General features: G+C 45.6%; 4 protein-coding genes across 4 annotated transcripts; 3 read left to right on the top strand and 1 right to left on the bottom strand.

Moving 5' to 3' along the window:
- Positions 1-60,824: 60,824 nt before the first annotated feature.
- On the top strand, positions 60,825-91,804 carry LOC115504536 (ectonucleotide pyrophosphatase/phosphodiesterase family member 7-like). Its single transcript, XM_030301548.1, has 5 exons — positions 60,825-61,074; positions 78,813-78,958; positions 85,879-86,505; positions 88,569-88,818; positions 91,776-91,804. Exons 1-5 carry the CDS (start codon positions 60,825-60,827, stop codon positions 91,802-91,804), a joined length of 1,302 nt encoding a protein of 433 aa, XP_030157408.1.
- A 1,942-nt stretch (positions 91,805-93,746) lies between these two features.
- EEF2KMT (eukaryotic elongation factor 2 lysine methyltransferase) lies at positions 93,747-108,052 on the top strand. The gene is made up of 8 exons (XM_030301292.1): positions 93,747-93,842; positions 96,093-96,155; positions 98,070-98,150; positions 99,293-99,394; positions 103,975-104,108; positions 104,195-104,490; positions 105,871-106,020; positions 107,758-108,052. Exons 1-8 carry the CDS (start codon positions 93,747-93,749, stop codon positions 107,856-107,858), a joined length of 1,023 nt encoding a protein of 340 aa, XP_030157152.1. The 3' UTR covers positions 107,859-108,052.
- Positions 108,053-108,130: 78 nt separating this feature from the next.
- On the bottom strand, positions 108,131-118,444 carry ALG1 (ALG1 chitobiosyldiphosphodolichol beta-mannosyltransferase). The gene is made up of 13 exons (XM_030301222.2): positions 118,220-118,444; positions 117,220-117,297; positions 116,999-117,102; positions 116,398-116,546; positions 114,834-114,923; positions 114,418-114,528; positions 113,866-113,987; positions 113,636-113,674; positions 113,264-113,323; positions 112,344-112,454; positions 111,030-111,144; positions 110,062-110,137; positions 108,131-108,982 (listed from the first exon to the last, which is right to left on the bottom strand). The coding sequence occupies exons 1-13, from the start codon at positions 118,425-118,427 to the stop codon at positions 108,851-108,853; spliced, it is 1,395 nt and encodes a 464-aa protein (XP_030157082.1). The 5' UTR covers positions 118,428-118,444; the 3' UTR covers positions 108,131-108,850.
- A 4,394-nt stretch (positions 118,445-122,838) lies between these two features.
- CE3H16orf89 (chromosome E3 C16orf89 homolog) lies at positions 122,839-137,624 on the top strand. The gene is made up of 8 exons (XM_030301464.1): positions 122,839-123,096; positions 127,485-127,634; positions 128,659-128,809; positions 129,882-129,999; positions 132,162-132,297; positions 132,955-133,059; positions 134,358-134,444; positions 137,276-137,624. Exons 1-8 carry the CDS (start codon positions 122,886-122,888, stop codon positions 137,437-137,439), a joined length of 1,122 nt encoding a protein of 373 aa, XP_030157324.1. The 5' UTR covers positions 122,839-122,885; the 3' UTR covers positions 137,440-137,624.
- Positions 137,625-143,867: the final 6,243 nt, after the last annotated feature.

Genomic DNA, 143,867 nt, shown 5'->3' with positions numbered 1-143,867 from the left:
AGGAAGGCTGAGTGAACGTCAGTCTCCTACGTTCCCTGAGCTTCCTCAACCAAGCACTGAGACCATGCTGCAATTGCTTGTTCAGTTTTCGCCCCACTAAGCTCCTTCAGGCATCACTTCCTCTGCCTTGTTCATGCTTTTATGCTGAAAAGCTGTCAAAGTGGGTGGCCCATAGTAGGTGCCCAAGAAGTATTTGTTGCATAAGTAGGGATCTTCTCCCACCCAGGGTTCTCTGCATTCTCCACCTTCCCCCTCTTGCTCTGGCCCTTTTGTCTCTCCTCCATCCCTTCTCTCCCCACTGGCACAAATAGTTCTAATAACCACAGGTGGGCTTTGAGACCCTCTTATTAATTCATCTTGTCACATATTAATTCATCTAAACCTCACAACAACCCTGTCATTATCCCCACTGTGCAGAGGTGGAGACCAAGGTATAAAGAGGGTGGGTAACATGCCCAAGGCACACGATAGTGAGAACTGTTCCCACTGACATGCATTGAGGTCACTGGATTCCAGACGGCAGAAGCCAAGTGGCAGCACTCAATGGCCAAAGGCAAAGTGGGCATGGTTACCATGGACAGTACAGTAAAGCAGAAATCAAGACAGTGTGACACGCAGAGAAGAATGGCATTGGGAAGTCAGGCATGGTATAGTGCTCCTAGAAGTGAACAGATGGGAAGCCTACTGAATTCTTACTGCTCTGAATGAGAAGAGTTCTATGTCAAGTGAACAAAAGTCTAACTTGAATTGTAAAAGCAGTCATTACCCCTCAGTCAGCTCCCAGACTTGAGCCAGCTTACAGACCCGGAGAGATTTGGTCCCCTTGAGGAAGGATCTTGGTACATTGCCAAAAATTGTATAATGTTCATCTTTTTCACAGCCTTCCCCAAAGGTACCTATGGCCCTTTCCCAGAGAGACTGCTTGAGGAAAAGGAAAAAATCAGACATTTCCAGGATCACTGGACACAGGCTCTAAACCAACACTAATTCTAGGAGATCCAAAACATCACTGGGATCCACAAGAGTAGGGCTTATGTAGGTCAGATGACCAATAGAGTTTTAGCTCTACTGTCTCACAGTGGACCTGGTGGGACCCCAAACCCATTGCGGTTATTATACAGTGACAGAGCTGGATTCAAACCTAGGTTGTCCAACTGAGAGACTGTGCTTTTAACCACAAAACAGTCTGACATTTCTAGGAGGAAAATATAATTCAGGACTCTGGTTTCCACACTTCCAGCTTGGCCCAGGGTCATAATGTCAATGCCATTTTCTGCAGCATTTGAAACTAGGCAGAAAAATTAGGGACAATCAAAAGGTCACAAGACCTGACATCAAAAGAAAGGCCATGAGTTTACCAAGCAGCTTCCCAGCAGCTTGACTAGATCTGATGGTCAAGGCGAGGGAAAGGCCAGAACAAAGGTAAGCCCGTTTACCCTCACCTGGGAAAGTGGCTGGCCTCAGGCAAAGGCAAGTCAGCATGTGCAGAAGTGAGGAGGGCAAGAGATGAGCAGAAGAGCACCCACGACACTGGTTATGAAACCTAGCCTAGCTGTGGTCAGCCAGCTTCAGCCAGACAAAGGTAAACAGGGTAGTGACGGGGAAGTTCCTTTGGTGGGTCTCAAAGACATCCAAATTCTCACCCTTCTACAGTGGGACTTAGAGGGCAGGTTAGCTCAGCTGGGGCTCTGGGGACAGAGTTCAATTGGGGCTCTGGCTGCACTCTTAACCGCATAACCTCATGCAGGGAGACTGACTTTCGGGAGCTTCAGTTTTCTCATCTGTAAAATGGGTATAACAGTACCTCATGAGGATTATTGTGAATTGAACAAAAGTATGCATATAAAGCTCTTAGCATGATGCATAATAAGGGCTTAAAAAGAAAGTGTATCACTTAAAACTAATGTAACATTGTGTATCAACTACACTCAAATTTTAAAAAAGTCTTAAAGAAAAGAAAAGAAAGTGTATCTACTTTTAACTATCATTAACTCATGTGCTTTTCTTAGAGGGAAGGCAAGTCTGGCCTTGAAGTTGGAGGGTCCTAAGACTTTAGATGGGATGGTTGAGAGGAGGGAGACTGAATAAGGATGAGACTAACAGCCAAAGTTAGGAAGTCAAAGACAAAGGGCAGGGGGTTGGACAGCCACCTCCTCTGCTTGAGCCAGGTCAGCCAAAGAAGCTGAGTCTGACATCTGAAGCTTGTCATGAATGAGGCCATGAGGAACGTAAACCCCATAGCTTCCCTGCCGAAATCCCTCTTGTAAACTTCTAACCATTTGGGAGGTGTAGGGAGGAATTCAGCAGTTAGGACCACCATCTTCCCACTAACGCCCATCTTGGGTTGTTAGCTGAGGGCCAGGACTCCATCAAGATGAGACAAGCATCTTGTTAGGCTATCCAGGCACTGACCCCCATAAGGACAGACCCCTGGTCCCAAGGCATTGCTGCCTTCTCTCCAATGAGAAACCCCAACAGAGGGTACCGACCCCTCCAGACCCATAACTTCTTCAAACAACTGTCCCACAAGACATGTAACTCTTTGTACCACCTACATACCACTTATAGCTATTGGTCAGGATCCTTCCTCAAGGGGACCAAATCTCTCTGGGTCTGTAAGCTGGCTCAAGTCTGGGAGCTGACTGAGGGGTAATGACTGCTTTTATAATTCAAGTTAGACTTTTGTTCACTTGACCTAGAACTCTTCTCATTCAGATCAGTAAGAATTCAGTAGGCTTCCCATCTATTCACTATTGGCTATAAGTCATGACCCCCAGTGTCAGCCATGACTCCCATTGTACTGAAGAGTCAGGATTTGTACAGCTCCACACCATTACTGAGAAGCCCATAAATGCTATCTTACTTCCATTGGTACTCACCTGGGACAGGGTAGCTTTCTCCTCCCAAACAGTACCCCCACGTGGCCATGTATCCTCGCTTATAGACTCTCAGCTTCTACTTCACTTGGAATGGGTATGTATCTGTACATGTTGCACCTGTAAGTTACGCAAGGACCTATATAGTTCCTACCAGGGCCATTAACAAGCTTTCCATCAGCCTCACCATGAGGGCATAATCCTGCTGGTGGTTTATTCTTACTTTTAAATTTTCTTTTTACATTATCAAGATGCAAATGATATCCCAACAAGTCACCAAATTCCAGGTTCAAAAATGTTACTTTTTGCCCATCTATCCTCTAATTCTGCGATGTGACTAGAATCTTGGGGCAGGGGGGCGGGGGCAGTTCTCCTTCTCCCAAGAATCACTGCAATACAGCTCTTCATCTACTTAATCCACACACAGCATTTCTGAGGGTGTCTGCCACACTCCCTAGCACCCAACTTTTCCCTCCTCAGTTCTGAACCAAATCAGTGAGCAGACATCTGCCAAGAGAGGAGCACAAACATCAGACATCAGTGTTTATCTAAACTATTCCTGCCAGCCCTTCCTAGAGGCATCTTAGGCATATGAATATTTGTCTGGATTATCCAAATCTTCCCTCCTCGTGTTCTTACTAAGTGAGTACGCACTATGTCCCGTTGTTTCTGCCATGAAGTGCCGATTGTTGCAAGAGCCTTTTAATATACACACAACACTTACAACAAAGACAAATCCCTGCCTTCTCCTTGGCACAACCACACCATAACTTGCAGAGTTTAGAGAAGACAGCATTAAAGGCAGCACCCACACAGCCTGTGTGCACAAGAGACAGCACTGGGAGGGGAGGATGGCAGTGCCCCCACTCCCGAACACCATCATCTTGAGCCAAGAGACTGCCCCAGAGAGGGCCACGGGACAGTGATGAGAGGGAGTACAATGAGTTCTGGGGTAGGCAGGGCTCTTGAGCTCAAAAGCTTCTGGACAGATCCCCAGCCAAGCCCTCTAGGGTCCTCAGACTCTCAACATCTCAGAATCACCAGAGCTTGATGCTTAAGGGCTCATTTTTGTGCAGCACATTTTTTTCCAGAAAACTCTATGCAATTCATTGTGTGAAGGGGAGATTAAAAGGAGGTTTTGTGGGCAATGGGATAAAAACCCATAATAGCTCATGAACTATTGAACCTGCTGAAATTACATGTACATTATTTCCATTTTTCTCAGAGGAAGATATAATTCTGCATTCAAATTTACAAAGGGTTCCATGATCCCCTAAAAAAAAGGCAAGAACCACCAAACTATGCATTTGCTCTAATATTTAATACAGTTTGATCTTAAATATGACCAAGAAAAAAAGGGGGGAGTTAAATGTCATTATTTGGATGTCTCTATCATGTGAGGCACTTTATATAAATTATCTCATTTCTTTCTCATACTAACTGTATGAAGTAATTATTAGCAGCAGCCCCATTTTTCAGATAAGGAGACTGAGGATAGAGAGTACAAGTTACTTCCACATGCCATCCAGTTGATAAAAGCCATAGTAATATTAGCAAAATAACAATAGCTGATGTTTTTGAGAGCTAACTGGGTGTCAGACACTGTTCTAAACACTTCAGGTATATTAGCTAATTAAATCTTCACAATAGCCCATTGAGGTGGATATTATCATCATTACCATTATTTTCCCCATTTGACAGATGAGGAAGTTGAAGCTCTGAGCGGTTAAACAACTGATCCAAGGTCACCCGACTAGTAAGAAATGGAGCTGGGACTTCCATTTCAATTGTCTGTCTTGAGCCCATGCTCTTAACCTCTCGGTGACATCACCTCCCAGAATTTTCTGGTGACCACTATAAGATTAGGCTGATTTGACTGTTTAGGACCAGCAAATATCACAAGGTATCCTGTAGTAGTAATTCCAGGGTTAACATTAGCAAGAGCCTCATCCTTAGTTTTCTCTTACATTCAAGTACCATGCACCACCCAGAAGCAGCCACACCCATTTTCCCAACAAAACAAAGGTGAAGAGAGTTCACCCAATCCCACAGTAATTGAGGGAAATAAGGTTTGAACCCAAGTACATCTGCCTTCTGACCCTGAACTCCAAGACACAATGCAGCCGCCTGTTCAGTATCTTATCTTCCTACATGGAAAGTCCTGAGGCTTGGTGGAGGGCTGCAAGGTCCCTGGAAAGTCCCTGTGAAGCACAGAGGGTAAACAGCAAGCCCCTTGCTACCTTGAGAAGATTAGAAAGAAAAAAACAAATAGTAACCACATGGGTTGGGAGATGCCCTTGATTATCCAAATAGAGTAGGAAATTCCCCCATCCCTTGGGCTGACCAAGGATCAAAGACTCCTAAGACAGAAGTGACTCTCATCTTTTCTTCCACAGAGCTGTCAACCCTCAGCAAAAGTCCCAGTGGGCAAGGCCACTTGTGTTTGTGCCCTGACTTTATTGCCATGCTATTCTATGGGCGTGAGTAAGATTATTCTCCAAGCAATGCCCCCAATGCTGAGTAGAATCCATCGGAAATAATAACCTCGGTTCTTACATACATGTACACCCCCACCCCCACCCCCACACACACAGACACACACACACATATAATTTAAGGATCCTGGGGAAGTGAGTGGAAATGCTTCTGAAAAAAGATATACATTGTCTCCCCATCACGGACCAACCATAGCCTTTGACCCTTCCTTCACCTAGGTCATTCCACTGCTATTGGTATGTAAACAACTTGTTCCTCTCCATATACTATTCTCTCCCTCTCTCCCTCTTGCACATGCGCACTACTATTTCCTTTCTTCCTGCTGGACTTCCTTCTATTCTTATCAATGCATAATCCCCAATGACCAGAGCCACATACCCCTTTCCTCACTGGCTGTGTCACTGATTTCCAATCCCCTGCAGCAGGACTTAAGTTTCAGCACCACGGCCAGAGCAAAACTCGCTTTTTCCTTCAGACCTGTGGATGACTGGGTTTCTGACTCACTGTCTCTCCCCGTTCATCCCTCTCATTCCCTCTTGCTCCTCTTTTCTCTGCTCCTCCTTCCCTCCATCTCTCACCCTCCCTCTTTCACTCTCCTTCTCTACCATTCTACCTAATGCTGTTTAAGCACCCCTGTAATAATGTCAAAGTTGTGCCCAAGGAAGTTTCTATGACAGATACAGGGACACAATCCAGCTGGCCAAGAAAACACAGTTTGTGTGGGTCCAAGGCACAAGCACCACCTAGAGATACCTTGTCTCAGCTCTGACATCTGACTGATTTGGGCACTGAGCCCTCTAGAAGGGACAAGGGATCAAAAGGGTTAATACTGAAGTCCACACTACACTTACCACTCCCAAGATGCACTAACTCCAAACACGACATTTTCCATCCTAGTTCAGAGCAGGGAAAATATTGGGGAATAAATGAGCTGAGAAGCAAGGACTCACATTCTTTCTCACCACCCACACTTACTATCGTCTATTACTTGTCACTAAGAAGGAAAGCCTGTGTTGTGTGTATCCAAGTGTGTGTGTAACAGGCTTTGTGTGTACATATATGGCGGGGGGGGGGTGGCAGAGCAGGGAGGGTTAGAAGAGCAAAGTGTCTGCGAACAATCCTAGCAATAGGATGGGATGCAGGCCAGATTAGTCTGAGAGAAAAAAAAAAAAAAAAACACCAACAGATGTTACCCACCTGGGAAGAGGTTCATTATTCTGTGCAAATAATTTTTAAAGAGCTAACACTTTTTAACAATTGATACAGCCAGGCACTGCTAATTGCTTTATATGTGTCATGCCATCTAGTCATGACAACTGTATGAGGTAGGCACCATTCTCATTATACATATGAAAACACTGAGCCTCAGAGACATTGGATAACTTCATCACAGTCACACAGCCAGTAAGTGACAGACACAAGCATGAGCATAAAAAAAAAAAGGAAAGAGCAATCAGGTTTAAAAAGCAGAAACTAGTCCTATGCAGAGAAGTTCAATGAATTAGGGTTTATTTAACAAGCTTGGAGATTTTTTTCCCCTATCTTCCAATCTCAACAAAAAATTTTCATAAGGACAATGCTGATGAGTTCTTCCTCATTTGTACAGAGTACCAAGAAAAAGGAAAGTGACTTAAAATCAAAGCATAAGTGTTTTTAGTTGGATAAATGATAGACCCTATCATCAGGGTGCATATTTTAAGCCAGGTCATTGATGCTGTGATGCAAACAGCCCTGGACAAGGGAGTTGGGAGATTTGGATTTGAACTCTTGATAACTTGCTTCAGTTCTCTGGGTCTTAGCCTCCCTCCACTCCACCCACCCCCCAGCTGCCAAAAAGGGCAGTCTCCGGCCAGGTTATCTGATGATTTGATGTTTCTTACAGCTATAGAAGTTTATGCTCCCAAAAGATGCTTCATGAAAACCCCCTCTTCCCTTCAAGATCCATAGATAGATAGATAGATAGATAGATAGATAGATAGATAGATAGATAAAAGCGTTGGACCCTCTTTCCCTACCCAGGAGCTTAAAGAGCAGAGCATCCCCAGCAACCAATGGGGGCCATGGAAAATGCCCAATGAGTCTGTCCAAAGTGTCAAATATCCCCCAGTCCCCTCTGAAGCCAGTCACACATCTGCCCCCTTTCAGGTGTTAATCCATCAGCTGGATTTCCTGGGGAAACAGAACTCATTCTTAAGCTCTCTTTTATGGCTTTTACCCAGAATTGATTTGAATAAATCAGTCTAATGCTCTCTCTACAATGGAACCAATTGTAAAAGAGCTTTATTTGCTCAGCTTTGAAAGCAGGTTGGAGCTGACTTTTTCCCATTCCAGGGCTGATGGAAAAAAAGAAAAAAGAAAAAAGAAGCATGCACAGTGAATTTGACAAAAGAGGATTCCTCGAAAGGTGGAAACCTGAAGCCCTCTCAGGATTCCCCAGCAAAGGGGTCCCCTGCAAGACCCACTCTCAGAGAAGGGAGCCAGAGGTGACTAAATGGGATTTATCTGCTCCTACCTTGAGATGGTACCTGCTGTGTTCACCCAGAGGCTTGAGGAAGCAAGTTTTTCCTGAAATGCTGTTTCCCTGGTTCTTCTGATTTCTCACCTCACAAAAAGGGCATAGCAAAAATTAACATCCATTGAGTTTTGCCAATGTGCAAGGTACTGTGCAGACTCTCAAAGGCATCTCCATTCAACAATCCCAGTGACCAGGCTTTCTTTCTATTCTGCAAACGCCCCCGCCCAAAGTATTGCCTACCTCAGGACGTTTGTATGTGCTATTCCCTCTGCCTCTTTCTAATTCCATGCCCACACTCAGCTCCGTAAGGATGGCTCCTTCTCTTCCTTCATATCTCTTTTCCAATGCCACTTCTTCCTAGGGGTCTTCCCCAAACACCCCAGTGTAAATTAGGTCTTCACTATTATTCTCTAATGGACCACCTTGTTCTTTTTTCTCCATATCACTTTAGAACATAGCAGTAAGACAGTGTCTTGCTTAAGGATGCAGGTTTGGGATCTGTGAATTAATCCTCACTTCTCCTCTCATAGATGTTGACTTTGGGCAAGTTACTTAATCACTCTGTGCCTCAGTTTCCTCACCTGAAATGTGAGGGTTATAAAAATGCCTACCTCTTAGAGCTGCTATAAAGATTAGCTGGGCTGAAATCTTTAAGGTGCTTTGAAATGTGCCTGGCATGTAGTAAGTACTCCATAAACATTTGCTACTACCTGCACTGTGACTGTTTGATTTGTGTCTGTCTCCCCCCACCACCGAACCTGTGAACTCCAAGAACATAGAGTGTGGTCATTCTGTTCATGATAGCTCAGGGTCAAGTTCAGAGCTTAGCATACTTGAGTACTAAAAAAAATTCTTTCTGAATGGGTGAAAGTTTTGTTTGTTATATTGCATTCCCTACACAGTTTTAAAAGATAAAGCAGAGGGGCACCTGGATGGCTCAGTCAGTTAAGTGTCCGACTTTGGCTCAGGTCATGATCTCACAGTTCATGAGTTCTAGCCTTACATCAGGCTCTCTGCTGTCAGCACAGAGCCTGCTTTGAATCCTGTCTCCTTTTCTCTCAGTTCCTCCCAACCTTCTCTCAAAAATAAAATAACATTTGGGGCGCCTGGGTGGCGCAGTCGGTTAAGCGTCCGACTTCAGCCAGGTCACGATCTCGCGGTCTGTGAGTTCGAGCCCCGCGTCGGGCTCTGGGCTGATGGCTCGGAGCCTGGAGCCTGTTTCCGATTCTGTGTCTCCCTCTCTCTCTGCCCTTCCCCCGTTCATGCTCTGTCTCTCTCTGTCCCAAAAATAAATAAACGTTGAAAAAAAATAAAATAAAATAAAATAAAATAACATTTAAAAAATAAATAAAAGACAAAACAGAAATGGCACTGGTTTTATGATTTCATAGATGGAAAAACTAAGGCTGGAAATCTTCATTTATCCAAACTAGCCAATCAGGTGTCCAAGCAAGTGAGAGCCCATGTGGCCAGCACTGTTTCCACTAGAAGACAGGACAGAGAAACTTGGGGCTGCCCCTTCTCCCTCTGGGACCTGAGGTCACCACACCTCAGAAATAATGATGTCAGAGCACAATTCAGGGCCCAGGGAATGAGGCTTACAGGGCTGCCTGCAAGCTTGCCCCACCAGTCCCTCCCACAGGATCCTGATGAGCTATAAAATCAGGCCAAGGGATCAAGCTGATGGTACAAGACAGGGACCAAGGAAGTAATACTGAGACTGAGGATGCAGGGATTGAGGGTCCTCACTCTCAAATGGGTACATTGATCAGAATGCCTCTCAAGAAGCGGTTTGTTCACTGTTCTCCCCAACGCTCTTGACAAAGTGCTGTCTTTGTTGAATGAGCGAATTACTACACTGATGGGTGGATGAATGAAATGCAGCAGCAGTGATAACTCTTATTTGTGCAGCTTTCTCCTTCCTTCCTTTCTCTAACTCCTAGTTCAAGGAAGTAGGGCAACATAAGGGCTAAGAGGGAAGACTCTGAAGACAGACTGCCCAAGTTCAAATCCCAGCTCCACCATTTACTGTGTGACAATGAACAAGCTATCTAGCCCCCTCTGTGCCTCCGTTTGCCCATCTGTAAAATGAGGGTGTTAATAATCCCTTCCTAATGAGACTATCAGGTTTAGATGAGTTCATACACATAAAGCACTTGGAACAGTGCCTGGTATGCAGCAAATGCTCAAAATAAGCCTTAGTTGTTATTGTTCCCATACTGGTTTTCTCGGCACATGTATTATTTCAGGCTTATTTGACTTGCCTCTTGCTATAAGCTTCCTTGAGCCCTTTTGGGGAAGAGGCAGAACACAAATCAATTTAATAAATGAACTACTCAAATATAACATTTACAGGGTGGACTTAATCTAACAGATTTTCCCCTAATAAGACACACTTGCAAATTAAACTGTCTAATTTAGTAATATCTTTCAAAATGTTAAAAGCTCATACCCTCTGCCCCAGAAATCTCACTTCTAGGGACTGATCCCAGAGATATTCTCACATGAGTGAGTCAAGATGGTGTACAAGGAAATTCATTGCAACATCGTTTGGAAAAGCAAACAACTGGAAACAACCTACATGTCCATGCATGGAAGATTGCCTAAATGAATTTATGGCATAGCCATAAAGCAGAATATATGCAGCTACTAAAAAATGGAGCAAAGTTTTGTGCATTGACATAGAAATATCTCCAAGACATACTGTTTATGAAAAAAAATGTTGCAGAGTATCATATAGAGCATGACTTCGTTTGTGCTTCTAAACACACGCACCTACACACACACACACACACACACACACACACACACACACACACCATAGTCATTATCCACATTTTATAGATTAAAACACTGAGACTGATAACCCAAAGGTCCCATGGCTAGGAAATGATTATGTCTACTCTTATCCACTCTGCCTTGTAACAGGGTCTCAGCACAGAGAGACACACAAAAGATCAGAGCACTTTCAAGGTGCAATTCTGGTAACAGATAAGGAAAAACTGAAACAGTTAAAGGTGCTGACATCAGACAGAGGCTGGGGGTATGTACTGGCTCTTTTTTCTAGGCTCGTTCTAATGTCTTGTGCCTCTCTCTTTCTGAAATCAGTATTTACATAACACTTTCTAAAAATGTGCCATTTTCCAAGAGATAAATAAAATAAAAAGATAAATAATGATGAAAATGGAGTATATGCATACAATGTTACATTTTTCTGTCTTAAAAAAGGAAGTTCTGATGCATGCTATAATGGGGATGAACCTTGGAGACATTATACTCAGTGAAATAAGCCAGATACAAGAAGACAAATATTGCATAAATCCATTTATGTGAGGTACCTACCATCATCAAATTCATAGAGACAGAAAGGAGTATGGTGGCTGGGACAGGGGAGAATGGGAGTTAGTGTTTAATGGGCAAGGAGTTTCAGTTTGAGAAGGTGAAAAAGTCCTGGAAACGAGTGGTGGTGATGTTTGCATAACAATGTGAATATATTTAAATACCACTGAATTGTACACTTAAAATGTTTAAAATGGTACATCTTATGTTATGTGTACTTTACCACAAAAAAAAATTTTTTATGCTCTAGTCTCCTAAACCCCATGGGAAATCCATGGAAATCCATGAGAAAAGAACCTGAGGGAGATGTGTGGGATCAGGGTTGGAGACAAAAAAGGCTGTTATGGGTACTACTTGCCCACCTTTCACCCTTCCCTGCCCCCTGCCTTCAACCTAAAGTGGTTGGTTGAAACTCTTCTGTTTTGATTTTCTTTGAGAAAACATTTCATCCTAAATCAATGTATCCATGACAATTATAAATTACTTTTAAATTTATGCAACAGACCAGACAGTGGCCTCATGACAACACTCATGAGTTCCAAATTCACACTCTCCTGCTCCAAGCACATTTCCACATAGTAAACATTTCCACTCTGGCATATGGTCCTGGTTTGGGGTGGTTTGAAGGATACATGGTTTCCCCTCACTATATCACCTTCAAAAGTTTAAGGCTGGGTCCCCCATACCACTTGGGTTGACTCAGTGACTGGTGATCCAAAGATTCATCCAAATCTGTTTGAACCTTGTATTGGTTTGGACACTCTTGGAGTCAAGTAACAAAATCTGGACTCAAGCTCACTCACCCAATAAGGAAATGTATTTCCTCACACAAGTACAGGTCAGAGGTAGGGCAGGGCCCAGGTGCCTTATGCATCTGGGTAATTCCATCAAGATCTGAGGCTCTTTCCATCTCTCTCCTCTACCAATCCCAATCTGCACTGCATGCCAAGACCACTTCCCCTGCTGATCACAGGATGGCTGTGACAGCATCTGAGGCTCCATGCTCCACTTTCAAGTCCAGGAAGGTTGAGGAAAACCCCTCTCTCCCATGCAAGAAATATAAATTCCCTTCAGCACAACCAGGTAAACTTTAGGACCCAGTGACCAGACAGATAATAGTCACCAGAGCAATGACATACACCAGTCAGCCTAACTCAAGAGCCACCAAACTGTATGCCACAGGTCAAATCTGGCCTACATCCGGTTTTGCAAATAAAGTTTTACTGGAACACAGATATGCCCAGTCATTCATATATTGCTCATGGCTACTCTCTCCCTACAATTGGACAGCTGAGTAGTTGCTAGAGAGACCAAATAACCTGCAAAGACTAAAATAGTTACTGTCTGGCCCTTCACAGAAAAAGTTTGCTGGTCCCTGGCTTAACTGGTCACATGGGGCATAAGGGATATTGGGCAGTCAAGCCCAATGACCACCACAGACTGTTTATTATTGTTAGCCAATATTACCTCTTAGACTAACAAAGTACTATTAATTTATCACCCACTGGGTAAAAAAAATCATTTCCTTTTGTTTGCTCTAGTGTCTCTCCTTTTAAACTTCAAGGAATATCATTTAGTTCTCCCCACCCCAGATTAGGTAAGTAAGTGTGTTTAAGCAGCCTGATGTAGCAGGATGCACACAGGCTATGGAATGAGTAGCCAAGCCAATAGCCAAGTGGCGACACTGTGGTGGATATCTCATTCTACTGTTCACCAAGTACCCGTTCCCCTTCTTCTTGGTATGGTCAGCCCACTTTTCCTTTAGGGCCTGTATCCATTGCCTATAATTACATATCAGACCTTCCCAAAACTTAGTGACTTAAAACAACAACAACAATTTATTTTGTTCATAAATCTGCAGTCTTGGCAAGGCTCAACAGGTCAACTAATCTCTGTTTCATAAACCTCAACCCGGTTAATGGAAAATTTACTTTCAAGATGGCTCATTCACATGGATGGTAAATCGGTGCTGTTGGCTGGAAGCTCAGCAAAGCTATGAACAATGGACTTCCTTTCCTTGTGGTCCTCTCCATGGGCTCCCTCGTGACATGGAGACTATGTTCCGTGATCAAGAGTTCCAAAAGCAAGGGGGCAGGAGAAAGCTGCCCTTTTTATGACCCAGACTCAGAAGACACAAAGTGCCCTTCCCAGCATAGTCATGTGCCCAGATTCACAGGAAGGAACATAGACCCCATGTCTCAGTGGGCAGGGGTTTGGTGAGAAACATCCTAAATGGAGCTATTGCATATTCTTGTTTCAATAAAAACAATTCAGCACTATGTTTTTGCCTTGCTTACTGAAACCACCCTCATTTTCTGGATGGAACAACCCATGTATAACTTTCCAGACTCAAAAAATACATTAAGATTCTCTGACTAGCAAATTACAGAAATACAACTCAAACTAGCTTATATTAAAATGCTATTGACTTATGTACCCAGTAAGTTTGAAGGATGGTCCTAGCTTCAGGCTCAGCTGAATCCAGGTTCAAATAATGTCATCAGGGCTCTGTGTATGACTCTATTTTTATCCCTCAGCTCACCTCCACTTTATTCTCCAACAAGCCGAGCCCAAGTGGACACAACATGGCAGTTCACAGCCCCAAGGCTACTTCCTACACACAACTCTCAGTACCAGCTTACAAAAAAGCATCTTTCCCAAAACCTCTAACCACATGGTGAGAGACGATTTGTAGAAAACCATGATTGGCCCCATTCTTACAATATGCCCATTATGAACAAATTAATACCCAGCAGGATCGAGCCCTCTGATTGAACAAGCTTGAGTCACATAAGTACCCTGAACTACGTGAACTAAACAAGATTGCTCTGAAAGTGGGAAGGAATAGTTTACCAAAGGAAAAGGTCCTTTGTACATACTGGTCAACAAGCACGTCTGAAAAATCCAGGAAATCACAAAGGGTTCTAAGAGGATGGCAAACACTGATGCTCTAGGATCCCAAAACTTCTAGGGAAATGGCAAAGAAAAGACTATTTGATGCCTTGAGTTTCCTCCCCCTTAGATTTTCTCTACCGAGGCTTAAAGAACTACAGCCCTTCCCAAGTTTCAAAAGGACAGCTAGGTGATCTGCTTGTTTGTTAGTTGGTTTTGATTTAATAAAGACAGATGTGAGCTCCAGATCTCTTGGGAGGCTGCCAGATAAAGAACCATGCAGTTAAGGGGCAGCTGGGTGGCTCAGTCAGTTGAGCATCCGACTTCAGCTCAGGTTATAATCTTGCAGTTCATGAGCCCCCTATCGAGCTCCATATCGGGCTCGCTGATGTCAGCCTGCCAGTGCAGAGCCTGCTTCAGATCCTCTGACCCCCCTCTCTCTGCCCCTCCCCTGCTTGCACTCTCCTCAAAATAAATAAATATTTTTTTAAAAGGACCATGTGGTTAAAATTCACCCTTGGATCCCATACTCACAACAATCGCAATCATGGCTTTCTACATCTGGCAACAAGAAACAGTAATCTTTCAGCAAGTTTGAAATTTTACTTGGTGTATTTATCTCAGCCTTGTCACTAGAACTTCAAAGTTAACCTAAAGATACTCCTGAGTTAGTAGGAAGCTCAACAATATTTTTTTCCTGACAAATCATTGTACTTCAGCTCCAGCTATCTCTAGGAATGCAATGGGACTCCTGGTCGGGAAAAAAACTGCATCTGACCCTTCCATAGTAAGGGCTGTTGCTCACCATATGTAGTGAGGTTTTTCCAAACCCAAGAGAGAGAAATATGTCCCCTTTGCTCCATAACGCAGAAGAAAATAAAATACAGATTCTCACAAATAGAAGAAGGTTGAATTGTGTTTGTTATTCTCAGCTTCGAGGCTGCATTGATTACTTTTAGACAAAAAAGAGTTCCATTTCTAATATACAGTCACCCCACATCAGATTTATATACTTGAGTTTAAAGGAAGCCAAGTAAAGTTATCTGTTCTTGTTGTACCTGATTAACCTCAATACACAAATCCTACAAATCAATAGTTAATTAAAAATGTGGCACTGCCTCCATAGTTACCTCATCCCTCTGCAAACACTGCCCACCCTGTATATTATTAAGCTAAAAACAAAGGAGGCCACCCTCTAGGGCAATGTAGAATTATATAGGCAAGGAAAAAACACAATTCCAAAATATTTGTACACAGGGACCTCAAATGTAACATTTTGGCTGTACTTGGGGCCTCCCATAGAAGCTGCCTCATTTGGTCTACAGAGTTTCCCGAGTCTTGGAATCATTTCCTCATGTGGCCATGCAGCCCATGTCTCTGAATATTCGTGGTTGCGAAGATACTCCCATGGTAATTTGAAGTACTGGGCTTCCATTTTCAAGCTCTCTCCAGGCTGAGAACCTACAAAATCACCCTCCCCCTGATCTCATATTCACTGACACCTTCAAAACTACAAATACTCAAGAACAATAAGGCTGAACTGATTTATTTGTTATTTCCTGGTTACTGGTAACTTTTTTGTGGATTTCTTTGCTTTAACTTCACATTCATTTCTGCCATAACAAAATCATATATTTTATTGATAAATGTATCAGTGCTCTGCTTTATTCCAAAGAGGAGTTGAAGTGGCTAAGAAAACAATGCATTGAAAATGGCTTTGTCAGGGGCGCCTGGGTGGCGCAGTCGGTTAAGCGTCCGACTTCAGCCAGGTCACGATCTCGCGGTCCGGGAGTTCGAGCCCCGCGTCAGGCTCTGGGCTGATGGCTCAGAGCCTGGAGCCTGCTTCCGATTCTGTGTCTCCCTCTCTCTCTGCCCCTTCCCCGTTCATGCTCTGTCTCTCTCTGTCCCAAAAATAAATAAACATTGAAAAAAAAAAAATTTTAAGAAAATGGCTTTGTCAGAGTCATTCACTGTGGTAGACCCAATCCACAGTGATTTCTCCTGGCAGCCTTCTCTGTGTCTCCCCACCTTTCTTCTGGTAACAGGTACACCTAGCCTTAACTCTGGACTCAAGTTGGGCCAATCATAGTATCTCAAACCCTTGCTCTACAGATTGGCAAGTGGCCAAGGAGGGTCCATTACAACCCTTTCCTGGGAGTTTACACCAATGTGCAGTCAGTTTTCTTCCTGGCAACAAAGGCATAGGGTGAATAGCCAAGACACTTCTGCCAACATCCCCATCATATACAAAAATTCCATTTACAGTAGGAGGAAAGAAACCAACATACAGAGATGAGAAAGGGAGAGAAAATGGGCAAGAGAGAGCTCCCCATGGTCTGGTTATGTCAACCAATACTTTCCCATTTCTGATTCAGTGAGTTAGATGCAGAACCCATGAAGTAATAAAGATAAATACTCATACCTCTGGTCTTTACTGAAGTCAATGTTTGCATATTTTATCTGACCCTTGACACCAAACTTAGTTGACAGAATCCAAAAGCCAAGAAATCTCACCAGCCAAAAGCAAAAGCTATTGGCTTCTGCCCCTCCATCCTCCTCATTTGCAAGCACAGCAGAAGAACTCCACTCCTCCTATCTGTAAAGCAACCCCTACCCAGGAAATCAGGCAATCGGAGACACCTGATCACTCCTCCTGGCCTGCCTGGGGTTAGGGATCTGGGAACATGGTGTTGGCACTTGGTGAGTACAATTAGCCAATTGGCTACCTAAAGAGAAGTAGCATCCTGAGAGGCAAGAAACCCATCTGAGTAGCCTAAGAGTCTAGGCAGAAGGAAAGGATTTGAGGATCCCAGGGGAAGGAGTTTCAAAGAACAGGTGGAGGTAGTCTGAGGGGACTGAGATGAAGTCATGGCTGCAGCCATCTAAGAGGATGCCCACAGCCTCAGGCGTAGGCTTTGAAGATGTCAATCCCACTTGGGTAAGCTCAGGTGCATCAGCTGTGGTTCCTAAAAGTCACCTATCTTGCTGCTGTAAAATGATCTGTGCGGTCCTGAGATGTGCCGGGCAGGGGGCAGGTGGTGGGGGGACCCACCTGCATGCCCAGCAAGCTACAGCCTCCCCAGTCTTTATTAACAAATAACTGATATGTTTTGAGCACCTTCTAAGTGCCAAGAACTATGACAAGAGCTTACCAGGCATTATATAAATTAATTCTTGCAATAACCCTATGAGGTATAATTCCATATTATAGGTGAGGAGACTATAAGATTCAGAGAAATTAAATCACTTTCACCAAGTCAGTGGCACAGCTAGTCCAAATGCATTCTTTCCAGCTCCAAAGCCACAATGCCAGAGTGCACCCCTGAACAGACTCTTACAAAAGACTGGACTCTATTGCCCACATCCACATCTTTAGAGAGCAGATAGCACTTGTTCCCAATTCTCAGACCACTAAAATTGGATCAAGGATCAGCACTGGCTCGAAACTGTGATCGCTGGCTTTACCCCCAGGGCTTGATATCCTTGGACAGTATCACCAGCCCAAACCTTCTCACATTCTCCATGCCTCTTTGTACACAGTAATTGAGAATTCTGGGGTTCACCATCCCCTCATTAAAGCCAACTTGGTTTTCCCAACCCCATTCTGTTCAATCTCCCTGCCCTTCCCCATCAGCCCACCCCAGGGAGGTCCAGAATACCTCATGGCCAAATCCACTCACATAATGACACAGGGTCACAATTTTCCATCTCAAGTTCAGAGTGAAAGTCTGTGCACTGGGCACAAAGGAGAGAATGCTTTGGCTTATTTCCAATAAAATGAAAGTACAGAGCAGAGGAGAAATAAGGAAGACCAGCCCTGAAGCTGCACCAAGTCTCATAAATGACAAATGCTATATACTCATGTCAGGAAACCAAGGCTATAAAAGCCACAAGTGAATTAGGAAGGAGTCCAAAGTGGTGATGTCATGTGAGAACATCTTTATGTAGTATCATTGCCTTGCAACGAGGCTGTCGCTCACCTCCTGGTGAGACAAAGTTCTCAGACCCTGATGGAGCCAACCATCAGGAGAAGAAGGTGGAGAAAAGGCAGAAATGAATTCTGGAGTCACTACTCTCAAGGAAGCCAAGGTGGTCAGGGAACACAGCCACCCTTTCACTGTCCATGAAAAGCATTCCAAGGAAAATGTGATAGTAGACATTTGTCAGTCTGTGGCTGACACCCCCATTAGCATCCTGAGCTGTCTTTAGGGAGAAGTCCTCATTATATACAGCTTCAGTAGGGGTTAAATCTCAAACCTATTTCCCACTGCCATTCCCCTTCCCAAATACCCATGATGTTTGCTACCAGGGTTTTGAATCTTAAGAAAGATTTGCAAAGACAGAGTTCAGTTCTATCCCAATAGATAGCTCCAGCTGGCTGGCTCCAACCATCATCACCCCCAAACAAACACACATTCCTGCCCATTCCCAGAGCCTGGTCCTGCAGCTGCCTGTGGATTCTTCAAGCCCCCAAGAACCTTGCAGTGAACTCCCTTTTTGCTTCATAAACACTTAGAGCCAAGGATTCTTGCAGCCAAGAGTCCTAACTGATATACACTTCATTGTGTTCATTGGGTTTGTTTTCAGAGCCAGCAGCCCTGAGGATATTTCAAACTGTGGGCATAGGTACAATTCTATAAAAAGGAGCCAGAAACTATTTAGATGCTTGCCAGGAAGAAGCACTTACAGATGTTTGGAGGAAAGGTATACAATATTGACATATTGAGTGAGGCCCAAATATGGGGTTCTCTCTTTCAATACCTCATGATCTTTGCACATGCTCTTCCCTGGGCTTTCCATCTGGCTAATGCTCACCCAAGTCTCACCCTGAATGTCACTTCCTCAAGAAAGCTATCATAACTGGTCATCATATGTTGACTTTATTTAACATCCATGTACCTCACTAGCTTGTGAGCTCCAGAAAGGAGGGACCAGGGCTATTTTTCATACCACTCTGTCTCAGTGCCTATCATATCCTGGCATCAAATAGGCATTTCAAAAATATTTGCGAAGGAATTCACATTCATGGGATAGAATCACCCATCCAAGCTGCTGTTGTTATTTAACCTTCTTGACAACCATGAGGTAGATGTTATCATCATCCCCAGTTTACAGATGAGAAATCTGAGAATAAGGAATTTGCTGTAAGTAACCAAGTGGTTACAGGATAAAGAGGGGATTTGAACCCAGGTATTCTGATTCCAGAGTTCTTTTAATTAACCAGAGCAGGGACTTTATGCAAAGTAGGTGTTCTAGTTATTTCTTGTTGCATAACAAACCACTCCAAAATTTAGTGTCTTAAAAAATACATCATTTGTTTTGCTAACAAATCGGTGATGTGGGCAGGACTCCACAGGAAAGGCTCATTTCTGCTCTTCATGCCTTCAGTTGGGGTTTCTTGAGTGGGGTTGGAGGGACCACTCTCAAGATGGCTCAGTCTGGGGCACCTGGGTGGCTCGGTCGGTTGGGCATCCGACTTCAGCTCAGGACATGATCTCAGTTTGTGAGTTCGAGCCCCATGTCAGGCTCTGTGCTGACAGCTCAGAGCCTGGGCCTGCTTCAGATTCTGTCTCCCTCTCTCTCTACTCCTCCCCTGCTTGCACTCTGTCTCTCTCTCTCTCCCTCAAAATAGATAAACATAAGAAAAAATTAAAAAAAAACAAAAAAGATGGCTCAGGCCATGGCTGGAGAGTTGATAACACTGTCTTCTGAGAGCTCAGTTGGGGTTCCTCCATGTGGGCCTTGCCATGGGCTCCTTGGGCTTCCTTGCAGCATGGTGGCTGGGTTCCAAGAGTAAGCATGTGAACAGAGCCAGGAGGAAGCTAGACAGCTTTTTTTAACTCAGCCTCCAAAGTCAGAGAGCCACTGCCACCGCAACCTATTTGTGGAAATGTTCAGATTCAAAAGGAGGGGAATTGTGCTCCCCTTTCTGTGGGGGGAAGACAAGTCTCTAGAAGAATCCATAAGATGGGAGAGATTATCATGGCCATCTTCGGAGAATACAATCTGCCACAGCAAACAGCATGTTGCATGACCAGGCTGTCCTAATTTACAAACATTAAAATAACCCCCTGCCCCCAACAACCCACCCCAGGGGACCCCAAATAAGAGTTCAGAAAATCACTGCACTCAGAAAAGAAGCTAGAAAAAGTAAAAGCCACTCGAGGGACAGGCATAGCAAAGGGAGTCTTCCCCCACAATATTTACATATTTTCACTTCATTTCCTTACAATGCCTAAAGCTCTACTAATTAGAAACTCATTTGAGATAACTAGTAACCAATTTAAAAATGCAAACACCTCAGGGGCTACCCAGAGTCCTCCAAACAGTCCTGTAAATTGGTTTCATCAAGGATTTCCTCCTACCCATTGTGAGAGGCCTGTTGCAAGGACAGACTGCAGGAGGGCAATGGGTAACTCTGTTGCTTAAAGCACTTCCGGATGGAGAGGTGGGATAAAGAGACAAATGGAGTTCACCAAGAGGAGGTAGAAAGGGAAGCTTATTTATGCATCTGAACAAACATCCTGGTTTGTGGCTCTGCAAATATAGCCCCGATCAGGCTACAAGATGTTGTGGCAGCAACATTTACACTCAGTCACTCCTCGTGGGCCCAGCCACTTTTCAAAACACCCTTGCACAGCCGTGCAGAGCGGCCGGCTCCACTGGCAACCGGCAGAGCCATAATTCACGCTGTCACCGCTCCCCTCAAACCTCTTCTGTAAGCACTTTTAATCAATGTAACAAGAATAAACATTTGCTGCAGAGTGGCAATATGCAGCGAGGAACATGGTTCCGCTCGACTCAGAAAGCAAAACCTTCCAGCTGTTTCCATCTATGAGAGCCCACAGGAAAAGCCCCTCCATCCCAGTGTCACTGCCTGGCTGGACACATTTTCCCCAACCAGGTAAGCTTCTCTTTCAGAGTTAATTTGTGCTCTCAGGTGCCATCTGTCAATGACATTGTTCTCCAGTTGACTTTTCAAAGCATCATTTATCTCTAAATGGTCACCAGCCCCGCCCCACAAGCCTCCAGGTGACGTTAGACTTCAGTGAGAAAACTGAGCATCCTCAAGTCTCTGCATGGGGATGAAGCCTTTTTTTCCCAAGCTGTGGTCTAAACCTTTGTTTGTAACTTGCTTTGGTTGCTGGAGACTTGGAAACTGACTTCCCATGTAATCAACAAGAGTAATGCCATCGACTTGGGTCTAGCAATGAAGTTTACGATTAACATTACCAAGGGGTGAAACCTGACCTGAGCATTAGCACATTTCATCCTCCTGAGAGCCCTGCAAGGTGGATACCCTTGCAATGCCCACATTACAGAAGCGGAAACCAATCCCAGAGAGGTTGAGCAACTAATACAAAGTCACAGAGCTAGTGAACCAGGATTCTAAATCATTCTTCTGAAGTCTGTGCTTGAAATCAATCTGCTCCTGGGATGCACAGAGAGGTCACCTTCTCCGTGTTCGGGGTAAGAGAAGAAATAGAAGTTGATGGCCTTAGAGGAGAAATAAAGCAGGTGAGAGCATAAAAACAGGGGAGGGAGTGGGGAGGAGTCACAGCCTGTCCTTGAGAAGTAGCATGCCTTTCTTCCAAAGACAAACCAGGTGTACAGAAACCCAAGAATCAAGAGTCAACTTGGGGGAGCCACAGTGTAAAAGCAGAAGGGAATCATGGTATGGCTAAGGTGGCAGTCTTGTTTCCAGGGCACCTATGGGGAGGTGGAGGGGGTGGGAGTAGCGAGGGGGCCATGAGGTGCTCAGACTATTTGCATCAGAATCTCTAGGAGGCAGGCTTCTTAAAAATGCAGGTTCCTATATATGGATGAACCCTGAAAACATTTTGCTAAGTGAAAGAAATCAAGCACAAAAGGCCACATATTGTGTGACTCCATGTCCAGAACAGGCAAATCTAGAGGGACAGACAGCTGATTAGTTGGTGCCAGGGTCTGGGGAAGGGGAGTGGAGAATGACAATGAATGAGTGTGGGGTTCCTTTTTGGGGCGATGGAAAAGCTCTGGAGCTAGATAGTGGTGATGGCTGAGCAACATTATGAATGTTATAAATACCACTAAATTGTACACATTCAAATGGTTAAAAAAGTAAATTTTATGTTATGTGCATTTTACCACAATTAAAAATGTAGCTTCCTGGGTTTCATTATTCATTTAACAAATACTAATGGTACCTCACTACATGCCAAGCACTGTTCTGAGTGCTGGAGATACAGCACTGAACAAAAAAAAGACAAAAACTCTGCTTCCGTAGTGTTGGCATTCTAGGGGGAGGAAAGGAAATTAAGTAAGATAAATGCTTTAAATGTTTATGTGTTAGAGATGAAAGTGAGAGGGGAAACAAAGTAGGGACGAGGATAGGGAGTGTTGAAGGAAGTGTGGGTATCATGATTTTAAAGATATTCCTTTAGTGTTTATTTTTGAGAGAGAGAGAGAGAGACAGAGTACAAGTGGGGGAGAGGCAGAGAGAGAGGGAGATGCAGAATCCAAAGCAGGCTCCAGACTCTGAGCGGTCAGCACAGAGCCCGACACAGGGCTTGAACTCACAAACTGTGAGATCATGACCTGAGCCAAAGTCGGACGCTCAACCAATTGAGCCACCCAGGCGCCATGGGTATCACAATTTTAGACAGGGAGACTAGGAAAGGCTCATTGAAAGGTGACAATTGAGCAGGGAGTTGGAGGGAGAGACGGAGTGAGCCATATGGATGTCTGGGGAACGGCATTCCCGGGAGAGCACAAGTGCAAAGGCTCTGAGGCAGGAGCAGGCCCAGCATAGTCATGGAACAGAGAAGAGGCCACTGTGGCTTGAGCAGGAGGAGTGATGGGGAGAGGGGTAGCAGATGAGAATGGGGAGGAGGCAATTAGGGGCCAGGTCTTAAAGAGCCTTGTAGGTTATAGTCAGGGTTTCAGCTTCAACTCTGAGTGTTGGGAGGCACCAGACAGTTCTAAACAGAGGACTAATACAACCTGACTTCTGTTTTAAAAGGAACATTCCAGATACTCTGTGTAGAACAGACTCTGGGCAGGCAAAGGCAGAAGCAGAAGACCACCAAGGAGAATGAGCAGTGATCCAGGCGGGAGTCAGTCATGGCTCAGTCCAGGCTGGCACTAAAGAGGGGGCTGGAATCTGGATATACTTTGAAGGTGGAGCAACTCATTGATTCTAAAAGTGGCCCCCCACGAGTCAGCATTTGTCACAACCTTCCTAGAGGATTCTAACTCAGCCTGAAGCTGAAGAACTTCAGGTTTAAGCTAATCTTCTGTTTCATATTTTGGGAAGATCCTGCGGGATTTTCTCCAACCCAACTCAGAATAGATTCTAGGGAGGACATTCCACAACATCTGACCTTGTGTGCACAGCTCTAGACAGACCTCATGGCTTCTGGCAAATAACACAAGCTTTGAAGAGAACGTCAGGTGATGGGAGCACAACAGTGAATGACCATGGGCCCTTTCCTCAATGAGCCTTGCCTTTGATGAGGGAAATAAATAGTAAAAAATCAAAAATCAAAAATCAGGGGAACCTGGGTGGCTCAATCAGTTAAGTGTCTGACTCTTGATTTCAGCTCAGGTCATAATCTCACAGTGCATGAGTTCAAGCCCCGAGTTGGGCTCTGTGCTGACAGTGTGGAACCTGCTTGGGATTCTCTCTCTCTCTCTCTCTCTCTCTCTCTCTCTCTCTCTCTATCTCTCTCTCTCCCTCTCTCTCTGCCCCTCCCCCAGCTCACTCTGTGTGTGTGTGTGTGTGTGTGTGTGTGTCTCCCTCAAAATAAATAAATAAACTTAAAAAAAAAAAAACCTCATTCACAACTCCAAGTGGAAAGTGCTATGACAAGAGTTCACATGGGGAAGTGGAAGCACATGGAAGAGAAAAAGAATCTAATATTAGGTGGTCGGAAATATATCTCCGATCAGATGACCCTAAGTTGAAGACTAGAAGGTAGTAAAGTTGTCCAGGTGAATAAGGAGGACCATGGAAGACTGCTCCAAGCACAGGGATGAGCACATGCAAAGACTGAAAGGCGAAAGGGTATGTGAGGAGCAGAAAGAAGTTCATATAATTTTAGGAGTAAGAGCTGAGGAATGTAGAAGTTGGAGCCAAATCATGGCTCTTGCCAACCACGTTTATTCTGTGGACAAAGGGAGCCAAGAGATATCTCCACGCAGAAGAAAAACAATCTTCTTTGTGCTATGAAAACAGAAATCTGGCTGAAGGATGGATGGGAGGAAAGGAGACCAGGTGACAGACTGCAAGAACCAAGTGAGACAAGGTGTTGGCTGAACCAAGCCTGTAGTGATGTAGTTGGAGAGGAGAGGATGGACTAACTTGACTGAAGAATGGGGAGAAATACAAGATGGCATCTAAATTTTTTTGGAAGCTTTATGGATGGTGGAGTGAGTTGGACCAGTTGAACCCAGGCAGAAGAGGAAATCAGGGGAGGAGAGATAACCTGAGGTCAGTATGAGAGGGACATCCAAGTGGAGAAGAATGCCCAGTGGACAGCTGGATATGCCAGAGCAGAGCCATGGACAGAGTTCTGGAATGTAAATAAAGATTGAAGGACCTTCAGAGTAGATGATCCCCCAGAGAAAGTGCAGAGGAATAAGCATAGAACCTAGGACACAGAGGAAGGGGAGAGATTCGTGATTAAAACCAACCAACCCGGGGAGCCTGGCTGGTTCAGTCGTTGGAGGATGTGACTCTTGATCTCAGGGTTGTGGGTTCAAACTCTATACTGGGTGTAGAAATTACTTAAAATTTTTTTTTAATTAAGAAAAAAACCCACAACCATCAGACATCTTCCCAGAAACACAAATTGGAGGTTTCCTCAGTATGCGTTATTCAGGACCATATTTAAGATCACATTCAAAATAACTATTGGGAAGTTCTCAAAACATGTAATGGTGCTTTTTAAAAAAATTTTTAATAAAAAAAAATAGGAGTTCAGCTATTGCACAGACCTTGAAGCAATTTTCTAGCAAGTGTCTATCAAACAAGAATCTGATCTGACTCAAGAGGGTGTCACATCAAGTGTAAGAATCCAATTCCATTGTCTGTACAAGCCTTTCTGCCAGGTTCAAGACTCTAATCCAGTTGAAGTGATTTTCTATTGATTAACAGGCTGGGAATACACAGGTTGTTGGTTTTTGAGATTCCCTTTCCTGGGTCTTGATGCCAGCTGTGAATAATTTTCACAGAGTCGAAAAGCTCCATGCCATCAAAATAAAAATGACACTCGGTCACGAAGGAGGCAGATTATAGGTCAATCACCTTGATTACTTTTTAACTGTGAAGCACCATTAATGTTACTGAATAAGCAAATCTGTTTGCATAACCAGATTTTTATAGGCTACTGGGAATAAAGGTTTTCCTAAGTGGATGATTTGTACAACGATAGCCTTTGGGTCTCTGATGGAACAGCTCTGATGAGGAAATGTTCCTTTAATTATGTGGAAGGCCAATTACCATGTTATAGCCACATTGTTTTGCAGATTGCATATAATTTCGCCATTTCCATAGCTTCAGCACTATAATTCTGGAGAAAACGCAGGCACCAAGAAGACACTTGAGGCACATTATGCTGGAGATGAAGATGTTTTAGCGAATTCAATTTAAGCTACAACATTAAAGTTATTTTGTTGAATAAAACATAACGCAATAATGAGCTTGTGTATGTCAACTCTATAGTGGAGGTAATAATAGCTAGAGAGAGAGCATCCCCTCTCCCCTTTCTCATGCTCATTAGAGTAATAGATAATGCTATGGAGAGAACCTTTCTCTAATATGTGCTTCATCTCAGGTTAAGTGTGTTTCCTGCAACTGTGCTTCATAGGGGAAAAAAAAAAAAAAGTAAAGGGACTAATTTGGGAGCCATTCACAGAAGTACTACTACTTGATGTTTTTTATCCACTGAGATTTCTTGTTCCCAATGCCAGCCAGGAAAGGACTTCCTTGAGAAGGGCAAATTAATCACTATCTTTATGAACTTAACAATGGGAGGTTCGTAGAGAGAAACTGAAGAAATCAGAGCAAAGGTAGAAGAAAAACAACATGATGGCAGAAAGGCAAAACTATTGCAGTGTTGGTCTCAATTCTGCCACTAATTAGTGATACCAATGACTTCCCTCTCTAGAACTCAGTTGTTCTTGTCTGCAAAATGGAGGAATAGGAGAGTCTTTAAAGCCCCCCAAAAGTACCACCATTCCATGACTCCAACTATCTGTAAAATACTTTTCATTCATACTAGTAGGGATCTTGACCACTTTGCCAAGAAGATACAATAATTATCAAGCTGAATACAGCAAACAACATAGCCTTGAACTATGTAAGCAAAAACTGTGTAAATTATTTGGGAAGACAGGCAAATCCCCAATAAGAATAAGGAATGTTTATGGGGGGCCTGGGTGGCGCAGCCGGTTAAGCATCCGACTTCAGCCAGGTCACGATCTCGCGGTCCCAGAGTTCGAGCCCCACGTCAGGCTCTGGGCTGATGGCTCAGAGCCTGGAGCCTGTTTCCGATTCTGTGTCTCCCTCTCTCTCTGCCCCTCCCCCGTTCATGCTCTGTCTCTCTCTGTCCCAAAAATAAAAATAAACGTTGAAAAAAAAATTTTTTTAAAAGAATAAGAAATGTTTGGCACACTCTCCGTGTGCCAGACACAAAACTGTGTCCACCACACTGTTCCTCTTCCTGGACATGTAGGACATTTCCCAGCCTCCCTTGTGATTAGGTCTGGAACCATGTGACTGCATTTCCACCAACAGGAATATAAGAAATCATATGTTGGGGCGCCTGGGTGGCGCAGTCGGTTAAGCGTCCGACTTCAGCCAGGTCACGATCTCGCGGTCTGTGAGTTCGAGCCCCGCGTCAGGCTCTGGGCTGATGGCTCAGAGCCTGGAGCCTGTTTCCGATTCTGTGTCTCCCTCTCTCTCTGCCCCTCCCCCGTTCATGCTCTGTCTCTCTCTGTCCCAAAAATAAATAAACGTTGAAAAAAAAAATTAAAAAAAAAAAAAAGAAATCGTATGTCACTTCTGGTCCAAGATAATTAAAGGCAAGTGTGGGTTCTCCATGCCTTCCTCTTTTTCCACATGGCTGTAAGTGGAAAAACTGTGAGATGGCAGAATTACAAAATGGAAACCTCCAAGATCTCTGAAACACTGACTTGCACTGGACTGTGATGTGGGTGATAAATGATTGTTGTGTGAAAACTCTGAGATTTCAGGGTTTATTTGTCATAGCAGCATTGTCAGAGTGTTACTCTGACTAACCTACAAGGTTCTGAGAGATCTAGCAGAGAAAGAAGTTAGACTTCAATTATACTGCTATCCTTGGCTATATATTTAAAAATTAAAACTCTCCTAAAAAGACAGATCATCCACATGCCTTTGAAGGACACATGACATGTTTGTGAAAAGTTGACCACAATGGAGGCCCTAAGAGAAATCACAACAAAATCCATGACATAACTGGCATTTTACAGGCCACATTTTCTGACCATAATGAAGCAAAATTAGAAATTAACAGCAAAAGATAACTAAACATAAGCATACATTTAGAAAATCCTTCTGAATAATCCATGAGTTAAAGGGAAAATCACAATAGAAACTACTAAATATGTATACTGAATGACACAACTACATATATATTTTTTTTCATGTGAATTCATTCAGCTACTTGACTTTTGCTTTCATCAAGTTATTCTAGGGGCAGTAGTTGCTCATTCCAACCTACTTTTATTGCAACCCGTAATTGATAAGAACACACCTCTTCCAGAGGGCTAAACACTGAGCTGAATTATGCTGCAGCACAACCATGGAAGGAACAACTATGCTACTGGGGAGCGGTGGGGTGAGCGTGCACACACTGGCAAACCTCTGCAATGACAGAGACAAACAATGGCTTGAGCAGGTCTTTTGTTATGCCAAGCATCCAGACAGAAGCTAAAAGTCAATCACTAAGCCATCTCAATACATTTTTTTTTAATTTACATCCAAGATACTTAGCATATAGTGCAACAATGATTTCAGGGGTAGATTCCTTAATGCTCCTTGCCCACTTAGCCCATCCCCCCTCCCACAACCCCTCCAGCAACCCTCTGTTTGTTCTCCATATTTAAGTCTCCTATGTTTTGTCCCCCTCCCTGTTTTTATATTATTTTTGCTTCCCTTCCCTTGTGTTCATCTCTTCTGTGTCTTAAAGTCCTCATGTGAGTGAAGTCATGTGATATTTGGCTTTCTCTGACTAATTTCCCTTAGCATGATACCTTCTAGTTCCATCCCCTAGTTGCAATTGGCTTAATACTTTGATTTCACTGTAACTTTTGGCAGCAGGTTGCAACTGAGAGGAAGAAAATAAAGTAACGAGAGTGTAAGGTAAAGTACACACACACACACACACACACACACACACACACGTATAAAAGAAGCTGGTGAGACCAGACTATGTATTTATCTCTCTGTAGCTCCTCAGGTCATCTGTCTTATAACATACCAAGGGGCAAAATACAAACTTGCTCCTGTGTCTACTTCCTGCTCTTTGCTCATGTGTCCCAGACGTATGAGGCCCTTTCTAGGAGCCAGTGTGCAGGTCAGTTCTATGTGACCAGCATGTGCTCAAGAAAGCACAGGCAGGAAAGAACTTTGGACAGTGGTTTCCTCTGAGAAGGGGGGAAATGAGATGGGGTGGGGATGTTCATCTGTATCTGTGATGTCGTTTCTTAAGAAACCACAAAAGATCTGAAGCACATATTGCAAAGTGATGTTAATAGGGGTCTTTTGTATATTTCCTTATCTTCTGTACATTTCTGTATGTTTGAAATATTACACAGTTTAAAAGAAATTTAATAAAATAAAAATGAATTTAGAGAAATACCTAACCCTCCTTTGGGGGCGGGGGGGGGGGGGACATCCAAACTGACTTTGAAGCAGACCCAGCTGGGAACATGACTGAGAATTCATCTGAGAACACCTTCAAGGAGGGGCTCCCGGGAAGACACCTTATGTGGCCCCACCTGTCCTGCTGCAGGCTCAGCCAGAGCCCAGAAGTCCTGCATGCAGTCAAGAGTTTAATTCTACAATGGAGTTTAATTCTAGAGTGTCTGGTTTGAAATGCTTTTGTGAACTCCGTGGCTGAACCACAGATGTAACAGTGGATGGGAGGGAAATAAAACATGGGGTTTGGGAAGGAGCAGGTCACCTACCCCGCTTTCCCCACTGAGGGATGCAAGGGCATACCTACGTGCCCTCAAATACCAGCACCCTGATGGAGGTCCCTTGCACCCCTCGACATACTACTGTTCCATTCTGACTTGGGGAGAGGGTGCCTATAGCCTCCAACTAAAATCAAATCCTTCAGGGCTCTGCGAACGAGCCTGGAACATTTTTTGATTCATCTTGGGCACCAGAAACACCCAGGTGTTAGAACACTGTCCCTTCCACATCTGAAACACCAAACTTCATCACAAATTTCAACCTAAATTGGAATGTTTCTATAAAGAACTCACCAAACTCCACACCCAAAAAACAAATAATCCAGTGAAGAAATGGGCAGAAGACATGAATAGACACTTCTCTAAAGAAGACATCCACATGCCCAACAGGCACATGAAAAGATGCCCAACGTCACTCCTCATCAGGGAAATACAAATCAAAACCACATTCAGATACCACCTCACGCCAGTCAGAGTGGCTAAAATGAACAAATCAGGAGACTATAGATGCTGGCAAGGATGTGGAGAAACGGGAACCCTCTTGCACTGTTGGTGGGAATGCAAACTGGTGCAGCTGCTCTGGAAAACAGTGTGGAGGTTCCTCAAAAAATTAAAAATAGATCAACCCTATGACCTAGTGATAGCACTGCTAGGAATTTACCCAAGGGATACAGGAGTGCTAATGCATAGGGGCACTTGTACCCCAATGTTTATAGCAGCACTTTCAACAATAGCCAAATTATGGAAAGAGCCTAAATGTCCATCAACTGATGAATGGATAAAGAAGTTGTGGTTTATGTATACAATGGAATACTACTTGGCAATGAGAAAGAATGAAATCTGGCCATTTGTAGCCACATGGATGGAAATGGAGAGTTATGCTGAGTGAAATATGTCAGGCAGAGAAAGACAGATACCATGTTTCACTCATATGTGGATCCTGAGAAACTTAACAGAAGACCATGGGGGAGGAGAAGGGGGGAAAAAAGTTACAGAGAGGGAAGGAGGCAAACCATTGGAGACTCTTAAATGCTGAGGACAAAAAGAAAGAGAAAGAAAGAAAAAAAGAAAGAAAGAAAGAGAGAGAGAGAGAGAGAAAGAAAGAGAAAGAAAGAAAGAAAGAAAGAAAGAAAGAAAGAAAGAAAGAAAGAAAGAGGACGGAAGAAAGAAAATGCTGAGAACAAACTGAGGGTTGATGGAGGGTGGAGGAGAGGGGAAGGTGGGTGATGGGCACTGAGGAGGGCACCTGTTGGGATGAGCACTGGGTGTTGTATGGAAACCAATTTTACAATAAATTATATACATATATATATATAATATAAATAAATAAATAAATAAACAAACAAACAAACAAACAAATAAGAGATGGATCTAGCTACGCAAACTCAAAAAAAAAAAAGGAATGTTTCTATACAGGTTTTATAATTCTAGCTTAAAACTGATCATTCACTCCCTCATACTTTTTTCTTTTTCTTTTTTTCTTTTCTTTTTTTTTTTTGGAACCAGTTGAATTTCTGATGGAGCTTCCTTACAGTCATGGTGCCTGGTTCAGGGCCAGGCAGGAGGTAGCAAACCCTCCCCAAGCTGCCTAAGGCTGAGGGGTTGGGAGTAAAAACAAAAGTTTAAAGCTATGTTTGACAGTTTGGGCACTGACAGTGCCCTGGATGCAACAACCAGGAAAATCATGTTAATCAAGGAAACAAAAATCCTTCTAAACTCTGTGATACTCTTTTTTAAAAGCAGCAAATGAACAAAAATAAGTTGCCTAAGCTACTGCTCTCAGGATAATGGTTGGCCCGTCCACTCCAATATGTGGCTGCTGTGTTCAGAGTTCCTTGATCCAGTTATTACTCAAAAAATGGTTATTGAGCACTGACTGTGTGCCAGGTACCACTTGAGGCACTGAGAACATAGCTGTGAGCAAGAGAGACAAAAACCATGGGTTTCATAGGGACTGCAGTCCCTAAGGAACACAGACAGTAAACAAATTAATATAGTCATGTGTTATTAACTTACCATCTGTGGAATGTATTGCTATACAGTTACAGCTAATTAATATATACTCAAGTAATAATAATATGTGCATATAACTGTATATTGACATCACATATATAGTATATACATGACATATAGTTAGTTAGTTCGTTAGTTGCAAGTGCTAAAGGGGAAAAAAGTGAAGCAAGAAAGGAATAAAAAGTGCCAGGGTTGGGTTGCAGCCTCAGCTGGTTGGCCAGGGAAAGCTTCCATTAAGTTAAAGATGACCCTGTAGACCAGAGTCAAGCCCATACCGCTCCTAGGGGAAGAGCATTCCAGGTGGTGGGAACAGCAAGATTGAGTGCCCTGAGATTGGGTTTGTTGCAGGAATCCCCAGAAGCAGGGAGGAGAGGGCAGAGCAGCAGGAGATAGAAGACTCTGCTCTGGCCCACTGAGATGGAGGGAGGCCTTGTGAACACAGGAGTGACACATTCTGGCTGCTGTACACGGGGGAGGACAGAAGCAGGAGGGCCAGGTCAGAAAGTGCTGTCATAACTTGGAGGAGGGATGAGGCAGACCTGGAGCAGGGTGGTAGCTGTGAAGGTAAAGGCAGGGAGAAGCCCTTGGGAATTGCTGGTCAAAATCACTACTAGGATGGGCAGAGCGATGTCAATCTAGGGAGTGACTTTTTTTCTATGTGCTTTCAGATTTCTGTGCCTTCTTTTCCTTGTCTTGAAATGGGCACAACATCACCTTGTCTGCTCCTTTGGAACGTTCCATTAGATTCAGTGATCTAAAAGGCTGTCAAGACTCAGAGGAGAAGTTGGCTCTGATGACACTGAAGGAAGGCTAACTCACTGTGCTGGTCACACTGTCATAAACGCCATGCCCTCAAATTTGCTAATAGAGAGTCTGTCCTCTGTCAAGATACCAGAGGTGGAGAAAAACAACTCTCCCCACAGAAAGCCAGTCTCCCCAAAAGCCTGTCCCCACTTGGATCCTTTTTTATTATTCTTGGGAAAGTGGTGTGAAAATTTGATAAGGCAAGACATCAAAGTCCTGGTATTGTTACAGAAAGGGCTCTCACTTGCTGATAATGTGCAGATACGGCAGGTCAAAAAGTACTTTTTTATTGCTTCAGGGCGCTCACTCAATATCGAAGTTCCAAAGCAGCTGGCTGAGTCAGCTCATTCTCAGCCACTCAACCTTCCAGAACATCATCTGCACAAATCTGCAGCACAATGCTGATTTCTGAGTTCATCTTCTGGGTGAAACCAAACCGACTCAGGGAGCAAGATGGGTCAGCCACTATCTCCACAACAATGGCAGTCATGATGGCAGATGGCAGACACCCAAGCTCTCTCAGGTGGAGGGTCACTCTCCTAGGAACACAGGTGTTCCAAATGTAACATCTGGGAAGGATTCTCCTCTTGGTTCAGTCCTGCCACAACAATCTCATTAACACATACTGCTGTGTTTAAAACTTCTAAATCTTTCCTTTGGAATATGTGATATCTGGATTTTACTTGTAAATAACCAAGGAGCTAGGGGGAGGAAGCATATGGGAGGTATAGATTAAACAAGACTGGCCATGAGGTGGTAATTTTTACTGCTGAAATGCATGATGGGTACACAGTATGCGTTAAACAATTCTCTCTACTTTTATATATTTGAAATTTTCTATAATAAATTTTTAACCACCCTTAAAGCAGTTTGGCAATATCTCATAAAATTAGAGAGGTTCATATCTTTTGACTCAGCAATTCCACTTCTTGAAATTCATCAGACATACTAGCAAAGGTGTTTTTCCTTGTAGCACTGGTTGGAATAGCAAGAGGCTAGAAACAAGCTAAGCGTTCATCAGGAGGGAATAGGTTAGGTAAATTGTGGTATATCCAAACAATGGAACATTGTCTATGAGGCTGATACAAGGGAAAGAACACTCTATGCCCTAACATGGAACAATCTCCAAGATTTATCGTGATGGGTACAATAATGGTCCCCAAAGAAGTCCACATTCTTATCCCTAGAACCTCAGAATATGTTACATGGCAAAAAGGACTTTGCAGATATGATTAAATTAAGAATTTTGAGATAGGGAGACTACTCTGGATTATTCAGTCGAGTCCAATGCAATCATAAGAATCCTTATAACAGGGAAGAATGAGGATCAGAGTCAGAGAGAGATTTGAAGATGTTATACTGCTGGCTTCAAAGATAGAAGGGTCCTTGGGGCACCTGGGTGGCTCAGTCGGTTAAGCATCCGACTTCAGCTCAGGTCATGATCTCACAGTTCGTGAGTTCGAGCCCCGCATCGGGCTCTGTGCTGAGAGCTTAGAGCCTGGAGCCTGCTTCAAATTCTATGTCTCCCTCTCGCTCTGCTTCTCCCCCACTCATGCTCTGTCTCTCTCTCCTTCAAAAATAAATAAAAACATTAAAAAAAAATAAAAAGATAGAGTGGTCCTTGAGCCAAGGAATGCAGGCAGCCTCTAGAAGGTAGAAAAGGCAAGGGAACAACTTGATTTTAGCCCATTGGGACCCATTTGGAATTTCTAAACTCCAAACAACACAAAAATAAATTTGTGTTGTTTTAAGCACTAAATTTGTGGTAACTTGTTATAGCAGCAATGGGAAACCAATGCATAATTTAAAGGAAAAAAGTTGCAAAATATTATTTATAGTAAGCTATCATTTATAGGAGATGAGTAGGTATAGGTATAGATATAGATGATATAGACATAGATATTCTTTGTGGAAGGAGACCAGAAACCAATAATACTTGTTACCTGTGAGGGGAGAACTGGTAGCAGGGGGAGAAGGATGGAAGGCTGACTTTGCAATGTGTACCCTGTCTATAACAAAATACCACTCAAGCTGCTATAACAAAATACCACAGATTGGGTAGCTTATAAACAACATAAATTTATTTCCTCACATTTCAGTCAACTGGGAAATCCAAGATCAAGGTGCCAGCAGATTTAGTGTCTCTTGGTTCATAAATGGCCATCTTCTCCCTGTGTCCCTGGTAGAAAGGGTGAGGGAGCTTTCTGAGGACTCTTTCATAAAAACACTAGTCCCATTCATGAGGCTCCACCCTCATAACTTAATCATCTTCCAAAGGCCCCACCTCCTAATACCATCACATTACAGGTTAGAATTTCAGCATGTGAATTGGGGGGAGGGGAGGACACAAATATTTAGTCTATAGCAACCCTTACGCACCTTTTGAATTTTGTACTATTTGAATTTATTGACTAGTGAAACAATAAAATTTCTTTTTTTTTTTTTTAATTTTTTTTTCAACGTTTTTTATTTATTTTTGGGACAGAGAGAGACAGAGCATGAATTGGGGAGGGGCAGAGAGAGAGGGAGACACAGAATCAGAAACAGGTTCCAGGCTCCGAGCCATCTGCCCAGAGCCTGACGCGGGGCTCGAACTCACAGACCGCGAGATCGTGACCTGGCTGAAGTCGGACGCTTAACCGACTGCGCCACCCAGGCGCCCCAATAAAATTTCAATATAAGTAAACCTCCCTCCATTACCATGACATACAGATTTTTGAAGATTCAGATTATTTAAAATGTACAAACTGAAGAAGTGTGGAAATAGAATGATCACTACCCAGTGGTTGGGGCTCCTGGGAGACCTGGAGTACCTGAGAAGTGGAGACAAAAATGGGAGGAAAATCTTAACCAGATTTCACCAGCTACATGGTATTCAACAACTCACAGGGCCAGTGGCCCATTTCAAGACTGACTTAAGGAAGAAATTTCTGGCAAATAATACATAAGCCCCTATTATAGACCTTTCTCCAGTCTTCTCTGGATCCTGCAACATGCCCCAAAATGGCAGTAAAAACAAGCTGTGATGCCACCTATCCTGGAGCCTGTTCCGTCCTTCGAGGTTCCAAGTAGGCCACAGCTAGACTCTGCAACATCCCTTGCTCTACCTAAAAAATCCTCAATCCTCTGATTTTATATGTCAGCTAGGGAAAAGACTGGAAGACTATAATAGCCCAAGGCAAAAATGCTTCCAGACCTAAAGTGATTAGCTTTATGGAAGCCATTATGCAAATTTATGGCTATTTCAAAGCTATTCAGCCTTGAGAAGACCTGGCAGAGAATGAGAAGTAGAACTCAAAAGTTTTTGATTATCCATGTTCACTCAAATTCTAATATGAATATTAAACTTGCTATGATTACTATATGGTCCCTGTATCATCAGATACTTTTAAGCTTTACTGATATCATGTTCAAAATCAGGGCTATAGAGAAGTGAAAACAGTAATGACTCAAAGAACAAAGGTTGGTCTAGTGTCATCAATTCCTGAGGGTTTTCTCTCCCATCACCTTTGTACCTGGACCAAGGCATCAGCCTGATCTTACCACTTAATTCTTGGACAAGCAAGATGAGGTAGCTGCAGACATACCCAAGCTCAAAGACTTTAAGCTAGAGTCCAGACTGAGGTCCCCAACAACTCAGAAAGAGACAGGAGAACATTTACTGAGCACTTGCTACCAGCAGGTCACACTTCACAATAGAGTACTTGTACGAATTCACGTACTCCTCCCAGCAGCCCCATGAGTTCCACACTGATACTACCAACCACATTTGACAAATAAGGAAGCTAAGTCACCATTGATTAGTGACAGCAGGGATTCCATCCAGCAATTCACACTGTCTCCTGGATCAACATATGCTTCCCCCTCTAAAGCATATAAAACTAGTAATTTGGGATTTCTTAGATATGACATGTATGTATCCTACTTGGATGGACAATGTTCTGGACAGGATGAGAACAGGCTTGGGCCCTGAAAGGAGACAACCTGTGTTCAACCTTGGCTGTGACAATGCTCCTTATGTCATCACAGATGAGAGTCTTGTTGTTCTTGTTGTTGTTGTTGTTGCTATTGAGATATGACTCACATATCTTAAAGTGCACAGTTCAGTAATGTTTAGTGTATTCACAAAGTTATGCAACCATCACCACTATCTAGTTCCAGAACAATTTTCTTCACCCCAAACAGTAATCCCGTACGTAACCGCAGTCACTCCCAATCCCTTTCCCTGCAATTCCAGGCAACTGCTAATCTACTTTCTATCTCTATGGATCTGTCTATTCTGGACATTTCATATAAATAAAATCAGACAACACGTGGCCTTTTGTTTCTGGCTTCTTTCACTTAATATCATGTTTTTGAGATTCATCCATATTGTAGCATGTGTCAGTACTTCATTCCTTTTTATAGCAGAATAATATTCCATTGTGTGAATGGACCACATTTTATTTATCCAATCATCAGTTGATGGACATTTTGGGGTGTTTCCACTTTTTGGCTATTATGAATACATTTTCTATGAATATTTGTGTACAAGTTTTTATGTGGACATATGTTTTCAGTTCCCTTGGGTATATACCTAGAAATGGAATGGCTGGGTCATATGGTAACTCTATGTTAACTCTGAGGAAATGCCAGACTATTTTCCACAGCAGCTGCACCATTTTACATTCCTGCCAACAATGCATGAGTGTTCCAATTTTTCCACCACCTCACCAAGCCCAGTTATTATGTCTTTTTTTATTATAGCTATCCTCATGGGTATGAAATGGTATCCCATTGTGGGTTTTTTATGTATTTATTTTGACAGAGAGAGAGAGAGAGAGCGCACATGGGAGAAGCAGCGAGAGAGAGAGAAAGAGAGAGAGAGAGAGAGAGAGAGAGAGGAGAGAATCTCAACCAGGCTCTGCAGTGTCAGCACAGAGTCCAATGCAGGGCTCAAACCCACAAACCATGAGGTCATGACCTGAGCCAAAATCAAGAGGTGGACACTTAACCGACTGAGCCACCCAGGAGCACCCCCACCATTGTCATTTTTTAAACTGAGATATAACTCACATATCATGAAATTCACCTTTTAATTTACAATTCAGCATTTTTTGGAATATTCATAAAGTTGTGCAACTATCACCATGATCTAATTCCAGAACATTTTCTTCATCCCCAAAAGAAACCCCATACCTATTACTGGTCACTCTCCATTTCCCTCTCCCTGTAGGCCCTGAAACCACTGGTCTACCTTCTAAGGGACAAGACTTTTATCCTCTCCATCTATACAGAAAGGCTGATAATAACCCCTGCCTCTTGAGCAGTGGTGAGGATAAGATGAGATCATGTGTAGAAACTTGTAGTGCAGAGACTGGCACATGTATGCTCAGATCTAAATCTAGGCACTGGGCTGATAGACTCCCCTCTGCTCTACTTGCCATCCTCAGGGCTGTGTCAAGAAAGACCCCCAGCTCCAAGGCATTACTCAGAAATTCAGAATATTGGCCAGCACTTTCTTTTCCTAAATGAATGATCCTCCTGAGAAAAATTCTGTGAATGAGTGCAAACCCTGCTTGGTATGTCCTGGACCCCACACCCAGCAAAGCACTTGAATGTGACAGTTTCAAACTGGCCTGATCACACCATTCCCTTTCTTAAGAACCTTCACTGTATCCCCACTGCCCAAAAATGAAAATACATGAGTGACTCTCCACAATCTAGCCTCAACCTATTTGCTCCAATGATTACTAATTGTTGAAGAGATTCCAGTTACTCTAGAGAAGCTCCTCCTTTGAACTCAGACAAAGGTTGTGACCTTGCTGGCTGTGGCCTTGAAAAATCACTTCAGCCCTCTGAGTCTAAGATCCTCATTGTTAAAGTAGAAGCAATAATGGCTCCCTTGCAGGGCTGCTGTAGTTATTAGATGGAAATGTAACTAAAAAGGGTCTGCCCCAGCTTCTGGCATACACAAGACCAGGTATCACCTATGTTTTTGTTTTGTTTAGTTTGGTTTGGTTTGGTAAATGGCCAGACAGTAAATCTTTAAGTTTTGTGGGCCATATGGCCTCCATCATAATTACTCAAAGCTGCAGTCATAGGGCCAAAGCAACCATACATCGTATGTGAAGGAATGGGAGTGGCTGTGTTCCAATTAAACTTTATTTACAAAAGCAGGTGGTGGGCAAGTTTTGGCCTAAGGGCTATGGTTGCCAATCCCTGCACTAGTCAATAAATTTCTCTCATTTGCCTACGATGTCTTACTCCTGAGCCACACCAGATTCCTCACAGTTTTCTGCACACGACCCTATACTCCACTCCATGTCTCCACTCAAACTTGTCTACTACCCCAAACTGTCCAGCATGAACCTTTGTCTCTTTTGTGGAGAATGTCCTGGATTCCCTCATGCCCTGCAGGCTGCCAAAGTCCATGCTCTTGTCAACACATGTCCACATCATCCCATGATGAGTGGCTTACAATTCTCTCTTCCAAATTGGACAGAGATCCCTACAGTCCTCATAATCTCAGGGCATAGCACAGCACACAACACATCACAGGTGATCAGTAAATATTTACAGAGGAAAAGCAGCAGTAATATTCACACAACACGATGAAGAAATCTCACAGACATGATGCTGAGTGAAAGAAGCTGGACACAAAAGAGTTCCTACTGCAAGATTTCAGTTACACAAAGTTCAAGAATAGGCAAAACACACCAATGATGACAGAAATCAAAACAGGTTAGCTCAGGTGAAGAAAGAGGTTATAAACTGGGAAGGGGCCCAAGGGAAATTTCTAGGTGCTAAATCTGCATCTCAGTGGTGGTCACATGGGTATATCAATTTGCTAGGTTTCTATAACAAAGCACCATAAAGTGGGTGGCTTAACACAACAGAAATTTGTCGTCTCAAGTTCTGGAGGCCAGAAGTCTGGGACAAGGATATGTCAGCACAGCCACATTCTCTCTCTGACAGCTCTAGGAGAGAAATCCTTCCATGCCTCTCCCAGCTTGTGGTGGCTGAAAGAAATCCTTGCCTTCCTTAGATCATAGAGGCATCCTTTCAATCTGCACCTTCGTCTTTACATGGTCTTCTCCCTGTGTGTGTGCCTGTAACCAAATTTCTCTCTTCTCATAAAGACGCCTGTCACATTGGAATAAGAGTCCACACCAACCCAGCACAATCTCATCTTAACTAATTTTATCTACAACAACCCTGTTTCCAAATCAGGTCACATTCTGAGGTCCTGGGGGTTAGAACTTTCCATATATCTTTTATGAGGGCACAATTCAAATCACAATGGGTGTATACATGTGTAAAAAATCATCAAATTGAAAATTTAAGATGATTACACCTTACTGTATAAACATCATGTCTCAACAAAACAAAATGAAAGAAAAACAATAAATAAGCATAACCAACAAGTCCCACCTCTCTGTCAGCATCTGAGAGAGCCGGTAATAATACACCTCACTTATGGAGAAGATATGTTTTATTTTTTCTTCTCACTTATGGCATCAGATATGCACTCCCTCCCCATAAAATCTGCTCAGGCCCCTGGGATCTGCCTCTTCCAGAGGTCAGGGAGAGACTGATTGTGAAACAGCCATCATTTTCAGCGTGAAGCCGTCTCAAAATTAGCAGGACCAGCCAGCTGCTCACTTTCCACCCTCACGTGCCACCCTTGGCAGACAAGAAGGAATTTTAAAAGACTGATTACACATTCTTTTTTATTGGTGCCATGTTTGTAGTATTTGCTGTCCCCAGCTGGTGCCACAGTAGGTGATATAAAAAGATATATGAATAATGTATACAACAGTTCCAGAGTCATCAGAGAACCTCACTGCCAAAACAGGCAAGGGACAGCAGGTCGAGATAATGGATTCGAAGGGGAAGCAAAAGAAATGCATATTCCTGCTCAGTTGTCCCTGAAAACTGTGGGCTACAGTCGGCTTGAAGATGAGCAAGTGAGACCCTCATCTAGCCCTAGAGGAAACTCTCACCAGGAATGTACAGGGTATTTGAACACAGCAATGCCACATCCCAAAATGTAACTTACCAAAATATGGTAGCGGATGTACAAATATTTATGGACAAGGATGTTCATTTCAGCACTGTCCTACTTGTGAGGAAAATAATTAAACCTACTGATTTAAGAGGGTTTTTCCAGAAAGTCCTCTTCATAGAGCATGAGCCCTACAAACAAAAGCTGCCTCATAATGAGACTGTCCCTGACATGAGTTGACATATATAGGTCTTAAGTGATCAACAAGATATGACTTGTTGCATTGGGAAGCGCATGGAAGAGCATAATGGATTAATTGGCGATTTACTTGGAAGAGTTGGAAGGTTGTCTATCCATGGGTAGAGACCCCTCCTCAGCTCTTTCTTTCTCTCTTGCCTCTGTCTACAGAGGCTGAACAAGAGATGTTTGCTTTCCCAGCCTCTCTTGCAGCTGGGGTGGCCAGGTGACCCAATCTTGACCAGTGAGATATATAGGAAGGTCTCCTGGGAAAGACATCTCCTCCTTCAAAAAAAAAAAAAAAAAACCTTCCTCCCACTCTCTCTCCCTCCCTCTCTCTCTCCCTCCCCCTCTGTCTCCCTCTCTCCCTCTCTCCCTCTCTCTCTCTCTCTCTCTCTCTCTCTATCCCACACACACACACACACACACACACACACACACCTGGCCATACCCAGCACCCTCTCACTCACTCACATTTCACACCTTTGGATGGAGCTGTGTGAACACTTCCTGCTTGATTCACAGCAGCCATCTTGCAACCAAGAGGGAAAAGCGAAAAGAAGCGCAGAATCCCCTGATATCGTGAAGCTTCTGAACCACCCCCAGAAACACTAACCTTCAGGCTTATTATGGATCTTCCCATTTACCTTCTGAGAATTGGGTTCTCAGTTGCTTGCAGGTGAACACTCCCTAACTGCCCTATGCCTAGCCTGTGACTCCCTGGCTGCCACAGTAACACCTGTTCAGCTCCAGAAAAGTCCCAGCCTTTTGCCTAGGACAACTGGAAGTATGCCAGAACTCTCCCTGAGATGAGTTAAATAGTATGACTCTCCCCACTCCCAAATATCTACCCCAAGCCTCAGAATATGACCTTATTGGGAAATAAGGTCTTTGCAGATGTAATTAAGGTAAGAATTAAGATGAAATCATTAGGGCAGGCCTTAAATCTAATGAGAGTATCCTTGTAAGAGAAAAGGACACACAGATATGCAGGAAAGAAGGCCATGTGAAGACAGAGGCAGAGCCTAGAGGGACATAGCCCCAAACCAAAGAACACCAGGAGTGACCAGAAGCTGGAAGAGGCAAAGAAGGATCCTCCCCTGGAGCCTTAGGAGGGAGTATGATGGCAACACCTTGATTTCAGACTTCTGGATTCCAGAACTGTGAGGATAAGTTTCTGTTGGTCTAAGCCACCAAGTTATTGGTGATTTGTTGTGGCAGCCCTAGCAAAGAACAGCATTCACTCGAGTCTGTTCTGTGTTCTGCTAGACTCACTGGTGAAACCACTGTGCCTCCTTGACCAGAAGGCCTGACTCACACTCTTCCTGAGGCCTATCAGGCTGTGGGGATGATGACCCGATCCCCACCCATGGCCAGAAAATTGCACTCCTTACTCCCTGGCTCAGAGACTCCTCCCTCCCACCCCACTAGGTGTGGAAGTGGCAGGAGACAGCCATGAAGTACACTCTTGTTTTACTTAAGTCTAGAGAATCTGTGTCTTCAGTATAAGGTCCCCTTCAGAAGAGGAAAAAAACCTTTCATTTAATTCCACATTTACAAGTAGAAAATGCATCCTTATCTGGCTAGTATCCAAAATATATAAAAAACTCACCAAACTCCACACCCGAAAAACACATAATCCCGTGAAGAAATGGGCAGAAGACATGAATAGACACTTCTCTAAAGAAGACATCCACATGCCCAACAGGCACATGAAAAGATGTCCAATGTCACTCCTCATCAGGGAAATACAAATCAAAACCACACTGAGATATCACCTCACACCAGTCAGAGTGGCTAAAATGAACAAATCAGGAGACTATAGATGCTGGAGAGGATGTGGAGAAACGGGAACGCTCTTGCACTGTTGGTGGGAATGCAAACTGGTGCGGCCACTCTGGAAAACAGTGTGGAGGTTCCTCAAAAAATTAAAAATAGATCAACCCTATGACCTAGTGATAGCACTGCTAGGAATTTACCCAAGGGATACAGGAGTGCTGATGCAGAGGGGCACTTGTACCCCAATGTTTATAGCAGCACTTTCAACAATAGCCAAATTATGGAAAGAGCCTAAATGTCCATCAACTGATGAATGGATAAAGAAGTTGTGGTTTATGTATACAATGGAATACTACTTGGCAATGAGAAAGAATGAAATATGGCCTTTTGTAGCAACGTCGATGGAAATGGAGAGTGTTACACTAGGTGCAGTAAGTCATACAGAGAAAGACAGATACCACATGTTTTCACTCTTATGTGGATCCTGAGAAACTTAACAGAAGACCATGGGGGAGGGGAAGGGAAGAAAAAAGTTACAGAGAGGGAAGGAGGCAAACCATAAGAGACTCTTAAAAACTGAGAATAAACTGAGGGTTGATGGGGGGTGGGAGGGAGGGGAAAGTGGGTAATGGGCATTGAGGAGGCCACCTGCTGGGATGAGCACTGGGTGTTGTATGGAAACCAATTTGACAATAAATTTCATATTTAAAAAGAAAGAAAGAAAGAAAATGTGTCCTTACCTAGACTAAACATAGCTGAAATTCCCATTAATAGGAGACAGGATAAATAATTTACAGAATATTTATCAGTGGGACATTACACAATAGTTAAAAAGCCTGGGGGTCTACTGAAAGTTATAAATGCAGTGATATGATATATGGGAATATGTGTGGGAAGGGGGGAATTGGATGGGGTAAGTGTCTAGATCAAATATGTTTGGCTAGGAGTTGATAAATGTTAAAGTTCAGTAAAGAGGATTCATTTTATTATTCTCACAACTTTTGTATATGTTTAAAAGTTTCTATCATAATTTTTTAAACGAACAGTCTTCAGCAATTCTAATCTAACACTGTATGTCATTATATTTCAATAATAATTTTTTTAATGAGGCAGTCCCTAAGTATACTCCAGGAAAGAGATCCATGATATATTCTAAAGTAAAATAAAACAGCTAGTTGGTGAATAAACCCACTTATATGTATAAGTGTGTGTGTATACATGTGCAAACTTTATGCAAATGTAAGTATGGAGAATAATCTGCAATTATTATTACAGAAAATAATTATAAGGTCTATAATGATTTAGTTATAAAATCTATAAATTCTATAATAATCAATTCAACAAACCCAACAATGGTTTTAAAATTTGGCCCGCTGTTATGCTCTCTCATATTACTATTTCTTTTCCATAATATGCCTTCTAGTGTTTGTGGTCACACACTTACAGCCTGTGCATATTAATCACTCCATGGATATTTCCTGGGTGGGTGTTTGACTTCACTTCCCCATACCTGTGCAGCTTGAGAAGTCACTGAATTCACCAAACGAACAAGTGAGATATTGGACCTAAGGAGGCTCCGGAAGTTATTACCATTCCAGAGCAGTTTATTATTTATTCTCTTAAAGACAGAAATTCTACTCTTGGCAGAATAGCCTGTGGGCTCAAGTGCAAAACTGTAACATGAAGGCAGACCTTAGGAACAACCCAGGCAGCCCCAAACAAGATCATAGGCTTGAAATCGATCAACACAAAAACCCTGGAAGGGCTTCCCACCAGGAAAAGTCCATTTTGAAAGAGCACTTCACTGGAACCCAGAGGTCAGCTCACAGTGGGAGGGTCTGCTTAGGCTGGGAGCAGTGAGGAGTGGGGGACACTCCATGAGAAAGGATCTGTCTTGACTGGAGTTCACTCTGCCAAGTTCAGCTCAAGTTGCTGTCAAAGGCTGGTACACAAGTAAAGCCAGGTCTGAGGTAGACACACTGACTCAACAGGGAGTATGGCAGCCAGGCCTGAGGTCAGGATCCTACCTTCTCGACCTGTACTATAAATTTATAGGGAGGCACCACGATGCCTCCCGCAGCTGGGAGCGGGAGGTATGGCAAGAACAGATTGGAAGCTGCCCAATCCAACACACGCCACACACTACCAGTTACCCAAAAACTCTACAGTGCAAAGTACAAACTTGGAACTGGACAGTGCTGCCAACAGTCCTGGGCTCCAGTCCTGGCTTGGCTCCTAAGCATGGCCAAGTGGCTTCCATTCTCCAAGCCTCATTTTCCTCACCTGTAAAATGGGACTGATGATCATGGCTCCTACTGGGCAAGGATAATGTGAAGATTAAATACGAGCATATGCTTAAGACAGTTTAAGCACATACTGTCCCAGAAGCAGACCTCTTGAGATTATGGTTTCGGTACAAGTAGTTGATTTGGGAGGTGATCCTAAGAAGCACTGATAGGGGAGTGGGGATGTGAGATGGTGACAGGAAGAAGCCAGTACTAGGGGTGTGATGAGCAAGCCCTGTTGTGGGCAACTGGGGCTCAATTGCACTGGGCAACTCAGGGGGACTACGTACAGCTTATCTCAGAACCTGTCTCCTAAAGGGAAAGGAAGCTGGGGTTTTAACAATGAACCCCTGCCTGTGGGTGGCTGAGGACTGCTCCTGGCATGGTAACTTCCTGGTGACTGGTAACTTCCCAGAAACCACTTGGTTACATCTGGTCTACCCTGTGCACTGGCTGAGCAAGCAGGTGGACATGGGTGCAGAAAGAAGCTCTGTATACAAAGGAGTGTGAGTGCTAAGCAATGAAGCAGGGCCCCAGCAGCGTCTGCTATAGCTACCTGCTACGGTGAATAAGAGAGCAGACTTTGAGGTCAGGCTGCCTGGGCTTGTATCCTGACTCCACCACCTAGCAGCTGTAAGACCTTAAGAGAGTAGAGGAGGCAAGAGTCCACAGATGATAAGCAGGGCTGTTGACAGAACATGAGGAAATGGGAGTGAGCAGCAAACAAAACTACACTGGGCGCAGTGATCATTTAAAAAGTCAGTCCAGTGATCCCTGAGAAACACAAGTACTTTGTAATATAAAATATATCACATAAGCAAGACAACCACTCAAAAATAAGTGGAATGACTCAGCTGACATGCAAAAAGAACCTTCTGAGCCTCATCTACGGCGGTGATTCTCCAGATTCTTCTGCATCAGGGTCACAGGGTGGGTTGATTCCTGGGCTCCAATGCGAGAGATTCTGATACACGGTTCCCTGGCAGGGCCCGGAAATCTGCATGTTAGCAAGCTCTCCAGGTGATTTGACGCAGATGGGCAAAGGACTACATTTTGAAAAACACAGTGCTCACAGAACCCAAGGCATTGGTTTTTCAGATCTCCTGGCAATATCAGATGAGTAAGAGACCCCCTCCAGGGAGAGGTCATTATTCAGCATTTAAAATGAGTGCACGCACATCAACACTCATATATGTGTGCGCACACATATGCACATATATGTGTGTGCACACATCAACAATACCAACAAACAAGGCTTGGAATACCAACTATGTTTACTCAACAAAATAAATGACTCTGCTCCCCAACATACTCCAGAAATTATCAAAGAATAATTCATAAGCTCTACGACCATCACCACCAACACCTCCCCCCAACCCAAAAAAAAACCTCTTGAGAATGAGCCAAGGTTAATGAGGCTGGTGGTTATCTGCTGAGTAAGTGCTGGCCATGCAAGTTAAACTGCCTGAAGGTGGATTCAATTTATGGGTGCAATTTTTCCAAGAGTGCAAAGAAAAATGTTTGCATGGGAAGAGAGGCCAGATGCCGCAGGCCTGAGTAAGAGACGGCAGGGTTCCACTAGGCCAAACTTGGAATTTGGTCTGGGGAGGCTCTCCAAATGCTTTGTTTCCTCACTTTCAGACTTGCTCTTTTCCCATTCCAACCACTGAGCCAAAGGCAGCAAAAGGAACCTCTCCCAAACCTTTCTGTCACCTTGAGCAATGCTCCCTACTTCCTGCTTCTAAAGGCAAAGGTACCTGCAGTTTCCAACTCCCCTGTTTAGCTCCCCATCCATCCACAGACAGTTGGCAACAGGCTACTTTCAGTGAGTGTTACAGCTGGGGAACTTCTCTTCTGATGTGCACAGTGGTAGCACAGATCCTTGAAAATTTTATTGCTCAAAGTGAGGTTCTCGAACCAGCCAGCATTGGCAATGGCACAAACTCAGTAGCTCATCAGAAATGCATAATCTCAGGCCCCAACCCAGACCTGCTGAATCAGAATCTGCATTTTATTAAGATCTCTGTGTGACTTGTATTAAAGCCTGAGGTCCCCAGTGTCCTCTGAATAGGACCTGAAGTCCTCTCTATTTGTACCTTAGAAAGTTTGGGGGTGGAACAATTACAGACCTTGGCTGTTTAGGACACTAAAGTTTACAGACAGTCATTTTAGGTCTCCATAGACAGCACTTGGAATTTTTCTTCAGTGTATTTTTTTCAATTAATGAGAAATTGGCCATTTTTATTTTGTCCCTAAACAAACATGATTGTGTTTGGCTACACAGATGATTTCACATACTTTTAAACTTCTCTCATGAGGTCTCAGGCCACAGTCCAAATCAGGGCTGCAGACCTGGTTGGATTTGCCTGCACAGTGTTTTTAAATTTTTGTTAATTAGTTGCCAATATTCAAAAATGAGGATTTTCTGCATTTTCTTAAAATCATATTTATAACTTCTCCTAAAAACTCAGAATATATGGCACAGTCAGCCAAGGCTTAGGGGTGGCTGTCCCTCTAGATAGGGACTGTTTGTTCTTGGCCCCATCCAGCCCCTTTGGGCAACTGATTCAGCCACCCCAGTGATCACCACAATTCTAGTGTTTATACACTTTCCTCCTGGGGAGCAAGGGGACTGAAGGAGCAGATTTGCACCTCCTGCATTTTCCACCCCTCTGTGTTAGCTTTCCCCATGGCTAATGTAACAAAGTACCGCAAACCAAGTGGCTTAAGACCACAGAAATTTATTCTCTCACAGTTCTGGAGACAGAAGTCCAAAATCAAGGTGTTGGTAGGGCACTGCTCCCTCTGAAGGTACTACAGAAGCCTCCTTCCTGCCTCTCCTAGCTTCTGGTGGCCCCCTGCAATGTCTGGCACTCCTGGGCTAATAGCTGCATCCCTCCAGCTACCCCCATCACACACAGCCTTCTCCCATGCCCCCTCCATGTCTCTGGGTCTGAATCTCCCTCTTTTTTTCTTGTGAAGACACCAGTCAGTGGATTCGCCCTCCCCTTCCCCAATCCAGTATGACCTCATCTTAACTTAATGTTATTAGCAGAGATCCCATTTCCAAATAAAGTCACATTCACAGCTACCAAGGGTTGGAGCTGGGGCATATCTTTTTAAGGGGACATTTTACTGCTAACTCCACTCACTTCTAGCTTCCTTTCTTATCTTCTTCCTGCCCATCCCAACTGCCCACACCCTAATCCTTGGAAATTCCACTCTGTCCCCCACGCTTTTGCCTTTGTGGGATGCTTTTTTAGCACTCTTCCTCCTGGCCCCTGCCCCATTCCTACTCCTCCTTCAACCTCAACCCAAGCCTTACCATAGACCGCTGACCACCCAATAAAGGCCCTTGTTTTTTTTTTCAAATTATATCCCATTCCTTGAAACTGCCTTTTAAAGCATCTCTCCTACCACTGTACATAAACTCCGAGGGAAACAACTGTGTCTATTTGCTCACCTTTGTAACTCTAGTACCTGGTGCTGTGTGGATATGTGGTAGACACTCAAATATTTGTTGAATTAATGAATGAGCAACAGTGAATGAAATGGAGAAAGTAGAGAAGAGGGGGAGGAGACAATAGCATATATCACACCCCAGATTTACAAGGATGTATGCTGTGGCAAGAGATACTTTAAACAAAATGCAGTCATTGCCTGAGATTGTCAAGAACCGCTCGGCACATTTTATTTCCTCTCTTAATCAATATTGCCCAATCTCAGTGCTTGCTCCTGTCTCATTAACATTTATCAACAACACTCGATGATATGTGGTCTTCTGCAATTGTTTTCCGACTCCGAATTTTAGTTCATCTTACAGGCAGCCCATTTAGCATCAGGCAAGGACAAAAGCTTCTTCTAATCTGTATCCCATTGAGCACCACCAGCTTTATCAATGTCATTCCAAACCCAGGCTGGCTGAGACTCTCCCTCCCCCTTTGGAATTATATCAATTCTAAGAATCCTTCATAATCCAAACTGACACTCCATCTTACTCTATCATGCCACCTTTTCTGTTGACAGAGGAGGGTCCTTCTCCATCTTGCCTGGCAGTGATGTACAAGCAAGCAATTTCCATCCATTCTGTAGGGCAGATGTTGACAAGAACTAAGAGCAATTTCAAAGTGCAGAACAGAGCTGGATTTGAAAAGGGAGTGAAGGGGGCCCTCAGGCCAGCTTAAGACCTCCCTGGATATTTATTTGCTCCACTGTGGTCCCATTAGGGGAGATGTGGGCACAGCTCTATGAAAGAGACCCTGTCACCGGCCCTATGAAAGAGGTCTCAGAGTGACCCTTTCCGCTCACTCCCCGGGAGTGATCCTGTCATGCTCAAGGCTTCACTGAGAGGAACTTAGAGACCTCAAGGTTAGTGGCTTTTTGTTTCTAGCTGACCTTGATTTGTATCTTGATTGTTATCAAGTGTGCCCCATGGCCCCGTGAGCAAGAAGAGACTCTTTTCCTGCACAGGTGGTTAGTAATTTGGTTCTCGGCACATCACACCAGCTCCTGCAGCCCTCCTTCTGCGGAACTGAGACAGCATTTGTTTTGTTTCAAAGAGCCTCTGACATCTGGCAGTTTCCGAAAAAACATCACCACTTAAAATTCATTTTCTCTCTGGGTTTTTGTTCACTTGAAGTTTGTCTTCTTTTGCCTGTGGTCTGCGAAGCCATTGGGAAAAAGTATCATGGGTATTTCTCTGTCCCTGTGATCCCACCTGTTGCTCACCTGCGTCTCTGATCATGGCACCTGGTGATCCTAACTCACAGCTGAAGGGTCTCAGGCTGGGATGGGGAGGGCTGGGAGACTACAGGCAGTGACTGGGGAGGAAAGAAGCAAAAGAATCCAAACAACCTGGTCTTAACATTGGCCTTGGCTTACGAAGGCACAGCCCCAACAGAAGCACAAACTGGACAAAGTTTTATACACTTACTTCCCAGCTTCCTCCATCTAAGCCCAACATCAGGCTCTCTCAACCTCTGGGCTATGCTCATCTGTGATAATCCCTCCCTTCAACATCTTTTCTTCTTAGAGTAAGGCAAAACTCTAAGATAGCCCCAAGATCCCCACTCTCTAGTGTCCATGTCCTCTATAATCCTCTGTCGCTGAGTGTGGGCAGAATCTGTGATTAAGTTACATGGAAAGGGGGAAGAAGTTTTCAAATGTGATTAAGGTCCCTAATCAGTTGACTTGGAGTTAATCAAAAGGGAGATCATCCTGGGTGGGCCTGACCTAATCAGGTGAGCCCTTTAAACAAGATGAAGTTTCAGAGATTCACTTCTTGGTCTTCAAGGAGAAGCAGACAATCATGCTATGATCAGTCTGTGGAGAGGGGCAGGCTCTAAGGAGCTGAGGTCCTCAGCCCAACACCCACAAGAAACTGAATTCAGTCCAACAAATTGGATAAGCTTGGATGAAGACCCCAAGCCTCAGATGAGACCCCAGCCCCAACTGACACCTTGATTGCAGCCTTGTGAGAACTAGTTAAGCCCTGGCCAGATTCATGACCCATGAAAAACATGGGATAATAAACCAGTGTTGTTTTAAGCCACTAATAATTTGTTATATAGCAAAAGAAAATTAATTATAGAAGCTACCATTTTTGATCACTGATAGAAGTTTCCATTCTCTCTTACATAATGATCTTTATCTCAGCCCTGAGACAAACTCCATTTCCTACAAATGAGGTTGAGACCCAGGGAAGTGATATAATTTAGCAAAGCCTTGGTATCTGGTGCACAAGCTAGAACTCATTCCCACATCCATACAAGTGAAGTCCACAATCTGTAAAACACCTACTAAATTCTGCCCCTCTCCCCCAGCCTTGCTCTTCAAAAACGTCTCCCTTCAATGATGGATCCCAGCCAAGAATTCAAAGTTATTGAACTCCTGATTTTGAGAAAATTTAGTAACTATCTACAAAAATTAATAATAATAAATACTATTTTTGAATCCATATGTTTCAAATACTGAGCTCTCCCCATTGGGATAGATGATATTATTATGATTATTACGTATATTTTTATTATCAATTATATTATATAATCATATTATCATTTTAATTATCTCCTCCATTTTATTTATGAGGAAACTGAAGCATGAAAAGGTAAATAAAGTTGCCAGAGATTACACAGTCAAGAAACAGTAGAAATAGCACCTGAACACAAGCAAACTAACATCAGAGCCCTGCATTTAACCATCACAACATAGTATCCTCTAACAAAGGTCTTAAGTCTGACATTCTGAAACCAAAGAGTACCCAATAAGAGCTTGGAACTGCACATAGCCTCTGAAGGCTAATGGATTTCAATTTGCTTCTGGAAAATCACAAATAAGTACATTTATATGAGGTCTTCTGTGTAACTGATGGGAGTAGTCAACGAGACTATTCACAATTATTTGGTTCACGTTCCAGGCACATGGAAGTTGGCATAACCATGTGATCTATTTTGTCCAGTGAAATATGAGCAGAAGTAACTTATGTCACTACCAGGTGGAAAAATTAAGACACTGTTATTTGCCACATTACTGTCCCCCTGCAATGGTGATCAAGCAGACAAATACAGATGGAGCTTTTATCAGCCTGGGTCCCTAAGTGACTAGAATGGACAGACCACCCCCACAGTACCCAGACACACATTGGACACGCAAGTGACTAAGAATAAACCTTGTTGCACTGCACAACTGAGATTTAGGAATTGTTGTTACAGCAGCATAACCCAAACCAAACTAATACATTGCCCTACCTAGGTCTTCTTACCAAAAGCAAAAGCATTTTTAAAGTTAATGACATTATAAATAAAAAAGCAAATATCAACATAATCTGCACTTTGTCAGGCTAATAGACCCCACAAAGCCAACAGCCATAAGTTAAGAGAAACAAATCATTAAGTTGAAAACATAACTGTCAAAAGAGGCACAACCGACTAATTTAGTGATTGGTGATGAACATCAGGCAAGACACAGATGTTGTCCCATCATCATTTATTGTATGCCTAATTGCACATAACGTCTGACTAAGAAAAACACAAAGTGTTCAAGTTCATTGTCTGTAGTTCAAAGAAGTCACTCTCCATTAATTTATCTGTAAAATATGGATTTATTGAGCAATTCTCATGTCTCAGTTACTATGCTGGGTGTTGGCAATTCAATGATGAGCAAGGTGTGGCCTTGCCCTTGAGGAACATGGGCTACTGAGGGACACAAAAATAAAAAGGTGATTTAAAAAAACATATAAAATGAAAAAAATAAGAAAGTCCATGAAGTGAGAAGCAAGAGGCTGAGGTGGAGAACAACAGGAAGTCCACTTCATAAAGGGGGTCAGGAAAGACTTCTCTGTGGAGACAGCATTTAAGCTAAGACATAAAGGATGACAGCCTAGTTTGGGGAAAAGCCAAGGAAAATCATTCCCAGAGATGAGCAGGTCCTAAGACAGGAAGAGGCTTGTTGGGTTCGAAAACCAAAAGGAAGCGAGGGTGACAGAAGCAGAGGAGACAAACAGGTGGGAGACAGGAAGGCAGTGGAAAAGTGGGAAGGAGGCTCAAGTTCTCAATTTTATGCTCCAAGCAATGGGAATCCAAAACAGGAATCCTAAGATCACTTTAGATGCTGCCAGGTGGGATATGGATTGCTGAGGGCTCTTGGCAGGAGCAGGAAGACCAGTTAGGAGGCTGCTGCCACAGCCCAGCTGAGATATGGTGGTGTCCTAGACTAAGAAAGGAACAATAAAGATGGAGACAATGGACAACTTGAGATAAAGTTTAGAATCACAGGACTTAATGATGGGGGGAAAGGGCAAAAGAAAACAATGCCTAGCTTACTGCTTTAAATATCTGGGTAGATGGTGATGTCATTTAAGGAATGGAAGAGGCTCAGATTGGGTGCAAGGAAGGAAAAGGATGAAAAGCAAGAGCGTGGTTTTGGTGACTTTGGATGTGTTAAATGTGAGATGTCAATTTTGTTGACAAGTGGGAAAAAAAAAAAAAAAAAAAAACAAGAAAAACACTGAATGTGTAAGTCTCGTGTTCAAAGGAGAAGTCTGAGCCAGAGATAGACATTTGGGAGTCAACAGCCCAAAAATGGCAGGTAAAGCTATGGGAATGGATGGGCTCCCCTAGTGAGAAAGTCTAAGGAGAGCAGAGAAGTATGTCAAGACTAGGCTGTGAGAACAGCCAACATTTAAATGGTGATATTGCTGGATGAACAAAGACCTAATTGAATGCCATCCCCTACCTCCCAATCCCTGCATTACACTAAGAGGGGGCTCAGCCTCTGTGTATTTCCAAGGAACCCCTAGGTGTCTCTCTCTTCTGAGACCTTTTCCAAAATCCTCCTTTCATGTTTAGTGAAAGGGGGTTCTCAAAATACTTGCTTTTTCTTCCCCCATCCAGCCTAAGCAAAAACTTTTAACTATGAGAGGAATAAAGAAGCTTTAGTATCTGTTCTGCACTGCTAATTCCATCAAAGATTTCTCATTATTCATGCCTGGCAGTCTAATTTTCTTCTTTTGCCTCTCCCAGCACAGTCAGAGCCTTAATTATTGACCTTTTCACTCTCCTACCACCACCTCTTCCCCTCATCTCAGTTCTCAGGGAGTTCTGCTCACAAGATTATCTGCTGGATCCTCATCTGGGGATAGAAGTTGTTTCCCGTGGATGAGTGTCCCCTTCAAATCTCTATCAGAAAAGTCAGAGATCTCTGTGCATCAAATATTAAACTCAAGCTGAACAGATCATGCTTCCGGTTTCTTTCCTTCCAGCCTGTGGATTAACAGGTTTACAACCTTTACTAAGAAGGTCACCAAATGTTCACAAGGTTGGAGTTCCCAAGGGTAATAGTACGCCAGCTCTCATTCTCCTGCTCAGAATGCAGCATGAAACAGTATTACATGGCCGCATTTGCAGAATGATCCATCTTGTTCTAGGGGCCACATTTTAAGAGAGATGGACAAACTAACAGGTACTCAGAAAATGGTTACTACAATGAGGAAGAAAATTGAAGCCACACCAAGTAAGCAGGGGTCAAAAGACTTAGAGATGTTCAGGCTGAAGAGAATATTCTGGTAAAGGGGCCAGGAAACTACGGTTTATAGGCCAAATCCAGACCGATGTGTGTTTTTGTAAATAACATGTTACTGGAACTCAGTTACATCCATTTATTTATGTATTGTCTGGCTGCTTTTCATGTTTTTCATGCTAGGGGCAGAATTAAGTAGTTGTGACAGAGACCATAAGACCTGCACAGTCTAAAATATTTACTATCTGGCTCATTACAGAAAAAGTGTCCCAACCCAGATCTGGAAAAGGAAGGGAATGGGCAGGGGGAGAGAAGCGCAAATATGGTTGCATTCAAACATCTGCTGTAAGTAAAAGGAATTCAATTTGCTCGGTGTGGTCCAAGGAGGTCAAATGAGGGGTGAGAGACTGAAGGTACAGACAAAGGATCAGCTGAGTATGAGGACAAACTCTCCAACAGGCATAGAATCCACCCCAGAATGCCTCCCTGGAGTAATGAAGATGATACTGGTAGAAGTCTGCATGTGGCAAGTGCACTGTGTCCCCTAGGAGCACACAGGTTTAGATGGAGATTTTGTTAAAGGAAGCATGCAAACTGAAGGGGTTTTGAAAGGCAGAGTGAGACTGGAGAAAAGGCTCCGGCCAGAGAGAGCAGAGAGGAGAAATTATAGGGAGGAAGGACAAAGTGATGTGGCCACATAGCAAGGAAATTCACAAAAGTTCTGTTCTTTGGTTTAATTTTTTCTTTCATTTTATTTATTTTAGAGACAGAGAGAGCATGAGTAGGGGAGGGACAAAGGGAGGAGAGATATTCCCAAGCAGGCTCCATGCGTAGCACAGAGCCTGATGTGGGGCTCGATCCCACAACCCTAGGATCATGACCTGAACTGAAATCAAGAGTGGGACACTCAACCGAGCCACCCAGGCATCCCCAGTTCTTCAGTTTAATTTTCAGTTAAAGCAGTATTTTGTCAATGTTTCTGAGGTTGCATTTGTGGAAATTTAGAGGAGAGTGGTGGCATTTGTCTTAAAGAAATAGTACATTAGCCCCCAGAGACCTAGGTCCACTCCAGAAGAACCAACCCTTCTGGGTATGTCACAGACACTGGGAGGTCATTCTGATCCTGATAACCCTGAAGCCGTGTGAGTCTGAAAACATGACCTAAGAATAACACCAGCACTTATTTCAACATGTGGCATGAATCTGGCTGAAGTGAAGCCACAAGAATACGTTTTTAAAATTTTTCTTTCATGTAAAATCCTTCCTCGGAATTTGTAAGGCTCAACCACATGGAGATATTTCCAGGAGGTAAAACAATTTTTGAGTTTTGAGATTTCCCTGAGATGGTCCAAACCTGTGAAAATTTCACAGAAGCTGCCCAAACCCACAGAATGTACAACACCAGGAATGAACTATAATATAAACTATGAACTTTGGGTGACTGTGATGTGTTCAAATGTAACAAATGTCTCACTCTCGTGGGGGATGTTGATAATAGGGGAGGCTGCGCATGTGTGGCGGCATGGGGTGTGTGGGAAATCTCTGTGTCTTCTCAATTTTGCTGCGAACCTGAAACTGCTCTAAAAATTTAAGTCTTTAAAAAATGTTCACAGAGGTTTCAAGCAAGAGGACATTGAGGAAATAAGTCAGTTCTGGGTTGAATCCTATGAACTCATGGGTCTTCAGCAGATGGGAAATGCAGATCCTACATGCTCATCCCCTCATGAGCTATTCCTACTGCACCGAAAACTAAGTAGCTTTAAGCCACATCAGCTCATTATTTCTCATGATTCTGTGAGCTGGCCAGTCTTTCCCTCTGCTTGTTTCACCTGGGCTCACTTGTGTGGCTGCATGCAGCTTGAGGCCCAGCTGGGCTGGAAGGTTGACAATGGCCTCACACAATGCCTGGCAGATGATGCTGGCTATTGGCCAGGGAACTTGGTTTTCCTCCACATGGCCACTTATCCTCTAGAGCCCCTCTCCACACGGCCCCTTGAGCAGGACAGGCAAGGCTTATTTAGTGCTGGCTTGCAGGAGAGCAAAAATAAGGGAAGCTACAGGGCTCGCAAGACCTAGAACCAGAAGTCAGAGACCATCATCTCAGCCACGATCTCTTGGTCAAAGCAAGTCATAGGCCAGTCTAAGTTCAAAAGAAAGGAAATGACTCCACTTTTTTTTTTCAAGCAGGCTCCATACTGGGTGTGGACTTGAGCTCATGACCCTGAGATCAGGACCTGAGCTGAGATTAAGAGTTGGATGCTTAACCAACTGAACCATCCAGGTGCCCTGTTGACTCCACTTACTAATGGAAAGGTTTGCAATCACATTGCAAAAGAGCATTTGTGGCATGTTGGACTCATGTTTGGAAATTACCTACCACACACATACACACACACACACACACACCTTTATATGCAACCCTCCCTTGAGGTGCATCCACTGCCAGCCAGAATCTAAACCTGACAGTACTCAATGGCAGAAAGAAATTAGAATGTCCTACATGCCAGTTCTCTTCTTGCTTAATTTTGGCCTCATCATAAGCAGTGCCTAACATGGTTTACATCTCTTGAGAAACACTTTAATTGATCTTTGGATCTATCAATAAGAACTTGAACCCATAGCAACAGCCTGTGCATAGGAAATGTTCAGCTCATATAGGTTTTTCCTTTCTAGGGAATCATCCTGAGAGGACCACAATGAAACTTGATATTCAAAAAGTTTAAGTCCCAATAATTACTAGGTTTAACAGGATGCATCTCCTAATCCTTTCCTTTCATCACAAACATGTAGCTTTTTCATCCTACCACTCCTCTCTTCTACTGAGACTTGTACCTCTTCCTACTTCAGTCATGTGGCTCTAGTGAAGGCTGCCATGAGCTTACATGGCCCTGCCCCCTGGTCACAGTTGATTGGTCCAGGGATGGGCATCTAACCCAAGTAGGCCGATCAGAGTTCTTCCCTTGGATTATTTTTCCTAACTGGAACTGGAAAATATAGTCATCTTCTGTGATGACAGGAATTCTGGAATGAGGAAATACAGGAGCTTTTGTGGTCATATTCCTCACCTTATGGAGAAAACCAGTCCTGAATGAAAGAAAATTAAGATGATACGCAAAGGCAGACATAGAGATAGAAAGAGAAATCTGGTGGTATGTGAGTACCTGCTTGTGAAACTCAGCTGAATCCCTGCCTTTCTGCAGGATGATTTCAGTGACATGGGAAATCATTCCCTAAAAAACCCATAGCAGAGGCCTTGCCCATAGCATATTCGTACTCATCATTCTAGCACTGCATGTACCCAAGACTGAAACACCCCATGTTGGCCCCCTTCCCTTCCTTGAATCACTTCCCCACACCCCTAGTGGTGCTTCCGGGGATTATCTCTCAAATAAACTCTTGTACCCCCATCCTTGTTTCAGGGTCTGCTCCAGGGTGAAACCAGACTCAAACATGGTCCCTCTTCTTACCTAGACTAATAATATATGGGTTTTTGCCACTTTCAACCAAGAGTTCTATATATTACCTCCTTCTGGGATAATTCCCAAAATGTGTTTGGAATTCCCCATCTCCACTCCATTAACTATGTCATAAATATACAGATTTCTTTAAAAAGTTTAATGATATTCTTATAACTTCACAAAGTTTAATGGTATCCTTAGGTTTGACACAACACCCTGAAATTTTATAAAAGTTTCCATAACTGATATATGACCCATTCAAAAGACAATAAGAGCCAGAGATGGCTCTACTGGACTTGCAAGGAAGTATGGCACAATCAAGAGGACATGGCTGGAAGATGCTTCTGGAACTGTGGGACCCTCAAGCCTGCACGCCTCAGAGCTGAATACTAGGAAGCTTGAAAACATACTGGCAAGAAGAGATTTACTCTCTCCTCCATATTTCATCCTCCACCCCATTCAAAGTGCTCAATAAATATTTGATAAACAAGTGATGGATTTATGCCTTTCAAACCAGAACTTATCAAAGAGAAAACAAGACACTGCTATAACCATAAGCATCATATTGACCATAATGAGAATTTTCTCTAGTCAACTACCTCCACCAAATTCTGCTGATTACCCAAATGTGGCACTTCAGGGATGTTTCAGTGGACATGGCAGACTGTTTGTTGCATTATTGAAAGCTATTTTTTCTGTGCTTCCAGAATACAGAGATGCATATAGATTGTCCCAAAAAGGGCCTAAGTGATTACAATTATACAATTGTATACGATTCTCAAAGGGCCAAACCACTTACTACAAGTATTCTAATTCCCTTGGAGAATCTACACACCAAGACTCAATATTCTCTCCTTGCACAGTCCCAATTCTGGGATCAACAGCAATTCTCCTCTGGGTCCGGCTTTCTCAGAGTAGCATACATTGTTCATTGCCACCAAGGGTATTCAGGGACACAAACTAAAGATAATAATGCTTTACTGTCCCTCAATCATCTGTCCCTGCCACATGTGGAAAGGAACGCCAAGTCCAGTTTGTCCAAGCACAAAACAGAATCATTGGCATCATCAGATCAGATAACAAAATTTTTAGTAGCAATTTATCATCATGCTACAAGTAACCAACATCTGTTGAGCACTTACATTGTTAGGGACCAACATAAGTACTTTACCTGCTGTATTAGCCATGATACACTGGTTATGCCACAGCAACAAATTAACCCCCAAAATCTCAATGGCCTGGCAACAAAGGTTGACTTCCCACACTCCATGTGCACCATAGGTTGGCTGGGGAATATGCTCCATAGGGTCACTCAGAGACCCAGAATTATGGGAAGCCTAACACCTCAACACAAGACTTCCAGTTAATGGGGTGGCAGGGGATAAGAGAATGGGATGGTCAGGCACCAGCTCTAGACACCTTCAGGCTGGAAGTCATGCATGTGGCTTCCGCTCATAGTACCTTGGTTATAATTCCAAGGGGGCTGGGAAATGAGGGGGAGAAGATGGATAGCCCATGAGCAGTAAGCATTCCTACCAATGTACAGTATCTCATCAAAGTCTCACAAACTTAGGAAATACATCATTATTCCTTTTTACAGAGAAGAAAACAGAAATAATAGGGAAGTTAAGGGACTTGTGCCAAGGTGTCACAGACAGTAAGTGGCAGAGTCAAGATATGAACCCAAACTTCAAAACACACTCAACCTGGAAAACTTCAAAACACACTCAACCATAATGCTGCACACTCATCACAAAATTCTATGGAAATCCTTCAAATAGCAAAACACCACGCTAATGAATAGGAGAAGCCAAGTTATGCAAATACACAATGGAGCTCCTCCAACACACCACCTCTTCACCCCAAAGATTCAACCTAAGCAAATACCTGGAACAGATTCCAGGCAATTTCAGCAAGGGGGAAATGAGTCATTGATGTGGGGTCTGATATCCAGCCTTCAGTCCCCCATGTCAAGATAAAAATCTTCCAAAAACTTCCCCTAAATACCTGAGCAGACCTTCAAGTCCTGTCACAGAAAAACCCATTGGTGACATCTTTACACAATGCAAAGATCTTTCTAAAAGAGCAAAGGTAAATATCATCCATATACCTACAGGAAGAGGTCAGAAGCAGATGCTGTCATATCCAGAGGGATGGCTGAGCGATGGTTCTTCCAACAGGTTAATTCCACCCAGCCTGCAAAACTCAAATCTAGCACCACCTCCTCCAAGGAACCCTCCCCTACCCAGCTTCTCCAGGTTGGGACCCTCTATCTCTGCTCCCACATCACTTCCCACGCACACCTCCAGCAGGGCCCTTCCATTGCATATAATACTTTACTTGTCTGCCTGTCCCCTGGACTCTGAGCCACCCACAGGCAACCTCTGCATCTATTTTTCTGTGTCTCTTACCCCTAGGATAGAATATGCGCTCAACAAATGTGGGGTGTGAGGCACCTGGGTGGCTCAGTCAGTTAAGTGGCTGACTTCAGCTCATGGTTCATGAGTTTGAGCCCCACATCAGGCTCTACGCTACAGCTCAGAACTTGGAGCCTGAAGCCTGCTTCTGATTTTGCCTCTTTCTTTGCCCCTCCCCACCCTTCAAAAATAAATAAAATAAACATGAAAAAATAGTATGCTTTAAAAAAAAGAATAGTATACAAAGCAATTTGTTCCCTTGGGAAATTTAATACACCCCTCCCATGCCCAGCAAACATGTAGCCAAGTATAAAAACTGAAGTTCCAGCCTCACATCTGCTGTAGTACCTTGAAGTGGTTCCATAGTCTCTCTGAACTATTTATGCAGCAGATAATAAGTAAAAACCACCTGATAGATATGTTGTAAAAATTTAGTGGAAAGCAGAGGGTATTCAAACAAATATTCATAGGAGCACTATTCACAATAGCCAAATGGTGGAAACAACCCAAATGTCAATCAGCTGGTGAGTAGATGTATAAAAAGTGGCATATCCATACAGTAGAACACTAATAAGCCATGAAAAGAATGAAATGTTGATGCATATAACAACATGGATGAACCTTGAAAACATCATGCTCAGTGAGAGAAGCCAAACACAAAAGGTCACATACTTTATGATTCCGTGTATGAAATGTCCAGGCGAGGCAAATTCAGACAAAGAGCAGATTAGTGGTTGCCAAAGACGGAGCAAGGGAAGAATGAGGAGTGACTGCTAATGGGTATAGGATTTCCTTTTGATGGGATGAAAAAGTTCTGTAATTAGATAGAGATAATAGCTTTACAACATTGTGAATGCACCAAATGTCACTGAATTTGTACACTTTCAAATGGTTAAAATGGTGTTATCCTATGTGTATTTAGCCACAGTATTCTTTTTTTATTTCTTATGGGGCATTTCCAACTAATAACCTACCTAGGATTTTTTTTAGTTAAATGGAATAGATAATGTATATACAGTTCCTAGTCCTCACAAGCCCTCAATCCATGGTGGCTGCGTTTGTAGTCATAATTCACAATAATTTGTTCTCCCTATAAAAACAGAATATACTGAGCAAAGGAAAGCACCAATCTAATTTGTTCCCCAAATCTTCACAATAGCGGAATTGATATAAAAGTCCAAAATATTTCACACGGTTTGACTTATTTTTATCATGGTAACATATGCATGACATAAAATTTACCATTTTTACCATTTTATAGTGTACAATTCAGTGGCATTGAATGCATTCACAAGGTTGTACCACCATCACCACCATCCATTTCCAGAACTTTCCATCACGTAAAACATGACATCTTGTTACATTCCAGGTGTTTTGATCCACAGCAGAGCTCAGGCAGAATTATCAATTTGGACTTTGTTCAATCACAGATAAAAAAGGGAGAAAATGGGAGCCGGCCCACAAACTCTGTGATGTTGGTGCTCGCAGCATGACAGGGTTTGGGGTCCTCACGCTGCTGCTGCCCATCCTGCTGGGCTGGGCCAGCTGCCACCCTGTCCCTGGAAGGAAGAACTTCAACAAGCTGCTGCTGATCTCCTTCGATGGCTTCCGCTGGAACTATGACCAGGATGTGGACACCCCCAACATGGACCGCCTGGCCCAGGAGGGCGTGAAGGCCAAGTACCTCACACCACCCTTCGTGACAATGACGTCCCCGTCTCACTTCACCACCATCTCAGGTAAGCTCCACTCTGCAGCCAATTTGCCAATGCTAGTGGAAGCCCCAGTGTCTGTCATTCCCTGAAATACAGCTCATTCTCAACCAGCTCTTGGGAGACGGAGGCAGTTCATGCAAATGGAAGAAGCATTAGCTAAGAATATTCAGGTTTCTAGAACCCCACTGCTACAGAGCCCCAGTCTGCAGACAGAATCAGGACCACACAGCTGCAACCTCCCTACCCCCTGCTCCCTGTTCCCCAGACCCACCCACCCTGCACCTTGCCTTACACACAGTGGCTGGTGATCTTTTCCAAAAGTAAATTATTAGGGGCGCCTGGGTGACTCAGTCATTCAAGCATCTGACTTCAGCTCAAGTCATGATCTCGCAGTTCATGAGTTCGAGCCCCACATGGGTCTCTGTGCTGATGGCTCAGAGCCTAGAGCCTGCTTCAGATTCCCTGTGTGTGTGTGTGTGTGTGTGTGTGCACGCGCGCGCGCCCCTCCCCCACTCATGCTCCGTCTCTCTCTCTCTCTCTCTCTCTCTCTCTCTCTCTCTCGATAAACATTTAAAAAAACAATGATTTAAAAAAACAAAAGTAAATTATTAAAAGAACTTTATAAAAATAGTAAAACATTAAAGTTTAAAGAGCTCAATTAGATTAGAGGATTCCCTGGCTTATTACTGAAGAGTTGGAGGGACACCAATACTCTTTGAAGAGAATTCAAATTTTGTCTCTCTGTGGCCCAGAAAGTCCCCATGACCTGGCCCCTGATCCACTCTCTCCTATCTTCTCTTATTTCTCTTTCCCTTACACGGTTCTTTCCAGATCACAAAGGTCACCTGCCTGTGCCTCCACCCAGTCCCCACCTGTCTTAGTACCTTTGCCCTTGCCAGTCTCCCCAGCTTACCTAGAACGTGTAGCTCAAGAGGAGGACACAACATTAGACAAGAAAAGATACTAACAGATCTCATTACAACTAGGAAAGTCACTGAGAAGGAAGAGAAGAGTTTCTCCAGAAGAGAGCAAGGGCAAATTGACTTGAAATTGGAAACAGGAAAAGGCTCTCTGAGATGGAGCAGTTGAACTGAGAATTGAAAGAGAGTACAGGAGACAAGAGGAAGGAAAAGCATTCAGGCATAGGGAAGAGCATGTTCCAGGTGTCTGTGATAGGAAGGAATGTGGTCATTCCATAATCCCAAATACCAAAATGCAAAGGATTCCATGATAGTAAGAATAACATCAGCTTCCTTTTCTCCAACATGGGCCTGAAGCCAGGCATGCGCTAGGTGCTTAGGCTTCAATGTCTCCAATACAACAATACTGCAAAGCAAGTGTTGTCCTCATTCCACAGATGAGAAAATGAAGGCTCAGAGAGGCCAAATAACTCATCAGTCACTTGGCCAAGAAATGGGCAAGGAAGAAGCCAGGCCTGGAACCAGGGTGTCCCTGGCCACGTGGAACTGGTTCTGCCCAGCTCTGAGCCTGGAATCCACAGACCCCTCTTGTGGGGTATGGAATGGTGCCTGGCAGTATGAGCCTCACCCCTATCCAGAAAACCACTCCCTTGGGGTCCAAGACAGCTCTGGGAGGCTCTGAAATGATACACAAACTGCTAGTACCTTTTTCGGGGAGAGGGTTTTATCGCTTCCATCAGACTCTCAAAGGGGCCCTTGAATCAGAAACTTAAAAAATAAAGCTGAACAACCACTCAGAGGGAGATTTTCCTACATGTAAACTCTTTGAGAGGCAAGTCATTTGGGAACTATTAGTGCCAGGAAGCAGGAACTAAATAGCCCTTTTCTGGAGAAAGAGAATGCTACTTCCCAGTGGCATTAACTTTGTAACACTTAAAAGACCTCCCATGGGCAGATTCTGGGTCCCTGAACACTGAGAATATGATGGGCACAAAATATTATAAGGCATGCCCACCTTTTATTTATTCCCAGAAGATTCTTGATGAGAAGATATAAACAATGAGAGCAAATTTTAAAAATTATAAAATTACTGCACCTCCTCGTCTACATTCATTGCCAGTGGGAAATGGAATTGGGTACAGCTTCAACGCAGGGTAATTTGGCAACACCCAATACAATCAGAATTGCACAAATTTTCTTATTTGGCAATTCCACTTGTAGGACTTTATCCAACAGATATATATCTGCTGGGTGGAAAATGATGCATGATGTACATGCAAAGTTATTCATTGCATTTGCATTTGTAACCACAAGAAAACAGAAACAACCTAACTATTCACCCAGAGGGGAATGGCTAAATAAAATACCAGACACCCATTGAATGGCATAGTCTGTTACCTTCAAAAGAAAAATGAGGAAGTTCTTTGTGTCCTGATAGGAAGTTATCTCCAAAATGGGTTCAGTGACAAAAGCAAGATGCAAAGAATGTGTGTAGCATGAATATATGTGTTCATATAATATGGATGTGTATATATATGGATACAATTACTTGTAGATGCATAGAGGAAATCTGGCTAAATACACAAGAAACTGGCGATATTGGTTCCTCCGAGGAGGGCACAGGGTAGGAGACTGGACTGTACCCCCTGTATAATTTTTAGATCTTGGACCATGTGAAATGTATTGCCTATAAATAACAAAGCATTGTATATAAAATAATCTTTTTAATTCACCCACTGTGGAAAAAACATGTTCCTTTGAACCCTCTTATTTATAACTAAACCTGCCATTTATTGAGCAAGAGAACATTCACTCTGCTTCAACTATGAAACAGGTTTTTCAACATCAGCTCTATTGACATTTGGGACTAGATCATTCTCTGTGCTGGGGTTGAAGGGGCGATATCCGGTGCACTGTGGAATGCTGAGCAGCATCCCTGGTCTGTACACCCACCTGATGTCAGGAGCACCCCTCCTCCCGATATGACAACCTAAAACATCTCCAGACATTGCCCAATGTCTGCTGTGGGAGCAAACTGGCCCCAGCTGAAAACCCCTGCCTTGAATGGTTGAACCTGCTTATGAATAGGCCAAGCAGGTACCATGATCATCAGATCTTTCAATAATTTTAACGGTGATATGAAGTCAGGACAGTTACCCTCTTTACAGGGCAGAGATATCTGAGGCTCAAACATGTACAAATCTTTTCTGGGGGCAGAGGCAGGATTCAAACTCAGTCCTGGATGGTTCAGACACTGGCTCCTCAATCCCTACCCTCCAGCATGACTACAGCCCGTCAGTGTCTTTGATTCTAAGTAATCTTTCCAAACCCCTCTGAATGTTGTCCATCCCCAGAGCTTCCAGGAAACGAGTATATATCCTGAATATGTTGTATTAATGAAACAGAGACCACCCCAGACCCAGCAAAACCCCCAGCATTTGTCTTCAGGAGCTGAGCTCAAGCCAACCTCTGTCTGACTCCAGTGTGCACAAGAATTATCCGTAATAGAAAAAATAACGGTTAAAATGTGTGCTGCCAGCACCTAAAGACCTCATCAGATTCTAGGGTACAGACCTGACACAAACTATGATAAAGGGGGCTCTCCTAGCTCAACGACTAATTAACTTGTGTTCTTACGAACACGTCTGGGCAATTTAACACAGAAGAGAGGTGATGAGGAAGAGCCTGTTGCACTGCTTCACATCCTAGCTCCAACACAGGCTCAGGTCCGAGAAGCCATGTGGCCATCTCTCTGAGCTTCCTAGACAGAGTTCAAGGAGCAGGGGCCAGGTGGTCCCAGGCCAGGAGAAGCCATGCCCCAAGCACAAGGACCCATGAGCAAGCTTCCCTAAGACAGCTGACTCAGCTGCCCAAGGTCAGAACCCTGGGCCCCCCAGAGAATCTGCTGCCCAGATATGGGCAGCAGGGCCTCCTCATACCTGGGGGCTGTCAGATGTGTGGGTATCTCAGCCCTCACCCCAGAACCAGAGTCACATGACCTTCATCAGTTTTCCCTGCTGCTGGTAAAGAAAGTCCTCCTGGAGAGTTTTTAAGGGGGCTTCCAACGTATTCATTCTTCCACTCAACAATTATTTTAGCATCTCTGTTGGGCCTGGCAGTGAGAACAATGGCCAACTATACACTTAAGTGACTCTAAGGTCTTGCCACTTCCTAGGACTTGTCCCAAGACACAGGCTCATGTCCCCTCTGTTTCCAGATCCCACAGATCTATTCAGGTGTTGTTTCCTTTTCTCTGCAGCTCTGCCAGGGAGAAAGATGAAGAGCCCCTTTCTTGTGGATCCTTCTGCCTCTGTGTTTCCTTTCACTGACAGCTCGGGGAATCAGACAGAGAGATGTGTTCTCACTTGGCTGTGTCCCCCCCATAAGCCTTTTTCCGCACCACAGCTCCTCTATGGCTACCATAAGGGGCAGAGCTTAAGAGGAATACCCACTTTCCATGCTTTCTCCAATAGCGTCCTCTCCTTGAAGCAGGAAGGGCAGAAGTCCTGAGCAAAAGACTCAAGGAAAGATTTCTTGAAAACTGGCTACTAATTCAAAATATCCTACTTCATCACCTCTACACTCAAAAAAATCTTTGCATCTTTACAAAGAATGCAAATTTTTCCTCCAAGTACAGGCTCCCCCAGCACCACCTACAAGACGGGGAAGTAGAGCCCCTGTCTAGGATTTAAGCTCCCAAGTGCAAAGCAAGCCTTGGCTCTGGAGGAAACATTCTCCCTCCAGCTCCCCAAAGACAGGCACTGGGTAGGCCTGCACATTAATCAAGCTCATCCCCTCCCCCAGTGAATGGGCCATTTCTTCCTCCAACATAGTTTCCTTCTTCCCACCTGGCTTCATAACCCCCACCCCCAAACTCCATGCCACAGACACACACACACACACACACACACACACACACACACACACAGGGGAACTTGGCCACAGGACCTGGAAGTTTCTTAAAATAGAATGATGTATTACTTTTCTGTGGCTGCAGAACAAATTACCACAAACTTAACAGTTTAGAACAACATCCATGTATTATCTCTCAGTATCCATGGGAAAGGAGTCAGCACCAGTGAGCTGGAGCCTCTGCTCAGTGTCTCACAAAGTCACAATCAAGGTGTCATCTAGGATGGGGTCCCAAGCTCTCATGGCTGTTAGAAGAATCCATTCCCCGGCAACTGTAGAATTCATGGCAACTTGCTCATTTGACGCCACAGGAGAGGGTCTCTCTGCTCTATATCCTATTTTAAGAACTCACCTAATAAAGTCAGACCCATGCTGGATAATCTTCCTTTTGATGAACTCAAAATGAACTGATGAGGATTCAAAGGATCTGCAAAATCTCAACTTTTCCAGGTTCTGTTGGTTAGAAGCAAGCCACAGGTCTCACCTATGTTCAAGGGAAAAGAATTATACCAGGCATATATATCAGGGGACAAGAACCTTGAGAACCATTTTGGAATTCTGCCTAGCACAAACAGGTCCCTGATGGGGCTTAGATAAACAGGAGGTGAGCATCAGTCTTTGCGTAAAGGCAAAAGTTAACAGGATCATACCCCAGAGTGAAGCTCCAGAAAGCCCGCAGAATTATGGCTAACCCCTGAACCCCAAGGGTTGATGTCACAGGGGCAATAAATGTCCATGGAGGCTGGGCTGTCCAATCATAGTGTGTCACCACATCAGTATTAGACTTTCTGTTGCTTAGGCAAAAATGAGGAGGAGGAGGACAAAGAGGAGGAGGAGAAGAAGTTGGGGGAGAATTATTAATTGAAAGTATTTATAGTCATTTCCTAGGGCTGCCATAACAAAGTACCACAGTTTACTTAACAGTACTGGGCAGTAGGGGCGCCTGGGTGGCGCAGTCGGTTAAGCGTCCGACTTCAGCCAGGTCACGATCTCGCGGTCCGTGAGTTCGAGCCCCGCGTCAGGCTCTGGGCTGATGGCTCGGAGCCTGGAGCCTGTTTCCGATTCTGTGTCTCCCTCTCTCTCTGCCCCTCCCCCGTTCATGCTCTGTCTCTCTCTGTCCCAAAAATAAATAAACGTTGGAAAAAAAAAAAATTTAAAAAAAAAAAAAAAAAAAAACAGTACTGGGCAGTTTAAAGCAACAGAAAATTATGAAGTGCCTGGTTGGCTCAGTTGGTAGAACATGTGACTCTCCATCTCAGAATTGTGAGTTCAAGCCCCATGTTGGGTGTAGAGATTGCCGAAAGATTTTTTTTAATCTTAGAAAAAAAAAAACAGAAATTTATTGTTTCACACTTGTGGAGTCCAGAAGTTGGAAATCAAGGTGTTCATGGAGCTGTAGGCCCTCTCAAATCCACAGGGAATCCTTCCTGTCTCTTCCTCACTTCTTGTAGTTTGTTGGCAATCTCTGGCATTCATTGGCTTGTAGATGCCACAGTCCCATCCTCCATCCAATCCACAGAATTTTCCCTGTGTCTCTGTTTTCACATAGTCATCTTCTTATAAGGGAACAAGTCATTTGGATTAGGGGCCTACCCCACTGCAGCATGACCTCATCTCTGTAGTGGACCTATTTCCAAATAAGGTCCCATTCTGAGCATCTAAGCTTAGGACTTCAACATCTTTTTTGAGAAACAGTTCAACCGATAACAGTACCGTAAGACATAATTAATTGATAACTACAGGCATTAGTAATCCAGATCCTCATATTATGTCATCACAATGATCTATCTCCCTCCTTTTCCCTCTCCCTCTCTTTCTCTCTGTCTCTCTCTAAGAGTGACCACAAAATTCCCAAGACTGGCTCTCATTGGACCAATTTACTTCTCAGAACCAATCGCTATGGCCCGGGGGAGAGTGGAACAACGCTGAACACACAAACTGAGACTACATGTCCACCCCCAGTTTGGGGTTAAGGGGGTGGCAAGCCTCACACAAACCAGGTGGACTGCAAGTCAGGGGCTGGTGGGTTCCCAGTGGAAAGTCAAGGACTGTTATCAGAGAAAAGACCAACAGAGGAAGAACTGGCAGGAAGTGCTGAGGTCTACCACGCCAGCCTGGGGCTGATGATGTAGGGATGGGGGTGTACAGTCCAGTGGCCCAGTACTCAGTCCCAAGAAATCACAGCCTCAGCTATGGGGCACCCCGTGGATACAGTACCCACACCTGCAAACAGCCACATCCCAGCATGGTCCCCCCAGTCTCCCTGAACTGTCCCAATTCCCCTCAGATCTCACTGAAATGAAAAGCCATTCTCTGAGGGTTAGAAGCTCATTCTGCTAGTTTAAATCACCCAATTCCTTCTCCCTCTCCAGAAGCCTGTACTTACTGCTCCATCACTGGTAATGACAGTGAACATTTCTGCAATCTCAGTTTTTATTGCAAAGTGATTGAAGACCAGTGAGAATAAGTTATGCTGCTGAAACTAAGGAAATCCCGCCAAGCAAGTTGTGGGTGGATAGGAAGTCTTATGGCAGCAGCATATATTTTCTCCCCCAAGGAACCTACTGAAAATAAGAAGCTATCACCACCATGCTTCAGACAAAGGCTATAGAAAATGTAAGCTGTGATATTATAATTTAACAATTTTAAATCTAGTCAAATAGATATGGATCAGAGGTGAAAGGGGGATGCTCGTAAGGAGATGATGGTGGAGGATAATAACAGTGAGGTCCTCTCTGCTCTTCATTTCCTCCTTTCTTGGAAGGACACTCGATGGTAGGCTCAAGGTCCCTACCATTCAGAAATTAAGCTTCTCCCAATTCCAGAACCCCACCAGAACAACTCCAAAATCAGAACCACCACTTGTAACCATGTAGACGGTGTACAGCACAATTCTGGGAAGAACTGTTTTCATGAATGCTATGTGGGTGGTGCCCCTGGAGGTGGGCAGGGCACAATTTGCACAAATGATCAGTTACTTACATTCTATCCCAAAATCAACCTATAAGAGGTAAAATGTCCTCATAGATGTCGTAACCAGTCATGAATCCACCTCTCCTTCTGCCTGAGACAAGAGCAAAAGAAGCATGGCCAAATGTATTTACATGATCTTTAAGACTAGAGCAGGGTTCTCAATGTCCCACCACTGACATTTTAGGCCAAATCGTTCTTTGTCTTTGGAGAGACTGTCTTGTGTGTTGTAGAATGCTTAGAAGCATCCCTGGCTTCTACTCACTAGATGCTAGCAACATCCCTCCCCTCTCCCAGTTGTGACAACCGAAAATGTCTCCAGACATTGCCAAATGTTCCTTGGGGGGCAAAATCACCCCCTACTTGAGAACCCTTGAACTAGAGGTATAATACACAAATCACATATAAATCAGAGGGCCAAAGGTCACCCATGTGACATTCTATCCAGTGAAAAAAAATAGAGTCTGAAAGAGGTAAGAGAGGTAGGGAAAGGAAAAGGAAATTAAATCCCTGCTGCTGGTTAACAGTACAAGCCCAGCAGATGTTGTTGGAAACCTAGTTAGAAGATGTAAATCTTTTAATCAGCTCCCATCCTTCTCCCCCAGAAACCACTCTCCACTGAAAAAGTCCTGGAAGTCAACAAAGCCCCAAACACAGATGAAACAAAGCAAAGAAAACCACAGATAGAGACAGAAAAAGACGTGTCTCCAACACTAATCATTTCCACAAGGAATGAAAAGTGGAGAAATAAGAAAATATTTCTTATTATTAAGAAAATAAATAAGAAAAGAAAATAATTGAAAATAAGGAAGGCTGGAAAACCAGGGTATTCCCTAACTTTTCAGTACACTAATTTCTAAAATTAGTGTAGAAAAAGCAGAGAAAATTGCACAAGGAACCCCCTATACCCATCACCGAACTGTAAGAATTTTTCCACATTTTGCCAATCTTGTTCCATTGTCTCCACTCAGTGGACTTTTCTTTCTTCTTTTCTGCCTGCCTGCCTTTCTTTCTGGAAACTTTTTTTTTTAATGTTTATTTTTTGAGAGAGAGAGAGAGAGAGAGAGAGAGAGAGAGCATGCTCAAGTGGGGGAGGGGCAAAGGGAGAGGAGGACAAAGGATCTGAAGCGGGCTCTGCACTGACAGCAGTGAGCCCCATGCGGGGCTCAAACTCATAAACCATGAGATCATGACCTGAGCTGAAGTTCGATGCTCAAGTGACTGAGCCACCCAGGCACATCATGGAATCTTTTTTTTTTTTTTTAAGTTTATTTATTTATTTTGAGATGGAGCATGAACGATGGAGGGGGGCAGAGAGGGAGGGAGAGAAGAGAATCCCAAGCAGTTTCGGCACTGTCAGCACAGAGCCCAATGCAGGTTATGTGAGATCATGACCCAAGCTGAAGTCAGACACCTAACCGACTGAGCCACCCAGGTGTCCCCTTTCTGGAACCTTGTAAAGCAAATTCCATACATTATGCCATGTCATCTATAACACATCAGTGTAAATTTCTAACCAAAGAATTTGATTTGGTTTTGTTTTTATATAACCTCCACACCATAATTAACATGAAGAAAGTAGGACTCTTCCAGGTGGAGAAAAGATCTAATTGCCACCTTAGAGATTCTCCTATTAGTGCTTCTCAAATTTGAATATGTATATGAATCACCTGGGGATCTGGTTAAAATGCAGATTCCAGTTCAAAGGATCTGAGGTGGGGCCATTCCAAGAAGTTCCCAAGTAATGCTGATGCTTCAGGTCTATGGATTACACATGAGAACGTGTCAGCCCAAAACACCACAGCAACTGAGAAAAAAAATCATGACTGCTCTGGATTCCAAGGTCTTGAGTGAGAAAATCTGGAACCACTTGAGAGTAACAGCACAGGTGTATTAGTTTCCTATGGCTGCTGTAACAAAGTACCATAAGCTGGGTGGCTTAAAGCAACTGAAAGTCCAGAGACCAGAAGCCCAAAATAAAGTATCAGTGGGCCATGCTCCCTCCAGAGGTTCAAGGGGAGAATCTTTCCTTCCCACTGTGTCTTCTAGTGGCTACCAGCATTCCTTGATTTGTAGCCACATCATTCTAATATCTGCCTCCATGATCATGTTGTCTCCTTTCTCCTTTTCCGTCTGCATCCTCTCCTCTTCTGCCTCTTGTAAGGATATTTGTCTTTGGATTTAAAGTCAACATGGATAATCCAGGATCGTCTCATGTCAAAATCCTTAATTACAACTATGAAGACCTAGTTTCCAAATAAGGCAACATTCACAGGTTCTGAGAATAAGAATATGGACATATAAATGGGGGGGGGCGGGGGGTGCCAGTGGGCACCATTCAGTCCACTATAGTGGTAAGAGGAGAAAATAAAGTGAGAAAAAAAAATACAGCGGAGAGATCCCATTTCCGTGACAGTGGCTAGTAAGGCAGGTCAAGGGTAGAACTGTGTGTTAATAGAGTTTCCAGATGGAACTCAAGAAGCCGTCTGCTTCCAGCTACTCAAAGAGAGAACGTTTCTGCTTTTGACAGCAGATTAAAGGAAGAGGTATAGAGTGTGAAAGACCATTCTCTGTTGGCCTAGTTCCTAAGGAATCGTGCCTCTGCCTTAGGGCCATTCTCAAGTCTTGTTCAAGGATAAAATGATTTATTGATGGCCATAATTAAAAAGCAATGTCAAAAAGAAGCAGCATCAGCATTTTTCATTCGCACTTACACATGAGCAAGAGTGGTTTAGTAAAATGGGCATGCTAGGGTTTTATATTCTCTGTCCAGACAAGGGCTGCCATCATGAGTGCTAGTGTTGGGGACAAGCCTCAGTTCTATAGCAGGAATTGATAAGGTTTTAAATTTTGATTGGTTCACCTGTTCTCATTTCAAGTACTTTAGTTATGGGTCCAGTGTATTATCAATGGGTGGTACCCTGGGTGTGTAAACTTGGGTGAGTGTGGTTTTCAGCATCAGTGGAGGCTGCTTTCCCATCAGTGTCTTGGCTGTGGTTCTGAATGAGCTTGTTAGCTTGAGAAAGGAATGTTGGGTGGATTTAAGGTGGTTAGTTGACCTGATTTGGCAACCATTCTTCCTGACTTCATACTAGCTGGTTAACAAGACATTTTCTTCTTTGGTTTTGGGAATGTGAACTTAATGAATCACAAATTGGGAGGAAAATGAAGATATGCTTATAGTTTATATGGTAGATTAGTTTAAAGGAATTAGTGAATAACACAAGCAGTTTCTCAGCATTAAAGTGTGTCTACACCCAGATGGACTATCTGTAAATATACACTGTTCCACCTGAAAATTAGTAGATAGGAACAGAGCAAATGTTTGGGGGGGGGGGGGAGAGGAATGCCCTTATTGAGTTATTAAGTTATGGCATGGTTTATTTTAATCCCACTAAAATATCTTTTTTCCCAAATTGACTTTGGATTAAATCAGGTTCTGCTTCCTACTTGTTCAGAGCATACCTGGCCATCTGCAAATGGGGCAGAAGTAAGAGGGAGTTTTTTCAATTAAACTCAACAAACATTTGAGGGTAAAGCCCTATGCTTTGTGCCAGGTTGATACCAAAATAAATGAGCACAGCCCTACTCTTAGGAAGCTTTTAAACTAATGGAGAAAACATATTTATAAATAATCACCTGAAATTCAAGAGGAAACGAGATGGATGCTGAATGCAAAGTATAAGCAGGATGGAATGGCATTAATGCCATGTGTGCCCAGTTCCAATGACACTCCCTGACAGCCAACGGCAATACTGCACAGATATCCATTTCTTGTATGATCTGAAGGCCCATGAAGGTTTGAGCCTTGGCAGATCTAATATAGGTCTAGAGTCTACGTCTGGTCTAGTCCTAACCTTAGGAGTGGTTTTCATCCATCACAAGCCAAGGAATAGCCTAAAACACTGGCAAAAACTGAAAAAATTGCAGGTTCTAGAGCAGGGCTTCTGCTCTAGAACAATAAGTCAGTCACAACAATTTTGTTGTTTGTTATTGTTCACAACAATAAGCCTGTCGTGAACCATCTCGACCATTTTGTCATCATAATCAAAAAAGGAAAGATTTTCATCAGTCTTACCGGGTAGACGCCTGACCCTATCTTAGTTCAAACTATGGAACTAAACTCTCAAGCCATCTAACAATGGCCAAAATAGTGATCTGTCCACAACAACAGAATAGAACAGTGCTCACTTCTTTCCCAAGGCATATCATGTAAGTTTAGGTCATTAACAAATAAGAACTAGGCAAACTTGAGCTACCTAATCCTTGAAGGGAGGTAACTGACAATGGTTACAACTCGAGCAGGGTATTATAAAACCACCACTATCTACTTCTGCCCAAGCAGTGAACTGCTTAGTTTTAATATTTAAAAATCATGGCAAATACAGCTGACACTTGAACAACATGGGGGTTAGTAGTGGTGAACTCACACACAGTCAAAAGCCCACATAGAACTTTTGAATCCCCAAAAACTTAAAAACTAATAACCTAATATTATTACCAGAAGCCTTACTGATAACTTAGTAAATTAACACATATTTTATATGTTATATGTATTATAATCTATATTCTCACAATAAAAGAAAATGTTGTTAAGAAGGTCATAAGGAGGGGCGCCTGGGTGGCTCAGTCGGTTAAGTGGCCGACTTCGGCTCAGGTCATGATCTCGCGGTCCGTGAGTTTGAGCCCCGTGTCGGGCTCTGTGCTGACAGCTCAGAGCCTGGAGCCTGTTTCAGATTCTGTGTCTCCCTCTCTCTGACCCTCCCCTGTTCATGCTCTGTCTCTCTCTGTCTCAAAAATAAATAAAACGTTAAAAAAAATTTTAAGAAGGTCATAAGGAAGAGAAAATACATGTATAGTACTGTACTGTATTTATCAAAAACAATCTGGCATGTAAATGGACCTGCACAATGCAAGCCCATGTTGCTCAAGGATGGACTGCATTTACTCTCACCTGCCACCAGGCTCCAGTGTCACCTCCTCTGTGCAGCCTTCCCTGATGCCCTCTTTTCTGTGTTCCCACTGCACTTTGTTCAGCATCTATTGGAGCACTGATCTCCAGCTATGTCAGGGAACAACAGCTGTAAAATACAGAAATCCTTTCACACTAGCTCAAGGGAAAGGAACACCTTGCAAGACTCTAACAGGCAAACTTGGGCAAGGGAACGAAATGAGGGATAATTAGGAAAAATGGAAAATGGAGTTAGAGAAACCAGATCCTACTTTTCTGGCTCTCAGAAACCCAGTGGTCCCTATTTTTTTTATTTATTTTTTTCAACATAATTCATTGTCAAGTTGGCTAACATACAGTGTGTACAGTGTGCTCTTGGTTTTTGGGGATAGATTCTCATGATTCATTACTTACACACAACACCCAGTGCTCCTCCCAACAAGTGCCCTCCTCAATGCCCATCCCCTATTTACCCCTCTCCCCTGCCCCCCCATCAACCCTATCCAAAATCTGTAAAGAACTTACCAAATTCAACACCCAAAAAACAAATCACCCAGTGAAGAAATGGGCAGAAGACATGAATAGACACTTTTCCAAAGAAGACATCCAGAAACCCAGTGCTCCTTCTAATCAGCCCCAGGAACTCTCTTATCTCTACTTCTCTCACTCACAACCAGCTTTCTCTTTTTGCTCATGACCTATCATGGTAGGCTACTGGGAGCCCACCACCAGCTGATTAGTTACTGCATCTCTTCGTTTAAGTCTTGAGAGAGAATTGGGTTTCTCGCCAGCCGACTGAATGTAGGGAGGAGACATCACATGGTACAAATATGGTACCTAGACCTGCCTCTCGGCAGGGCCTGTAAGTTGGGGAATCCTAAGAGTGAGTGACTGTGAGCATTGCAGGCACCCCCAGAACATGCTCTCTTATTAACTCTCTCCCCTGGTCCCTAGGTCCCTAGATTATGAACACCATGGGACAATGGAGGATAGTACTTGGGTCAAAATGTTTGAAGGGGAGGGTTTGGATCAAATGCTGGATTTGATGGTTCTCTAAATTCACCTTGCAAGTATTTGAGAAATAAATAAATGTCAGTTTCTGAGAATCAAGAGAAATGAGTCAAATCTAGCTGGGTTCATTCCCACACCTGAAATGCTCGGCTGGGAGAATTTACCCGCATCTTGCCATAACTGGTATGGTGTGGGAGTATGCATTGTACCCTGATTAAAGCATAATTAGCAAGCAGCAGGAATCACGCTCTCTGAGAGAGCTCATCCTACTTCCTGTTTAACTTGCATAATTACCCACATCACAGACACTGAAATGACATGGATAATAGACTCTCAGAATGGATAAAGCCAGAGAGGACCTTGGAAATCATTAATCCTCTCATTTTATGAAGGTGGAAAATGAAGCCCAAGGGAAGAACAAGTGCTTTCAAGAGCCAAGACCAAACCCAGGTGTCCCACTCCTGAAAGCAGCCCTGCTTCTGTAGCATCATACTGCAGTGAGGGCAGCATCACCCAACCCAAGTGAAACCAGTTCCTTTGCAGCTACTGGAACTCCAGGCATGGCCAACACTGTTGCCTTCACGCAGCTTTCCCAGCCCAGTCCCTGATTGTCTCCAGAGTACGAAATGCAATTTTAGTAAAACTGATTGCTGCTCCCTACAGCTGTTCATTTCTTAGCTTTCCCCCCACCTCTCCGTCTTGTTCTGCCCACATTCCAGAACAGGGCCTTAACCATGATAAAAGGCTAGAGCAGCAGGAAGGAGGAACCGAAGAGGCAATGGAAATTCCTGCTGGGTCATTAGTGGTTCCCAGCCACTGGCTGGATTTAGAACATACCTTTAAGTGTCAGGGTGGAAATAACACAAACACCATGAAGACAGTTCCCTTTTTGCAATTACTGGGACTAGCCGTGCCACAAAATGGAAGGGTCATGCTCCCTGAACTCATTTTAGATTAGTTGTTTGAAACTTGGGTAACATCTCTTTGAGGGGAAAAGGGATTCTATGATGGGTTCCCAGGCTAGTCTATTTAACTGATACTATAATTGACCTCTTGGTCCCAGAGCCTGGAAACCAGAATCATTAAGGTCCAGGGAGGGGAAGTTTCCATGTCCATGGTGTCCTTTGCTTCCTCCTATCCCTCCTCCAAATCCTCCCAATGTCTCTGAGCCCCCAAGCTTCCCCAGATACTGCAATACTCCAGGTTTTGACAGCTGCCAGCCTTCCCTTTGGTCTCTCAGGGAAGCTGCTATCAACCCAGATTTTGGAGTAATGGGTAATCTGCTAGAACTAATCCACATACATGTGTGAATGACTAACAGTCCCTGAACCAGTGGCTCTGACATGTCAGTTGGCTTATGAAAATGCAAACTCGCAGACCCAACCCTAGATGTGTGGATTGAGCAAGGGCTAGATTGGAGAACAGAGAATTTGTGTTTTTTAACAGTAGTTCAACTGATTCTAATGTTGGTGGTATAGATACCATGGATAAATACTAGAACAGGTGAAGTGGCAGGCATTTATAATTCCATGGTGATTTGCTCTTTACTGGGCAGGAAGAGTCACACAGAACAGAATCCAGGATTTGCAGGTAAAAAAGATAAAGACAAAAGCAAGCTACTACCTGGGTGAATTATCTTTGTGCTTCCATTTCATCTGCTGTGATATGACATGGCTCAGCCATGAGAAAACTTGGACACTACAACAAGGAGAGGATTTGTTGTAGATTTCAAAAAAGGAAAAGTTCTTGTCCGTTTGGTCCCCACCTACCCATAACAAAGTACCCTCACTTGTGGTATTCAACCCCCCTCGTGACATACAGTATCACGGAGAGATTAAAAGCCCAGGTTGTAATGCTCAACACCATAAGTCATTCAGTAAATGCACAGCAAACCCAATGAGATACCCCTGCACATCCACTTGGTTGACCAAAATCAAAAAAAGGAAGAAACAAGTATTGGTGAGGATGCAGAGAATTCGGAACTCCTGGACATCGCTAGTGGAAATGTAAAATTGTACAGCCACTATGGAAAATTCCTCAAAAAGTTAAACATAGAGTCACCATATGACCCACCAATTCTACTCTGAAGTATATATCCAAAAGAATTGAAAGCAGGGACTCAAACAGATACTTGTACATGAATGTTCATAGCAGCATTATTCGCAGTAGCCAAACAACCTAGAAACAACCTAAATGTCCACTAACTAACAGATGGATAAACACATTATGGTCTATTCATACAACAGAATATTATTCAGCCATTAAAAGGAATGAAGTACAGATATATGGTACAACATGGATGAACCCAGAAAACATGAGACTAAGTAAAAGAAACCAGACACAAAAAGTCATGTATTGTGAGATTTCATTTCTATGAAATGTCCAGAATACCTAAATTTATAGAGACAGAAAGCAGATTAACGGCCAGTAGCAGGTAGGGGAATGGAGAACTGGGGAGTGACTGCTAATGGGTACAGTCTCCTTTTACAGTGATGAAAATACCTTGGGACTAGAAAGAGGTGATTATTGCACAACATTGTGACTATAATAAGTGCCACTGAATTGTACACTTTAAAATGTTAATGGTTATTTTTATGTTTTGCAAATTTTACCTATTAAAAAAAAGCGGGGCGTAACCAAACCTCCTGGGTTCAAAGCCCAGTACTGCTACATGATCTTGAGCAAACTCTGTGCCTGATTCCTGTAAAGGGGAAAATCTCTAAAGGCAGGACAATAAATATGTGCCATGATTTCATCACACAAACCCTACCCACTATTATTCAGGCAAACCAAGGCCAGGCAGGTTAGGGGCTTGTTCAAGTTCACATAACAGGTTCAGAAGTTAACTCAGAGTTGGTACCCAGCTCTTTTTGGACTCTAAGTCCATGCTCTTCCCCTGTTGACCATCCAATTTGATCCCTCACCAGGAACCTTGATACCAAGACCCCAGTCCCTGACAGCAGTGCAACTTTTTCCCAGGGATTCTAAGCATGGTGTACCTACAAGGCAGAAATGATAGAGCAACAACTATTTTTGCTTCTTCCCAGATGAAAGCCTTGGCCATCCTAAGAGGACTTTACCCACCAGCAGCTTGGCAACGACTGAGCCAGTGGAGAATTTTCCCCTCTCGATTCCCGTGACAATCAAGTTTTAGTCACAGAATGTCCTGTCTTGATTTACCTTGGAAATAGGAGAAATCATCACTATCTTATTGCAATCAGTAGGGTCACCCAGAGGAATCTGTTCCAGAAGGTGGGGGAGTGGACACTCAGCTGTTCCCTGGGTCTTTTGGTTAAGTCTTTAGACTACTCCCCAGTATGCACTCTCCTTTTCCCCTAGTACAGTGTAAGATCACAGGTACTTTCTATATCTGGTTCAATTCTTATGTTTTCAAGAATAATCTAGCTTACTCACATTCCCCAAAATCCACTTTCCTTCTTTAAGTAGAGAGAAATAAGTCTATACCCATCTATGTCTAGAAATCTTTATTGATTCCATTGTTTTCCTCAAACAGCACAGCCAATGGGAGTCCTAGGAAAAACCCTGGGATATTTGCCAAGAATTAGGCCCACTGGATATTCAATATTGAATCAGACCGTCACAAGCAGAAGATAAGGAATATCACTCCACAGGATATATCTAAATCCCAGGCTCTTGCCTTCTGGACACAGAATAACCTAAGTAACCTGGCCTCCCTAAGCCTTCCCTCCTCGCCCATCAGTTTCCACAGCCCACCCCAGCTTCCTCCAGGACTGTTCCAGGCAGCAGATCCAATCTGGCAGGTGTGAGATTCTATTAGCCCTTTCTTTAATGGTTACCAATGTTTGCACCTCCAGAAAACCAAATCTGAAGCCCCAGGGTGGCCACCCAGAGTGACAGTCCCCCAGAAGAAGTAGGCCAACCAGAAGGATATTGGAGGAGGTCTTAAGATCACTTTGACACCTCTGGCAGTATCCATTCATTGAACTTATCAGTACCTTCCCTCCTTCATTCCCAAGGTCGCTGGATTGAAGATCATGGAGTCATTCACAACATGATGTTTAACACAGAGACACACTGGAAGTACTCCTTCAAGACCACACAGAATAAGACTGAATGGTGGGACAATGGTGTTCTCCCCCTCTGGATCACAGCCCAGAGACAGGTACTTTCAGAAACCCTGGGTTGGCTTCCAGGGACATCGCATCTCATTCCTAAGCATGTGGGACGGGGGTTAGAAGCTATGACCTCGAGTAAGTGACTTAACTTCTCTAAGCATGTTTCCCTAAATGTGTAATGGGAATAATGATGATGTGCTTATTTAATAGATTTTACATAAGTATTAATTGAAATATGCATTTAGCCATTATTGATGGATAAGTCTCTAAGAGGGCAGAGTGGCGTAATCACAATTGTACCTCCAGGGCTCACCATAGGGCTCTGTCACATTTTTTTAACCCAGCAGCACTTTCATAAATGTCTGTTTATACACTTGTCTCAGACTTAAGCATAAAAGCCCTTAGGAATGAAGTTGACCATTTAATGAATCTTCAGACCACGGAAAGTTCTTAAGAGAACATTCACTCGAAAGGATTCTGGTAGCCATTTATTATTGCTTCAAAAAGGCAGAAATCAGAGCTCTGTGTTTAAGTCCTAGCCCAAAACCTTTTGTCAGCTTTGTGTTTTCTTAATAAGCTTCCACAGTCATCACTTCAGAGTAGGACCTCCTCCTTGTCTTCCCCAAGACACCAATCTTTGCTCCAAAGATCCCCTTGGCACTGGCGCTTCACCTCTATGCTCCAAGGTACACTGGGTGTGTCATGTTGCAAGATGGTGCCATTGCAGCTCAGAATGCAGGCTGCGGACTTGGACACCTGGAGCAGGATCCAGCCAGCTCCACCCTTCTCCAGCTGCATGACCTTGGGCAACAACCTCCTCTGGGTGTGTGATTTGCGCCACCCATAAAATGAAAACTGTCAGAGTCCCTGCTTCTTACGCCCATTGGGAGGGTGAACTGAGATAATGCACGTCTTGAAAACTAAATGTTCAAAAACTATTAGTCATTAAAGGAAGTTGAATCATCTTAGCACTTCAGCTGGTCACTACAGCTCTAAACCAGAACTAATCAAAGGAACTTTCTTTGATTAGGGACTTGTTCTACTGTGTACTTTCCAAAATGGAAGCCACCAGCCATGTGTGCTTATTGAGCCCTTGAAATGTGGCTAGTGAGACTGAGGAACCAACTTTTTAACTGCATTTGATTTTAATTAAATTCAACTTAAATCTAAATACCACATGTGGCTAAGGGCTACCATATTGGACAATGTAGCTTCTAGATGAATCACAGGGAGTTGTCAATGACTCTACCTTAGCTTCATTTTTCCCCCTAACTGTTGAGCTCTAGATTCCTTCCTCTTCTGTCACATTTTTTAAAAATTTTTTAACATTTATTTAGTATTCAGAAACAAGAGAGACAGCATGAGCATGGGAGGGGCAGAGAGAAGGGGAGACACAGAATCCGAAGCAGGCTCCAGGCTCTGAGCTACCAGCACAGAGCCCGACACAGGGCTTGAACTCACAAACTGCGAGATAATGACCTGAGCTGAAGTCAGACACTTAACCAACTGAGCCACCCAGGCGCCCCTTCTGTCACATTTTTTAACTTTGAGGCAGAGACCACCATGCAAATAAATTCTGTCCTCCCAAGAAAATAAGATTCATAACACTACATGTCTAATACTGATTTAAGTGCTTTACATTTATTAATTTATAACAGCTCTTAGGTGGGTGCTACAATTATGTCCACTTAACAGATAAGTAAACTGTTAAACAGAGCAGTGCCATAACTTCTCAAAGTCACAAAGCTTGCAAAAGGCAAAGCTGAGATCTGAATTCACTCAGGGTTCAGCAACTCTTAACTCTTAACCATAACAGAATATTATTTCCTTGGCCAAAACATTTAGCCATGGATCTGATAGTGAATCTTACTGCTAGGGAGATCTGGGCAGTCTTCATTAATTCACTATTCAACTTGCTATGATATTTGTTCATTGGCATGAGGGTTCTGGTAGCATTCTTTCCTGCAGTTTTTCTTATTCACAGTTCTTGTCTCATTGCCATTTATTTTCAGGACTTCGTTTCCTTCTGCTCAACTCATAATCAGAGTGTTCTTCCTCTTTGCTGAATTCATAAGTGGTTATGCAGAAAAAGGATCTGGTTCAGGGCCAGGCAACTGAAAACACGCCATTCATTTAGCAAGTGAAAGTCATGTTGGTGCATCTCTCATTCTACCACTGATATCTCCTGCCATGGGACAGAGCCATTGCCCAGCAGCCTGAAGAGATAGCAGGAAAACCACTGCATTCAAGGCAGACCTGTGGCCCCAGGTCAGCTCCCCAGTAACAGGATTCCAACTGGCCCTAAATGTCATTCAGGAGCCCACATGTTTTGCCAGGCAGGGCTATGGGGGAGTGGCCTGGCCTGTATCCATCACTGGGAAAATCCATCGTTCTCCTGAGTCTCTTCCAGGCAGGCTTTGTGGAGATTGATGCATTCACCTTTGATAGGACTAAAATGTTTTCCTTCCATGACACTAATGCTGCCAGAGTTCATCAAGATACACAAGCATTGACATGCCTTACACATGATGCCTAAAAGATGGGATTCCTGGCCACCTTTGCGTCCATTAGTCATGGTCCATGAGCATATCCACACTCCAGCAGGACTTCACTAATGGTCAGGGTATGAACAGAGAAGCTCCATTTAGAGCAAGCTCATATTTTAAATGAACATACCTGATAACTGAACATGATTAATGGCTGAGGTGGTTCACCATGTTCAGAAGTCCTAATCCTCAGAGAAAGGCAGACAGCCATGACTGTAAGATCCAAGAAAACCATAAAAACCTAGGGGCACGTTTCACCTCTCTATGGAGGAGCTATAGAGTGTATTAAGGAGTGAAATGGCAGAGGATGATCCGAGTGAGATCCCCATGGCTGCCAAGAGTCTGTATCAGGACCATGGTAGGCTATTACCAGGAGGGGATTCAGAGAGACGGTGGGGAGTTTAGCTATGGTTTTCAATGTAAGCCAAGTCTCCTAGACAATAGCTTCCAAACTTGGAAGAGCTGTGAGCAAGATGGTGCCAGGTACTTCTGCCTAGAGAGTTAATAACAGAGTAATTCATCCCAATATTGGCCCAAACCATGTTTTTATAATGCATCATAAAGGCTCTAAGAATAATAATCTGACCTCCAAAAGGGTGTGGGATGGGGAGAAAATAGAATCTTGGCCGTCTGGCTCCTTCTGTTCAGTGACTCCTCTGGAGCACAGAAAAGCAATGAAAACGCTCAGACTTCTGAATTTCACATACATACAGTCCATCTCTTTCCACCCAGTCACTCCCTAGAAGGAGGAACTAACTCCTTTCCCTAAACCACACACACTTCCCACCAAAGCACAACCATGATAAAATGTTCAAGGGCCTTCCTAAAACATGCACCTTGTGACATTCACTCTGTCACCTAAAGGAAGAAATAAAACAAAATACAAAACCAAACTGAAACTTCTGCTCTAATGATTTGTTCTGAAGAGTTTGGTGGGATCTGTACAAGGATTTTTCCCATAGTAAGTACCAACTCTTGTTTTAAAAAAGCAACTTAAGGGGCGCCTGGGTGGCGCAGTCGGTTAAGCGTCCGACTTCAGCCAGGTCACGATCTCGCGGTCCGTGGGTTCGAGCCCCGCGTCAGGCTCTGGGCTGATGGCTCAGAGCCTGGAGCCTGTTTCCGATTCTGTGTCTCCCTCTCTCTCTGCCCCTCCCCCGTTCATGCTCTGTCTCTCTCTGTCCCAAAAATAAATAAACGTTGAAAAAAAAATTAAAAAAAAAAATAAAAAAGCAACTTAAGAATAATAGCCACATTGATGCAAAACTACACTAAGGGAGAATAATGAACCTAATAAAACCAGCGATTTTCCAATTGCTATTGCTACTGGAAACACTGATTATGCTAATTAAAGGGTAGAATAGTAAATACCCACTCTTTTGCATCCAATTAAGTGCTCAGATTATTTCTCAGAAGTATTTGTTGAAAATAGCACTTTTGATTATCACGGGTCCCAAATAAACAGAGTCGTGTGTGTGTGTGTTTGTATGTGTGTGTGTGTGTGTGTACACACTCAAATACACATTTATCTCTGGAGCTCTTTTCATGGAGTAGTGTAACTCTTAAAATTCCTATGGGACCAAGTAAAAAAAAAAAATCATACAGCTTGGGATATCTTTAAAGAAAGTGTATGTTGAGAACACAGCACAAGAAAACAATTTCAAGTTGGGAACATGTGAGATTTAACACACAAACATCAAGAACACAAATGGATAGGCAAGGCTGCCTAAGTCCCTCATAAAGTCAATGTCAGCTTATTCTAGATAATAAAATAGCCAAACTATGTTGTACAAAACGTTGAAAGTTTTATCCTTCCAGCCAATTCCCTACTTCAGAGCAAAGTCAATTTATATGTAAGTTAAACAAAGTACCATCGCTAAAAACTGAGAATTATGAGTAATGCCAATCAGAAATGCAATAAATAAATATTAGAGGATTTGCAAGTTAAAGCAACCATATAAATTCTATTATCAGAAATGAAAATGTGTTGCCTGAAGAGATTACAAATAAGATGCTAGAACCCAAAAAAGGAAGAGCTTCTGTAACTATTTCCATAAGTTAATCAGGAGTGAGAATAGGATGGGTTTTGCACCCACTAAAGGAGATGCAATTCATACATTCATTCAACATGCGTTTAACCAACAATTACCACCTACATTGAACCAGGCCTATTCTAGGTCCCAGGAAGAGTGGTCAACAAAATCAACATGGCCCCTGATCTCCTGGAACTCCCATTCTAAGGGAGGGAAATAGATAGTAAACAAGTCAACAAAGTAAGATAATTTCAGATTGAGTAAAGTGTTTTATAGAAAATAAAACTAAATCACATAATAGAAAATGAATGCTGGAGGGCAGAGGGCACAATATTTCACCTATAACTATGGATAGCAGAGCTTCTGGAGCCTTGCGAAGAATTTAGTATTAAGAATTCTGCCTTTTTTTTTTTTTTTTAAAGTAGGCTGCACACCCAGCATGGAGGGAGTCCAATGCAGGCCTTGATCTTATGACCCTGAGATCAAGACCTGAGCTGAGATCAAGAGTCAGACACTTAACTGACTAAGCCACCCAGGCACACCTTAAGACTTCTGTCTTACTTCAAATTTCCTAAAAGTAGAGCTTGAGGCAGGGGTTTAGTGCATGTGAGGCATTGAGGGAGAGTTCTCAGGAGATGGGAGTAAGGGAAACTGACAGGGCAGGGTTTGAAAGATAAATGGTCCCCAAAGTTGGATACCAGCTTCAGCGTGATCCCACAGGGAGCTCTGGCGCATGAATTACACCCCCATGTTATCCCAACCTGAGGCAAGTAAGCTGGTCTTTTGTCCTCCCATTAGTCAATTCCTGGCCATAGGCAGCTGGGATTGAAGGCGCAGTATGGAACAACTTTCCAGGTGAGGCAAGATTTGGCCACTTGGCTAAAGGTAATTTTCCAGAACATGGAGCAGCTGAAGTGAATGTGAGTTCACTGGCCCAGTAAGGGGATCTGGGTAGAAAGACAACACCATCTCCTACAACTTCCAAATTGCTTTCTTGTTTCTCTCTCTTAAACAGTATATAGGAAGTTTTCATTACTCTCTATTTATACTCTTCTGTTCATTTGTTAATCAAACAGCCACAACCCAGGTGCCATTATCCCCAAAGTCTTCCTGGTCATTTATTCTCCATACCAAATCAACATAGTTACACCAATCTTGGTTCTACTAAAACCAATAAATCTTTTGTGTTTTTCAGAACATTCAAACTTTGGGTGACACAGCAAGTGCCACAATACAGCCTTCAAGTTAATAGCTTTGCTGAGGCAAAAGAAAATACTTGCTCCCCCAAATACACAAGTCATTCATTCACTGAACCAAAAATCTATTGAGCCCCTACTATGTGCCATGTCCTGGTTGAGTAGATGCTTTCCAACAACAGGACTTATTTAGTGAGATGTGTTCATCTTGTTGTGAACTCATTAAAGAGCATATATAATTTTTTTTCCTAACAATTTTCCCAAACTTTGTCAACAGCCACCTTTCTACTGGGAAGATTACTTAAGAATATTTCATAACTTTGCAATCACATGTGTTGTTAAAACAATATATTGAGTTATTTCTGGTTCAAAGCTTTCCTCAGCCCTTACTTCTCCTCCCCAGAAGTCCCAAGATCAAATCTCATTGGCTCTGACTGGGACATGGGCCCACGTCTGAACCAACTGCTGTGGCCAATGGATGCAGTGTCCTCTAATTGGCCAGGCCACAGCCACATCCCACTTCTGGAGCCTGATGTGGAACCAGTACATCCCAAACCAGCCATGAAGCAAGGGCAGAGAGGAGAGCCTCTAGGGGAAGTCAGCGCTCTCTGAACCAGCAGAAGGATATTGGGTGGTAGGCAGGCAAACTGTCCACTATACAATTCAGCGAAGGCTTTATGGTGATTTGCTATACTTGGAGGCAAAGAAAAGACCGCCTAGCACACGCCAAAACACAATACCCAACACTTTACCTTAAAGCTATCTGGCCTAATCCTCACAAAAATACCATCAACTTTTTGGCATTTTACATATAGAAACCCTGAAGCATAAGAGGTTAAAGAACACACTCACCATCAGCAACTTTTTCCTCCATTCCAAGGGACTTTTTTTTTTCATTTTGCCATCTCTAAAGTTGGAGTGCATCTTAAAGTCAGTGGAGTGTCATGGTTTAACTGGCAGCATTTTTCCTCCAGTAGCACATAAAATAATAACATGTCTTACAACTAACAGTGTTTTAGATTTGATGAGATCCTGGTGAAGCCAGGATGAATGAAATCCAACCCCATCTGACTCCAAAGTTCACATGTTCTCTATGCCTCTGGACTAGGGCAGAGATGTCAACAAGTCAGGCTTTGCTTATTTTATAAAAGATATAAGATACAGCCCTGATAGAATTTTCTTCTTGTACTTGCAGGGGAGGAAGACAGCATCATTCCACTATCCTGGGGGAGGTGCAAAGTACAAAGGGGAGGCTGTCCAGCGGTCCCTGGTGGAGTCTCACACTCACCCAGACAGCAATGAGACAGAGTGGAGGGAGAACATCGATATTGTCATGAACTGGTTCACTAAGGAAGACTTTGATTTTGTGACTCTGTACTATGGAGAGCCAGATAACGTGGGACACAAATTCGGGCCTGAGACGGAGAACAGAAGGGTGATGATTCAGCAAATTGACAGAACCATCGGGTACCTGGTGGAAGCCATTAAAAGGCACAGCTTGACCAAGCACCTCAATGTCATCATCACATCAGACCATGGCATGACCACAGTAAAAAAGAGCCCCAATGTCACTGAGATCCTCTTGACAAACTACATCAAGTTCAAGGACTTGGTCAAGTTTGATATCGTGGACTATGGTGGCTTTGGGATGATCCTGCCCAAACCAGGGAAAGAGGAAGCTGTTTACCAAGCACTGAAGAATGCACATCCTCACCTCAATGTGTACAAGAAGGAGGAATTCCCAGAACGCTTCCATTTTGCTAAACACAAGAGGGTGCTGCCAATTGTGATGTACGCCGACTCTGGTTATAACATCAATGGGGTGAGTCGATTCTAAAATGAATGAAGCCATCTTGGATCTGGGAGACAGCCTCTAGAGAGAAACGATTCTGAAAAAAAATTAAAACATAAGTTGTAACCCACTGTTAGTTCTAAGTGTTCCCCACCCTCACCCCATGTCTCACCCAATCAACCCTGTCCCATGTTACTGCTATGCAGTTATAATGACAAACATCCCCGACCAAAGCTCTGTCCAGCACTGTACTAAAAATTTAACATGAGTTGTTTCATTTTTGCCTTCCCATCAACCCAAAGATAGATACTCTTATTTCCCTTGTTTTATTTAATAAGGAATAAGCCAAAGATAGAGAGAAGTGATTCAGGATTAGAAGTATAAGGTTAATGTTTGAATCCAAGCCTGTGTGCTTGCTTGATCATTATGCACAGATCACCAGTAGATTCACCAAAAATAACCATGTGCTCGTTCCCCTTTACACATATCAAGGAGAAGGAGGAGGAGAAGGGGAAGGAGAGGGACAGGGAGGTAGAGGGAGAGGGAGAAGGAGAGGGAGGGGGAGGGGAAGAAGGAGGGTGATGGGAAGGAGAAAGAGGAGGAGGAGGAGGAGGAGGAGGAGGGGAGGGAGAGGAGAAGAAGGAGAAGCCCTGTTCATACACACACACACACAAAAATTATACACAAATGGTCACAACAGCATTATTCATAAAAATCAAAAAGTGAAAACAAACCAATTGCCCATCAACTGATGAATGAATAAACAAAATATGATATAACCATACAATGGAATATTATGTTGCCATTAGAAGGAACAAGGTACTGATACATGCTACAACTTGAATGAACCTTGAGAACACTATATTTACTGAAAGAAAGTAGATACGAAAGACTTTGTATGATTCTATTTAAATGAAATGTTCAGCACAAGCAAATCTATAGAAACAGAACACAGATTGGTGATTGTCGGATGGGGAAGGGGGAGAGATGTTGGGAAGAAATGGGGAGTGACTCCTGAAGGGTACAGGGTTTCTTTTTGGGGTGATGAAAATTGATGGTGGTGATAGTTGCACACCTCTGTGAAAAAAAATTTAAAATCACTGAATTGTACACTGTAAATGGGTACATTATATGGTAATTATACAAATTATATCTCAAGAAAGCAGTTATGAAAAAATAAGCAAGCCTAAAGAAGAAAATACCAAAATCAATGCTAATTGTGAGATAGATTTAAGGTGGTCTGGTTTTTGTTAACTATCAACCAATAATTCATGGCAGAACAAAATGTAAGTGATGTTTAAACACTGCATGACAGAAGACCATCCCAGAAATAGTTTGAAGAACACTTGTCCTAGGCTATGGACATGAGCCAAACATTATATTTGCAATCTGTTCAGAGTATAATAGGTATAGGAAAATTCATAAGGTTATTGTTTAGCGTTGGTGGAAATAGTCACAGTAAAATGCAACAATTACTTGATATTTTGCAATCCCTCACATGACCCAGAACACTGAGGATGCATGCCCAAAGCTAAGTTCTTGCCAAGGAGAAATTCCATAGCCACTGGCCTCTTTCTAAACCTGGTTCATGATGTTAGTAACAAGTTGAGAGTGATGTGAAGGAATTTAATGCAATAGTCACATTCCCTACATAACCAACCAGGTTTGAGGGAATAGGGAAACTTCTGAACTGACCATTAGAAAATCCTTTGGGTCTCAGTGCCTCTCACTGAGTACACTTCTCAGATCCCCATCCACCTGCCTGACTTAATGTGAAGTGGGTGTTACTCTTCTCTCTTCAGGATTAAGGAACTTGCAAAGCACAGGAGGCTATCACCAGAGGCACTGTGTTTCAGCTTATTATTGTCAGTATTACCTTCTTGCTGTGTCTAATGGGTATACTTTCTTTATTCTCTTTCTTAAAGATCTTTCATTCCTTGCTCTTCCCTTTGGCACTGCAGAGCAGTGTCCTTCCTTGTCATTTAAATTTTCAAAGGTTTCATGGATCTGACAAGCATGACAATAACTAAGGGACAGTTTTCTTTCAGGGGATTGCAGTCTAAAATGGCTTTTTTATTATTATTATTTTTCAGCAACTAATAATATATTTCAACAAAGGAGATCATGGCTTTGATAATGTCTACATGGACATGAAGACCATATTCAGAGCTTTTGGGCCAGATTTCAAAAAGAATCACCTAGCTGAGCCTTTTGACAGCATCCACATCTACCCACTCATGTGTAAGCTCCTGGGGGTTACCCCTGAACCCCATAACGGCTCCCTGGCAGTCACCCAGGAAATGCTTGTGCAACATGAGCACAATGAGCAGCAGCAGCAGCCAGGTGAGATACAAGAGCAACCACCAGAAAACTGGCAGTCTGATCTATTCTGTCCTGAGATACAAAAGAATGAAAAAGAGGTTGGGCGGGGGAGTGAGGGGGCCACTGGTAGAATCAAGCAGAATAATCCTGTTTGTCCAACAGCTTCAGCATCTGCAGGGCAAGATAGCAGCAGCTCTTAAACAGGTAGCAAAGGAAACAGGGAATCCCTCCACGTGCTGGTGACATTTCATACAGTGCCTCTGGGGCCAAAGGAAGGCTCTCCGTAGACAGTCAAGCAATAATCCTTCTGATCCTTAGAAATCACATGCAATCTGCCCCCCTGATGTCCCTTGTAGTACAGAAAAGCAGTCTTCCTTCAGCAACTCAGCCTTTGCTAGTGCCTGGAAGAAAGCTGCTCACAGTGGAGGAAACCTTACCATTCCACTCACTGCTGAAAAAAGAAGGAAGGAGGTGTTTCTGTAAATGGGGTTGCTAATTCTTAAGACTTCAAAACCTTAAACCTGGGTGATATAAAGGAAGAATGGTATAGTCTCTAAGAATGCAGTTGTTTGCAACCAGTGGCCAGCTTTTCTTCTGCCAGGAGAGACTTAGATGCTGTTCAGTGATTTATCATACTTAAAGCAACTACACTCAATCAAAACAGAGTATAAAGGACACGCTTTTCCCTTCTTCTAAGCCACTGCACACGATTTTCTTGTGAACTTACAGGATGCAGGCCATTTTGTAGGAAACTAGTTAAATGAATGACCAACTCAGGAAATTATTGGGATTTTTTTTTTTTTAAGTTTTAGAGTTTTGCTATAACTGTTTGGCCCCTACCCCGTCTCATAGCCCATAGGGAACCTGGGGTAAGGTGTCTGACTGCTGTCAGTTATTGATAAGCAGGATGTCCCACCAACTGATTTTCAGCAAATTGGCTTTTAGCAAATTGGTCACTTGGCAAAGTGGTCATTAGGCAAATGGGTCATTTGGCGAATAGGTCATTTAGTAAATCGCCTTTCAACGACTTGCCCTATGAGGTTTCTCTACAGTGAACACTTTCTTGGGTTAAATGTACATTTCATTTCCATAATTAATATTCACCAGAGCTTGGATGAAAAACTTCCCAGAGACCCAGGAGCAGCGAGAACAGCCTCTTAATAATCAGACAATTAAAAAACCATCTTATATTTTATCAGGAGCAGAGACACAGAAGACATTCCCTCTCCAAAAGATAGCGTTTGGCCTCGGAATTGTGACAGGAGTTCTTGCAGTTCTGTGTGTTGCTAGTGTGACATACACGGTCATTCGTCGGAAACAGAAGTGAGTATTCTTTGGGTTTCCCAGGGTTTATCAGTGTACATTATAATAATCCACTTCAACCATTTCCTGCATGCCAGAGGGGATCCAGCACTTTGAGAACCCAGCAACCAGAGCCAGGTTCGTGACTTGTAAAGTGAGCAGTCACTCAAGGCCCAGGGCTCAAAAGAGCCCTCAACTTGGTTTAATAATCTACTAGGCTGTCACCGTTTCAGAATTCTTGATTTTTTATTTATTTTATTTGAGAGAGAGGGAGAGAGATAGACAGAGAGTCCCAAGCAGGCTCCATGCTCAGCAAAGAGCCCAATTCAGGGCTCATTCTCACAATCCTGGGATCATGACCTGAGCCAGAATCAAAAGTCAGAAGCTCAACCGACTAAACCACCCAGGCGCCCCAGAATTCTTGATTTTTTTTTTTAACAAAGACCCTGCATTTTCATTTTGTACTGGGCCTCCAAAATTAAATACCAGTTGCATTAGTTTTCCACAGCTGCCATAAAAAAGTACAACAACGTACCTGGCTTAAAACAACAGGTACTTATTGTCTCACAGACCTGGAGGGGAAAGTCCAAAATCAAGATGTTAGAAGGTCAAAGCTGCCTCCGAAATTTGTATGGGAGAATCCTTCCTTGCCTCTCTAGCTTCTGGTAGTTGCTGGCAATCATTCGTATTCCTTGGTTTATAGATGCATCGTTCCAGTCTCTGCCTCCATCATCACATGGCCATCTTCGCCGTGTGTCTCTGCCTTTACATGGTGTTCTCTTCTCTGGTGTCCATGACACCACTCATGGGATTTAGGGCCCTCTGTACTCCAGGATGACCTCACCTTAATTATATCTGCAAAGAGTCTATTTCCAAATAAGGTCACCAATACCATAAGGTCCTAAGTACCAGGGGTCAGGACTTCCAACATATTCTCTGGAGGGACACAGTCCAACCCATAACACTGGTTCTGCCAGTGTTACAGAGCCTTGGTGCACCTCTTTCTATATCTCAATAGTTATATCATTAGACTGAGCCTCCCATATTCCTTATTATACCCAACCCTGACCATTCTTCTGCTTTAACATAGCTCCTGTCTCAATAGAATGGAGGCCTCCTGAACACTATAAACAGCCTAAGGGAAGTCAGAACTTTACTTAACCTTAACTCCATTACAAAGCCCACATTTAATGTAATTTATATTTGAACTATAAAAATTTCCTATAAGTTGAAACATGACCTATAAAGGTCTCTATGCCCTGAAGCAACATTTTAAAAAGAAATCAATTGGTCCTTTTCTACAGAAACCATCAGCTATAGGAGAGCTAAAGGAAAAACTTCAATGTACTGATTGAACTGCCATGCCCACAGCATAATTTCTAAAAGGCAACTATTCTGTACGGTTAAAATATATTAGATGGTTGTTGTTGTTGATGTTGTTGCTGTTGTTGTTAAAAACCTCCAATCCAGAAGTTGAATCTTTAATATAGCGTGGGCACATACACATCCCCTCTCGCCACTGGCAGGACCATGGGATGGGTCCTAATGCTTCTCTCCATATCAACACTCCCCAGAAGTTTTACTTTTTGGGGTGCCTAATCTTCATTTACACCTGAACACACACCTGTGAGGCCCCTGGGATGTTAACAATCCCTTCACTGTCTTAATTCTTCCAGATTCAGATCTGAGATATGTGGCCTTATGAACTCTGTCCCTCCCTAGAGCCCACACACCAAAATAAAGGTTTCTTCTGTGTGCAAGTCAGTGTCATAGACCACTCGGGGTCCTTTCCCAAACTACATCCCATCTGGCATTAGGAAAGGCTAAAACAGCCTAGATGTATTAATATCTTAGTATAACGTCATACAGTATTACTTATTATGGCACTGACTGTACATGCCCTTTTGCTCCTCAGAAGAAACGCAATTAATAGCTACTTTGTGTGTTAACAAAATAAGCCTAGTATTTATAAGTTTGACCCTTTCCCATTGGTTTTCATTGTCTACTGCAGGCAGAGAGCTGATCAAATGAGCAAAAGTGGACCAATCGGCCTGGCCCAGTTCTGAAGCATCATTCCCTTAAGACCAAGCCTTGGCCCTGGTTAAGGCTCATCATATCTCAGATGATTCTACCTCAGGAGACCGTGAGGAAGAGGATTTCTGCAACATCAGACCCAGAAACCATTAATTCCGTGTAAAAACACAGCAATAATCACGGCCCACCCTCTTGATTTAAATCAACAGTGTGGAGAGAATAAGACAAACCGTTCCTGTGTCAGACCCTGTGCTCACTTGGTACTGGTGGAAGAACAACAGATATGAGAATAAATGCATTCCATTAGAATTAATTCTTCTCTCTTGTTCTCTTAGCTGAGCAGGGCTCAGTGTTTCTCATCTGAAAGGGGTAATAAGATTTAATCTGTCCCCTCATCTACCTTCTGCAAGTATATTTAGCAAATTAGCTCTCAAGACTCTTCCAAATGGAGTTTTATGAGAGATGTGCTAAAGTAAATGTGTTAGACTTTGAACACAGTTCAAACTCCAGAGGCAGCACCGGTGGGTTGCTGTCTATCCTGCCTCTCATTCAAGACATAATAACGTCTAATGGAAATAATAATTTTTTTTTTTCTTTTCTTCCCCCTCCTCAACCACCCCCAGGAACTTTCTTACTCTTCAGGTTCCTTTCCCTACAAAGTCAAAACTCCTGCTGTAAGTCCTCCTAGTTCCGGGAGCTCGCCTGCACGCTTGCTTCCCCCTGAGCCCCTGAAGGGCAGGGACCACACCTGGGTTTCCCTCACCGGGCACACAGTAGGTGCTTAATAAGTGGTGAAAACAAGGCTGGTTGGATTAGGGACGGACCGAGGCCGGGGGAGTGGGGGTTGTGGCCTGGTATTAAAAGAGGTCATGGAGAGGACGTGACCGCAGGCTGACCTCGCCAAGCTCCTCGCCCCTTCCCCGCCCTGGAATCCACCTCAGCGCACGGGTGGGGCTTCCACCCGGGAGGCGGTTCGGGGTCACCACCCCAGAGCACCGCGCTGTGGAGAGGACGCGGACCACAAAGGGGACTAAACCCCGCCACGGCCTCCATGCGAACGTTTAAGATTCTGACACAGGGGCGCAGCTCATCTTGCAGCGCCCCGGTAGGTAAGGCCTGAGTGTCTAAGTTTCCTCGCCCATTGACTGCGCCACCTACCCTACCCGGAGCGGCGAACTCGCACCTCGACCCGAAGGGGCGGAAAAGGCCTGAGGCTCCTAACCCCGGTCTGGGGACGCGGTCCTGAAACGTGAGGGCCGTCAGGCTCACTCCCTCCCAGCTGCGCAACAGGGAGGGAGCTACGCGTCCGCCAAAAAGTGCCTCGTGAAGACGCGGGAACAGCGAGAATGATTACCTGACCCTTCGCCTGACTGGACGCTACCTACCACAAAGCCGTCGCCTCCCGCCTGGCGCTCACTTGGCGCCAAAGCCCTGACTCCGCCTCTCAAGCCCCAGGCCACCCCCATCCGACCCTGGCCCCGCCTCCCACGCGCCCAGTGGCCCCTGGCCCGCCCCCGGCCCGGCCCCGCCCCAGCCCCGCCCCAAGTCCTCTGGGCCCCGCCCCACTGCCGCTCCGTCTCCCGGGCGACGCCGCGGCCCCGCCCCGCCCCGCCATGGCGCCGGAGGAGAGCACGGAGGCCGTAAGCCTGCTGCCAAGTTTCGAGCGCCGCTTCCTGGCGACGCGCGCGCTGCGCTCCTTCCCCTGGCAGGTGGGCGGTGGGGCGCGCGAAGGGCGGACGGGGGGCGGCTGGGCAGGGTGGGGGCGGGGCGGGTTCCGGCGCCCACCTCCTTCTCTCCCCCCACGTGATGTTCTCGGCTCTCTCTCGTGTGCAGGGGCGGTACGTCTGGTCCTCGTCCCTGGGGCTTAGCCGGGGGCCACGCGGTCTGGCGGCGGGGAGCAGAAAGAATACCTGCGCGCGCTGGGGAGGCCCAGCCTGCCGTCTGCTCGCTCCACCCCTGGCCCTTCCCGCCCTCAAGTGCCTTTGCCGACTGAGTCCACGAATTTAAGGAATGCGGGGTTTCTTCCCAACTCCCTTTGTCACTTGGGGGTTAGGGTCAGGGACAATTCACGAAAAATTCTATTACTTTGTTTAGTCAGTTGTCATCCTGGCCATTGAGTAACAGTTGCTGCTGCCCATTTAAACAGTCAACGTCCGCAAGACCGCGGGAGACCACGTTGCAATGAGCGCAGTGACCAAGTCACAGACACCACACCTCCCCTCCCCCGCCAGGCCTCGGTGTTCTCATCTGTACCATGAGCATTGTACAAAATCCCCTCAGAAGCAGTTTAAGCCTCTTAGGCCTGTGATGGAAGAGACAGGGAAGTACAAAACAGGCCAGAAGAGAGACGAAAGAAGTCTCACCTCCCCTGCCCTGGAGACCTGCCCTTCTCGCACAGGCAAATGGCCATGGCGGCAGCTTCCTTCTGCCAATGCAGGGGCTCTAATGATGCTGCCTCCTTCATAATTCATGTGCAGTGAGCTCACTGGGATGACTCAGATTGGGTACATATTCCTCCCCCCAAGTTTGCCCCATCTTAAGGGGCGGTGGTTAGTCATTTGTGTCTCATTGACCTAACCCATTTAGCATTCTGAGTGGTCTTTCCCGTCAGAAAGGAATATGTACATTTTTTAACCCAAAACGTAAACCTTTGTAACAGCATCCATGGGTCCCAATTCAGTATCGACTATGATTGTTCACATGAAATAAGCGCTTACTCTGTACCAGGCCCATGATAAATGCTTACTTAGGCTGGCCCACAACAGCCGTGCAGTGGGTACTATTACTGCCATTCACATTTGACCAGAAAGGTTTGATTAGAACAAGAAGTAGCGTGCATCAGTGGAGAGACCAGGCCTGGGAGCAAGCATGCCTGCTTTGAATCCTGGCCCAACCCCATACAAGCTGTGTGACCTTGAGCAAGTGACTGCATCTCTCTTATACCTTAGTTTTCTTATAAAGTGGGGGATATAATGATAGGGCTCTTGTCGGAATTACAGGAGTATGAAGCATCTGAGGCAGTGCCTAGCTCATGGTAGGTGAATGTGTTAGCTAGTATTTTTATTCCATCACCAAATATTTACTGAATGCCTTCCACGACCCAGGCCCCAGGAATCAGCACACATTACAAATGAGGGCCTGCTTGGATGCAGGAGCCAGAGAATAAACAGGTAAATGAATAAGCAACACACCAGGAGATGATAGTGGCTGTAAAGTCAGTAAAACAGGGAACTATATGTATCAAAGTAGAGGAGTCAGAAAGTCCTCCCCCAAGAGGTGATATTTGAGCCAGAACCTGAACGGGTAAAGCAGCCAGCTGTGGCAAGGCCCTGCCAGTGAGAACAAGCTGCTGCAATTGAGGAACGGCAAGGAGGCCAGGGGTGATGGCACATAAGGTCAGAAAGAGAGGCAAGGGCCAGGGCTTATAGGCCTTTCAGAGCATGATAAGTCACTCTGGAGAAATGAAATGGTTTGCCTGGTGTCACACATCAGCCAGGACCAATCTGCCTGCTTCTAGAGCCTGAGCTCACTGCTGGGTTGGAGTTCCCTGTCAGAGAGGACAGCATAACCTGGCCTGGCCTGTATGTGCATTTTAACTCAGATGTCAAGTCTAAGGTGAGCCCGTCCGGTGTTGATGTCATGGCTTCCCCTCATAATTCCTGGTTGACCATTTCAGCCACGGAGCTGGTCTGTGACCCAGGCCAGCCTAAGCATCCAGGGCTAATGCAAACCAACAGTCTGTCTTCTGATGTTCTCTCTTTGACTGATCCAGCTGTAACCCAGGTCTTCTCAAGTTGAGGCTTTCAGCCCGCCTGTGGCTTCCACTTGCAATTGGCCCCAGGTACCTGGGGAGAGATCACTTAGCACTTTGCTAACATGTCCTATTACATGTTTAATGTTCCTGTGAAAATGCCCTTGAGATTTCTCTCTTTCTCCCCCCACTGTCTCTCTCTGAATAGAGCCTAGAAGAGAAATTACGGGACTCCTCAGGTCCTGAGCTGCTGCTGGATATTTTGCAGAAGGTGAGAATCAGAATAACCAGGTCGCGTCACCAGCCTCCTGACTTCCCCATGAAGACATGACAGAAGCACAGCGGACGCACTTGTATCCTTTAAAAAAAAAAAGTCACTGCATTTGGGTGGCACTGCCTCAGACAGCTCTGGCTCTTTTGTTTTCTTAGATGAAGACATCAGAATATACAAAAATCTGCATGAGAGGAGGGAATCTGGGGGATGTTTTTGAAACCATCCACAATGAAAACCAAAGTGACAGCTGTGGGAACATCTTCTAGCACTTGGTAGCTGCTCAAAGACTTTCTTCTTTACATTTAAGGAAAAAATAAGGAGGCGAGTCTTACCCACTCGTGTCTCTTCTAGATGTAGATGTGTCCTGCTTTTCTGAGGTGGGGTTTGAATTCTAAGGTACATCTGGGCGAGAGTAGAGGTGAGGCCACCACACTGCCATGTGGATCAGGTGGAGATCACACTGCATCCTGGCAATCGACCCTCTTAAGGATCATGAACCCTTCTGAAAACCCAAAGCTATGCACCGCCCCCCCTAGAAAAAACAACCGGAAGAATACATTTTTTGTACAAATTCGGGGAAGCCGTAGACACCCCTCCAACCACCAAGCCCATCCAAGAAGGCTAGGTTAAGAATTCCTCTGAGGTGAGTGAACCAAGATTGTCTGACCACCACTTGAAGAAAATGCAGCCATAGTTAGGGGAAGCTTGCAGGGCCATCCAGTGGTTCAGGACTGCGAGCTCAGAGATTCTGGGGTCCTTTTCAGGCAGCCGACTCTGATTTTCACCCTGAGGCTAAAACCTGACACCAGCCAACTAGGAACCCCCTGAAGGGTTGTGTGGGTACTTTACCTTGGGTAAAATTGTGTTCCTCGAGCCAGCAGATCCCGCGTGACCCAGCCTGGCCTCTCACGGCCTCTCACTGCCTCTGTTGCCCCACTCCTTCCCAAAATGCCAGGCCATGGCCCCCTTGGAGCCTGCACAAACTATCCCCTCTGCCTATAATTTGCTCCCCCTGCTCTTTGCTTCTCTAGACTTCAGCTGAAGTGTCACCCCTGAGGACCCCCTTCCCCTCCACCACATCCCAGTCAGAGTCCCCATCTTCCTCTGTCCTGACCATCACAGTCCTCATTCTCAGCCTGGCATGTCATCTCCAGGAGAGCAAAAGCTCTCCCACTATGCATGCTCCCACTATTTAGGCTCTCACCTTTTCCATGGGGCCAGACAATCCCACAATTGTCCCCACTACAAACTAGTTCATGCTGCCTGCCCTGGGAAGGGGTAGCATAGCCCATTCCAGCTGCTATAACAAAATACCATAGACTGGGTGACTTACAAACAACAGCAATTTATTTCTCACAGTTCTAGAGGCTGGAAAGGCCAAGATCAAGGTGCCTGCAGGTTTGGCGTCTGGTGGGGGCCCACTTCCTGGTTCATAGACAGCTGTGTCCTCACCGTGGAAGGGCTGAGGGAGCTCTCTGGGGTCTTTTTTATAATGACACTAATCTCATTCATAGGGCTTCACCTTCATGACCTAATCACTCCCAAAGGCCCTGCCCTCTGATACTATCACATTGGGGGTGAGGCTTCAACATATGAACTGAGTTTGGGGGGGTGCACACAAAAATTCAGTCTGTAACAGGGTGTTAGCTTGGGTTCATGTGCACCATGTTCTGCCCAGAATGTTCTGTCAGTCTGTGCCACTGTAGTGGAGAGATTTTTTTAGGAAAGGACTTAAACCTTATGACTTAACTTTTTCAGATGCATGAGGGTCACCTGAACCCAGAACCCTTGTGTCTGTACACATCTTTTCTGAGGTATCAGATAATGAGGAATGCCCTGTATTCACTTGAAGCTCGTGTGAGTCTTAAGACAGGGTCTTTCCTGCAACCTACTTTGTGTCCTTTGTCACAGACCGTGAAACATCCTCTGTGTGTGAAGCATCCGCCATCAGTGAAGTATGCCCGGTGCTTTCTCTCGGAGCTCATCAGAAAGGTCAGTAATGGGCACTGTCCATCTGGTAGCCAGACAGCACCTGGGACTTGGCTGGCTCTCTGGAAGTGGACTGTGCTTGGCTTTGCCTGTTGGAGCTCAGATCTATCCCATATCCTTTGCCCACTCTGCAAACCCCCATATGGCAGTGGACTCCCTGTGTAACTGTTCCCAGCTTGATTCGGTCAGTGAGAGGCTATGGAAGGCAAGTGGAAGAGATGCCAGGGTATTTCTCTCTTCTGTGGTCCCAGCTCCACCCACCGCCATTCCCCTAGCCCACCAGCCCACAGGCTTTGACCCGTTCCTACTATTGCCAGTCTCTGGATTACCGCACTGCCCTCTACTGGGGGTTTTAGGTCTTGCAGTACCTTTGTAACTAGTCCCTTTATCATCTTCTCCTCAGTAACTACCAGATGTGGGCTCTTTTCCTGACTGATACAGGATGGATTTTAAGGATGAGCCCACACTTGCTGGGTTTCACATTAGACTGGACCTCAGAGAGGTGATTCCTTAGTGGTCAGCATCAGACCTCCTGTGTTTGGCCACCAATTGCAAGGGCTGTGTCTCACCCAGGCTTAGCATGTGAAACAATCCCAGCTTCTCCATTACCTCCCCACCTAGTTCTCCCCAACATGTGCATCTAGTCGTGGCCACAGGTCTCCCCAGAACCACCAGGAGAAGGATGCCCACTCTCTGCTGCCCCCATGAGTTGCACAACACAGGCTTTCCCATTGACAAAGCCACATCACGCCATGTAGAGTGCCCGTCCTTGTGGCTATTGCCTTAGCTCACTTAAAAGCGTCAGTTGTTTGATCCATGTACAACATCATGATAGAAGGGCAGAGCTCTCTGTCACCATCACATGGCAGCTCACACAGTCCCGTTCCTGCTGACCTAGACTACCTCACCCTCACCCTCTCTGTACCTCTCTGAGATACCCTCTGCTCCCCTACCAAATGAATTTTTTTATAGGCCAGGTTGCCTATATTAAGTCAACCCATCCCAAATCTCCCATCAAAATTTGGTAAAAATCCTCCAGCCATTTTTTACAAGTCAGAGTAAAAGCAAATACATGGAACGTCTGTTTGGTTCATGAGGGTCAACTTAAACCTCTTGGCTGAAGCTCTTGCTCTGCCCACCCCCAGCACGAGGCTGTCCACACGGAGCCTTTGGACGAGCTGTACGAGGCGTTGGCAGAGGTCCTGATGACCACGGAGCCCACCCAGTGCCACCGGAGCTATCTGCTGGTAGGAGATGGGCACCCTCCCCACAAAGTCCAGACATCTGCCCCTGCACACAGAGTTGAAACTCAGGCTCCAGTCAGTCTCAGATGGGATCAAATCCTGACCCATCAGCGCCTGAGATCTTAGAGGAGGTCAGTTAACCACCCTGAGCCTCCGTTTCCCCTTCAGTAAACCAAGCATTTCAACACATAACAGTACCTATTTTATGCGAGTAGCTGAGGGTTAAATCAGACAATATACATTATCACATACCTGGTGCTCAGTCCTCAGTAAACACTTGATGGATGGGTGTTATAGGACACCAGTCTCTCTCTGCTGTCCACTGCCACCATCGTTATGGGCCTGGCAAATGCCACAGCTCTCAGACTGGCTTCCAGCTTCTTGGCCGACAAAAATACATTCTGCACAGAACAGTTGTTTTTGTCTTGGGTTGTTTTTTTTTTTGTTTTTTTTTTTTTTGACCTTTTATTATAAAGTAAAACAAAGATATGGGAAATCACACAAAATAAATGTACACAGACACCTAGGTGGCTCAGTCAGTTGAGGTCTGACATTGGCTCAGGTCATGATCTCACAGCCCATGGGTTTAAGCCCCATTCAGACTCTCTACTCTTAGCACAGAGCCTGCTTCAGATCCTGTGTCTCCTTCTCTCTGTCCCTCCTCTGCTCAATGCTGCCTCTCTCTCTCCCAAAAAGAAATAAACATTTTTTTAAAAATAAAAAATAGGGGCATGTAGGTGCTCAGTCAGTGGGCGTCCGACTTCTTCAGTTCAGGTCATGATCTCGCAGCTAATGAGTTCAAGCCCTGTGTTGAGCTCTCTGCTGACAGAGCTGCTTCAGATTCTGTCTTCCTCTCTCTGCGCCCCCCCCCCAATATAAATAAACATTTTTTAAATGTTTTAAATAAAATGAATAAATAAATAACAAAAATGAATGTACAGCTTACCAAATTGTTGCAAGGTACCTACCAAGGTAACCACCACTCCAGTCAAGGGACAGAGCCCAAAAGCCCTCCATCAGACCTGTCCCCTCCCAGCAAAAGTAGCCACCATGCCTTTGGAGTAGTCACTCTCGTTTTCTCCCGCCATGTGCACCTCTGGACACCAGCATTTAGTCTTCTTGCCCATTAACTAGGTCTGGTTTCAAGTCCCTCTTCATCTGCAGGCCCCCCTCTAGCTTTTCTTCTCTGGACCTGCCTGTGTCGAACAGGCTTGGAGAGCTTTCCACGGGTTAGCTTTGGTCACATATGCATGGTGCTGTTCAGCTCGTTCTTCCATCCTCTGTTTCCCTCTAATTGCTGGCTGGATTCAGAGGCCAGCTCAGACTCGCATCCACTTAATCCCTTTGGCAGGAACACAACATGAGGTTCTAGGAGGCACATCATATCTATTAAGATAGCAGTTATGGATGCTCAAAGCTTAGATTCTTTGATTCGTTGGAGGGTACAAAAGGGTGGTTTTCTAATTCTGTCATTTTGTTTTCTTTCATTCATTGGTTGGAGAAATTTTATGAGCTATCTCCCATCATCTGCTGCTTGGTTACCCACTGATAGGGCCCACTGAGGGCAGGGAGGATACTAGCTTGATTCCTTCCTTGTCAACAAGGTGAATTGGTTTCCTACCATCCCCAGAAGAGATACAATCCATTGAAAATTGTATCTTTTTTTTTTTTTCAACGTTTATTTATTTTTGGGACAGAGAGAGACAGAGCATGAACGGGGGAGGGGCAGAGAGAGAGGGAGACACAGAATCGGAAACAGGCTCCAGGCTCTGAGCCATCAGGCCAGAGCCTGACGCGGGGCTCGAACTCACGGACCGCGAGATCGTGACCTGGCTGAAGTCGGACGCTTAACCGACTGCGCCACCCAGGCGCCCCGAAAATTGTATCTTTATTGAGGCATGAAGTGTTACTGTGGAAAAGCCTGGTAATAATTGTCTTTCCTGTTTATGCCACACGCCCTTTACTCCTGGATGGCCAAAGGACTCTTCCCTTTAAAGTCCAGAATTTTAGTAGAATATATCTTGAAGCTGATTGTTTTGGGTGAGTGATCTCAGATGCATTGTGTACCCCTTCAGTGTTTGTTTCACATCTTTTTGTTTTTTCAGGAATGTTTTGTTGAATTATAATTTTTAAAGTTTGTTCTTTGCCTTCATTTTCTGTAACAAGTACCTAAAAATGGATGCCTTAAACAACAGAAATTTATCATCTCACAGTTGGAGAGGCCAGAAGTCCAAGATCAGGGCATTGGCCGGGCTGGTTCCTTCTGAGGGCAGAGAGGAAAGGATGTGCTTCCGGTCTGGTTTGCCAGCGGCTGCGATCTCCTTGTGTCTTGACATCATCTTCCCTCCATGCCTGTATGTGTCCTGATCTCTTCTTACAGAGACACCAGTCCTATTGGGTTAGGGCCCACCTAATGACCTCATCTTAACTTGAGTCTCTCTGTAAATAAGATCTCTTATTTACCCCCTCTTCAAATAAGATCACAGTCTGAGGTCCTAGGGTTTAGGAGTCCCAACACATGAGTTTGGGGGGAGGGTACAGTTCACCCCAAACAATCTCTTTCTTTTTTTTTTTTTTTTTTAATGTTTATTTTTGAGAGAGAGAACGAGCAGGGGGGTGGCAGAGAGAGGGGGAGAGAAGATCCCGAGAAGGCTCTGCAACGACAGCAGTGAGCCCAATGCAGGGTTCAAACTCACAAACCATGAGATTACGGCCTAAGCTGAAGTCAGACACTCAACTGGCTGAGCCACCCAGGCACCCCTTAATTTCTTCTTGATATTTAAAATTTTACTTCTTTCACCTCCTATTGTTTGAAGGGGCTTATCTGTTTGTGTGTTTTGTTTCCAGTCTCCTGTTCCTTGATGTCTGAAATGTTTTCTGTTGTCATCACACATTTCTGAGTGTTTCTAGTTGCCATGAGGCCTTGCCCCAGGTCCCTCACACCCCTGATGACTGAAGCAGCAAGGTCTCTCCTCCATGGGCCATGGTTTGCAGCTGGCACCTGCATTTCCAGCAAACACTTGTTGGCTCCTGGGGTTCTGTCCACAGGCCTGTTGCACACCCCATTGCACACACACATGGAGTATATGAGTTTGTGTCTCTTGGTGGTTTGCCCCCACTTATTGACATTTGGGGTTCCCAGAGATGCCTTGTCACCTAGTTTTGTTAAATGTTGTCCATATCTTGCTGCTCCGTGTCCTCTTATGGGGCATTCAGGAAGGTTCAGAACTACACTGCAGCATCTTCCCAGAATCCTCAGAGTGCTCCCCTAGATTTAAGAGGCAAATCAAAGTATGTCACTTGACCACCCAAACCTGGCAGTGCCTTTCCTTAGCACACAGACTCAATTCCTAATTCCATGCGTGGCCTTCAAGGCCCTGCGTGCCCCGCCCCAGCCTTTCTCTCTCATTTAGTTCTTCCTGCTCTCCCTGTACTCCAGACCCCTGGCATTCTTTGTCTTCCTTGAACTCAGAAACTTAAACGCTGCTGCCTCAGGGCCTTTGCACTCGCTATGCCTGGAATGCTCTCCCCCAGAACCTCACATGCCTCACCTTTCCTTTTTACTCACATCTCAGGTCACGTGATGCCTCCTCAAAAAGGCTGTCCCTGACCAAACTATCTGAAATAGACCCCCAGTCTTCTGTTATTGTATAATCCTTTTTATTTTCTTCATAGCACTGAAAAACTGTGAAATTACTTCATTTATTATGGTTTTATCCCCTATTGGCACATAAGTTCTGTAAGAACAGGGAACGAGTTCATCTTGTCACATCTGAATCCTCGGCACCATAGTAGATGCTCAGGAAAAATGTGTGGATGAATGAATGAACAAATGAATGCTCACAACACCCCAGAGACCTGAGCCCCCTATGTGAGTTTTCTGAGCTCAGAGATAGCCAGAAACCACCCCTGGGTGACTGAATGTTGGAAGCACCATTCTCAAAAGCCCCATATTAAAGAACACGTTTCAGAATTGCATGTTCCATGAAGCACTTACCAGCAAACCACCTGCTCTGGGGGCAATGGGAAAGTTCAAAGGCCAGAGAATTCCCAAGCCCTAAATGTCACACTAAATTGAGGAAGGCCCCACACCCTAAAATTTTTCACATCTAGCTCATGATGCCCAAGAGTTGTGACTCTTTTGTTGTTAATATTATAGATTCCTAGAAATGGCAAACATAGTACAGAGAGGTGCCCTTTCTCCATTTTCCCCCATTGGAAACACGTGACCCAACTTGTGCAGCATCACAACCAGGACACTGATGTAGACACCATGCCTATGTAGTGGCCCTCAGACCCCCCCACCCTGGCAGACACTGATCTGTTCTCCCTTTCTACAATCCTGTCCTTTTGAGAACGTTAGGTGAATGGAATCACACCATGTGTGGCCTTCTGAGATTGACCTTCTGTTGTGCAGCGTCACGCCCTCTGGACCCGTCCAGGTTGGTGCAGACAGTGATTGCTCTGAGGCAGGATGTTCCATAGTCTATGTGGCCATCCACCTGTTGTGATGTTTTTCTTTTTACAATCAGTTCCTTGTCTCCTGGTAGCTGGATTAATTCTCTCTCCCTCTCTTGGCTCAGCCTTCTGGAGACTCAGTCACGCTCTCGGAGAGCACAGCCATCATTTCCCATGGCACCACCGGCCTGGTCACATGGGATGCTGCACTCTACCTTGCAGAATGGGCCATGCAGAACCCAGCAGCCTTTGCTCACAGGTGCCCTTGGGGTGCGGGGCAGGGCAGCAGGGCAGGTTTTCCCCAGCACGGTCTCAGACACAGGCCCCCTTCTCCCCCCAACCCAGGACTGTCTTAGAGCTCGGCAGCGGAGCTGGCCTTACGGGCCTGGCCATTTGCAAGACATGCCATCCCAGTGCATACATCTTCAGTGACTGTCACAGCTGCGTCCTTGAGCAGCTCCGAGGGAACATCCTTCTCAACGGCCTCTCATTAGAGGCAGATGTCACTGACCCTGCAAGGCACCCAGAACACAACACCTGCAACTCAGAGAGCCCCAGGGTGACGGTGGCCCAGCTGGACTGGGACGTCGTGACGGCCCCTCAGCTCGCTGCCTTCCAGCCAGATGTCGTCATCGCAGCAGGTACTGCCCCCCATCCCCGGGCCACTGGAGCGGCTCCACCCAACTCTCAGCTCTGGGAAGGGGACAGTGGGTGCTGCCAGGGCAGAGGAGTGATGAGATTTTTAGAAGGGCCATTGTGGGCCTCCAGGGTGACATCAAAGCCTAGCTCATGCCCCTTGGGGGCCATAAAGCCACAGCCCTCCCATTTGACACAGTGGACACATGTACTCCTGTGCAAATGGTCCCATCAGATAAATGAGCCCAGCTTTTCTCAGCAAAGCCTGACATGGAAAGAACAGGCCCCAGGGCACCAAACCAGTCTGACCTATTAGCCCGGCTGCAGCCGAGGAGAGAGATTATTATGTCCATCTCTAGAACCAAAACGAAATGGCCAGAGCAGCTGAACACCAGCCCCACTTGTACCATAACCCCATCTTCACATGTGGGGAAGACATAGCCATGGCAGCCCTGACTTTTCAGGGCTGTGAAGGACAGCGTGATTCTCCCAGGACCATGTCATGGGCATCCAGCCCCGGGCCAGGCCTAGGGTTAGGCCACAGTGGTGTCTGAGTCAGGCAGAGAGCTCTGAGTGCCCCCCACCCCTGGGAGCTTCTGTCTGCTCTGCGCATGCCCATGTCTTTGGACAGGGTCCTTGAGAGGAGTGTTTGGCCAACGGGCCCCTTGTCCTCCACCAAGCTCACCCAGTCCCCTATACAGCTGACAGTGCTTTGCCTCTGGTCCTGGGCTGCAACTCGGAGACCCACAGTGGTCAGAACACAGAGCCTGAGCAGCACCCTCCCATGTAAGCATGCCAACAGGGAGCGAGCTTGTCCCCGCCCCCCCCCCCCCATACAGCTAACAAAACAGCAAGGTTTGAGATAAAGTCAAGGTGTGCTTCATTAAGCATCTTCTAAATAGACCACAGGCAAAGAATTGATTTTTTTTAATGTTTATTTTTGAGAGAGAGAGAGCAAGAGCACAAGTGGGGGAGGGGAAAAGAGAGGGGAGACACAGAATCAGGAGTAGGCTCCAGCCTCTGAGCTGTCAGCACAGAGCCCAACACAGGGCTCAAACTCCCAAACCACAAGATCATGACCTGAGCCGAAGTTGGACGCTCAACCAACTGAGCCGCCCATGCGCCTCTGATTTTTTTAAAAGGAACATCAGTAGGTCCTAGGTATGTTCCATTTGTTGCATGGCCTTTCAGCAACTTTCTTTCTCTCCTAAGAGTTTTCCTTTTTACCCACATCATCTTCTTTGTATCCAATAGGGCGAGTCTAAAAAAAACTGCTGGTTTCCAGGCTCCCACCCTGCTGCTGAGGTCAGCACAACCAGGCAAGCTTTCTGAGCACTGAATCCTAGACCAAGCCCCTTTCAGTAACCTGAGGTTTTTCATTGCAGATGTGCTATATTGCCCAGAAACTGTCCTCTCCCTGGTCCGAGTCCTGCAGAGGCTCTCTGCTTGCCTGAAGAACCAGCAGGCTCCTGACGCCTACATTGCCTTCACCGTCCGCAACCCAGAGACATGCCAGCTGTTCACTAGCGAGCTGGGTGAGCCCTGGGCCCTGGGAGGGGCTGCTATCTCTGAGAGGCCACCTGGGCCCCACACGGGACTCCGGTGAGGCAGAAATAAGCAAAGTAAAAGAATGAAGCCCTGTTTCTGGAAACAAACCAGAAAGCCCCAGAACACACAATGTGCTGGGCCATCCACCCACCACCCCCACCCCCCTGGGTGGTCTGCAGAGGAGGCAGGGCCGGGGAGCGGTGCTCTGGAAGGAGGCAACTTATGCAGCAGTCCCAGAGGTCAGAGACTAGCAGCCCTAGAGCAGGTTTCAAGGACGTGCAGGCCTCTTTCCTGGTAAAATGGAGAGGATGGTGGATGCCAGTGGGTGTCAGGGTAGGGGAGTTCTGTCCACACAGCGGTGAGGTCAGGCTCTGGAGCAGATCCCACCACCTGCTCTGGTGAAGCCGGGCCACTACTCACATCCCTGTCCTCATCGGTATGGTGGGAACATCCCCCTGGGAGGTGACACAGGGACTGGCACGCAGGGAGCACTCGGGAACGTGGTAGCTGCTGCTGTCACTACAGCAAGCATCCAGTAAATGGAAGAAGAGGAGGGAGGCCTCTGCCATTTACACCCTGAACGAGCACTGCTGCGCCCAGGCACTGTCCTCAGACCTGACCTGTCAGGAGGGAGGGGTGTGCTGCCATCCTCTGCTCTCACCCATGGAAACTTTGGGGTGCAGGGGAGCTGTTTCCCCAAGCTCCAGGGTGGAGTCAGGCAGCCGAGTCTCGCTCTCCATTCTCCACCCCACAACCACCGACCACTGCCCTGCAATCCCCGACACGCGCCAGGCCCAGCCAGGACTTTCCACACATGACCGGGCAGCAGTGCAGAACTGGGTTTGCCCTGATCCACGCCCCCAGGCACAGCCCCACCGACAGCAGCCTCTGCTGTCACAGCAGACACAGAGACGACCCAAACGCCCACCACGTGTGCTCATGCCCCAGACGGTGCATGTAACCTTGAAAAAGAATGAAGTCCTTCTTCAGACACTATGTGAAAATTATCTACGCTGTAGTTTAAGGGAAGAAAGCAAAGTATCAAACACCATATATGTATAAGCCCATTTGTATTTTTAAAAATAATGTTTGTGTTAATGTGCATCTAGGGGATAATCTGAAAAACACGCACCAAGTAACAGTAGTTACACTTGGTGGCAGGATTATAGATAAACACACACACACACACACACACTTTTTGTAAATAACCACTAGGTCCAACATGGGGCTTGAACTCACGACCCCAAGATCAAGAGTCGCATGCTCCACCGACTGAGCCAGCCAGGTACCCTGACACTTCTGTACTTTTATGTCTAAGATTTCCTTTTTATAAATAATTATTTTCATTTGTAAAAACCTGATGACAAAATGATCTTTGCCAAGGGCTTCTGAGACATCTGTGCTTATGAAGAGATGAACCCCTTCTGATGCACATCTAGCCTGTGTGAAGAGGCACCAGGCTGAGTGGGCAAGAAACCCAGACAGGTCTGTGACCTTCCAGGGATGCACATGGCCCAGAAGGCAGGGGCAACAAACCTGGCTGCTGTGAGCCATTTAAAAACTCAGTTCTTGGTCCATCCCTGAAATGACTCTAGGTGTCTGGTTGGGGCCTGGAAGTCTGTGGTTTGTATATAACCCCTAGGCCTGTCCTGCAGCCGTAACCTGTATCGGGTGGTGTCGTGTCCCCAGACCCCACCTTCCTGAGACACATATTCTGTTTCCAGGCATTGCTGGGATCCCATGGGAAGCAGTGCCTCATCACGACCAGAAGCTGTTTCCCTATGAAGAGCACTCAGAGATGGCAATTCTGAAACTAACTCTGTAGGTTTACAAATGGTTTTAAAGATTACCGTTAAAATTAAATCACCATCCTGGAAAGAATTTTTATGTGGGAAAGCTGGTAAAATTTCCACTGGACTTGAATGCTTGAAGAATGGTAAATTCAGGGAGCACCTGGGTGGCTCAGTCAGTTGAGCGTCCGACTTCGGCTCAGGTCATGATCTCAGTTTGTGAGTTCGAGCCCCACATGAGGCTCTGTGCTAACCGCTCAGAGCCTGGAACCTACTTGGAATTCTGTGTCTCCCTCTCTCTGCTCCTTCCCCGCTCCCGTTCTGTGTGTGTCTCTCTCAAAAATAATTAAACGTGAAAGAAAAAAATTTTTTTAAGAATGTTAAATTCAGAATCAGGAACCACAAACTGTGTTCTAATAAAATACTTTCAAGTGGGTGCCCCTTTCTATCACTAGTTCTGGCTCTTAAGTAAACAAACCTCCATAAATCAAAAATGAATTTTTGGCTCAGAAACAAGCATTTCATTTGGGCAAATAAAAACAGATCAAGTATGTTTCCCCCCACCGGTGCCTGGACCCACGTCCATCACGAAGCCAACCCTGTTGTACATATGGCACGTCTTATTAAACTCTTACAAGGCAGCAGACTGCAGTGCCTGTCTTCAAGGCAGGAAAGACAATACTAGGGACACAACAGGGCAGATGCTGGGAAAGGCAGACACCGTAACAGGCCTAAGAGATGTTGACGATACCACGTGCAAACAACAGGAAAGCAATAATACTGGGGGGAAAGAAAGACTCAGATCAGGAGGAGAGGAGTGATTGAGAGCCTCGAGGGAGGAAACCAGGGTGAACCAGTTTCTTGGGCCACAAACTGGGTCATAAAAACATTTCATTCCACAGCCGTCATTCCAGCCGCTGTCCACTGGGAGGCGCTGCTCTAAAGCGTTTGTCAAGGCCAGATAGGCTAGAAGAGGCTAAAAGGAATTGGGCGTCGCTCAGGAGCTCTCAGTATTTGGCCCAAAGGGTCATGTGTCCATAACCAAAGGGAGCACGGTCTGCTTCCAGCTCTCATCCCAACGAAGCTGCTCTGATTCCCGGAGGTTCTGCCGGAACTGGCTTAGTTTGCCAGTAGGATCAGGAAACGCTGAGAAAAGCATCTAGAAGAAAAATAAAGACCAGAACTTACCTCATCACTGCTTCCCACCCCTATCCCAGGTCTCACCAGAGAGCTGTCCCTCCTCCTTCCCAGCAGCCTGGATTCTGGTCCCACTCCAATCACAGGCAGCCAGGCCAGTGATGCTACTGAAACCCTCTGTCACTGCACTTCAAGAACCACTGTCAGTGTCCTAGAGCCCCCAGCAGGCCTCCTGCTCTGACCCAGCCTCCACGGCAGGCTTGGCTAATTAAATGTTCTCAAAACATAGCTCTGACCCGGAATATCCCCGACCCAGCAAGCCCCTTCCTCATGGGGCACAAGAAAACCCTCACACCCTGGCCCGTGCTCCTTCCCCTTCTCTGCTCCTACTTAACAGTGCAGCCAGGCTGCAGCATTTTCCACCCACTGTGCCCTGCTCAGCCACAGGCCACTCCAGCAATGTTCTGTCCACCAAGAGCACCCACCCTCAGCCTCTGCCCAGCACCGTCCAGCCCACATGCTGGAACTAGGCAGTCTTCCAGCTTTGCTAAACTTTATCAGGAGTCTCCAAACTAAGCCAGTGGACCAAATTTGGCCCCCAGCTGTCTTTGTAAGTACAGTTTTATTGGAACACAGCCACACCCCTTCATTCACAGGCTGTCCGTGGCTGGTTTCATGTTACAGCAGAGACTATGGCAAAGCCTAAAACTTTTTCTATCTGGGCCTTCCCAGAAAGTTTGCTGCCCCTGGTCTCAACTGCCAAGAATGATGATGTATTACTTTAGTAGTAAGTGCCCTTTGAAGACTCCCACCCACCCTCAGGGAAAGTTTGGGAAGCCCCCTTCACACATCCCTCCTACTCAGAACCAGTCGCTCCCTAGACAAAGCACACGGTCTACCAGCTCTGGCATCATCTGTGTGGTGTAAGCTCCACAAACCCAGAGGGCAGTCAGAGCATGTCCAGACCCCCGAGCCCACTGAGGCCCAGCCTCTGAGACCACTGCTCCCGGCCTTAGCTCTCGGATCCAGCCTGGCCGGCCACAGGAGCAAAGAATCGGGGGGCACGGGTCGGTGCCCTGGCATGGGAGCAGACGTGATTACCTGCAGCTGAGCCGCCAGCTCCTCAGAGCCCTCAAAGACCAGGCCATTTTCGTCATGTTTCACAAGCTCGTGTAAGCTGCAGAGGGAATCACAGAACCAAGAGGTGCCTAGAGAAACCCGAACCCTGCGGTGCCCACCCGGCCTCCCACACCACCCCTCCCACAGGCCAGGCAGGGGTCAGAACAGTCTGCTTTCAGCGAGTCTCAGATTTAGCGTCTGAGTAGAAAAAAGGCCTGCAGAGATACACATTAAAAATCCAAAATGATTCCAAAGAGGAGGTACAATGAACACACATTTGACCTTTTCTGCTCTATGCTCTTTTCAGTGACTATGTGCTCAGCGAGTTCTCCATGTTTTTCTTAATTGCACAGCAGAGAAACAAGGTGAAAGGCAACCCCACTGGAGGTAGACTTGGCATATTAAGGATGACTTTGCTGGGTCACCAGGGAGTTGATGCCAATGTGCCCAGAGCTCAGGGTCTAACAGAGGCTATTTCCCATTCAGAGGCTGGCTCCTGAGCTGGTGGTGGAGCTACTATTTCTCTTGTACTGAACCTCTTGTAACACCGCCCTCTCCAAACACCCATCTTCACCAGGAAAAGTGGTGACAGAGAATTACACTCATTTAACGGATTCCAATTCAACTGTATGAGCTCAAAGAAATAAAACCAGGTCAACTGTGCGGTCAATACCAGCCACCCGTCTATCCATGAGCAAAGGCCCCCTAAGTAGAGAAGACACATGTTTTCTGTCGGACATCAGCTCTCCGTGGAAGCCCACCCCTTCAGTAGGGTGCAGCCCGCCCACAGAAACCCCAAGGGCCCTCCCCCCAGAGGACCACCTGGCAATGCTGCACAATCTTCCAGGGCAATTCCTTGAGCCATTTTGACCTCGCTGGCAACACCCCCCCTCCACCCCCAGGGCTGATTTGAGAACTGAACCCCGGGAAGATTCAGTTTCTGCTCCTACCACTGGAAGTTCACGGCACACACGGGCAGACAGCACCCGAACATGTCCACCACCTTCATGGGCAGGTCCAGGCCGCTGGAGGATTTGTGCAAGCACACACCCAGGTCTGCTGACCCTGCGAGGTGGGGGCAAAGGGAGTGGTCAGAGCACCACCCATGCACCCATGGAACACAAACCCTGAAAGGACTGTGGATCGACACCCCAAGTGGGGAATGGAACGTGGGTAATAATGCCACAGGCTGGAGAAGGCCAAGTACACAGCAGACCTCCCCAACTGCCACTCCCAGCCACTCGGCCCTGTTTGAAAACTACCTGCCTGTCACGAGTAGTTTTCTTTAGTCAGACCCCCTTTGTCTACTTAACCACAATTTCTTTAAAAAGAACCTGTAGCAATTATTCCTTAAGGGGTTCAGAGTTTCCGCTTGGGATGATGAAAATGGTTTGGAAATAGGGCGATGACTGTACAACACTGAACATAATTAATGTCACCAAGTTGTACATATACTTTAAAATGGGAAAATCGTTAAAATAGCAAATTTTTATTAATGTTTTATCACAGTAAGGAGGGGGGAAAAAAACGTAACAAAACCAGCTGTCTCTATGAAAATAAAGCCAAATAAACAACCTGACACCACTAAACACTGGCTAGAAAACTCCTGCCAACCAAAGGCTTTCTGCTGGAAACTGCTCACTGGCTGCGGGAAGATGAGGCCTTGGAGATACATCAGCACTAGGCCAGCACGCCCCTCCCAGAGAAAGGAAGACAGAGGAAGCCAGGGAGACATAGGGGAGTCAATGCTATTTAGCACATTATTTCTACACCTCCCAAGCCACTGCCCTCCCAGACCTGGGGAACGTGGACCCCAACCCAAGCCCAGGACCAGCCTTCTGCCCAGAGGGAAAAGCAGGACTAAATGGAGGGCTTGGAGAATAAGAGGACAGAACCCTCTCAGATCCGTGGAGAAGAGGTCCAGGCCCCAAAGGCAGGAGGAGCCGGCACACCAGGAAACAGCCTGGATCTCCCCCAAGTACAGCCAAGAGCTCCTCCAACAAGTTCCTGGCACATGGCATCCCCCTGCCCCACGTGGCCCTTGAGCAGGACCCAATCCAGCCTCAGGCCTGTGTGTGTATGGCCCTTGGTCTAAAAATGACTTTTAATTTGTATAGGGTTATAAAAACAAAGAATATACAACAGAGGCAAATAAAACACTTACTATCTGGCCCTTTTCAGGAAAACTCTGTCCCCCGTACCGTAAGATACTCCTGTTTAACCCTCAGCTCTCTCCCTGCGGTCCCCCTACTGAATGCCCTTACCTAGAAGCAGGGGGTAGTCCTCAGCCTCCAGCCACGGAGTACAGACTTGGATGTGCTGGAAATGCTTCTGGCCGATGAGGCCTCTGTAATACTCCTTCAGAGGCCCTTTGCCTTGCAGAGAAAATCTGAGTCACTGCACTGGGCCCATCTCTGGCTCCGTCCCATGGCCTTGGGACTCAGAACCCCTGCACAGGTGTCAGGAGAAGGCCCACATTCTACAGCTGTGATCAGGTCCCCGTGTGGCCCCTTCCAGACCCCTCAGGGGTATGCACCCTGACCAGTGAGGCCACGCCCCTTCCCCCAGCAACCTGCATCAGTGGGTCTCAGGCTGGGAAGGTGGCCAAGATAAACTCTGGCGAGGCACCAGAGTGCCAGCTGGATACAACTTCTCACCCAGACAGGCCTGTGTCTTGCTTGATGCCCCAGGTGGCATGGTGTGTGCAGTGGGCTCCTAGCCACCCCTGGGAGCTCTGGGGCCAGGAAGAGGGGAGTATGCAAGTTGGGGCAGCAGGCCCAGGACCCTGCTTCAACCACAGCTCTCTGCTTCTCTCTCCCATCCTGGGCTACTCTGGAAGCAATTTTACATTGAACTCTTTAGTTTAATGTGGATTCTTTCATTAAAAAAAAAAAAAAAAAAGATGCCTGGAAATTGCTGCAAGAGTGGAAAGCTCAGCATCTCTGAGGCCATGCTATCCAAGATTCAACTAGAAACATGCCCTGCTGTCAGGCCCCTCTGAGCCTCAGTTTCCTTCTCGGTCAAGCTGGTAGAGAAAATCCTGTATCACAGAACTGTGGTCAGAATTAACAACACAACAACATCACATGCCTGGCATGGGGAAGGCACACAATAAAGGGAGATGCCTTCATCCCCCTCCACTGCCCCCCTTTAATATGGGAACATGGAAGATCCTTGGCAATACCTGTTATCACACAGACCAGAGAAGGAAGGCTCTCTCCATCCAGGATCAGCTGTTCAAACTCTGTGTATAAAAAAATAAATGATAACCAGGATTATCTTGTCAGGTGAGGAGCGGTTGGGGGAGCACTGGGGGGACGCCTCTCCCAACCACAAGATCAGTTTCCCAGAGGTGGCACTTCAGACCTAGGGTCTGGTCACTCAGTAACCCAAATGGGGATCAGAGGCACCATCTCCACCACCGTGTTCTTAGGCTGGCCTACCCAGTGGCCCTGGGGGCAGGAACATGCTGCCAAAGACACCATGCAAGGCCAGGTGAGCACCTCACAGCTCAAGAGCCAACAAGCCCAGCTCCTGATCAAAGCCACACACCTACTTTCTAATGCTGCCAGCAAGATGGAGAAGTCTTCATCTTCTGTAAGAAAAGAAACCTAAATGTCATGGGCTGGTTTCTAGATGCCTCCCTCCCAACTCAATACCTCCCCTTTCTCATCAGGGCCCAATGTCCTTAAATACATGTGGGGCACAGGCCTGGCAAGGGCAAGGATAATGCAGGCTTAGCCAGGTGCTCATACAAGCCCCAAGGGTCCAGAAGGGTCCTGAGACCTGTCCAGCTCGTGCTGCTGACCAACAGGGCCGGCCGCCCACGAAGATGTGTCACCACCCCACTCTGAGGATCCCGCTCTGTGAAGGCCGACCTCTCTGTGTCTGGGTCCAGGGGTTCTGAGCTGAGGGAACAGAAACAGATCCCATGAGATGGTGTCAAGCAGGCCCTCGGGCCCCAGGAGAGCCATCTCCCACCAGAGTGAAGCCCACAGGCTCCCAAAGGTCAGGACGTGGCCATGTCAAAACCATCATCCAGCCTCTGTTGCAAACTCTCCTCTGTTGTTGCAGTGCAAAAGCAACAAGGGACAATGCAAAAACGGATGCATGTGCTGCACTGTAATGAAGCTTTATTTACCAAGACAGGTGGCAGGCCTGTGGTCATAGTTTGCCAACCCCTGGATTAGTGGATTCCCAGGTCTGCAGCCAGAAGATGAGAGAGACCAGGCTAGCAGTGAGCAGACAGGGGACATGGGGCAGCAAGGACATGGGGGAGAGGCCAGACAGTTGCAAACACAAGAGAAGGGAGATAAAGACTGGGGATGGGAGACCTACCAGGCCTTGAATGCAGAGTAGGTGCAGCTCAGCTTCATAAAGAGCCGGTGTTGCAGGCCCAAGGGCGTCTCTTTAAAGAAAGATGCTGGCTTGTCATAGACGGTCACGGCTCTGCAATGAGATCTTTGAGGGCTCTAGAGAGAGCCAGAGAAAAGCCTACGGAATACATGATCCAAGAGGATCCAGAAAATAAGAGCACTCAGAAGATCCAAGTCTCAGACAAGGACAAGACCTGCTTGGGGAAGCACAGAGACATGTTCTAAGACCAAAAGTGCATGGGCCATCTGGCCTCCTCCTGCTCCCTCGGCTTCCCAAACCAGGAACCCTCTCCCAGACCCTTAGGGATTTCTAGACACCCTGCCAAGAGGACATAGTAGGCATTGCAGCTGGGACCCCTCGCCTCCCCAGGCACCTACTTGATGCCCCAGTTCTGTGCCAGATCTTCCCGCATCGAGTTGGTCACACACAAGTTCAGGTGTGACAGGCGCCCGCAGAGCTTCTCGTACCTGAAAAGACGTATCACTGTCAGCCCAGAGCCTTGGGCCTTGGGCCCCACCACCACCACCACCACCACCACCACCACCACCACCACCACCTCCACATGACTTGACACCTTCTGATGCAGAAGAACACAGAGCTGGGGTCTCCCAAATCGGGTTGCTGGTGAGGCACTTTCCCAGAGTTTGTGCTGAGTTCCATCTGTACTATTATTTCCTTTACCCCTTTCTTTAAGTCATATCGCTTTTCAGCTTAAATACGGTTAGAAACCTTATCTCTAAAGAAGGGAAAATCTAGTCTCTCTTGCCACAAGAGAAAGAAATATAGTAAAGGCCTCGTTATTAATCTTAGCCACACTGTGCTCTTGCTGCAAAGGCTGTGGGGCTGAGGCTTGTGCGTTACCAAGGGATGGTTTTAAAAATGTTAGAGAGGCCTTAGTGACAGATTAACTCCCAAATGAGACTTGAGCCCTGATCTGAGGGCAGAACTGAAAGAGAACCAGAAAGGGAAGGAGCACACAAGGTTGTTCAATGCCACTGGTTTATCACAGCCGGCTCCTCACTCAGGATGCAGAGAAGGCGAGAGAGCTGGACACCCTGGGACTGAATTTTGATCCTCATGCAACAATATCAGCTGTGTGGCAAGCAGCAAAATGGTGCTCGACCTTGGTTTCCTGGCTTGTAAATGGAGAGTGACCACAGGACATTCTCACCAGGGGGAGTGTAGACTGAACAGGATAAAGGGCTTGGCCTGAAGCCTGACATGCAGCATGTACGCACTGATCGTTTGCTGCGGCAGCTGTTACCACCCTCAGTGAATGTCCCTCAGGGAGAGGCGGCAGATGTCACCCACTCAGGCTGAGAACATGACTCTTCCTGCTCCATGTCCAACCTGCTCCCACAGGCCCTTCTTCCCTCTCCCTGTCTCACTGACTGCAGCAGGCTGTTGCCTGAGTCCCATTGTCTAACAGCAGCTTCGGTTTTTATTTGGGCATCTGGTCTGGGTTCACCTGGGACCCCAGGTCTCACAGAAGAGCACTTCCCCTAAGCCTGAGACATCGGGTTACTGCAGCCCCCCTACCTCAGTGGGGTGTCAGAGCCTGGCAGAGGAGCACAAGCCAATCAGAAAGGGTCCCTGTCTCCACTGAGCCTGTCAGTGGGGGTTTGAGTGCCGGGAGAGCTCCCAGCACCTAAGAAACACCTCCAGGACGGAGTGTGGAGACAGAAATGAGAGGGCATCCTGACAATGCCCTTTTGAGATTAAAGTCAGCCACGTCTCTGGACTTTGCAGTTTTAGGGACCAACAAATGCCCTCCTTGCCTTAGGCTATTTCTGTCACTTGTAACCCAAGTCAGCCTAATTCCCCAGCCTTGCTCTCACCCCCAAAGAGCACACAGGGGACAGCTTCACCAGGTCTCTGCACTGGCCCTTCTTCCTACCAAGGTTCAGGGAAGGTGTCTGCACCCTCTTCCAAGACCCTTACCACTTGGCCAGCAGAACAAGCGGGTGGCTGGAACCATGCACCAAACCCATAATGGAGTAGCCGTAGTTGTGCCAGTCAATGACGAGCTTGCTTGCACAGAGGCAGCCCACAAGCCAGCACACAGCAATGGCAGGCAGGCCCGGGGGGTTCTGGGAAAGAGACATTCAAATGAAGAGAAGGAAACCCATACCATGGTCAACAATAATAAACTGAGTGAAAACAGTTGCAACATACATAACAAAGAGTCAATTTATCTTTACAAACCTCCTGATAATTAATAAGACTCTCTTCTCACCAAAAAAGAAGTATAAAAGTCATAAAGGAAGGGGTGCCTGGGTGGCTCAGTTGGTTAAGTGTCCGACTTCAGCTCAGGTCATGATCTCACAGTTTGTGAGTTCAAGCCCCGGGTCAGCCTCTGTGCTGACAGCTTGGAGCCTGGAGCCTGCTTCAGATTCTCTCTGCCCTTCCTCCACTCACATTCTGTCTCTCTCTCAAAATAAAGAGACATTAAAAAATTTTTTTTCAATAAATAAATAAAAGGCTGGGCAGTAAAGGAAACTTAACAATGGTTCTGAGAGAGCAAGAGGAGACTGACATTTACCTGGAGAAAGATGTAGGCTGCTGGCTCCCTGCACATCAACTTCCACAACAGGTACACTGACTGAAAAACAACTTTGACTCCATACTGAAAAATGTGGGGCCCAACTGCAAGTCAAAAAACACCCGTTACTCCAAAAGGAATTCTTGGCAATGTGCGGGTCCTCCCCTCACCCACACGCACACACACAGATTCAAAGGAATCTGGAGTTGACAGCATCCTACCTGCAAGTTTCGGAAGTTCTGTCAAACTCACAATCTGAATTCTGTTGTTCTGCAAGAGCTCATCATAGGGTCTGGAGTCTGAAAAGAATGTCCCCTTCAATGCACTAGACAGGGCAATATAAAGTCAGATGATCCCCCAGCTCAGGCTGAATAGTGAAGAGTGTTTTTGGAAAATAAGACTTTTCTCTCTGTTCCTCCATAGCTAGAACAGAGCATGAGGACACTTCTTGTCCAGAGTCTCCCCCAGAGAGGGAGGGTCTCAATGGTGTCCACCTTTATTTACTTAACACAATGCCTGGCACATAGTAGGCACTCAAAATAATCTAGATTCCTTGAATGGTGGATTTATCCCACCATGGGGAGACTCCTAGGAAGTCTCACCCCACTCCTGCACCCTCCCACAGCAGAATCTAAACAGGGACCAAAGGCAACCAGTGCTACTCCCCCTTTTCCCTGACACACGGTTGAGCTACCCTCTAAAGATGTCATCCTGAAGGAGGATGAAGGAGCAGACACCCCTGCTTTTGCACACTGAGAGTAAAAGGTGGAAATGCAGCACAATGAAACCTCTCCTGCCTGCACAGCTCTGCACCGAGGGTGTGGGATGGAGAGGAGACAAGTTGTCCCGTGAGACACAGCCTGACAAAAGTAGCCACAAGGAGCTATGGTTAGCAGCACTGGCCCCGGAGTCACACACACACTAGGTTCCAGTCCGTCTTTCCACTCACTAGGAGGATTAAGTGAGACTATATGATGAGTTCACTTAATGTAGCACACTCTTGGCATACGGCAGGCACTCCATTAACGCCAGCTGTTCCTAGAGTCCCACCCAGCAGAAGCTGGGCAGAAACCTGGCCAGAACTAGATAAACCCAATCTCGGAGAGCTGTCCGAGGGAGGAGGGAGAAAAGGGACGTCCCCGTCCCGGCCCCCCTGGGCAGGTCAAAGCCGCGGGTTAAAGGCTGAGAGCTCAGCCTCCCTCCCAGACCCCGAGCACTCACTGCAGAAGCCCATAAGGGTCACGGAGAAGCCGCTCTTGACAAACGACAGTGCGTGGTACTGCATGCGGGGGCTGCGGCCCACGTCGCCCAGCACCACAATGATCACGTGCCAATCCGCTCGCCCCCGCCGCCAGCGCTTCCACAGGACCAACAGCAGCAGCAGCAGGGATGCGGCCATCACCAGCACGGCCACGCAGGAGGCCGCCATCTTGGCCGAGCCGGATGGCAGTCACGTGACGGCCCTCTGTGGGCCGGGTGCTCAACGCGCAAAGACCCAGCCTCCGAAGTGGGCGGAGAGAAGGAAGGTGGGGAAGTGGTTCCCTAAGTGGCGGCCCACTGAACCTCCCAGGAGCCTCTGGGGGCCAAAAATTAGTGATATTAAGGTAAAGCTTCTTCCATGTAAGGATCTAGGAACAATTTTTTTCAAAATTCTAAGATAACTTCAAAATACAGTGAAGCAACAATTTGTATGACTCTCATCAGCATAACGTTAAGAAAAGAGGCCAAATGCCAGAGTACACACTGGCTGGTTCCACATATATATAATCAAAACCACACTTTAACTGTTAGAAGTCAGGAGAGTGACCTGCCTTCGAGGGTCGGGGAGTGAGTGGGAGGGAGCCAATGTGAAGCTGGTGGGTTCTCTCTACTGACCTGGGTGCTGATAAGGTGGGGGTGATCCTTTTGACACAATTCATCAAGCAACAAACTTGTTCATTTTTCAGGATGTTATGTTGTACTTGAATGAAACACTTAACATGTAAAGGAAAAGGACAGAGAAGGAAGTAAAAAATATGATTTTAAGTCTATGTCGTAAGGGAAATTTTGCCACTGACCTTTTCATTTTACCTTCAAAAATAGTCACACTGAAGAGTTCAGTGTGTGTCCACGTGATAGCCTTTTCACTTTGAAATGGGTCCCCTTGCTAAGAAACATCGACAGCATGGTGGTGAAGCCACCCTCACTGCCCTGGGTGGGAGCTGCCCTAGAACCTGCAGAGCACCACCCGCCCGCCAGCTGTCTAATGCACTCATGCATTGGACAAGGAAACAAAACAGCTTCTCCTCCTTCAATAAGAGCCTAGACAGGCAGCACCTTGCAGATGTGTTTCCCGAGTCCCTAGAGCCCAGGTCAAGACTTGGCATATGCTTCCCACCATGTCTTGTGACTCCTTTTTTATGGATAAGGACATTAAAGGTCACACCATTAGTCAGTATGTGACAGAGGCAGGGCTTGAAATTTTAGCTAAAGAGGGAAAGGAAAGATGAGTACATATGTACAGATGGGAGAGAGAAGCAAATAGACACTGAGGGCAGCCTCCTTAATCCCTCAGATGCAGGTGCAGGGTCTGAGAGGCTGGAGCACATGCCCTGCCCACTCTCTCCACCCTTTTGTGGTGAGATGGGGCTGGGGTCTGAGACCTCAGCTTCATGGATTCCATGATCTGGAATAAGCCACTCTCAATCAGTTGGCTTTTCTGACCTATAATTAAAAGAGGGGATTTCTCAGCTCAGCCCCTCCTGTTCTGATGATCTATGAGGATAAGGACCAGGTGCCATGGGTATGACAAACCAAGAGTAAATGTCACATTCTGGAAGCTTAATTCCCAGTTGGAAAACGAGTGAGGATTGTTTCTCTAGGGAGAAAGGGACAAGATGCATCACCAGCTTGGGGTGCTTTGGAGCTCAGCCAGCCCTGGCTTGTTCTACTTGCCCACTTGGCATACATCACATGGAAATTTCAGTCCTTCCAGAGGTCAGGAGGGGGTTGTTTCCCCTTCCAGAGATGGGAGGTTGAACCCTAGCAGGATCACCTCATGGTTAAGCTGTGGATTCAAGGATCGGAATTCCTGCACACCTCATACTAGCTGTGAGGCAATATGTCACAAGAAGTCACTTACCCCGTCCCCTAGAGCCTCAGATTTTAAGTTATAAAAGGGAATAGGAAAAGTACCCACTTCAGAGTTGTTTTAAGGATTAACTGAAGTGGTGATAGTGACAAGTCTTACCTGGAACATTCATTCTCAATGGTACGCCCAAAGGAATAAAAAATAGTTGTGGGGGGCGGGATCTAGCTCTTTTTATGTATAAGGCACAATATAGATACAGTACACACAAAAATATACAGTATAACTGCAGTATCATGGGGTTACCACACAAAAACATATGCATGAGGAACTCTCATACATCATCACTAGTAGGAATGTAAAATGATGCGACCCCTGTGGAAAATCCTTTGGTGGTTCCTCAATAAATTAAGCATAGAGTTACCACAGGACCCAGCAACTGCATCCTAAGTATGTGCCCAAGAAAATTGAAGACAGGTTTTGAAACAAAAACTTGTAAATGAATGTTTACTCACAATAGCACAAAGGTGGAAATAACTCAAATGTCCATCAGCTTATGAATGGATAGGACATAATGTGATCTAGACACGGAAGGGAATGTTATTCAGCCATAAAAAGGAATGATGTCCTGATTCATGCCACCACATAGATGAACCCTGAAAACGTTATGCTGAATGAAGGCAGTCAGACACAAAACATCATATATTGAATAACTCTCCATTTCTATGAAATGTCCAGAATAAGCAAATCCATAGAAATGGAAAGTAGATTAGTGGTTGCCAGGGGCTGGAGAGTTGAGGAGGCTGGGGCGGGGGTGGTGGGCAATGGGGAGTGACCACTAATGGTTACAGGTTTCTTTGGGGGAGGGGGAGGAAGGAAAATATTTCAGAATCAGACAGAATCAGACAGTGGTTGAGCAACCTTGTGAATATACTTTAAAAGACACTGCTGAATTGTACACTTTAAAAGGGCGAATTTTATGGTATGTGAATTATATCTCAATAAAGCTGTCGTTTTTAAATGTTCAGGAAAAAAATGTATAAAAAGGCTGGCGGGGGTGGGGGAAGGAAGGACAAGAATGAAATTAAATGGTTGGCCTACAGCATGCCCACGGAGACCATCAAGATGCACATTTTGGTGATGGTATTTTTATTATTTTTACAGATCTGTAATCTGTTAACTGCAGCCCTTGGGGCCAGCTATGTTTCTAACTTCAGAATTTTTTGGACTTTAACATTATTACGGTGCACATCACGTAACCATCCAGCAAGGTTCAGGATAGCACCTAGTAAATGAACATTAAAATTCCCACAGGAAAACAGATGTGCTTTCACACTGAATGAGCTAATAAGGGCTGAGGGTCTTCACTGTCCAATACAGAAGCCACATGTGATTGCTTGGCTCTTGAAATGAAGCTAGCCTGAGTTGAAATGTGCCTCGAGTGTAAAATGCCAGATTTCAAAGACTTAATTTGAGAAAACTGATATTTTTAAAAATGTTACAAGGTTGATCATGTTTATATTGATTATAAGTTGAAATGATGTTTTGGATCCATTGGCTCAAATTAAATAGATTATTAAAATTCATTTCACCTGCTTTTCTTTACCTTTTTTTTTTAAGTTTATTTATTAATCTTGAGAGAGAACATGAGGGCGGGGCAGAGAGAGAGGGAGACAGAGAATCCCAAGCAGGCTCCACGCTGTCAATGCAGAGCCTGACGTGGGGCTCAAACTCATGAACCATGACCTGAGCCAAAACCAAGAGTCTGACGCTCAGCTGGCTGAGCCACCCAGGTACACATTCTCTCTTTTTTTTTTTAATTTTTTAACGTTTATTTATTACTGACAGACAGAGATAGACAGAGCATGAGCATGGGAGGGGCAGAGAGAGAGGGAGGGAGACAGAATCTGAAGCAGGCCCCAGGCTCCAAGCTGTCAGCAGTCAGCACAGAGCCCAACACGGAGCTTGAACTCACAAACCAGGAGATCATGATGTGAGCTGAAGTCTGATGCTTTACCGACTGAACCACCCAGGCACCCCCTCTATTTTTCTTTAAATGTGATCATCTAGGAAATTTTTTCAGTACCCATGTGCTCTGTCTTTGCAGCTCATATTCTGTTTCTAGTGGCCAGGCAGGCAGGCACTGCCCTAAGGAGGCTTCTGTCTCTTCTGGCAGATGTGCAGTCAAACAAGCTGATTCCAAACTTATTTTAAAAAAGAAAAAAAGTGGGGTACCTGGGTGGCTGAGTCGGTTAAGCATCCAACTTCAGCTCAGGTCATGATCTCCGTGTTTGTGCGTTTGAGCCCCGTGTCAGGCTCTGTGCTGACTGCTGACAGCTCGGAGCCTGGAGCCTGCTTCAGATTCTGTCTCCCTCCCTCTCTCTGCCCCTCCCCACCCCCCAAGCTCTGTCTCTCACTCTCACAAATAAAATAAACACTAAAAAAAAAAAATCCTTTGCGTTTCAGTGCTTTTTGATATCTAGAGTGTAAGTTCAATTGGGGGATCCAAAATGTAGACCACAAGCCTGGGGAATCAGGACTGAGAAGGAAAGGGTGGGAAGTTACAGCTCTAGCTGGCTCCATTCCAGGGCTGGCCTGCTCCCCACTGCCCCATCCCCCACCCCCTGGCAATCAGACCCCTGCAGCTGCCCCTCCCAGACACCTCTGCCAGGCCAGCCCAGCCTGCTGGGTCAGCCGGGCCTGCCACTCGTCTGCAGCGTTGCAGGGGAGGGACAAGGAGGAAGGGGCTGGAGGAGGGTACGTGGGGGCGGGCCGCCCCACGGCTGAAGCACTGCCCCAGACTCAGGCAGAGGGCCAGCCATGTCCAGCCCAGGGCTCCTGCTCCTGCTCTTGCTGCTGTCAGCGTCACCACCGCTGCGACCCTCCTCGCTGGCACGGCCGGAAACCCCAGAAGGCAAAGCCACCATCACAGGCCTCATCCTCTCCGCGCTGGAGAGAGCCATTTCCTTCCTGGAGAAGAGGCTGCCTGAAATCAACCTGGATGGCGTGGTGGGGTTCCGGGTGCTGGAAGGTAGGTGCACTCTTGTTATCCTAGACTGACTCCTGGAACACCAGCCTGTCACCTCTCTGCTCTGTACCCCTGGGACCTGACCACTTCCTGGCCACTGAAGTATCCTGCTCTAACTATAAGGAAAGAAGGGCTGGGCAGCTTGCTCCTTTTGGGTGTCTTGGGACCCTGCTCTACTCAATTATTTTGGAAGCAAGAAGGATTCAGAGGCCACATGAGAAAAGATTGGGAACTTATTGTTTTCCCAGGAGGAAATGATTCATGTGACAACCCCTCTCCTGATACACCATGAACCAGGTGGGCAGAGGGAGGGTGCCCTTTCAAGAGGCATGTATGGGAGGGTGCCTGTGAACAAAGCCAGGAACTCTCAAGATCAGGTTCCAACTCCACTCCCCCTACTTCTAGCCAAAGCCATCTGAAGCCTCCACAAAAAAAGCCAAGTGTTTGTTCAGCTTTCAGGGATGTAAGATCCTTGTGGAGGGAGCTGGTGACAGGCCAATGCAAGCAAGGAGCCACTCCACACTCACTTCGAGTTGCAGGAAGCCCCTCTAAGAAGGCCACCTTGACCTAAGTGACAGAGCTGACTTGGAATCAGCCTGGGGCTCTGGCTGGCCCCCCTTTCACACCACCCTCCTCTGGGTGGCCAGTGCAACTTGCCACCCACCACCCACCCAGCCTCCAGGTCCCAGTGGAAGGAGGGGCTCCCAGACAGGTCTGCTTCCATGCCTGGCGCCCCTGTGTCCTCCCCACACCCTTGACCCCCCATGTGGCATCCCGGAGACCCCTAAGATCCAAGATCCTCTCAGGCTAGGACCAGGGTCTCCATTTAATCCCAGGCACACCCTGTAACACCTCTAGAAATGAATTATAGTAATAAACCACAGAGCTGGCTACCGCATTAGGCACAGAATACTTTCAGGGATCCAGGAAAATGTTTTCGTTTCTCTTTTAGTCAGAAGGAATAAAAATGAACTTTTAGGTCAGAAAGAATGCTGTAATATATAACATAAACATATCTGTCTTTATACTAATGCAGTTGCAAGACATAACCTTTTTTTTTTAATGTTTTATTTATTTTTGAGAGAGAGACAGAGACAGAGACAGAGTGCGAGTAGGGGAGGGGCAGAGAGAATGGGAGACACAGAATCTGAAGCAGGCTCCAGGCTCTGAGCTGTCAGCACAGAGCCTGATGCAGAGCTTGAACTCATGAACGGTGAGATCATGACCCGAGCCAAAGTTGGACGCTTAACCGACTGAGTCAGCCAGGTGCCCCGTAAGAGATAACATTTAATCTATTTTTTAAATCTTTTCTAATGTTTATTTTTTAGAGAGCATGAGCAGGGGTGGGGCAGAGAGCAAAGGGGACAGAGGATCCGAAGTGGGCTCCAGGCTCTGCACTGACAGCAGAGAGCCCAATGTGGGGCTTGAACTCACGAACCACAAGACCATGACCTGAGCTGAAGTCCGACATTCAATCGATTGAGCACTCAGGTGCCGCCAATCTATTTTTTTAATAAAGGAAGGAACCCACAAAGCCATAGCATGTGGCCCGGCAAACATGCCTTGGATGTTACCTGGGTACCCGCTGTAATCCCCAAACGCCCAGAGCTGGCAGTGCTTTGTTTTGTTCTTTCAGCACGTGGGGACTCTGAGGCACAGAGAGGTTCAGTAGACTCCTTATTCCTCACAGTTGATAGGCAGGGGGTCTAGTATTCAAATCTAACTGCTCTAACAGCCCTTGAGGGCAGGGTGGGCACACATTGACTTTCCTGACCACCCTGGAGGTGAAACACAGCACTGGGCTCCCTCTGAGCAGCGGTTGAATAAACATTCCTGAAACAAGGCAACAGACCTTTGTCAGTAATAGTCCCATGGGTCTGTCAGTTCCTTATGAAGACAAAAGGGAGGGACAGGTGATTCCCTTGATGGAGTGCTTTCTGGGGTCCGTGAGATAATAAAAGATAAGGTTCACTAAGTACCCACCAAGCCCTGGCATAATGTAAATGTTTGCATGGGGTAATTCACTGACCCCACATAACCCTTGAAGTAAGTTCATTATGATTATCCTCTTTTTACCAATGAGTGGACAGACTTTAGAGAAGGGGTCCTTGGGTGGCTCAGTTGGTTGAGCATCTGACTCTTGATTTTGGCTCAGGGCATGATGTCAGGGTCATGGATCAAGCCCCACGTTGGGCTCTGCACTGGCCATGGTGCCTGCTTAGGATTCTCTCTCTCTCTCTCTCTCTCTCTCTCTCTCTCTCTCTCTCTCGCTTTCTCTCTCTCTCTCTCTTTCTCACTCCCCCTCTCCCATGCTCACTTGCTCTCTTTCAAAAGAGAGAGAGAGAGAGAATGTCCAAGTTCACATAGCAAGTAAGGTCACATAGTGCGTAAGTGTAGGAGGCAGGCTTAGAACCCTGCTCTGACTGAGCTCCCATTCTCTGAACAATTACAGGGTAGAGGTGGCTGGGAAGGAGGGAGGTGATGGCCCGCACCCACACCACACAACAGCCTCAGACCAGGGCCACCCCCTCCTCCTTTCTCTCCTCTCCACAATTTTGCCCTTTCCTTTTACAGTAACCTACTGATGCCTAACAAATTATCCCCGAACTTAACTGCATAAAACAACATAACAGTTACCATGTCACCATTTCTGTCAGGAATCTGCAAACAGTTTGGGTGGTTCTGGCTCAGGTCTCACATGAAGTTGGAGTCAAGATGTCAGCCAGGGCTGTGATCATCTGAAGGCTTGAGTGGGACAGGAGGAACCACCCCTGTTCACTCCCAGGCTTGGCAAGTTAGTGCTGGTAGGTGGCTGGAGGTCTCAGTTCCTCACCACATGGACCTTCCCATAGGGCTGCTTGGGTGCCCTCACAACATGGCAGCCGGCTTCCCTGAGAACAAATGGCCTCACAGAGAGCAAGACAGAAGCCTCAATGTCTTTACAACCAAGCCTTGGAGGTCACACACCATTTCCCCAATTTCTTATTGGTTTCAAGGGTCAGCCCATACAATGCAGGAAGGGCTTGAAAGGGCATGAAAACCACTGGCTGCCACAGAACTCACTGTGAGGGTCCTACCTTCGTTCTCAGCCTCCTGGGAGAGCGAGAAGGATTTCACATTCTGGGGGGCCCAATAGTAATGGGATATCCATTGGTTTTCTGAATCCTTCTTCTCAGAGGTAGACAGGTGGACATTGACCTTCAAAGAGAAAAGGGTCCCTCCAACTACTTCCACCCGCCAAGAGCGTGATCCAGAAGGTGGCAGCAGCAGCCACACAGGCAGGGAGGAATAGGAGAGATAGAAACACGACTCAGGACCCAGCACCACCATAAGGCCAGGTTGGGTTCATCTCATTGATGACTTGGCTACCCCTTCTGGGTGCCAGCACAGTACCCTCCTTCTGCTGTAGAGCCAAGCAATCTGGAACAAGGCTTCAGGAGCAGATGGCCTAGGTTCAAGGGCAGGGAAAGAGCCAAGCCTGGAGAAGAGTGCTACAGAGCCCATCACCCCGAAAGGTTTGCTTAGCACCCTCCTAAACCTCGCCCAACCTCCCCATCAAAGCTCTCTTCCTGGAGCAGAGAACAATTCAGGCCACCTCTTACCCTCTCAGCCCTGTGCTGAGGCTCTCCCTCCCATCTCCTCTCTTGACCACCTCTTACCTTCCCCCCACCACCATTTTCTCCGACCCCTGTAGGGCCACTAGTAATCCATAAGGCACCTTTGTGAAAATTAAAAAAAAGATGTCTCCTTCCTCAAGTCATTTGCCTGCCATCTGCTGGAAACTTGGCTTAATACATACACAAACCCATGATAGGATTGTGTGCAGTTCTTGTGCAATGTACAACCTATTCAACTGTATACAGCAGCTCTCCACACTGCATCTGAATCCCTCCCTCATTTTTTTTTCTCCTGGACAGCAAGCCTTAAATGATTAATTGATACTTATATCTAAACTTCATTGAGTGCTTACTCTGTACTATGGACAATGGTAAGTCCTCTCTATGCATTAGTTCATTTAATCCTTACAACTCCCCACTCCCAAGAAGTAAGGGCCATCATTACCCCCATTTTATAGATGAAGAATGTAAAATGGAGAGAAATTAAATATCTTTCTCTGGTCACCCAACAAGAAAGTATCAGAGTCAGGATCTGAATGAAGGCTCACCTCCAGAAATCAAGCTCTTGGCTGCCAGTTTCCAGCACTCTAGTGCCCCCACTGCCATCACCCAGCTGAGCCCCACAAGGTCTAATTTCCAATAAGCTCAGTGAATTCCTTCTCCTCAGGAGCTGGAGGAGGCAGAGAGGCTCAGTAAGCATTATAGCTTAGGATAATTTTTCCTGTCCAAATGATTTGCCAAATGATGGAATGAACGATCTCTTTTCCTTTCCAGTGCAGCTAAAAGGTGTTCAGGAAAAATGGGCTCGGGACCCCCAGCTGCAGCCGCTGAGCCTGAGTGTGGAGAAGCTGGTAGAAAAACTAGCACCTCTCCTTCACAGATCCATTTTCTACCTCGAGCTGAGTGACCCTAAGTACCTAAGAGGTAATAGCGGGGGGGGGGGGGGGCAGGGATCTCATTTCTTCAAGAACACAGAATCTGGGGGTGCTCCTCCCAGTGTAAGGGATGGTCTGGGACAACCTGTAACCAGTTGGGTCCTGTGGGTGAAGCACACCACAGGCTGCCCCTGAGGAATGTTTGGGCATCCTTGACTGGGTTGAGATGACCTCTCCCACCCACACAGGGAGTGGCGCAGTGAGGGCTGAGAGTAGGGAACATGTCCCCCCTCATTTGTTTAGCTCCCCCCAGGCTTGGAAGCCTTCATCCTAGACCAGAGGGGAGGGTCTGGTCTGTCCCGGAGAGTGGGATACCTCAAAGGTAATTCAGCCCTTTGTGCTGCAAATATTAGCCTCTCACTAGTATCTCTCTTGTGCTTTATAATGCTAAGAGTCTCTGACCCACCCTATAAACCTGGAGTGAATCATTGCTGGGGGTGGTGGAGGGGGGCAGCCCCTCATACTTGTCCAGTCCTGCCTCCCAGGCTCCCAGCTCCCAGTCAGAGGTGGGAGTGAGTGGGGGATAATTGGCCAGTCCTCCCTTCCTTCTCAAAGTCCTGTTGCATGTGACCACACCCAGCCCTCTCTACCTCCAACATCCAGGTTCCCCACCCTCTCCCAGGCCTGGCCCTTGGGACTATCCCAACCTGTGTCATCCTAAAGAAGCCCTAAGCTGGGCATCTTTTTTGTAAGAGCTCCACTTTCTAGCCAAACCAAAGGAGTCAACCAACCCTTTTCGTGTGTCTCAAACTTCCAGGGGATGCAGTAGATTTGGTCAAAGCCCGTCCCAACACTATTCCTATGGATTTGAGAAGCGTTTCCTGAGTGTTTCAAACACAATGTGCAAACAGCAGACAAGGTTCAAAGCCCTAAGCAGGCACTTGTGTGTGGTCAGGGGTAACGGGGGTGGGACACCTAGTTGCTTGGCTTGGAGTTACAGGAACCTGGGGGCAGTAAGGTAGGGGATGGCGCACTGCCTCTGGGTGTTTCCCCCACCCCCACCTCTCTGCCAGAGTTCCAATCAACCATCCAGCCTGGGTTTTGGAAGCTTCCGCGTGCCTGGACCTGCACAGATGCCTCCATGGTCTACCCCACGTTTGAGACTCAGGACTCCTTCTCAGAGGAAAGCAGTGACTCGTGTCTGGTGCAGCTGCTGGGAACAGGGTGGGCCTCCTGTACTTGCCCTGCTTCCAAAAAACCCAAAAGTACTTGCTCTTGGCTTGTCCTCTCATTCCACGCACTCTCCCAGTCCCCAAGGGTCTGTGTGAAACCAGGTACAGCCACCCCCCACCCCAGACACCAACCTCTCCCACCCCCCATGGCATCTGAGCTGGCCCCCACTGTCCACTCAATACTTCACGCCTGGTCCAAACATGCACCCCACCCCACTCCACACCCCACCGGTCTCCCATATCAGAGCTTTCCTTTCAAAAACCACATTTGAACCTCCTGCCTGCTGTGTGATGCTTCCTATTGTTCTCAGAACAAAGCCCCAAGTCCTACTGCCCTTCCAGGTTTCCATGTTTCTCTAGTCCAGCCCCTGGGGCTCATGTCAGACTCTCACTGTCAGACAGACAGTGCCTACTCTGTCCCACTTCTAAACCCGCGCCTATGCCCATCTGGCCTCTGTGGGCCTCTCCCACCCTGCCCCACCCCTCCCCCATGCCTAAGTAACTCTGCTCATACTTTAGGGCCACCCCCAGCATCCTTCCTCCAGAACCTTCCCTGACCTCACTACAAGCTGACTCTCTTAGCACCACTGGTAGCCATAGGTGCAATTTACATTTGTCTTATGGTTCTGCCCTCTCACTGGGCTGTAGGTCTCTGAAAGCAGGACTGGATCCCAGTTAACTTACCATTTTATCCGGCTGTGCAATGGGCTCGTGAGCTTGGAGCAAGCCCTGAATCAGCCTGAGGTTCAGGGATCTGCTGTTTAGGGCAGGGTGGAAATGTTGTACTTAGGGGTTCCAAGGAGCAATAAGAAGTTGCAGCCTCCTGGAGCTCCTCCAACCCAGGGTAGCCCCAGTGTCACCTCCCCTGTGCTGGGATACTGATTTAGCAAATCAAGTCACAGTACACCTGTGCTTTATCCAGCAACCCCTTGTGCACAGCTGGGTGCCTGGAAACTACCGGGGTTCTAATAGCTAGTGGGGGAATAGGGACCAGGGAAGTCTCCATGTCCCCAGGCTTCCTTTAGGACACCCTTTCTCTAGGGCCTGAACCACTTTTCCCCCAGGACCGACGGTGGCCAGCCCTGCAGGCTCTCAGACTTCTGCAGGACACTCATGACCAAGCCCGGCTGCTCAGGCTATTGCCTGTCTCACCAGCTGCTCTTTTTCCTCTCAGCCAGATTGGTGAGTGCCCATGTGGGCTAGCCACACACTCAGAGGGGGAAAAAAAGGTAAAGAGGGGCTGGGGTGGCGCAGTCAGTTAGGTGTCTGATTCTTGATCTCGGCTTGGGTCATGATCTCACCGTTCATGAGGTTCGTAAGTTCAAGCCCTGCATCGGGCTCTGCATTGACGCTGCAGGTCCTGCTTGGGATTATCTCTCCTTCTCTCTGACCCTCCCCTGCTTGTGTTCTCTCTCTCTCTCTCTCTCTCTCTCTCTCTCTCTCTCTCTCTCTCAAAGTAAATAAACAAACTTAAAAAAATGTTTTTAAAAGAAGAAAGGTAAAGAGGGCCTTTGGCAGCATGGTTTTTTTTATGGTACCTACCAGGAAAATAAGCAGGTTTTTGGACTTGTGCTTTGGGCATTGGGAAGGAGTAGTAAAAGTAGCCTGCCATAGGGGCGTGTGCATGGCTCAGCTGGGTAAGCATCTGACTCTCAGTTTTGGCTCAGGTCATGATCTCACGGTTCATGAATTCGAGCCCTACATCAGGCTCTGCGTTGACAGCACAGAGCCTGCTTGGGATTCTCTGTCTCCCTCTCTCTCTGCCCATTCCCCACTCATGCTCTCACTCTCTCTCTCACTCCCAAAATAAATAAATATATATAAAAAAAAAGAGTAGCTTACCATCTGCCCACTATAACATTGAACCAAACTGGAGGGGGGGAAGGGATTCTGTTGGACAGATAGCTTTGCATGCTGAACTGGATCATAGGCATCCGAAAAAAAAGAGAAAGAATAAAAGAGAAGCAGCAGAAAGAATTTAGTAAACAATTCTGTAAACGATTTAGTAAAGGGATTCTGTTAGATAGCTTTGCATGCTAAATTGGATCATAGGCATCCAAAAAAAAAAGAGAAAGAATAAAAGAGAAGCAGCAGAAAGAATTTAGTAAACAATAATAAATTGAAAAGGATTTAGAATATTTGGTCCATAGCAGCTTCCAGAAAACAAAACCAAGACAAGCCAGCCCCACCCCCACCTCTGCAGCCAGCCATGCTCTTCCAAGCCCAGGAGCTCAAACTTTGCTAAATAGTGATAATAATTTCTTAAATGTTTATTTATTTATTGTTGAGAGAGAGAAACAAGCATGAGGGAGGGGCAGAGAGAGAGGGAGAGAGAATCCCAAGCTGTCAGTGCAGAGCCTGATGCGGAGCTCAATCTCACAAATCATGAGAACATGACTCGAGCCAAAATCAAGAGTCAGACTCTTGAGCAACTGAGCCACCCAGTCGCCCCAATAACGATAATAATTTTTAAACATATATATTTCCTTATATAGAAAAGTAAGCCTCATTATCTCTATTGAAAGATGTTATTCCATGACCAGAAATCCTTAGCTGAAAAGAGACTTAATATTTTTGTCAGGTTTTTAAAAAAATGTTATTTATATGCAGGCTGTCACAGTCCAGTATTTCTGTAAATACAAAAAAAAATCAGATTACGAGGAAAATTATTTTTTAAATATAATATCAATTATTTTTATTAAATTATTTAAAATTAAAATAAAATTTAAAATTAAATTAAAAATTTTAAATTTAAAATTATTTAAAATTAACTTATTTTAAATTATTAGGTTGGCAGACAGAAAGCCACTCTGACACATTGCTACAGAAGTTTCTAAAGTCTCTTCTCATCTCCTATCCTGTCCCTGAGACCAGTCCATGGCTCACAGTTTGAGCAGCCCTGAAGCTGCCAGCTGGGTTAGCCTGCAATCTGAATGTGACAGCAGCTACTGCTATAGTGTGTCCTTCAGTGTTGGGCTTGTGTCGGGGCCTTCCTAACTATGGAAGCACCCATCCATGTGAGTGCCTTTGGTGTGGTTCCCAGCAGCATTGCCCTTTCCGTGTGTAGACCCTCGAGGCTCAGAAAGGTTAACTTAGCCAGCCAAGGTCACACAGCTCCTGAGTGACAGAGCCTGGATTCAAACCCAGCTCTTTCTGATCCCCCAGTGACAGAGCCCCCAGCAGGTGGGGTGTGTAGATGGGGAAGAAATTCTGGGAAAAAGGGAAAGAGCTTCCCCAAAGGCAACCACCTGCCAGACCATCTCAGAATTGCAAGTCTTCTGTAACAGTGCCAGTCTGTCACCCATGCCACTGACTTCCTTATTTCCGGGTGTTTGTCTCCCCAGAAGGGATGCACGGAGGGGCTGTTCCGCCACAGCCAGCACTACATGAACCTCTTTTGTGCCAACATGATGGACCTGAACCAGAGAGCTGAGGCTATCGGATATGCGTACCCAACCCGGGACATCTTCATGGAGAACAGTGAGCCCTGGTGTTGCACTCTAGGGACAAAGCAGTTGGGTGTCCCTGATTCACAGGGCACACACACACACACACACACACACACACACACACACACACACACGAGCTGCCAGATATAGCAAATAAAAATACAGGGTGCCCAGGTAAATTCAAACTTCAGATAAACTAAATACATTTTTAGTATGAGTATATCCCAAACGTTTCATGGGCTATACATATACTTTAAAATTTGTAATGTATTTATTGGACACTCAAATTTAACTTGTCATCCCATATTTTATCTGTCACTATGTGACTGCTTCCTGCCCCCAAAGGCTGACTCAGTGATGGAGCTCTGGACTGAGTAGCTGATGGGCAAACAGACGTTGAAGCCTCAGAGATGAGGCAGAAAAGGGGTCTCTGGGTGGCTGCTCCTTAGCTTGGGTGTCTAGATCCCTCTACTGACCCCAACTCTTGAGTGACTGTAATGAAGGGTCTAAATGGGAGGCAGGACCTAGCCTGGGAGCTGCCTTCTTCCAGCCACTGCATTGAGCACCCACTTCCTGGAGCTTCTTCACCTTGGCGGGAGGAGGCAGGTGGCGCTGTGCAGCTTTGAGCAGTGGAAGCAGGTGGGCTTGGGGGACAGGCCTGTAGGAGGTCCTCTGTCTTTGCTTCCAGTCATGTTCTGTGGAATCAGTGGCTTCTCAGACTTCTACAAGCTCTGGTGGCTGGAGGCCATTCTCAACTGGCAGAAGCCAGAGGAAGGATGCTTCGGGAGGCCTGGTGAGCTGCACTTGTACCCTGGCTGGGAGCAGGCGGGTGGTTGGGGGCTGGATTTCTAGGCCAAGTGAGGAGAGGTGATGCGGTGGTGTTAAGGGCTCAGAGAGAGATTTGCAACATGTATGCGCGTGCAAACACACACATGAACACTCACACATACACGGAAATGGGGTCAGACCTTTTAAAAAGCCAAAACTCTGCAGGAGGGGAGACAGTCTTATTGGAAGATGTTGGCCCCGTGACCTACATTAACAAATCCATTCCTTCAATAAGTATTCCCTGAGCACCTGCTCTGTGCCAGACACTGTTCTAGGCTCCAGGGGAAACTAGGGTCCGAAGAAAAGAGGCAGAAACTACCTAAATTAACCAATAAGTGAAATAATGGTGAGTTCTGATAAGGGCTGTGAAGGAGACAACAGGCTGAGAAAGAAAAGACTATGGAAGACAGTTCTTTGGGCAGGAGTGGTCAGGGGAGATGTCTGGGAGAGGGTGACACAGAAGCAGAGATAGGGAGACAAGAGAGGCAGCCCCTTTCCAGCCGTGTGACCCTGGGCAGCTGATCCTCTTGGGAGTAAGTCCCTTCACCTCTCTGAGCCTTGATTTCTTCATCTGTAAATAAATGACTATAATAATCTCCTTCCTGAGCTGTGAGGAGTAGACTTAAAACATAGGAAACCACCTGTCCTGTGCATGGTACAGAGGAGGTTCCGAATAAATACAGAAGCCTGGGATGTTTTGCAAGGAGGCAAAGGGTTGGTTGGTTGGTTGGTTGGTTTTTAATGTTTATTTATTTATTTTTGAGAGAGAGAGAGAAAGAAAGAAAACACGCACACATGAGTGGGGGCGGGGCAGAGAGAGAGGGAGAGTGAATACCAAGCAGGATCCACACCATCAGCACAGACATGAACCCAACCATAAGGTCATGACCTGAGCCGAAATCAAGAGTCGGAAGCTCAACCAACTGAGCCACCCTGCCGCCCCAAGGCAAAGCTTCTGAAATAAAGATAGTCTGCTTTTAAAACAGCAGGTACAAGGTAGGCCTGTGGAACGGGCATTTTTAACAAGATCCTCCAGCCATTCTGATGTAGGTGGTTGGGGGACCACGACTGGAGAAACATCAGTAGATGACAAATTTAGACAGTGGGTAAGGATCTGCAGATGGGTGCTCAAGGAACCTTCTGGAAGAACCTCCAGATTCAGGAGAAGATCTGAGTTGTTTGAGGTGTTGTGAGGGGGAGGAGGTTTGGTGAGTAATGTGTGAAAATCCATCATGAGAAGGTCACGTTTCACCCTTCTCCCAGCTGCTGAAGATGAAGAATTATTGACAGCCATTCAACACCAACAGCACGTTTTAAGAAGAGTGAAGAGGCGAGAAAAACAATTTACAGGTAATGAAAATACCCAGGGACCTTCTGGGCGTGAAACCAGGACACCCTGGAAAGAGTGCACACAGGTTGACCTCAGTGGAAAAGTCCCCTGGCATCCCTGAAGGGCCAGGTCTGGGGGGTAGAGGGCAGGGTAGGAAGTGGAAATCCAGAGGTCTTGTCTCCAGTGAAAGGAGCATGAAGGAATTTTCAGTGTGTTACTGAAAATCACAGAGATAACCCTTCTCAGACAAGGTCACGTCGGGAAAACAGAACCTGCACCAGGAACTTGAGGCAGAGGGAATTTAATATAGGGAACTCTTCTCAGAGGTGTTGCAAGAGTTGAACACAGAAAAGTGAGAAAACCCAGAGATAAATCATTGCAGTAAGCCACTACCCTCCCTCGAGGCAGAGCTGGAGAGACTGTGGAGCAAAGTGGGGTTAGCAGAGCCTGCAGGGGCTGGACACGGAGGAGGCAGAGATGGGGAGGAAATACCCCGGCTTCTCCACTCTTTCAGCCTGTGGATGTTGTTGCTCAAACCTGACCAGATGATGAGCAAAGTATCCTGGGAAATGTAGTTTGGAAGGGTCAGTGCACTGTGGTTTGAAGCAAGAAAGGACAGGAGGGAATCCTCGAGCCAGCAGGCAAGTGACCAGTATAATCCCGGTGACCACATGTCCAGATGTCCCCAGCTTCCATCTCTTCCTGGAGCCATTATAAATAGTGCCCCCTTTCCTCCCCAAAGTGTCCTGATTGAGATAATAAATGATTCGGTCAGTCCACCAGTGTAGAGAAAATGAGAATAAGATATAATTGTATTGAGAAGGGAAGAAAGAAAAGGTTTAATCTGGGAGGAAGGGAGGGGGAAAGAGAAGGAGGGAGAGAGAAAGAAGGAAGAGAAAACTCGATTTCATGTTTTAAATTTTTTTTTCAACGTTTATTTATTTTTTGGGACAGAGAGAGACAGAGCATGAACGGGGGAGGGGCAGAGAGAGAGAGGGAGACACAGAATCGGAAGCAGGCTCCAGGCTCTGAGCCATCAGCCCAGAGCCCGACGCGGGGCTCGAACTCACGGACCGCGAGATCGTGACCTGGCTGAAGTCGGACGCTTAACCGACTGCGCCACCCAGGCGCCCCTAGACTTGGTTTCATGTTTTAAAATATTTATTTATTTTGAGACAGTGTGTGTGCACAAGCTGGGGAGGGGCAGAGAGAGAGATGGAGAGAGAGAATCCGAAGCAGGCTCCACACTGTCAGTGCAGAGCCTGACGCAGGGCTCGAACTCAAGAACTGTGAGATCATGACCTGAGCCGAAACCAAGAGTCAGACGTTTAACCAACTGAGCCACTCAGGCACGCCCATTTTTTTATTCAGCAAAAATAAATAACTGCAAGACAGACGCAGAGGAGGTGAAACAGCCAGCTCACAGAGTAGATGCCCAGCATATGTTGGTGAATGATCCCAACAACTAAATGCCTCCCCATGAGCTCCCCTGCAGCCGCATCATCTGCCTGCAGGTAAACAAGAGAGGGAAGCTTAACTCCAATGGGTTGTTTTGTAGCTGTCACCAAAGGCTGGGCTGGGGAAAGGAGAGAAGTTCTCTGGAGATTCCAGAGGCCCCTGCCCAGACTAGGCCTGCCTGACACAGGGGGCTGGGGCTACCTATGACCAGGTGGTAGGGGGTGTGCTGTGCACACCCTGGAGAGCTGGCTGCTCCCTAGAGGCACACAGCTGAACCCCAGGACCGTCCTGAGGGCTGGAGAGGAAGCCGCAGAACTTCTGAAGGCCGAGGTCCTTCCTAGGCCCCTGCAGATTGACAGCAGTCTAGGAAGCTGCCCAGGTGGGAGTGGTGTTCTCGCCTTCCTTCTGCTGCACACCTGTGGAGCAAGGGGGCAGCTGGCATGGAGATTTAGAGTTTGAAGTGACGCTGTCAGGGTTTGAATCTGCTTCTGCTCCTTCCTCACTGTGGCAGTCACTCAACCTGTCTGAGCCCCAGTTTCTTAATCTGTAAAATAGGGGCCTAGCAGTGCCTCCCTCATAGAGCTGTTGGGGGTTAATATCAGTTCACTGTGCAAAGCACTCCCCACGGAACTTGGCATATGTTAATGTGGACTGCTAGAGTTGGTAATTAGGCTCCTTGAAACCTGAATTCTCCCTCCCCCACCAAAGGACCTGGCTGGGGTCTGTCCCTTCTCCAAGACTCGGAGGGGAGAGGAAAGTCCTGGCTCCTTCTGCTCAGGAGTGAAAGGTGGGCATCCCACTTTGAGTTCAGAGAACTAAGTAACATCTAAGGAGTTTTTGTCTCAGGCAGGTGCTCAGGGTCACCTGGGAATGGGCGAGACTGAAGCAGCAATGTAGGAGGCTGTCAGGGTCAAGAAATGAGCTGTGGAGTCGCCAGAGCTGGGGAGCTCCGCTGCGCTACCTGAGCCTCAGTTTCCCTACATGCAAGACAGGCATGGGGGGCTGTCCTAGAAGGTCTCATGCAGGGCCTGAGAGCAAGGGAAGGTAGGAAGGGGCTGGACAATGATGTGGCTCCTGGTCAGATCCCAGGGGAAGGAGGCTCTGGAGTGGGAATCAGACCTGAGTCACCCCCCTGAGATGGAGGGCTAGGCTTTTGTGTCCTGTATAAGTGAGTCATTGGAAGGAGGCATGACGTCCCCAGTGAGGAGGCTCCAACTGGCTGAAGTCATTTCTCTGGAGAAGGGAGCCATTAGTGACCAGCACTCATAGCAGCTGGGGGATGGGTGGCCAGCCAGCAAAGGGGATCTGGCTGGCTGAGAAAGTATCTGACAAGCACTCATAACGGAACTGTGGCCACCACACAGTACTCACAAAGAGGACTCTCTCTCCCCAGATGGCTGCTCCTCCCACAACACAGCCATGGCTGTCGCAGCCCTGGGCGGCTTCCTCTACGTCCTGGCAGAATACCCCCAGCAAATGGAGAGCTGTGGCAGTCCACCCTGGCACGACCCCGCGGCCACTGAGACAAATGGTTCCACTCCTGCCACTGGAAGATAAGACAGATGCCTTTAGTCCTTCCTCCCTTAAATCCTGGGTGCCTGGGTCATACCTTGACCAGGAGGTAGCTAAAGACGCAGACTAGCCAAGCAACCCAGCTTCTCCGCACCGAGCAGGGCCAGGGAAGGTGAGGCTGGGATGGATCCAGGCGTAGAAGCAGAGAAATAAATTCAGAGTGCAGTCGAGTGGGGAGTCGAGTGTTGTTTCTCAGCCGTGTGGACAGCTTCTGTTTCAACACAAATTCCAAGGAGACCCATAAACTTGAGTCTTAAGGGCAATTTATGCAGATGTCAACTGTTGTGTCTTTCCCAGTGGGAGAAATGAGGGTCTCCGAACCTACCAGTTGGAGCCATGGCCGAACTTGAGGTCTGACCACGAAAAGCAACACATAAACTCTTTGTACCCATGCAAGGAACTCTACGCTATCATGTCACAGCCTGTCACAGCCTTGTCATTTTACAGAAGGCAGTGTGACATAATGGTTAAAGATGAGGTTCTGTGTCCAGGCTGCCTTGAGTCCACATCCCAGCTGCCCCACCAAGTAGCTCCGTGTCCTTGGGCGAAGTCATTTAGCAGCTCTGTGACTCTGTTTCCTCATCAGGACAGTTGGGATCATTACAGCACCTACCTCCGGATTACTTGCAGTGCTGTGAGAATCATGTTCTTAGTGTCCTAAGAACAATTCCTGTAACATAATAAGTGCCAGGGGAGTGTTCCCTGCTTGTACTTCTTCCCTCATATTCTGCTTCATTGTGAGTATATCTAAACATGTCAGCTAGAATTCCTTTCTGTTTTCAATTAATTTATTTATTTTGTTGAAGTACAGCTGCCATACAATCTGCTGAAGCTCTGACACTAATCTAGTATTCAAGGAAAGGCCTTTGGAACATTACCACGGGTCCAGGTGGTGCTGTCTATGCTGCAGATTTCAGGCTACGTGCAGACGCATGTCAAAATGAGACTCTGGGGTAGAAAAATCAGCTAAAAACCCTGTCCTTGGGCTGGAAGTGTCTTTAAGTCCGTCATCTTGTTTTGCCTCAAAGTGAAAAGTAGCTACTGATTGTCCTGATGTGATTATTTAGTTGTATTTGAGAACCTGAATTAAAACACCCAGGCTCCTTCTGTGCTCAGCTGAATAACCTGGTGGGGGCAGTGGTTCTTCGAAATCTTTTTCTTGGGAGTTAGTCTCCTCTGTCTAATCCTCTTTGCTTGTGCCCCTGGATGCTTTCCTGAAAGTGCTCTTAAATTGTCAGGCACGCCGGAACGGTCCTGGATTTCGCTGACAAGTTTGACTTGCTTTCGAGTTGCTAGCTTTCTTGGGGAACCAAGGGGCAGAATTTAACACCCACCTGGTGCTCCATATGCTTCAAGGATTTCTCCCACACTATCCCACAAACCAAAGTTTACCAAGACAGGCACACAGCCTAGAGAGAGGTGGGGGGCACACAACCGGATTAGGGGGGGATTATGCCCCACCCCCATCCTTCCTGAATTGAGGCTGGATTAGTCACTGGGGCCTGACGCTGAAACACGTTTAGAAGGTTTAAATTACCAAACTAGGGCAGGGGGGCGGGGGCGGGGCGGGGGGGGAAAGGAGGAGGACTCTAGCAGACATCTGGGTCTGTAAGTCACTTTCAGGAAAAGAGAATCCTAGTGCAGAATGGAGACATGGGAAGAAAAATTTGCAAGATGAACCCCCTCTGAATTGTGACTTCCTTGCATTACGGTTGCTGCAGGGCACCAAGAAGAGGTAAAAACACCAAAGGATGAATCTCTTTATCACTCCCGCACCCCACACCTCAGCTTCTTATTGAAGATAAATTACATGAGCAGGTAACATGATGTGGAGGTGGGCCTTCATTTCCCATTCTTTGTTTTTTTCATGTTTATTTATTTTGAGAGAGAGCACGCAAGAAGGGAAGGGGCAGAGGTGGGGGGAGAGGGAGAATCCCAAGCAGGCTCCACGCTGCCATCTCAGAGCCCAACGCAGGGCTCGAACCCACAAATCATGAGATTATGACATGAGCCGAAACCAAGAGTCGGACAGTCAAGTGACTGAGTCACCCAGGTGCCCCTCCCATATTCTGAACACTGTTGTTCTATCCAGTACCGGGGCACTGCCTTCCCAGAGGAGTTTCTCAATGTGTGGCCTGTGCAGCTGGCATCAGAACCCGCTGGGGAACCTTGTTAATCATGCAGATTCCCCACCCTGCCTCTAGAGATTCTCATTCAGCCACCGGGAGGGGGCCTGGGAACGTGCCTCTCTGACAAGCTCCTAAGGGACACTGATGCTCGCCAAGGCTGAGAACAGTGGGGTCTCCAAGGCCTGGACCTGTATGACATCAAGGGATATCTACAGTTAGATAAGGGGCACATCTAGGGTGGTGGCCTTGACCGTGTACATCCAGAGGCATAAGTAATGTCTCTTCCATCACATGCTCCTCTACCCTGCAAGATTCTTTCGGCTGGTCTAGAAATTAAGTTGACATTAATAGAAGAAAAAAAAAAGTTCAATAACATGCATACTGCCTGTATATGTGAGAGAGACCCACTCCCCACAATGATCTAAGGTATCACTTTAAATACCATCTCCAGCTAAAGACAAAAGAAGGTGTTGGGGATGAGCCTCTCATTTATGAGAGGCTCCCGGGGAAAGCACAGGAAGCAAGAGTAGATTTAAGTCCATGCTGTCTCTATTGATAACAGTTTCTGGAGATTTATTTATCCATCCCCCTCTTTCTGCTTGTGACAGAGAGAGACATCCCTACAAAAGGGTGTTTCCCTTATATGTATGAATATCTCTTACAAAAGGGTAAATTCTCAGTTTTCAGAGCATCTCTCATGTCTGCAGTTTCTTAAAAATAACCAGCTGAAAATAATCAGTGCGCCAAAGAGGCATATCTTGGGGTGGCAAGATGTGCTCCCCTATACCTTCCTCAGTGCTCACACTCATCCACTGTGACTTTAGGTGCTCCAGCAATATTCCTGTCAAAAGTGTGTTCCATATAGGCCCCCTGTTCAAGATAAACAATTTCACTATAAAAGACTAATTCTAGTTAATAAATCATTGTGTTTTTTAAGCTTTTCCCTTTGATATGTAAATACGTACAGGAAAAGTTGTGAGCTCAAGCTTCAGAACCATCTGCCCCCTCTGCTTACAGCTGTGTGACCGTGGATCAATAGCTTGCCCTCTCTGTGCTTCCATTTCCTTTTTCGTAAAATGGGTATCATAATAACACCCACCTTTAGGACTCAGGAGGAGATCTGATAAAATGGTGCAGGTTGGCCCCTCACACGCTGCCTGAGACTTAAATGAGCTCAGTGACTATTAGCAGTGAGTGAGTTTTCTCAGAAAACCCAGGATCCACACCACCTCAACCTCTGGGGTTTACTGGCAAATGATGTCATTCCCAGTGAAATACCACATCCATTCATTCAATAAATAGTAGCTGAGAACCTACTGTGTGCTAAGCTGTCCTCTGGACAAGGGAGATGCAGCTGAGAACAAACAAGGACCCTGTTCCCATCATTTATTTAAGAAATATCCATGAAGTACCTACTTTGCTCCAAGGACTGTGCCAAGTGCCAGGGGAAAGCAGTGAAAAGCAGACATAGTCTCTGTCCTGAGAGATGAAAGTCAAGGTGGGAGAGACATTAAGAAATCGGGGGCTTCTGTTTGGCTCAGTAGGAACATGCAACTCTTTTTTTTTTTTTAATTTACATCCAAGTTAGTTTGCATATAGTGCAGCAACGATTTCAGGAGTAGATTCCTTAATGCCCCTTACCCATTTAGCCCATCCCCCCTCCCACAGCCCCTCCAGTAACCCTCTGTTTGCTCTCTATGAGTCTCTAGTGTATTGTCCCCCTCCCTGTTTTGATATTATTTTTGTTTCCCTTTCCTTACGTTCATTTGTTTTGACTTTTAAAGTCCTCATATGAGTGAAGTCATATATTTGTCTTTCTCTGACTAATTTCACTTAGCATAATAGCCTCCAGTTCCATCCACATGGTTACAAATGGCAAGATTTCATTCTTTTTGATCGCTGAGTAATACTCCATTGTATATATATACCACATCTTCTTTATCCATTTATCCATCAGTGGGCATTTGGGCTCTTTCCATACTTTGGCTATTGTTGATAGTGCTGCTGTAAACATTGGGGTGCATGTGTCCCTTCGATACAGCACACCTGTATCCCTTGGATAACTACCTGATAGTGCAATTGCTGGGTCGTAGGGTAGTTCTATTTTTAGTTTTTTGAGGAACCTCCACACTGTTTTCCAGAGTGGCTGCACCAGCTTGCATTCCCACCAGCAGTGCAAAAGAGATCCTCTTTCTCCGCATCCTCGCCAACATCTGTTGTTGCCTGAGTTGTTAATGTTAGCCATTCTGACGGGTGTGAGGTGGTATCTCATTGTGGTTTTGATTTGTATTTCCCTGATGATGAGTGATGTGGAGCATTTTTTCATGTGTCGGTTGGCCATCTGGATGTCTTTGGAGAAGTGTCTATTCATGTCTTATGCACATTTCTTCACTGGATTATTTGTTTTTTGGGTGTTGCTTTTGATAAGTTCTTTATAGATTTTGGATACTAACCCTTTATGTGATATGTCATTTGCAAATATCTTCTCCCATTCTGTCGGTTGTCTTTTAGTTTTGCTGATTGTTTCCTTTGCGGAGCATGCAACTCTTGATCTCGGGGTTTTGAGTTTGAGCTCCATGTTAGTTGCAGAGAGTACTTAAAAATAAAACTTGGAAAAAAAAAGAAAAGAAACAGTTATAATCAATCAGATTGCACTTGTGGTGGGAAAGACAGGGTGCACTGCTTAGACATGGTATTCTTTCCTTCAATCGATAAGCTGACAGTAATGCATAAGCATTGTTCATACTCTGGATGAAAGAAACACAAGATACTTGCTATATTCCATGTCCTGCCAGAGCTTAGAGCTCTCAGTCAGAGACTGCTGAATGCATGAAAAAAATAAGCAGCAACAGAAGAGGCATCTTCGGGAAATATGTGCTCAAAAGCTGAAAAAAGTGGATAAACTCACGGGCAGCATGTGGACAGAGGACAGAGGAAGAGGTCCAATCCCCAACCCCCATTCATTCAGCGTCTAGCTTCAAACCCTCTCATGCTATTTGCAGTCACTCCCTGCTCCCAGCCACAACTACAGGCAACCACTAATCTGCTTTCTGTCCTTCCAGATTCGCCTTTTCCAGACACTGAAAACAAGTGGAACCACACAACAGAACTTTTGGGGGTGATGAAAACGTCCTAAAATTGGACTAAGATATGCTATCTCTGCAACATCTACTGAAAATCATTGACACATACACTTTAAAACAGTTCAATTTTATGGTATGTAAATTATACCTCAATAAAACCATTATATAAAAAAACCAAAAAACAAAAACACACACAAAAAAAAACCCCAAGATCTTCCAGTAGCTTCCTGTTTCCACTTAGGCTGAAATCCAAATGAATTTCCCTGGAGCCCTGCAGGATCTGGCGTTGGCCTGACCCTTCCTCCTCTACCCTCCCCGACCAAGCTCCAGCCCATCTCTGGGCTCTATAGTGCCCTCTGCCTGTGAGGCTCTGGCCCTGCATCTCCCACAGCTGTCCCTTTTTTCTGGTCCCTTATTACTCGGTCTACAATGGGCTTCGAGAGGCCTTCCCTGCCACCTCCCCCTAAGACATGGTTCTTTCTCCATCCTGCTTCTTCCCACCACACTTGGGTTGTTTAGTGTGTGTCTCCACGAGGGCAGGGCCAACCTGTCTGTTTCATCAGCCTCTAGCACAGAGGAGGCGCTCAATCTGTTGAATACCCAAGTGACTATACAGCCAGATGAGGATGTTGAGAAGAGACAAATGTATTCCTAAGGAAGGATAAATGTGAGCAGAGGAGACAGCCCTGAGTTAGTTAGCTGGTATGGCCTGAACTGTGGGTTCGGGCTTGTTGAAAGATAAACTGAGGCATATTAAAAATGTTAAGGGTTTATTTGAGCAAAAATCAATTCAAATCCAGCAGTACCAAATTGAAGTGGAGAGGAGCCAGGGGAAAGACCTCAACAAAGAAAGCGAGAAAATAAAGACAGGAAATTGGTTGCCTATAGTTTAATGCCTAGCTGGCTGTTAGTTAAAGCTGTTTGTAAATGGCCATTCTTAGCATTTTGGTTTCATAACCTTGAGGCATTTACAGTCTTGGGTTCTCGTTTGCTTCTGTAAGCAGTGTTAAAGAAAAAGAGGTGCACCTGGCTGGCTCAGTCGTGTAGCGTGCAACTCTTGATCTCAGGATCTTCAGTTCGAGGCTCACGTTGTATGGAGAGAGGAAAAAAAGAACGAGAGAAAGAGAGAGAAAGAAAGAGAGAAAGAGAGAAACAGAGAGAGAGAGGGAGAGGAAGGAAGGAAGGAAGGAAGGAAGGAAGG

The sequence above is a fragment of the Lynx canadensis genome, chromosome E3 (genome assembly GCF_007474595.2).
Source record: "Lynx canadensis isolate LIC74 chromosome E3, mLynCan4.pri.v2, whole genome shotgun sequence".
In the NCBI taxonomy this organism is placed as follows: domain Eukaryota; kingdom Metazoa; phylum Chordata; class Mammalia; order Carnivora; family Felidae; genus Lynx; species Lynx canadensis.
This window is presented reverse-complemented; position numbering and strand designations above follow the sequence as displayed.

Bases quoted from the DNA above. Each gene is read 5' to 3' on its own strand.
- LOC115504536 (XM_030301548.1), top strand. From the start codon at position 60,825: ATGACAGGGTTTGGGGTCCTCACGCTGCTGCTGCCCATCCTGCTGGGC. The intron at 78,959-85,878 runs GTACTTTCAGAA...TTGTACTTGCAG, and splicing joins GGATCACAGCCCAGAGACAG to GGGAGGAAGACAGCATCATT. The intron at 88,819-91,775 runs GTGAGATACAAG...TAATTCTTCCAG, and splicing joins TGAGCAGCAGCAGCAGCCAG to ATTCAGATCTGAGATATGTG.
- EEF2KMT (XM_030301292.1), top strand. From the start codon at position 93,747: ATGGCGCCGGAGGAGAGCACGGAGGCCGTAAGCCTGCTGCCAAGTTTC. The intron at 104,109-104,194 runs GTGCCCTTGGGG...CCCCCAACCCAG, and splicing joins CCAGCAGCCTTTGCTCACAG to GACTGTCTTAGAGCTCGGCA. The intron at 106,021-107,757 runs GTGAGCCCTGGG...TTCTGTTTCCAG, and splicing joins GCTGTTCACTAGCGAGCTGG to GCATTGCTGGGATCCCATGG.
- ALG1 (XM_030301222.2), bottom strand. From the start codon at position 118,427: ATGGCGGCCTCCTGCGTGGCCGTGCTGGTGATGGCCGCATCCCTGCTG. The intron at 113,988-114,417 runs GTAGGTCTCCCA...CTGTTCCCTCAG, and splicing joins TACTCTGCATTCAAGGCCTG to CTCAGAACCCCTGGACCCAG. The intron at 108,983-110,061 runs GTAATCACGTCT...TTTTTCTTCTAG, and splicing joins AGCTGGCGGCTCAGCTGCAG to ATGCTTTTCTCAGCGTTTCC.
- CE3H16orf89 (XM_030301464.1), top strand. From the start codon at position 122,886: ATGTCCAGCCCAGGGCTCCTGCTCCTGCTCTTGCTGCTGTCAGCGTCA. The intron at 123,097-127,484 runs GTAGGTGCACTC...TTTCCTTTCCAG, and splicing joins GGGGTTCCGGGTGCTGGAAG to TGCAGCTAAAAGGTGTTCAG. The intron at 133,060-134,357 runs GTGAGCTGCACT...CCCTTCTCCCAG, and splicing joins AGGATGCTTCGGGAGGCCTG to CTGCTGAAGATGAAGAATTA.